General features: G+C 42.1%; 1 protein-coding gene across 1 annotated transcript; it reads left to right on the top strand.

Annotated features, from left to right (window-relative positions):
• Positions 1-61,727: 61,727 nt before the first annotated feature.
• Positions 61,728-142,352, top strand: LOC126455589 (uncharacterized). Its single transcript, XM_050091347.1, has 6 exons — positions 61,728-61,860; positions 87,139-87,283; positions 102,689-102,828; positions 127,947-128,082; positions 138,090-138,342; positions 141,435-142,352. The coding sequence occupies exons 1-5, from the start codon at positions 61,818-61,820 to the stop codon at positions 138,337-138,339; spliced, it is 714 nt and encodes a 237-aa protein (XP_049947304.1). The 5' UTR covers positions 61,728-61,817; the 3' UTR covers positions 138,340-138,342; positions 141,435-142,352.
• The last annotated feature ends 1,827 nt before the right edge of the window (positions 142,353-144,179 follow it).

The raw sequence follows: 144,179 nt of genomic DNA, 5'->3' as shown, positions 1-144,179 counted from the left end.
CGCGGTGGTCTCGCGGTTAAGGCGCTCAGTCCGGAACCACGCGATTGCTGCGGTTGCAGGTTCGAATCCTGCCTCGGGCATGGATGTGTGTGATGTCCTTAGGTTAGTTAGATTTAAGTAGTTCTAAGTTCTAGGGGACTGATGACCACAGATGTTAAGTCCCATAGTGCTCAGAGCCATTTGAACCATTTTTTTTTTTTGAAAAAGTTCTAAAATACAGCATAATACTTAGATATATGGAATTAATGAAAAAGGAATGTAGATTGTTGATTTAAACATGCCTATTGTATTAAATTAGCTTGACTATTTGATCGAGAGTTATAGATACGAGAGCGACTCTTACATTTTGTGAAACAGCCATCGAACACAAACGAGAGAGCGCGAGAGCTCACAGCTCCTGTTTTTATATAATCCAAAAACAAATTACGGCAGCCGCCCACGGTGGCCGAGCGGTTCTAGGCACTCAGTCCGGAACGGCGCGACTGCTATGGTCGCAGGTTCGAATCCTGTCTCGGGATTGATGTGTGTGATGTCCTTAGGTTGGTTAGGTTTAAGTAGTTCTAAGTTATAGGGGACTGATGACCACAGATGTGAAGTCCCATAGTGCTTCGAGCCATTTGAACCAAATTACGGCGACTGTCTTCAACTTGCTTTACAGTTTCGATACATAAACATTTGTCTTGATCATTCTTTACCGGAAAAGCAAAAAAATACATTCCTTACCTTAAATCTTTACCTTTTCTCCTTACTTTACGGATTTATTTACACAGAGGAAATTAATTCTTAATGTATTTTTAGCGTTAGCTAAACGATTGCGACATATTCAATTAATTGTTAAAAAAACCATTTCATTGCCCCCTTGAACACTTGTTTCTTATTTTGTCTCTAGAAATACAAAACAAGGGTTCAACTGTTGTAAGATTAGTATGCATTGTGTTACAGTGGAGTAAATGCGAGTAAATATCATATTCCAACAGAATCATTAACAAAATACACTGTCCATTTGGCAGTTCAATTAGAGAAAATGTCTGGTAAATGCACTTAACTGTCTTTGTGTACCTGTTTTTTAAAGTTTGTTCAAATACATTTGTCTTTTAGAAAATGTTAATAAACTTTTAGTAAATATACATAAATACAGTACTACAGACATATGCTCTGTTTTCTTTTTTACTTGTTTTTTTCTTTTTTTTTAAAAAGAATCTTGACGCACTTATCTGTAACTACGAAAAAATGCGCGCGCGTCCGACTGACACATTACACTTCCTCGATTTGGCCCGCTCTGTTGAGGAGGCGGGACCGTCGGCTCGTGCGGTGACATCTGGCGACTTCCAGGAAACCCGCTGCTCAGCCAGATGCCCATCGTAGCTGGAACGCGTGCGAACAGCTCTGACAGCCTGCCACGCCCCCACTCCTGCTTGCTCCATCCACGTGACGAGCGGCTGTGGCCGTTGATACATGCAAATCAAAGCAAAGCAGTATCAGCTCTACAAAAATTAGTACTGGATCGCTGAGCTGCCCTGGAGAGAAATTTGATTAGTACAGTGGGTTTCAGTTTCATTATTGTCTTGCGTGTTTATTGTTCTTGTGATCCAGGTCTACTATTAGGGAACTTTATTTATCACTACTTTGTAGTCGGCATACTGTCTAAAGATCATGCCGTATTTACAAACGAAGTGAGTCGAGTTCTTGACTGCTGTCTTATCAAACACTACTCGTTAATACTTCTTAGTGTTCACCACGGGCATTTCAAGAACGTCTCTGTAGCGTCACTGCTCAGAATTGTTACATCAAACAATTTCATTCAGTCTATAACTGCAAAGCTTGTGTGCGGCGACAATTACGCACGCTTCACTCTGTGTTTGTTTCTTGATGAGGCAGTTTTTTACTTGTCCATTAACTCGCAACGTAATAATATCTTCTATATGTTCACTAAGTCACTTTTGTGTGCGGACACATGTGTCAACGTACGTGTATATACCGAAGACACGTCATGCACACCTGACGTCTCATTGCGTTCGCTGGCGTGCAGTTCACAACGGTGATTTTGACATATAAAGTCTTCAGTTCATGTAAGATTTATTTTTACTTTTTCGATTCCCAATGGCACTCGCCCGAGTGTCCTATTGTGACCGTTGCCCACCAGTTCACATCGCAATCTTCATTTATAAAAAACACTCACATATAACTTAGTCCCTTTTTCCTACCCACACCAGTCTGTTCGTTCCCTGGAACGCATTTACTTCTTGTACAAATTAACTGACATAGTTTTTACATTTGTCTTTCTCACAAGTGGCGTACTTCACATGAATGCTGTGTCGCTCGTGTGGTTTTTTTTGTGTTAGCCGTGTTCGTTACAATTCATTGCTCGTGGTCTGATGTTCACCAAATTCTTTACTTCCCTCTTTCTATATTTCATAGATTGAGTACCATTACCTAGGTTATCGTCATATTACCATGTACCCATAAAATACTTCCATTCTAGATTCGGCTACGAACAAAGCACAAACAAAATCCAAACAAAACAAACCACGATCACGAAATTAACACATGCCTCCGAAATCGCTTGTGACAAAGATCTAAACTTTTGCTCCGCATAATCTCACATAACTCATGGTCTCATATCATTTAACATATAATGGATCATGCTGATGAATTTGTGACAGTACACCTTTGCATAGCAATTCTCTAATTCAAAATATAATTCTTAGAAACTCATATGAAATAGATAAGCAAGAGAATAGCATACAAATAAATATTCACATACAAAATAATATATTAGTCCAATAGCACCTTTTTCTAGATTCTGATTGATTTATATACTAGAAGTACTATCTTTCGTGAAGCTTACATACTAATATTTACAGTTTTAGTACAGTTATTATATGGCCTGTACATCTTCCTTTCAATAAATGATCAGCTCCATTTAGCGTCACCCTATATAACACATGTGTGACCAGAGAACGCACTCTGTATACTTACAGTTCAGTAACAGGTTTAACTACTTGTTCTTTACTTGCTAGTATTCAATGTATATTTATTCCCTAGAAATTAAACTAAAGAAAAGGCTTACCACAAGATAACTAGTTACACTGAATATTATTGTCTTTTGCTCTATGTACACTTAGTTACCGGTAACAGTTCATCTGTTTATGTTTGTACTAGGCAACAAACTATGAAAACATAACTTTAGCTCTCATTTGGCCTTTTTTTCATCACTTTCCCTTATCCTATACTCTAAAAGATCTATACAGAAATATCTTCCATAATAAACTTCTCAGACTTCTAGACTTCATATAACTAACGCTGAAAATAATTTTTTACTGACAAAATACTCAGTCCTCAATTCCACATTTCACAGTTAAAGTTCGATAGTGATACTTTTCCATAATATAGAGCCACTTTTGACAACATAAACATACTTTAATGAAAACACACAGGAAAACTTCCTAACCACTACTTACATTCAACAAATACTTAAAACTAAAAGATCATTACTGCTTCTAACGTCAAACAAATGTCAGCAGTTTTATCACCTAATGCCATCTATATATGTACACCATTGGTAATATTTATCTCCATTAGTTTTGGTACAGTAGAACATGTTCTTCCTTTTAATAATACTACAGGTGGTAGTGGAGGTGGTTAGTGTTTAACGTCCCGTCGACAACGAGGTCATCAGAGACGGAGCGCAAGCTCGGGTTAGGGAAGGATTGGGAAGGAAATCGGCCGTGCCCTTTCAAAGGACCCATCCCGGCATTTGCCTGAAACGATTTAGGGAAATCACGGAAAACCTAAATCAGGATGGCTGGAGACGGGATTGAACCGTCGTCCTCCCGAATGCGAGTCCAGTGTGCTAACCACTGCGCCACCTCGCTCGGTAATACTACAGGTTCAGCATAAAACTTCAAGGAGTGTATATATTCATCATACAGAGTGGTAGATAAAATATAAAAGGCAAAATATTTTGCCATACGTGCAAATATCTTTACTGAAAATATTTCTTCAGATCCTTCTGGTGACAATAAAACTTCTGGCCTAGTTCTTACGAGAACCATTATTTTGTTGCTAGATCGTGCATCAAGAACAAAACGCAACCCTCCGCCTGCCTTGCCCACAGCTAATTATGGTCTGCTGTATGGCGAAAGAGAAAGCACTATAACACGCCACTGTACCATCTCCTGGAGATCCTGTTTGACAGCTTCACTTTTGAACCATGGGACGTATTTCTCGAGTAACATACATAATTCCATTTTCTGTTCATCCGATAAGGTTTATGCTTCATCGTATTTGTATTTGTGAGTGAAGAATTTATTTGGTTTTGTCCAACGTTCTTTAGTTCAGGTGCAAGCTTCGTATACTGTGAATCGTCTTACACCCACAGCACTCTGTTCTTGATAATTTTAACATGTTTCCTTGGCACAGTCTGCTGTGTTTCGCTTTTGTCTTTATCAAATTCAAATCAAACTTCTCACTCCTTACCCTATATGGCATTTCCTATGCGGGAGGTCGATCTTTACGTCCCGTTCCCGCATGAATTCCATGCTACGGGACAGGACACGGTTACATATTTCACGACGAGAAACGTGCATTGATCCGCCCCGTTCTCGAATTCTATACCTATCAGTGCCTGGAACGTTAACAGTCTGGCCTCTGGCACTAACAGCACCAGATACCAAGGAGTTTTGTACTGTCGAAGTCGTAATCTTTACAGACTGCGCTATTTTCTTTAAGAAATCAGTTTCTATCACGTTTACATTTGCACCGGTACCTGAAATCCTTGTCGTGGCTATACCTCCCACAACTGCCTGAACAACGGCTTGTACATACTCCGGGGGACCTTCAATATTATTGTCTACCTCATTAAATAACTCCTGACGGATGTCAGTCTCGTTATTATAGCGGAGCACGTTTATCTGTTCATTCAAACTATTGCTCCCATTCCGACCCGCGACTGGCATCAGGGAGCTCGATTAAAAAGCGTTTAGTTTGACTCCACGGAAGTTGTCGCCGGTGGTGCTTCAGCCACCTCGACTATCCGGACGTCCTGGGTGTAGTTATTCCTATTTCGGTTTACAGCCGTACCTTGCTCTTGATCATTTTGCGACCACTGATTATTGTGGTCTTGATTTCTAATGTTGTTTTGTCGCTTCCCGTTCCGATTATTTTGATAACCGGGATGGTACCGATTACTATGTCTCTGTTTTTGAAAGAATGCCTATCCGCTTAGTGGACCACCATTGTTGCCGTTCCAGTGTGCGTGTACGGTCTGCGACGCGCCGCCGTTACCTCGCGGTCTGCCGTTATGGCGGTTATCGTGGCCGTGGCCGTCCTTATTCGCGGACTGCGAGCCACTGTTGCCAGTGCTGCTTTTCGCATCCTCTTGTATTAGGTCCATGGTATCAAGCACTGACAAAAAGTGTTCACGGACAAAATCAGGGACTGTTATTAAATTTTCCCTTATGTGCAGAGGCAACTTTGCCTTTAAGATGCGCAATACATCTTTGTGCGCGACCGGCTCGTTCCAATATCTCGTTAAAATAATGTATTTTGCGAAATACTTCCTAAGTCCACCCTGCTTTGGGTTGTAAATTTCTGGGCTGAAGACCTGTTTTCTAAGGCGTTCTCGTGTGCCCACTGACCAGTATTCAAATTGTTCATAATGTGTATAGTTCTTTACGGATTCAGTAGCCCATGAAGCACCGTCTCCTTGTACGAGTGAGGCAACGAATGTATTCTCTGCCTCTCATTCCACGGCCTGGGCAATACGTTGCGGAATGAACGTATAAAAACTACGGGATGCAATTGTCTTTAGTGTTTGATAAGGACCTGAAATTGTCTAGGTTTTAACAGGCTTTCTTCCTAAAATATCTCTGTTAAGGCTGCACTTCCCACATCTCATCACGCGATTGTTGTACAGTGGGGTATACAGGCTGATGCGCTTCAAAGTGTGTCTGTGAACTTTGTGGACCTGCAACATACGAAGCCTGCATCTGCGTATCGATAATCGGTGCTCCTCGTGACGGTTGTGGCAGTGTTGCCACCGCATGTCGCACTTCCCTTACCTCTGACGTAACTTCGTCTCGCCCCTGTGGAAGGTCGTGATGTATCATGTGCTTTATGTGGTCTATTTCAGAGCGGAGTGTTTGTTTCACGGTGCCGAGTTCGGCCATCGCTTCGTTACCAGCGCGTTGTACTGCGCCTTTCCACTCTGAATTTATTTTATTGGTGGACACTTTGTCTCTCTGCTCAAGCCACTTGACGAATTCGGTATTTAATTTTTCACTCTGCTCATCGAGCCTTTTTTTATTAACATTTCATCTTCTGTTTCTACGGACAGTATCTTCCATCGTCTTCGGCGTTGATTGTATTGTTTCCACATCTTTTGATAGTTTGGAAACAGTTTCTGGTAAATTCTTATACCCCTCCTTTACGCTGCTAATTTCGGATGCTATTGTTTCTAAACTAGTGTTCAATTTTTTACTAATTCCTCATTTACCTGAGCGATCTGAGATGTCAGCGCTACATCTATCTCAGCATTAGTAGTATTCACTTACCTAGAGATTTCAGAGAACGTGTTGTTTATGCGTGAAGCAAGCGCTTCATAGCGTACGTTAACTGTCTTTACCAGTTCCTTATCGCGAGCATTAATCATCTCAGTAATTTTATTGAATAACAGAGAAAAGGGATCTACGGCGGGGGGAGGTATTTGCGCGGCACTTTCAATTGCTTGTGCCTTCGTATTAGCTTCTGCCTCCACATTTTGAGCATCGGACTCTGCCACCGTCGGATCAGTACTATTGTTACCGCCGTCGGCGCTATTTCCAGAAACACTTTCATTTGCGGAATCCATGTTTTCAGGTTTACCTATCTTTGTCATAACACAAATTGAAAATATACTTTTAAATAAAATCTCTTGACAGCACACTTAATAATTAGCGTAAACTGACCAGAAACTAATTGTTGTATTACTAAAATGACAATATTTTTGCTTCAAACTAAAACAATCTACTATCACTCCTTTTCATTTCGCTTGCGCGTAGCGGAAAAGTAGCCATCCTAGTACAGCGCTTCGCAACAATGCCTACTGCAATTACAAACAACGCAAAATGCAGAAAACCCTAAATTGACCATCAATTAAAGGAGCTATGCGTTGCAGACTACGAAAGCAGGGACGACAGGTAACACGTTGATAACCATACCTTTTATCCGTGTTGCTGCTTGGAGTCTGCTTTAATTCCGTTACATCAGTTAATTTCATTTATGTTTCGTGTAGCCATCATCAGTTTCTCCTTGTCTCCAACAATACAGTCGATTCATGAAAACCAGAACAAACAATCACTTCTGCTGCTGGGAAAGCTTCTGAAATGATAAAACGGTGCATAGAAAATTTTTACACTTGGATAATGTAATTATATGTTCCGCCAATCAGCATCAGATTGCCATCAGACCGACGAGAACGTTGACCGACGGCATTGTTTGAGTCAGATACTGATTGAAAAGATGGGTAAAAGAGATCTCAGGGACTCTGAAATAAAAGTTTGATAAAGTAATAGCCGTTTGAACACTAATAGCGTTCGGCTGTGACCACCAAACAATTCGACGGCAGCTCTCCTTCGCTGCAACCTGAAAAAGTTCTCAAATGCAGCATAATAGTTTGATATGTGGAATTAATGAAAAAGGAAAGTACATTGTTAATTTAAACATGCCTATTGAATTAAATTAGCGTAACTATTTAATGGAAAGTTATAGACACAATAACGACTCTTACATTTTGTTAAACAGCTGTCGAAAACAAATGAGAGAGCGCGGGAGCTCACAGCTCCTGCTTTTATGTAATCCAAAAACAAAATTGCCGCTTCTGCTTTCAACTTGCTTTACAGTTTCGATACATAAACATTTCTCTGGATCATTGTTTACCAGAACAGCAAAAAAATATCTTCCTTACATTATATCGATACCTTTCCTCTTACTTTACAGATTTATTTACAGAGGAAATTAATTCTTAATGTATTTTAGCTGGACAAGATATTTGCTATCCATAAAATTCTACAACTGTGGGCAGATTACGCTTCAATAACTTCTAATGCAGATATGCGACTGTACTATAGGTCAGTACACGACTGTGTAGTCATAAACAGAATTATTCTCACTAATTCTCAATAACTGAGGAGAGCCATCACTTTCGCGACCTTTCGCCGTGTCCCCTGCTACGAGACCCTGCGCTACCCTCTCGACCTTCGTGCCGGCCGAAACAAGAGACCTTCCCAATTAATCGTTTCAGCCAATCCCAGCTACGGAATTTCTGTATCACCATTTTCCAGTGATGACGTGTGGAGACGATGGCGCGGAGCAGCAACTGTGGATGCCATGCGCTGATGTCAACTGCGAGCATTCGGAATCCACTATTCCTGATCCATGCCATCGTTTCTACACGTCATCACAGGAGTATGGTCAGAAGATGATCCATGTCGGGTAGGGTCGAAAGTTGTCACCATTTATGAATAAAAGTGTGTTTTTATACAAACAAGATCGTTCTATACATTGTTTTCATAAAAAAATTAACACTCTAGGGAGGAAGTAATGTTACAACTTTTGACTCTGGAGGAAGGCAATACTACTTCAGTCTATTCAGGATGGCAGTTAAGGATTCATTCATTTTCTCTGCAACATTTAACTTTCTACTGAAGAAATCGCTTATGTTATTCGCGTAAGTTAATCGAGTATGTTTTATCCTCCACTCAGTACATTATGCATTTTAAGATTTTTTTAAAAATTAATTCGGCACTCCATCTAATTTTTATGAACTGCATGGGAACTCATCATTATTTAAATATGAATATATATTCATTAGTGCGTCAATAACATTTTGTGTGCAATTTATTTTTTCTCTTTGTATTTCGAATTCCAAACTGATAATTAGATAGTAACTTCTTGTGCAATATCTCGTTGGAACTGGCGTTTAACACTCCCACCGTAAATAATTAGGCGAATTAGACTTATGTTTCCCCCTAAATTGGAAAAGGTACACTGTCTACCAATCGGAGCATTACGTTTATGTAGTAATGTAAGTGGTCGATCGCGATATTATTTCTTTGACTCACTTTTTATATGAAAGTTGATTTCTTAACCGGTATGACTGCCACACATTGGGACAATCGATCTAAATTTAAATAGCACACCGTGTAATCAGATGTTGAACAAATCTTGTTATGTTGCACTGAATAAAGTTAAGCATGTTGGTTGAGGGTCAGTAATTCTAAGTGTGTGGTCACAATGTAAAAAGAATAAAATTTGATTTGTTGTCTAACTGAAAATCAGTACAACTGTACACAGATGTTCGCCTCGTACCGTTACTGAGCCATGGAAAACTCAGGATCAAGATAACTAACTATGCATCACTCTTTGACATTAAGTGTAGTTTCCACAAATAAATTGTACCAGAGTTGTTGAATAATTTTTTTCCCTTGAATCACAAATAAACTCGAAATACACTGACGTGCCCAACCCATGCGACTTACGTAATACTGTAGACTAGCCAGCTGTAAACGCGTGTACACCAGCTGTCAGATTTGAATACTGTGCCTGCTGCCGTTCTCAGCGGCTCAGAACAAAGTAAATTTACAACAGGCTAGTGTGAACACCGTTGATGACGGTTTGCAGATCCTTTTTACATAAGAAATAATATTTAGTAGAACATTGCGACTTGGACTGAATGAGTAAGAGGATGTGTGACTACCATTATTAACATTGCAGAAAAATTCTAGGGAAAGATGTGGAACACACTCTACATGTGTACGCTGGTTCTGTTGCAACAATTCGCGGCGATATTGTCGACCTAAGATAAGTTTACAAGATTTCATATTAAAGAGGAAATAATGTACAGCTTTTACAACTGAGAGCCTGATAGTATGTAGCAGTCAGTTTTTAATCTACCCAGCTTCGCTGCACTTCACCTCTCTGCAGGATTCCGAGGTAGTGTGATGAAGATGACAGGCGATGTTGGTATCTGACCACTCTACTTTGAAAATAATATCTGCAGATTCGTTATACAGTATATCTGTTACAGGTAACGATACGACTCTTACGCTGTCGCAGCTGTCTTCGGGAGTTTGATACCGTGGGAATGCAGTTGCATAGCGTGCATAATCAGAAACACGCAGTACTGACGTATTTACTGAATATATTTATCTGTATAATGTCTCACTGTTTGAAAAGGGTACAACAGTTTAATATCATTGAATGGAACGACACAGCTCAAAACGTATTTATACCAAACCTCATTACTCATAATTTTCAAGTCTCATATCGTGTACCCACATTATCTTCCAGGCAACCCACCCATATGTATCCCTTGTACACGTGAAACTATCTTAGTTTATCGAGGAATGAAAGAACAGCGCACAGTGCACAGTTTACTCCACAATAATCACTGTCGTTCTGCAGCTCACATTGGTACGATGCATATATTATTTTTAATATGTTATCCGTGGCCTTATATGCGGATGCCAGCGCACTAGTCATGCCACGCTGCCGTGGCTCTCCATTACTGACTCAACCACCCAATTGTTCAGTTTTCGATAGTCGAAAGAGACTCCTTTATCACGAAGATATTTCTACATAAGTTTGAACTGAAACGTTTATATTCAGATAGATGTGTTTGTAATATCTGAATATGTTTGCACTTATTGTAAGAGTTGTGACCATACAAAACTACTTTCCTCCAACAATAACTGTGGGTTCTTTGATTGGTCTGGGAGAAGGTTCATCAAACTACAACACATGAAATATTATTTCACTTTATTACATAAATAACTAAAAGATACACTAAACTTTGTCACACTCTTTTGCCACAGGATTGCTGTATAATTTACAACTGTCATTGACTAGCCATGCACTTAATATCAAACTTTTCCATTGCAGATCACACGGCAACCTTTATGAGAGTACATTTCATTAGCAGCCTTAACAACTGTCACTGTCCAGTCATGATGATATTGACTGCTGAAGCTGATGAAACGAACTGGGCGGAGTTCTTCCAACTTTGGCTCTATATTGAGCTTAGTGCGAGGGCGCTGCAAGGATGGGAGACAGGTGTCGTCCTCAAGAACGCCTCTCATAAGTCTTTGCAAATTGCTGCAGCTCTCGCTAACGTCTGTGATAAAAATACGCGTTGCCGACTTTGGTCTGACACCACAACCTCTAGACGATACCACAGTAAACATAAAGGGTAGAATGTAATTACAAAAGGAAAAAAAAATGCAAAGGCTCCCTAGCGTTTTAGCCTTCATATCACTAAGCTAAGCACTACATCGTCGTAAGTGTTACTTTACAAATTTAAGAGGGTGGAGGAATCCCAACCAGATAGACAAATTGACACAGTCTACACAACGTAATTTTAAAAATTTGGTGACTCGGTTGCTACCAACAGAAGGAAAGTGGTGGTGGTTGACACTCAGATAGTAAAGTGATTTAATTGGGCTTTTAAAATAATATTTGTCTACGCGTATCTGTTTGCACGAGATGGTCGCGTGCTCTGTTATTTGAGATTCTCAAACGCCTGTTGGAAGCAGTCTCTCCAACGGGAGGTCGGCAAGCGCAGGCAGGCTGGCAGGACAGGATGTGAATCCGCCATCCCAGCTGTCACATCTCCGCAGCCGACTCATTTGCATATTTACGGCTGACTTCATTAGCCTGCCGCACGCGCGATTCGGCCAGCACCTTCAACAGCCCGCCGCCACTGGAGAGCGAAATTATACATCAGCAACGTGTTGCGGGAAGATTCGTCCGTCACTGTTTCGGCGATAATGTCAGTAATAACTTCCAGACACGTAATTTCTGGAATGTTCCACGTCGACTCTTCCTATACCCTATTAAGTTTATATCTCACCACTCAGTCAGAAGTCGTTAGACTGCATCAAACGTTTTCTCTGTTTGTAGATATTTTTACAGTAATTGCGCACGAAACTCAAGGTGTCCTTAATTAAAATTCGAGTTTAAAAACGCTGCAGAAAAACCACTCCTCAGAATGTCGTTATACTTGAACAGAATATTATTGACGCAGTTGTGAAACGTCATGGAAAAAATTACGAACGTTTGACCAATGGATGACGCTGTAAGCGCCAGAAAAGTACACCAATAAACGCGCGATACACGGATACTCCTCAATATGAGTCCGAGACGCCCGATATGACTGTCTTCACGAAGGCCTGCAAAACTTCTGGAAGCGCAGCGGTATGAGAAAAGACATTGGTCCGATATTTGCTAAGAGTTTGGGGAAAAAATTATAAAATCGTTACTAAACAAACCTCCACACGTGAGCACCTGACCGCCGACGAGCGGGGTGAAGGTGTTTCTCCCTCTCATTCTGATGCGGATTTTCTGCATAACCGTCCCACACAACCGCATGAGATAGGGGCACTTCCGAGGATCCGCAGTAAACAAGGTATCCACCATGAGGCAGTCGCTTCACGCAAAAAGGAAAGACAGTATTGATTCTGCATTGGATAATAGTACATAGATGCGTTTGATGATGGTTTTGTACTTTTGTAGTTTTTGTTCAAGTTCAGATGTCAAAGCAAGTATATACCGTTCTCACTTTGAATATTAACAGGGTTGGTTTGGAGCTCCAACTCGCCGCTTTCTCAATCTGTTTCAGACGTTATTTTTTTGCAGGAAGCATTTTCGATCTGTTTTCAATTCCTGGATTCTCCATCTTTCCTAACTTTCTACAGACACTGCCTTGTTTTATAGGGAAGAAGTTCCATTACGAGATTTCAGCGTTCTCGATGAGGTTAGGGGTATGGGATGTAACTTTCGTGATCTCTCTTTACTTCTCCTCTATTCCCCTTCTGGCTCTGGTCATTCCGTGGAACGTTCGCATTTCTACCAACAGAAAATCATTTACCTGCTTTGTATATACCCTATAAAGATTCTATTGGGTGTGACGCACGGCTTTTTCTGTGTCGTACACTTCCGTGATACACTTATTTTACTACCACCTCTAGCAGTCGACTTGGTCTCTTTCACCTTTCTGATTCCTTCTATGAGCAGCTTGAGGACGTTGACCTGATACCTGTCTGTTTTATTGACCACTGTGCTCTAGCTGTCACATTTAATTATGTGCAACAGCCGGTAAAATTGAATCGCCTTTCCTGGATGATCAGTGTAGCCTTTCTACAAGACCATTTCTTTGGTGTTCCATTCAGGAAGTATGCTCTCGTGATACAGAACGGTATTCTGAGGGCGCGAGGCCCGGTGTCCTACATCCAGCGTCTTGAGATCGCACAACAGCAATGAGTAGGCGTGCAGTATGAGTCACGCGCAGGACAGATGGCGTCAGGTGCTCGAGTGTATGGAGTTTCTGTGCGATCTGGTAGAGGTCACTAGTTGGCCGGCCCTAATTGACCTTCAGTCAAAATACTGTCATCTTCATCTGCTGTTTTGTTTGTTTAATTTTCTAATTGTTTGTTAATTACTACTATATTTGTGCTTAGGTATGAGAGTGAACGAAGGTGTGAATGAGAAATAATGTTTTATGTGATGTTTTTGTACTATAAACTGAAGTAGCTGGTATCGCGAGTAATATTCGAGAATGAAGTGTGTGTTAATCATTCGTACCGTGGAATTTGTTATAAACTGTTTCGTCAGTTAATGGTACTGGAAAAATGAGATTTTGGTTTCGGTAAAGTAGTTCTGTTAAAAGAAAGTTAATTTTATATTTGTGGGTATTCAAAATTTATTTATGTTACTTTACTGTTCTGATAAATTGTGATTGATTCTGTATATATGCGCGGGATTGAGAGGTTTTGATGTCTCTTACCGGTTCTGGGTGTTGTATGCTGTCCTTAGGTTAGTTAGGTTTAAGTAGTTCTAAGTTCTAGGGGACTGATGACCATAGATGTTAAGTCCCATAGTGCTCAGAGCCATTTGAACCATTTCTTACCGGTTGGCTGTGATGTTTCTCGCCAATTAGAAATTAGCGTAATCGCTCGAATTTTGAGAATTAGATACTTCTCTCGTGTAGAGAGATGAGTGGAATCTCGTAATGGTTCAAATGGCTCTGAGCACTATGGGACTTAACTTCTGAGGTCATCAGTCCCATAGAACTTAGAACTACTTAAACCTAACTTACCTAAGGACATTACACACATCCATGCCCGAGGCAGGATTCGAACCTGAGACCGTAGCGGCGCGCGGTTCCAGACTGTAGCGCCTAGAACCGCTCCGCCACACCGGCCGGCAGGAATCTTGTAATGATCAGACCTAAGTGACCCCATGAAAATAATTAATATTGTGATATTTGGCTGCCAAGTGCCGTTAAGTGCCGTTAAGTGTGGGAGAGAGTTCAATTTAATGCAGGTGTGAAATTCAGAACTTCTGGTGACGTTTTAAGTAACTAAATTCCGCTTGGTGTGTTGCTTATTCGGAACATGAACATTTTGTTGCGTGATACTGATTATAGCAACATTTGAGTGAGCTATTCTAAAGAAAAGAATTCGTTCGTAAGCTTTCTGTGGAGCAAAACCAGTAATTACCATAAACTGGCTATGGTTATGACTGATGGTGTGTGTGAATTTTTCAGACTTTTACAGCTTAGAGTAAGGCTTGCTAATAATTGGTGTATGCAAGCTTACCGTAACACAATGAAATTTTACAGACATAAATACTATCACGTAACTATTACTAACCATCCACCGACAAGGCAACTGTTAGTGCGGCTTTTGATTGCGAGGTGTATAGTTGGTTTTTTTAATAGCTTTTTCCGTCTGAGAAGTGCACTTCAGCAACTTCATTGAAGCGACCGTGTGAGAAGAGATTCACCACAAGGTGAGTGGAACTTTATTCGCTCCCGTCCGGTGGACCTAAAAATTTTATTACTCTATGTTACGTCAACTTTACGCTAGCGCTGGACAAGCTCTTCTACGGATTATGGATGTATGGCGAATGAAAGCCAAATTTCTAGAGTTAAGAAAGTTTCAGACGAAGGGACTCAGAACGAGATCTCTACCACCTTCCATTTCACAAGATTAACTGACTTCACAATACCATCTTATCCGTATGCGGGCGTGCAGGAATCACGTTTGCATTACATCTCCCCCTAAATCCGATGATCGAATGTGAAGGTCCCATGGTGACATTTCTAATGTCATTTTTAACTGAGTTCGTCAACTGTATGATTACCATGCTCCGGCTGAAAATATTTTTCTTTGCTGGATTACTTCGTCACCCCCGAATTAAATGCTTTTATGATTGATTTACACGAATATATATATATATATATATATATATATATATATATATATATATATATATATATAAATCAGGTCTCACTCACGCAAGTCACCTGGATTAGACGGCATTCCTAAATAATTTTGTTCACAGTTCTGGCCTCTCATGGGTGACACAATAACGTCGATGGTCAATGAAGGTGTCCCCTCCACCTTTCGAGAAAGGTAAAATGATCTTCATCCTGAAAACTAACACCCGTCTCTCTAACTTTTTCGATAAAATCATTGCCATTTATGAAAGTTGTATGCCTGAACGCACGACTGGCTTCTGTTATCGAATTCGATATGTCGTTTCCGTAACTGTGGCTAATAATATATCACTGGCCTTGGTTATTTGTTGAACTTACGACGCATGCCAGGTCCTAGTCAATCTTCAACTGGTATCGATGCCTCAGTGGTTGTGAACGATCACCTTATCCCCAGGATCTCGATCGACGGGGTCTACCACAGGGAAGCACCTTATCGACGTCACTCTGTTATCTTTTATTTTTTTTCTTAGAATCGTTGCTTCGGCTACTACGTATCTGGACTATACTCGAAGAAGAGATAGAGAAAGTATTTGAAGACACTGAACGGGTAATTCAGTATATAAAGGAAGATGATACATTCTTATTGTGGTGTCACCGCCAGACACCACACTTGCTAGGTGGTAGCTTTACATCGGCCGCGGTCCATTAGAACATGTCGGACCCGCGTGTCGCCACTGTCAGTGATCGCAGACCGAGCGCCACCACACGGCAGGTCTCGAGAGACTTACTAGCACTCGTCCCAGTTGTACGGACGACTTAGCTAGCGATGCAACACTGACGAAGCCTCGTTTATTTGCAGAGAAGATATTCAATGGCTACGACCTAGCAAGGCGCCATAGCAATTGATAGTTATCGTATGAAGCATGTCTCATCAAGAACGATGTATACAAATGATGGATTAAAGTTAAGTATTCCAGAAGCTACGTACTTTTCTTTATAGCATTCATTACGTATCCTGTTTCAGACCTCACGCCATCCTGCGTGAGCTTATAGCGTGCATTTCGGCCTTCTCTAGCTATATAACACTTATAGTAATGGGAAACAGGAATGCGGTTGTATGACAATTAGTAGAAGACAGGCCTACGAGAGAATATGGGCTTGGCCGTGGGAATGAGAGAGGAGAAAGGCTTATTGAGCTCTATAACAGATTTTAAATGGTATTAGCGAATACTCTGAAAAAGACTGACAAGAGGAAGCTCATGTATACTTGGAAAACATCTGGAGGTACAAGAAGTCTCCACTTAAATTACGTCATGGCCAGACAGAAATTTTGAAATCAGTTATTGGATTGCAAGGCGTACTCACGAGCAGATATAGACTCAGATCATAGTTTGGTAATGGTGAATATTAGACTGAAGTTTAGTTGGATAGTAGGAAAGAATCAGTGGGGAATAGATTGGGATACTGAAGTTGAGGAATGATGAGACGCGTATGAAATTCGCTACCGATGTGGATACTGAGGTAAAGAATACCACAGTATGCCGTTCAGTAGGAGCGAAGTGGACTCCTCTAAAAAGGACCATCATAGATGTTGATCAGCCAAACATAGGTACAAGGAAGGTAGCTCCGAAGATGTTTTGGCTAACAAAGGGACGATTTAATTTTTTCGACGAAAGAAGGAAGTTCAAAACGGTCAGATAAAGGTAGGTGTTTTTCTTTTCTTTTTTTTTTTTTTTTTGAGTCATCAGTTTTCTGACTGGTTTGATGCGGCCCACTACCAACACCTCTCCTGTGCCTAACTCTTTATCTCAGAGCAGCAATTTCAACCTGATTCCTCATTTATTTGCTGGATGTATCCAAGTCTCTGCCTTCCTCTACAATTTTTACCCTCTACAGCTCCCTCCAGTACCATGAAAGCTGATCCACGGTGTCTTAACAAATGTCCCATCGTTCTGTCCCTTCTTCTTGTCAGGGTTTTCCCTACATCCCTTTCCTCTCCGACTCTACGGAGAACCTCCTCATTCCTTATCAGTCCACCTAATTTACAACCTCGTCTGTAGCACCACATCTCAGATGCTTCGATCCCCTTCGTTTCGTTCTTCCCACAGTCCATGTGTTAGTGTCACACAATGCTGTGCTCCAGTAGTACAGTCCCAGAAATTTATTCCTCAAACGGAAAACTATGTTTGATAATGGTGGACTTCTCGTGGCCAAGAATAGCATTTATACCAATTTAGTCTGCTTTTTACGTCTTTCTTACTGCCTATATTGCAGAATTAACTAACTTCATCTACTTCTCATCATATTGTCTAGTGCTAAGTTCCTCATTGTTCTCATTTCTACTACTTGTCATTACTTCCGTCATTCTTCCATTTACTCTCAATCCATATTCTGTACTCATTAGAATGTTCACTCCATTAAACAATTCCTGTAATTCTTCTTTACTTCCTCTGAGGATAGCAATGTCATAGTGAATCTTACCATTTATATCCTTTCAACTTTAATCACACTCTTGAAGATTTCAATTTTTTTTTTTTTTTACATCGTTACTTCTTTGACGTATAGATTAAACAGCAGATTACAGCCTTGTCTTACATCCTCTTTAATCCGAACATTTCGTTCTTGATCTTTCACTCATAGTGTTCCCTCTTGGATCTTGTACTCACTGTATACTACCAGTCTTTCCCTATAGCTTACCTCTATTTTTCTTAGGATCTTGAACATCTTGCAACGTTTTACATTGTCGACCGAATTCTCCAATTCGACAAATCCTATGAATGTACTTGATCTTTCTTCAGTCTTGCATCCGTTATCAACCGCAATTTCAGTGCTTCCTCACTGATGACTTACTTTTACTGAAGTCAAACTGATCGCCATCTGACAGATTCTCAATATTATTTTCCACTATTTTGTATATTATTATTGTCAGCAACTTATTTCTGCAATCTAGGAATCTTCGGAATTGTGTGGATGAAGTTTCTCCAGATGTCAGATGGTACATCGCCAGTCGCATACATTCTACACACCAACGTGAATAATTGTGTGTTGTTACTTTCCTCGATGATTTTAAAAATCTATTGCTTCTCCTTTATTTGATGTAATTGTTAACAGCAGGGCAGTACTCCAGAAGAGGACGGACAAGCGTACTGCAAGCAATCTCTTTAGTACACCTGTTACATTTTCTCAGTGTTCTGCCAATATATCTCAACCATTGGTTTGCTTTCCTCACAGCATTATCAATGTGATTGTTGAATTTTCAGTTATTCGTAATTAAAGTCCCTAGGTATTTAGTTTAATTTACAGCCTTTAGATTTGTGTGAGCCATTGTGTAATTGAAATTTAGCGGATTCCTTTTAGAGATCATTGGATGACTTCACACTTTTCATTGATTGGTGTCAATTGCCACTTTCTGCACCATACACACATCTTGTGTCAATCATTTTCCAATTCGTTTTGATCATCTGATGACTGCTGGTTATAAAGGATGGTAAATGACGGCGTCATCTGCAAACTTTCTAAGGAGCTTGCTCCGACTGTCTCCTAAATCGTTTATGTACTCATAGAACGGGAACAAAAGTGGGCGTATAACACTTACCTAAGGAACATCAGATATTCCTCCAGCTTGACTCAATGACATTCCGTCAGTTTTTACGAACTGTGATGTTTCTGACAGGAAATCGTGAATATATTCACGACGATACTCCATAGTCATACGATACAATTAGAAGTCGCTTGTGATGAGTGGTTTCCAAAGCCTTTTAGAAATCTAAAAAAAAAAATAGAATCAGTTTGACATCCCTCTGTTGATAGCACTCATCAAGAACTAGTTGTGTTTCACAACAACGTTATTTCCTGAACCCGTGTTGGCTATTTGTAAATAAATCATTTTCTTTCAGGTGATTCATAATGATCGAGCACGGTATATGCTCCAAAATGTTACTACAAGTCGACTTTTATGATATAGATCTGTAACTCAGCGGATTACTCCAATACCCATTCTTGCGTGTGGACGTGAAGTGCAACTTCTCAGTCTTTGGGTACGGATCTTTCTGCTACAAGTGAGAAGTTGGATATGATTACTGTGTATGGAATTATAGTATCAGCTTCCTCTGAAAGGAACCTGACAGGTATTAATTGGTATACAATCTGGACCAGAATCCTTACGTTTCTTAAGTGTTTTATGCTGCTTCGGTGCACCGAGCACATCTACTTCTAAGTTACTCACACTGGCAGTCGTTCTTGATTCTAATTCTGGAATATTTTTTTATGTATGAGGCGGAGCTAAGGGCCTCATGGTAAAAGGGCGCCACGGTTGAGTCGCGCAATTTGACTCTTAGTCTGATCACGAGGTGTGGCCATTAATTGCACGGGTTGATCACGTAGGCATACGTGAGGATCAATGAACTATACTTAACGGGATGTATCTGGAACAGCTCAGGTGATTAGAAAGTCAAAAAAAATGGCTCTGAGCACTATGGGACTTAACATCTGTGGTCATCAGTCCCCTAGAACTTAGAACTACTTATACCTAACCAACCTAAAGTCATCACACACATCCATGCCCGAGGCAGGATTCGAACCTGCGACCGTAGCAGTCGCGCGGATCCGGACTGAGCGCCTAGAACCGCTAGACCACCGCGGCCGGCATTAGAAAGTCAGTAGACAGGAATAGAATTAAATACTTAGCTTTAATACAGCATCCGCGGGAACGTCGATCTTGACTTTGTACAATAATATCTACGAGTGCAGTTATAGACTGAACTGCGAATACTTCTTTACAGTTCTGATTACTTGACACATAAACATCAATTGTCAATGATAAACTGTATGTGGCGCCTGGCTAGGTCGTAGCTACTGACTTAGCTGAAGGCTAACTAGCGTCTCTGCAAATGAGATCCCTGAAACCATAACAAGTGAACCATTCCTATTAAAGTCGTCTGTAGAACTGGCCAGTGCGCTAGCTCGTCTCGTAAGACCAGCCGAGTGGCGGCGCTCGGTCTGCTAGCGTTGATACTGGCGACTCGAGGGTCCGATGTGTACTGACGGACCGCGGCCGATTTGAAGCCTTCAACATAGCAAGCGCGGTGACACCACATATTTACTTCGTCTTCTTTTGTGAAGGAATTTCCGCTAACCGTTTTTACTAACACTGCTTTTGCGGCGCTGTCATCAATAAGCTCATCACTGTCATCGCGCAGTGACAGTATTGAATTCGTCTTGCCACTGGAGCACTTTACCTACGACCATAGTCTCTTTCGGTTTTCTGCCAGATTTCGAGGCAGAGCTTCATTGTGGAAACGGTTTAAAGCATCGCGCATTGAAGTTCGCACTAAATTTCGAGCATTTCTAAAGCTTCACCAATCTTCAGATCTTTCGTTCTTTTAAATTTGATGTGCTTCTTTCATTGATTCTGCTGTAGTGTTCTGACCTGTTTTGTGTACCACATGGCATCAGTGCCACGTTTAATTAATTTATTCGTTTTATATCTCTCAACTGCCGTCGATACTGTTTCTTTGAATGTAAATCACACCAGGTCTGCACTTACACAGGTAGATTGGAGGGAGTACAAACTGTCTCTCAGTAAGGCGCAAGGCAAATTTTTATCTCCTTTTTTAAATAGATGTATTTTGCTTTTATTTTTGTGGGTTTGGATGTTACGGTATTCAGTATAGCTACAACAACGTTGTGGTGACGCCTGAAGATAGTCTGGGAAACCGAAAGTCGATTCCAGACGAAATAAATATAGTTTTATAGAATATTAGTATTTTCTTTTTTAATATTATTATCATGTTCTGTCAAGCCCTGACGCAAAATTCAGTAAACAGTATTTATTGTTTCTGTGTCTATCATCTTCCTGTGTTCGTCCTGGACCATCTGAAGGTGAAGTCATTTCAGTACTTTCCAGAGACTCTATAACCTATTTCCAGCACACCAGCCCCGCTACCCGTGTAGACGCTTACTGCGTGCAGTGGACTCCTCATTTACTTGTCATTACCAGGAAATCGACCACCCTATTTCACCAGTCGAGGAACCTGCTACCAACACGGCCGCAGAATCATCTGGGTCTCTGCTTCAGACCCATCACTGGCTTTGTGCTAAATCACCACAGTCGGTTCTGTTGGCGATTCTACAAATGGTGATGAAGACTGGCAGTCTTTTCTATTTCAGTTAATTGCCCGAAACCAGAGAGAATCTCTTTCGATCCAAAGCGACACACATCTATAATACCAACAAGAGCGAACGTATGCAGTTGCCTGCACCCTGTGCGCTTCATGGCAGCCGGAAGAACCCGTTTCACATCTTGACTGACTTCTCCCTGTATGCACACAGAGTCCACACTGGATTCCTTCCCCTCCTTCGCAGGTATACCCCTAAGGCGCCCCTGTACTCGCCTAACACTGGAGCTCCCACCCTCTTTGAATGCCCAGACCTTGCAGGACAAGAGGACGCCACTATAACTTCATCTGGCTCACGGACTTCATAATTGACAGACAGCATTGGAAACCTGTTCGTCAGATGAAACGGGCAAGTCCTCCGATTGGCCCCTTGGAAAGTCTTCCGCTGTCGGCCACATTTGGGACAACCTCCCACTCGACTACGGGTGAGGGATCAACCCCAGTGTCGGCAGCACCAGGGCCGGTCACAATAGTGGACTGACCCCCTACTCTTTCTTCTACAATCACATTCCAATCCCCCGTTACTATTAGATTTTCACCTCCCTCTACATACTGTATTACCCACCCGTTCAATATCCTCATTTACTCCCCCTATCTCTTCATCATCTGCAAGCAACGTCGGCATGCATATTTGAACTGTTGTTGCTGGTGTTGGCTTGCTGTAAATTCTGATGAGAACAATCCTATCATTGAACTGTTCACGGTTACTCTGTCTCTATCCTACCATTCTACTCATAATGAGTTATACTCCAATTTACATTTGCAGCTGTTGGTATTACCCTACACTCTTCTGATCAGAAATCCTTGTCTTCTTTTCATTTCACTTCACTGATCCCTGCTATATCTAGAGTGAGTCATTCGCCGGTATTCTGGCTTCCCTACCACGTCCAGACTTCTGGTATTCCACGCTCCGACTAGTACAACGTTATCCTTTCGACGGTTATTCAGTCTTTTTCTCATGGTCACCTCTCCCTTGCAAGCCCTCTCCTGGAGATTCGATTGGGGGACAAGGGCGGAATCTTTTGCCAATGGAGAGATCATCTTGACAATTTTTTACTTACACGCCACATGCCCTGTGGATACACATTACGTGTCCTTATGCAGTGGATTCCATTGCCTTCTGCATCCTTGCTGATTCTTCCACTTTTCAAGCCAGTATGCCACCCCAAGGGCAAGAGAGTACCCTGAACTTCTGTCCACTCCTCCGTCCTCTTTTCCAAGGCCATTGGAAGGATGAGGGTGACTTCTGATGGCGGAAGTCTTTAGCCGCCACCGTTCATGATTTTTATTCGAAATTTATGTAGCAGTGGTGTTCAAAACAGGGACTGAGGACGTTTTGATTACGAATAAAACGTGGCACACTAGACCACGTGTACTACTACAGTAGGGCAGGCAAGGCAAAATAGCTGCAGCAAAGACACCAAAAAATCGAGAAACATCGATCGCCGGAAGGTTAGTTGTTTGGTTGGTTGATTTTGGTGGAGGGGACCAAACAAAAAGGTCATCGGTCCCATCGGATTAGGGAGCGATGGGGAAGGGAGCCGGCCGTACCCTTTCAAAGGAACCATCCCGGCGTTTGCCTGAAGCGATTTAGGGAAATCAAGGAAAACCTAAATCAGGATGGCCGGACTCGGGTATGAACCGTCGTAATCCCGAATGCGGGTCCAGTGTGCTAACCACTGCGCCACCTCGGTAGGTCCGTCGGAATGACCAGTTCATCATATAGTAAAGACAACCTTTGATGAAATTAAAAGTTATGGTGGTAACATTAAACGTGAGGAGGAAAGAGTGGGTAGATGGACAGACTAAATTAAAGGCCTCTTTAAGGACATGTCTAATGCCTCGATAGAACGAGAAATAGGAACCAATATGGAAGACATATCGGAGCCAGTATTAGAATCAGAGTTTAAAAGTACTTTCGAAGCTTTGAAATCAAATAATGGAAATGGAAAAAATAAAATTTCATCTGAATTCCTAAAATCATTCGAAGCAATGGTAACAGAACGACTAGCTAAGCTGGTGTGTAGAATATATGAGACGGGTGACGTACAATCAGCGGTTCGGAAAAATCTCATCGATCAATTACGAAGATAGCAAGGACAGGTAATTGCGAACTATCGCACAATCAGCTTGACTGGTCATGTATCTGAGCTGATGACAAGAATAATACACAGATGAATGAGAATGAAAACGGAGAATCCTTTAAGTGAAGATCATGTTGGCTTTAGCAAAGTTAAAGGCACCAGAAGCGCAGACATAACGTTGCTCTTGATAATGGAAGCAAGACTAAAAAAAAATCAGGGCACACTCATAGGATTTGTCAATTTGTCAAATTAAAATGGTGTGAATTTCTCGAAATTGTGAGAAAAATATGGTTAAGCTACAGGAGAAGGAGTGCCACCTACACTCTGTACGAAAACCAGGAGGGAACAGTAAGCCTGGAAGACCAAGAAGAAGTTCTCGGATTAAAAAAGGCGTACGACAAGGATGTAGTCTTTTGTCCCAACTGTCCAACCTATACATCGAAAAAGCAATAACGGATGTAACACAAGCTCAAAAGTGGGATTTAAATTCAAGATAAAAGGATGTCAGTGATGGGATTCACTGAAGACATTGCTATCCTCAATGGAAATGATAAAAGAATTACAGGATCTGTTGAATGGAATGGAGTCTAGTCACTACTCATTGAGAGTATTTCGAAGAAAGACAAAAGTAGTGAGAAGTTTCAGTAATGAGAATAACGAGAAACTTAACATCAAAACTGGCGATCACGAAATAAGCGAAGTTCGAGAATTCTGCTACTTTGAAAGCAAAATAACTGATGACGGACGAAGCTAGAAGAACTTAAAAAGCAGACTAGCTCAGGAAAAGGGATCGTTCCTGGCCAAGAGAAGTCTACTAGTATGAGATATAGTCCTTAATTTGAGGAAGAAATTTCTGAGATTCTTCCTTTGCAACACAGCATTGTATTGTAGTGCATCAAGGAATGTGAGAATACTGGAACAGAACAGAATTCATGTGTTTGAGATGCGGTGCTACAGAAGAATTTTGAAAATAAGGTGGACTGATAAGGAATGAGGAAGGTCCTCTGCAGATTCGACGAGTAAAGGAACATGTAGAAAACATGGAGAAAGGAACAGAGAGAAGAAGAAGGGACACGATGGTAGGACATGTACTAAGCCATCAGGGAATAATCTCCACGATACTAGAAGTAACTGAAGAGGGCAAGTCAAAGACAGAAATAAACAGCTTACAGTAATCACAACATAAAGCTATTATAAAAAAAAAATAGAAGATAGCATCACTTCTATAAAAATATTCAAAATGTTGCAACACTATACCCAGCTACCAATGCCAAAAGGAAGAGAAATACCCTGACGATCTTAGTCCTTAACATTTCGGCGGCCGCTGTGGCCAAGCGGTTCTAGGCGCTACCGTCCGGGACCGCGCTCCTATTACAGTCGCTGGTTCGAATCCTGCTTCGGGCATGGATGTGTGTGACGTTCTTAGGTTAGTTAGGTTTAAGTAGTTCTAAGTCTAGGGTACTGATGACCTCAGATGTTAAGTCCCATAGTGCTTAGAGCCATTTGAACCTTTACATTTCGTTTACAATAATTCTATAACATGTATTCGTACGAGTACGTTGGCTACCTGTTCACACTTGTTTGTACATCGCACAATCCTCGTTACTTCGACCATTCGGACCATTATGATTTTAAAACTCCAGACTGGCCTTTCCAAAATATCAGCTCCTTAACAGTAATAATCAGAGGTGCCAGAAAACACTATTTAATCTAAACAGGGCCACCAAAACACGCAACACCCAAAGTGTTAGCCGTAAAGGTGGCTACCAATTATCACGAACACTAAGTAAATTTCACAACGCGCCCGGGTTCCCGGGTTCGATTCCCTGCGGGGCCAGGGATTTTCTCTGCCTCGTGATGAGTGGGTGTTGTGTGATGTCCTTAGGTTAGTTAGGTTTAAGTAGTTCTACGTTCTAGGGAACTGATGACCATAGATGTGAAATCCCATAGTGCTAAGAGCCATTTGAATCATTTTTTGAAATTTCGCAACTGCCATTTAATCGGCAACGTGAACTAACTTAGAGCCTATGACTGTTAACAGTAATCAATAGAAAAGCACTTGTTAAAATTAAGAGCAACACGATTACATTGACAATAGCGTCCATGTGGGCATGTGTTATTACCCAGGTGAGAGTACGGTATAGTACGACACCTTTTAATAAAATGTATAGGTCGTTTGTAGCCCAGTTCCGCTGAAATACGACAGGTTCAAGAGAACTAAGAATGCAACATTTCGTTTGGAGGCATTGATACCCATTTCATAAAAGCCAAAGTCAGCCAACATGACCCAAAATAATATCTTGACAGTAAATGTAGTTGATGAGTCCAATTTCTCTCCAGGTCGAGGTACATTGGGATAAACGCACGCACCGCCGGTCTGATGGCAGATGGTGCTATCTTATTGATGGTTCAGCAGGGGAGACCACTCTCCAGAAATCCGCGTCGCCCGTAGCGAACCCCGGATGTTATGCCGGATCCAAGGTAGCCCCTGAAGGCCGGCAACCCATATTAGACTATGGAGGACGTGGTCTTCTATGTCCAAGGCGTACCAAAAGCACAATGGTAAACACCGGCTATTTACATACATTTTAATGGAAACAGAGATTCTGAGTACTACTTCCTGCAGGGGGAGCTCGTGCCACGGCCTGCAGGAAGTATCACTACGCCAAAACCTGATTGGCTGGAGACAGCTATTTAATGGTTAGAATCAGCCCTAAAGTGCAGAGCCGGCCAGAGTGGCCGTGCGGTTCTAGGCGCTACAGTCTGGAACCGAGCGACCGCTACGGTCGCAGGTTCGAATCCTGCCTCGGGAATGGATGTGTGTGATGTCCTTAGGTTAGTTAGGTTTAATTAGTTCTAAGTTCTAGGCGACTGATGACCTCAGAAGTTAAGTCGCATTGTGCTCGGAGCCATTTCAACCATTTGAACCCAAAGTGCAGATCACTCTTGATGCCGATTCCGTGTATTTCGACCGCTGAAGATTACGTCTTCGTCTCTCAATTGGACTTTTACTAGTGAGTGTGTGTGTTACCACGAACCTTTGTGGAATATTAGATGTGAACTATTGTTTGCCTCAATTAGGAGACTTTTACTGGCATCGTTATTGTTACCTTTCATTTGTTATTCAGTCATCAATCTTGTGAACTTACATCAGTGAAAGTTGTTTTTGTGAAAAATTGCTAACTGTCAGTCACAACACCGGAGCCATCCACCAGTTGCGCCCAGCATGTGCTGGTGTGTTCGGCGGGAGTTCAGACGGCTCGGTGACGTGACGGAATTAAATCAACGCAGTCAGTGATGTCAAAAATGGTTCAAATGGCTCTGAGCACTATGGGACTTAACAGCTGTGGTCATCAGTCCCCTAGAACTTAGAACTACTTAAACCTAACTAACCTAAGGCCATCACACACATCCATGCCCGAGGCAGGATTCGAACCTGCGACCGTAGCGGTCACGCGGTGCCAGACTGAAGCCCCTAGAACCGCACGGCGACACCGGCCGGCTCAGTGATGTCAAACGTTTTGTAGCTAATGTTTCGGTGCCACTGAATTTCACAGCGGCTTTTGAACGCTGGTGTTAATAATGTAGATATGTCACCCAGATTTAATGACTACTTGGCGGGAGGGGAAAATATTTCCTGATTATGTGCACAAGAGAAAATTCACCTTTTCAGATCTAAGGATAAGGTTATTAGGAGGGGTCTGTGGTCTGTGGTAGATTAACGTAATAACGTCCCGTTGACAGCGAGATCATAACAAAAGGTAACAAAGAGTCCCACTTTAAATGCCTCTCGCAGACATGCTATTTACACTTACCTGTAAATCCTTTCACTGTGTAATAAGTCATTACAAACCTATTGAATATAGCACATTCTTTTCCATAAGTCATAGTTCTTAACGTTAGGCACGTAGTTACTCATTCCAAGACCAACAAGGATTGTCTCAAATCTTTCTGCAAACATATGAACGTCATTATGAAACTAACACTACACAGAAGAATACGTTTGTCAGAGCTCTATAATCCGCCAAGTTGCCGGTAGCACTCAAATGAAAGGAAAATTCATTCACTTTTTAAAATTAGTAATAGTGTCGAAGGTCACGCTTATACAAGTTGTAGTATTTTCATTAGAAAATACGTCTTAAAGATGCATATATTTCGTTTCACAGTCGGAATCTATAAATTCTTGCAAGATAAGTAACTAAACTTATAGACAAGTTTCTCAAAGTCCGTCTTTAAATGAAGACCGCAGAACAAAACTTGCATCATTGAGGTCATTTGTATGACAGTAGTTCTCCCACCTGTCTCAAATACAAGCCGCAGTTAACACGTGAAACCAGAGGCACACTGATAGTCATTGGAATCAGACATAAGAATGAACTAGAAAATGAGAACCGTAGGCACATCATCTCTGTTGATATACTGTACTTCTGATGCACTCCTCGTATTCTAACTAGAGGTCACACTTTTTCCTTGTCCAGTGGTCATTCTCTAAAATGGTTTCTTAATCTTTTAATATTCCACATGTTGCGTGGTTTCTGCTTTAACTGCTTATATGTAATGATCTAAGTCAGTAACGAATCTGGTTTTTCTTGACACCACAGAATTTGGTTCATTAACCACCTGCTTTATAGCTTGTTTGTCTGCCTTTGGAACGAAATACATCACTTATTCTGCGTATTAGTGATCACACAGTTTGTCGATAGGTTTTGGAGGTATGTGGCGTTAGATGTCTACTCACAGATCATGTAATTCACGTAAATAACAGGCCGCTGATTTGCGTGTGTGGTGATGGCGCCCGATAGCGACCAAGATAGGTTCCATAGGATTTACGTCACACGAATCTGGTCGCCGAGACATCAACGTGAGTTCAGTATAATCCTCCCCAAACTACTGTAGCATGCTTCTGGCTCCGAGACACGGAAAATTAGACTGCTGAATGATGACATCACCGTCAGGGAATACATCAAGCACCAAGGGATACAGGTGGTTCGCAGCTGTCAGCGTGTCTTCGATTACAATCACAAGTTGCAGCAAGCACAAGAGAACGTCTCCCGTAGCATAATACTGCTCCCACCGGCGTGTGTGAGTGGCGCGCTGCTCGTTTCGAGCCGCGATTCACCTCGATAATAGTATAGCAAAAATGTGATTCACCCGAAAAGCCGGCACGTTTCTATTAATCGACGGTCGAATCCCGATAGTTCCCTACCCGCTTAAATCGTAATTGACGATGTCGTTGGGTTAACGTGTGAACACGTAGGGGTGGTCTGCTGCGGAGCTCCAAGTTCAACAATGTACGATGAACGATGTCCTCCAAAACACTTGTGCGTGCACCATCAGTCTGCTATCTTGGCAGAGGTGCACAGATAACCATCTACCTTACTTTACAGAACAGACAAGCCTCCGATCCCCGCGTTCTGTGTAGAGTAGTGGACGTCCAACCATTTAGCGGCTAGTGGTAGTTTCACTGACCTTCTTTCTCTTTCCGTAGATGCTCACAACCCTAGCACGTGAATATTCGACCAGCTTCGCCGTTTTCGAAATACTCGTTCACAGGCTCCGCGTAATAATAATCTGCTATTTGTCAAAGTCACTTGTCGCAATGGATTTCCCCATTTGCATCCCAAATCTACACTAGGGTGATGGCCCTACCGTGTGCGCTCCAGTTACATACACTACTTTTGGTACCGCGTCACGCGCCTGCTACGACGCCAGGCGTTACCCAACGTTGCGGTGGGCAGTGATCATTATGTTTTGGCTTACCTGTGTATATTGACCGGTACGAATGCGTCGGATCGATAATGTGTGTGTGACTGTATCTTTGCTAGACTCTAGAGTACGTGCTTATCTTACTGCCCAGAGGGGGCAACCGGCGTATGCCGACTTAAGCAGGACGGTCGTACTCCCTGGAAAAGTAGTGTGCTGGAGGAAGTGAGGACAGTGTCTCTGCTCGTGGGGAGTTGGACGTGATACTTGGTCATATCGCGTCCTGTTGTGGCCGAGCGGGAGACTTCTGCTTGGGCCCTTTGTTTCTTCTCATTTCCTATAGTCCAGACTTGGATGTTAACTTCGAGAAGCGCCTTAAGAAGGAAGTGGGTCCGAGTGCATTAACATTGGCACACGATATCGGCAGCTATGAAATCGTTATTACAGGAAGGTCACAGAGGAAAATTATTTTCGTGAGAACCCTTTCGGCTGTCACCGTTAATTTGCCTTGAACTTAGCGCTGTCAGCCATGGTGTCATTTTGTGTTTGCGTTCACCATTGTCATATATTCTGAGTGATAGCACGTCCTGATATTCTTTTGAGTCGCATGGTAACGGTTGAATGTTGTTTCTTTTTTATTATTAAGTAAGCTGTGGTATCATACGAAAATAACTATTAGTTGTCGGTTTCGAAAGTGCCAAAGCAGGATATAAGTTACCAGCATTTAGTCACTACTATTTGTTTGCTTTCTGTCGTAATTTTAAATGTTTTAAAGCTTTAACCGAGTATGTTGTGCATCGTCAGCGACTTAAGAGGGCAGATTTGTTTTGTGTTCAAATTCATGTTTTTAATGGTTTAAGTGTTGTTTCTGATCCTGTTGCGTCCTGTCTGTCACAATAGTTTTTTTATCTATTATAATGTCCATTTCTTATTACCATTTAAAGGTGCTAGTCAACTCGCTATGTAAAAACCAATGAACCAGAATATTACTTCATTTATTGGTTTGAAATAAGAGTGAGTGATAAATCAAAACAACTAGTAAATGTATTTCATTTTTTTAACGTTACTAATCGCACTATTATTTCAGGTACGTGTCGATAATCGATTCAGCCAGCAGAAGGTTGTATTTGTCATTAGATTCACCGATATTTGTTTTCTGATATTGTATTAAGTAATGCTTTTCTATGATGGAACGTGGAAATATGTTTGCATAAAATTTTGTATTTAGTATTGAGTACAAGAATAAGTTAATAAAATCAATATGCTAAGATCCGGTTAAAAATTCCCTGGTAGATTACCACTTGCTATCACCCTCCCTCCCCTATTGTGTATCATTATTCAGTCCGTTAGTCGCATCGAAGCTGCTTACAAGAATAATATACAGAAGAATTGAAAAGAAAATTGAGAATGCGCTAGGTGACGATCAGTTTGGCTTTAGGAAAAGTAAAGGGACGAGAGAGGCAATTCTGACGTTACGGCTAATAATGGAAGCAAGGCTAAAGAAAAATCAAGACACTTTCATAGGATTTGTCGACCTAGAAAAAGCGTTCGACAATATAAAATGGTGCAAACTGTTCGAGATTCTGAAAAAAGTAGGGGTAAGCTATAGGGAGAGACGGGTCATATACAATATGTACAACAACCAAGAGGGAATAATAAGAGTGGACGATCAAGAACGAAGTGCTCGTATTAAGAAGGGTGTAAGACAAGGCTGTAGCCTTTCGCCCCTACTCTTCAATCTGTACATCGAGGAAGCAATGATGGAAATAAAAGAAAGGTTCAGGAGTGGAATTAAAATACAAGGTGAAAGGATATCAATGATACGATTCGCTGATGACATTGCTATCCTGAGTGGAAGTGAAGAAGAATTAAATGATCTGCTGAACGGAATGAAAAGTCTAATGAGTACACAGTATGGTTTGAGAGTAAATCGGAGAACGACAAACGTAATGAGAAGTAGTAGAAATGAGAACAGCGAGAAACTTAACATCAGGATTGATGGTCACGAAGTCAATGAAGTTAAGGGATTCTGCTACCTAGGCAGTAAAATAACCAATGACGGACGAAGCAAGGAGGACATCAAAAGCAGACTCGCTATGACTAAAAAGGTTTTTCTGGCCAAAAGAGTCTACTAATATCAAATACCGGCCTTAATTTGAGGAAGAAATTTCTGAGGATGTACGTCTGGAGTACATCATTGTATGGTAGTGAAACATGGACTGTGGGAAAACCGGAACAGAAGAGAATCGAAGTATTTGAGGTGTGGTGCTATAGACGAATGTTGAAAATTAGGTGCACTGATAAGGTAAGGAATGAGGAGGTTCTACACAGAATCGAAGAGGAAAGGAATATGTGGAAAACACTGATAAGGAGAAGGGACATGAGGGAATGACTTCTATGGTACTAGAGGGAGCTGTAGAGGGCAAAAACTGCAGAGGAAGACAGAGATTGGAATACGTCAAGCAAATAATTGAGGACGTAGGTTGCAAGTGCTACTCTGAGATGAAGAGAGATGAAGAGGTTAGTACAGGAAAGGAATTCGTGGTGGGCCGCATCAAACCAGTCAGTAGACTGATGACAAAAAAAAAAGTCGTTTCGAAGCATATTTTAACTGTCAGTCCCCAGCCACAGAAGATTCTTTCATTATATTAAAACGCACCAGCTCTTTTACTTTTACTTTCGTTTTTATTGTACTTTTCGTTGTTACAGTATCCATTGTAAACTGTTAAATATTTCTATAAGGAACGAATTGCTTCTCTTGTTACGTCTGCTCATATGTTCTAGTTTACTCTAAACACTTTACGGTTCAAACTGTACAACATCCAAACATGGGACACATTAATCTCCCAAGATTTTTTTAACCTTCACGATGGTTTAGGAAAGGGTGGCGATGTGATACTGTTAGCTGGACTTGCATAATCTTAAATTACTCTCATATGTTTCTGGAACATTCTGAATCACACGCTGATCATTTTTAGCGTTGAAGTAACAGGGCTTTTTATTATCGTTGCGTCTACGATATTGTCTGAACATTACGCTGCCATACATACTACGCAGTGAACGAAGACAGTTGTTTCATAGCTCCCAGGCAAATATCTAACGCTTAAGGTGAAGAAGAAGAAGAAGAAGAAGAAAGCAATATTTCTTCGTTGTCTGTGAGGCTGGGGAACTGATGAAGAGTTAGTCAAGAGAAACAGGAAGAAAAGACAATTGTAGAATGTGGTAGAAACAATTGACAGATAAGACATACCATGAGATATCGTTGTGTCAATTTGGTAATGGATGTATATGTGACAAGCGTAAAACTGTACAGGAAGTCCAAGGATTGAACGCTGTTCAAATGGTTCAAATGGCTGTGAGCACTATGGGACTTAATATCTTTGGTCATCAGTCCACTAGAACTTAGAACTACTTAAACCTAACTAACCTAAGGACATCACACACGTTCATGCCCGAGGCAGGATTCGAACCTGCGACTGTAGCGGTCGCGTGGTTCCAGGCTAAAGAGCCTAGAACCGCTCGGTTACAGCGGCCGGCTTGAACGCTGTAAGGAAGTGCAAATGTATATAGCTTGCAATAGTTATGCAGAGATGAAGCCTTTCCCAGTTGTAACATATTTCTGTTAAGTGTCACTCTTTAATTCACTTCCTCATGCCTGTACCTGGCTGTTAATGATATTCGTCAGATCATGAACTGAGTAGAAGGTTGGCAAGCCCACCGACCACGAGGCCCATTACGTCATCCCTAATTTCCACGGTTCAATGGCTCTGAGCACTATGGGACTTAACATCTATGGTCATCAGTCCCCTAGAACTTAGAACTACTTAAACCTAACTAACCTAAGGACAGCACACAACACCCAGCCATCACGAGGCAGAGAAAATCCCTGACCCCGCCGGGAATCGAACCCGGGAACCCGGGCGTGGGAAGCGAGAACGCTACCGCACGACCACGAGATGTGGGCAATTTCCACGGTGTATCGGTGAATTTGTATGATAGTCCTTTACCTCTAGACTAATATTTGACGAGAATATCTTGTGACATTACGAGCGTGTAGCTGGCAAAATTTTCGTAGCGCTCTACTTTTGGACTGGTTGGCTGGTTATCGCTAGTCAGCGAGTAAGATGGTAAGTCGGGTGGAGAAACATAGGACACGGGAAGCTGAGCTGAAATCTGGCACGAAGCGAACGGTCAGCGGGAGAGTAGCAAGCGCGGCAATAAGGCAGCGTGCTCACCGAACAAGGATATACAAAAGGAATATTCAAGCCTCCTATAATATGTTACGGTTGCATAACAGAACGTCCTAGACCATAGGAGGGTTTAAATTACGACAGTCGGACGACTTTGAGAACATATGACAAGATTAACAACGGATGATAAACACAATGCACGCGTACAGCGTTTGGAACAGGCACAGCCAGAAGAAAACACTACAGTCACTCCTATTGGTCGGCGCATACAACGGACAGAGCGCCTGACGCAGTGCGAACTGCACACGGAGCGCCTAGCACAACATACGCATAAATACCGGATTGTTTCCACATTGGAATCAGTATCAGACAGCACCTGTGTGTGCACGCACGCGCTCGCGCTCGCGCGCCTGTGTGTGTGTGTGTGTGTGTTCCTGTGTGTGTTTTGAGATCTTATGGGCGCCCAACGGTGAGGTTATCAGCGCCCTGACATTTATTAGAACAAACGAATGTGGATAAGAACTAAAATTGTCGTACACTCATTCACTCGAAACGACCACACAATCCCTCTATTGTACAGGGACTCTCACATGCACTAAACCAATGAGGAGGGAAGATAGCTGCTCAAGAAATTAAAACAGAGAGAAAACAACACAGAGAAGAGCTTAAAGAACAGTACAGTGACATGTGACTGACTTTCACTTACAAAAAACTTGGGTGAGCCAGCCACCCTGTGGACACATTAAAGACATCTCCCCAGAATCTTGTTAAAATCGTAGGACAAGTCACAATACTTTAATAAACGTACCACATTCGTTTGACCATTACATAAAATAGACTGCAGATCCGCCTACAAATCCATGTCAGACACACCTGAAAAAGACTGCAAATCACGCAGGTGAAACACCGTACAAGAAAGACGCGAATAACCAAAAGAAACCTGATTGTTCAACATAACAACGCTTCGCTGGGAAAGCCTAAGGAATTATAATACTAAAATGGATCTAGTGTCTGATTTGGGAAGGTGAGTAAATAATAGTGACTATAAATTAATAAAGTTAATACTGACAGCCTTTTGGTACTACAGCTACTGTCATTAATATTCAATAATAGCAATAATAACAATAATAATGACGATAATGATGTCAATAATGACAGTATGATAGTGGCAGATATAAAAATCATTTATAGGTTCCCAAAAGAGATGTTTTTTGATGTAACGAGTTCTGTTGAAAGGAAATTTAAGAAGAATGCATCAGCTAAGCATACTGCGAAATGAGAAAGATTTGATTGGAACAGGGATGTACAAGGGGAACGAGTGCGTATGGTTCAAATGGTTCAAATGGCTCTGAACACTATGAGACTTAACATCTGAGGTCATCAGTCCCCTAGAACTACTTATACCTAACTAACCTAAGGGCAACACACACATCCATGCCCGAGACAGGATTCGAACCTGCGACCGAGTGCGTATGGGAACAATGGTAATTCTTGTTGTTGCTTAAGTAGGTATGTCGTTAATTGTCTTCTGAAGCTGAAAGTTTTATTCAACCCTCTAATATAACGTGGGGATTTATTCCACCGTCGGATGCCACTGAGAAGGACTTCGAGAATATAGCTGGAGTGGGAGAGAAAAGATTTTGCTCTCAAAGGAACGGCCATGTTGTTCAGACAAAAGCCTTAAGGTCGAGAGGAGATATGAGGGACAGTGTTCGTTGATAAGACAATAGAGAAGATAGTGGGTATGTAAATATTTGCAACTGCCTGCACGCAGCCAGGGCAGCTGTGCATATGATGATGAAATATGATCAAAGAGCCGAATATCACAGATGCTACGAACACAGGCATTTTTAACCAGTACACTACAACAGCGTCCTGAAACAGAACCTTTTTAATCGGCCCTCTTATGTTACTGGGCAAATGATTAAAAATTATTGTTACTGTATATTCAACTTATACGTGAGCCACTGACAGTTTTAATAAAAAATTCAAGTTTTCACCCATGTTTATATCCAAAAATTTGGAGCATGTATTTACTGACTCCTGCTCATGTGCCAGAACGGAATAAGGCGTGGTTTCATTTTTTTTTCAAAATTTTGGGAAAGTCTACTTTCTGAGAACCACTTTATAACCTTTTGGAAAACATTGTTTACAATGCTTACTTTGATGTTCTGTCTCCAGATCCCAGTTATACGCCAAACATGGTTCCATGGCCATCAGGTGGATAAGGAAATAACGTGGATTCGCCTGACACTGATGCCTCCGTTGCACGGGCATTCTGATTGACTGTGAGCAGCTGTGGACTGCGACCTTTGTCATACGCAAAACGTCGGGCGAGGTACTGACCTCTTTTTCTTCTATCAACTATATTTGAAACAGCTGGTCTTCGACCACCATGGCCTCCAACCCCCTTTTGAATTCCCTCGTCTTCACAGGGTAGTGGACTGCAACTTCGTTCTTCGTCATTCAGACTTGTTGGCACTCACTGGCAAGTTCATCCCCACCCAATATCTGTGTTATATGATGGTACATTTCTGCCATACACTGCCACCAACTCACCATCGACTGTTGCCCGTTGTTCCCCATTGTCCAGAAAACAATTACCGCAAAATACTCCACTTTATGAATGAGCTGCGCATTTTTTTTATTTTTTTACATTAGTGGTTTGCTACGGTACTGTGGTTCGGTAGATTCAGTGTTTATGAGAACTTTAGACATGTACCTACGAAAGAAACAAAATGTTTATTCAGTACCTTCGTTTTTGAGGCAATGATTAAGACGGACAAGGGAGAAAAGAACATCAATCGATCGCGAAATGCGTCGTTTTAATACAGCAGATATAGATTTCCACTATTACAGAGTCATCTTCAATGCGTTTAACAGGTAAAATTAGTCCAAAGTATCGCTTAGGAAACAATATTGGTTGATGCAGAGCTTACAGGAGTGTAACATGATTGATGCGTGCATGCTGGAATTCATGTTAGACTGCTGTATGCTCTACATCAACCAATATTGTTTACTGCGTGACGCTTTGAAGGAATGTCACCTGTTGCTGCATGCACTGAAGATTACTATGTGATGTGATTACTATGTGGGGGCATCATTCGCTGTAATAAATTACGGATTTCGCGATCGATAGTTGTGCTTTTCTCCGTTGTCTATATTCAACAATCTCTGTGTACAACGGGACTCATACGTATTCCAGTCCGTCATACGTTATTTTTCTTTCAAGGTAGCAGAATTCTTTCACCTCGTCTACTTCGTGTTCCCCAATTTTGATGATACACTTCTCATTAACTTCATATCTTCTACTTCTCGTTACTTTCATCTTTTTCGGTTTACTCTCAGTTCAAATTTTGTGCTCAATACGTTGTTCTTCCATTCTTTCACTGAAGATAGTAATCTATCAGCTTTATTATCATTGATATTCTTTCACCATGAATTTTAATCTCAATATTGAATCTACCTTTTAATTCCGTCATAGCTTAAGCAATGTACAGACGGAACAGAAGGGAAGAGCCATTTTAATAGGAGCACTTCGTTCTGGGTCGTCCTTTTTTGAAGGTCCTTCTTGATTAAATAACTATTATATATAATCCTTCTTTCTCTATAATTTTCACCTATTTTACAGTGAATTTCGAGCTTGTACCAACATTGTCCATTGTCGATCGCTTTTCATAGGTCAAAAAATGTTTTAAATGCTTCTTGAATTTCCTTATGTCTTGTGTTGGAGAAAGGAGGGAAGAGCCATTTTAATAGGAGCACTTCGTTCTTCGTCTTCCTTTTTTGTAGGTCCTTGATTAAATAACCATTATGTATCACCCTTCTTTCTCTATAATTTCAGCCTATTTTACTGTGAATTTCGAGCTTGCACCAACATTGTCCATTGTCGTACACTTTTCATAGGTCAAAAAATGTTTTAAATGCTTCTTGACTTTTCTGAAGTCTTGTGTTGATTATCAAGCGAATTATCGGAACTGTCTATGTCATGCTTCTACCTTTCCTAATGCCAAACTGATCTTCACCTAACAGACTATAAGCTTTATCTTATTCTTCTGAAAATTATTCTTGTCAGCAACTACGATGAATGCTATTTTTTGCAATTATGTGCACTCTATGGTCCTTCTCAGAATTGTGTGGCTGATATTTTGCCGAAAGTCTGATGCAGTGTCTCTAGTCTCATACATTCTACAAACCAACATGAATGATAATTTCATTTTTATTCCCCTCATTGATTACAGAAATTGCAAAGGAATGTTTCTGTGCCTTCCTTTGTACCTGGTCGCAAGTCTTCCAAAGCCGTGACAGACTCTGCTGTAATGCTGAATTCCCTATGTTTCTCATGTCGACTCCCATTTCTTCCTCTTTCACGTGGAGATACAGTTCGTCTCCCTCATAGAAACCTTCAGTTTTTTTCTTTGTAACTATTCTTATTCTGCAAGAAGAACTGAAAGTATTCGCTGCAATACTAAAAGTAATATTGAAACAGTGCCAGTTCTAAGACATACTCAATGACATACTCAGTGAAAACACGCTTTACTCGGTTCTCACGAGCGTTGCAGCATGTTTGCCAAATTCCGCACTGGTCATCTGCGAAGATACTGCTTGCCGCCGTAGACATCGCAGTTCCATTACCGCCTCGTAGCGTTTAGTTCCAGTGTTCCCGCCGCTGGCTGCGACCCAAGCTAGGTGGTCGCTTTATATCGATCTCGAACTGGGGGACAAGGAAACAAGAACTTAACAACTCTTATTGCGAATGCCGTAAGTGAAGCTTAGTCTGCGGGCGTAACTTAGTGTTCTCTCCTTCCCAATGTAGTTTGTGACAAATTTCCTACCCCCGTCTGAGCGATAGCTGGTGCTGTTCAGTTGACCTTCCGCATTATTCAAAAATTTGTGCAACTCGTACACTAGAGGAAATAGTAATAGCATTCAGATAGATACTTTAAAACAATTCATTTATACTTTCTGCCTAAGAGATGTAGCGCAATTTAAAGTTATTAGTTTTGTATAATGAGAATTAGAACACCATCAGACGGCACGGTTTTGACATATCGGATTTGCTTTAAATACATATCCTTACGTTGGAACGCCTCTATTTGTGAATATCATCATCATATTTGTTAAAAGACGTTGGAGCAAGATTACTGTTTTGTTTTGGATCCATAGTATCTACGAAAGGAGGGAGGCGAGTTTTGTATCACTATTTGCATATCTTTCAGGTATGCGACAACCCGTACAATTGCTTTAGGTTGCTTCTTCCTGCACAATGGAGCCCATATGTTCGTCCCTCCATCCAATATAAAGCATGTTTTCGGCAACAAATGCTTTGTGACTGGAAGCTAAATTACCACCACTGTTTATTGGTTTGGCTCATAACAAATTATTACCTGTAGACGATCTTCTCTTATTATAATCACACTGAATGTGACCCAGTGTAACTACAGTTACTACACTTAAATATGTTTTCTTCAGTTTTGTCCCCAATTTCACACTGGGTTCAAGAGGTTCTCATTAATGAAGTTTTCTCTGCTTATTCGACCGTCTGTATTGAAGCAGTATACGATTTCAGCATCCTGTTCATGTCTATTGGCTAAGAAGACGTTTGTTTAGTAAATGGCGCATAGTTTTTCTGTATTTTAGAAGAAGCCTAATGCGAACTCTCATTGTACGTTTTATAACGTGTGTTGACAGGTTGTCTGTTCACATTTTGTTTGCTGCTTCCCGACCGGAGTGGGAAATCAAGCGGTTTTATAATGGTAAGATCATTGTTTTTTGAAGTAAAGAGGTAATATTTTTTACGTGAAGGAGAGTGTAAGGTATTTGTGTGACTAGGTGATAAAATGTATTTTTAGGTATTCAGCAACGAAATCATCGTCGTCAAAATAACTAATTACGAAAGCTAGTCGTCCAGTTTTCCACTCATTGTAACAGAACAATATAAATGATAAAATAGTCAAACGCATCCTTTATTAGTAAATGAAATAGCATTTTCTAGTTGGCTGCATATTGTCCGAGAGGAGATTGCAGAGCAATCCACTCCTTCCCAGTACACAACAGAATCCTATGAAGCCAGCGAGGTGGTGCATTGGCAAGAAACCTAGGCTCTGATGCGCGAGGATAGTAGTTCAAATGCCGCCACACTATTTAGATTTAGCTTTTCCTTGATTTTCCTAAATTTCTTAAGGAAAATGTTGCGATGTTTCCATTGAAAGTGCATGCCTGTTATCCTAACATATTATTCGCAGTACAAACTTCTTGTGCCCAACGATTTCATGGCCAATGTGACGTTAAATTCAAATCGTTTTTCCCCGTTACACGGAACCATGCGGATATAGGGAATGTGTGTAGTAAAAACTCTGTTTTATAGGTGAAGGGCGTTGCACGCAGAAAAGGGAAGCTGGCATAAACGGTTTCTCAATGGGGTCGGAGAATTTCGGTGTCCTGATAATTCTCGTCACGGTGCATCGATATACTTTTCCAGTAATAGGTTCATCCACATTTTGCGATTGTACTCGACCAGTTAGTCAGGTGCGTGGATTTATTTAAGAGGTGATGGTTTTTTTTAACAACGATGTCAATATTATCGCCAACACTTGTATGATCAGTGTTTTTTGATTGTACTTCCTAACTGCTTCAATTTCCTTAAGTGAACATTTTCGGTTCATGATGAACCATCTTCAGATCTGACTGTATCGGTTAGAATAGAAACCAATGCAAGATTGACTGATACAATCAGATCTGTAGATGGTTCATGTTGAAACGAAACCTGTCATTTAAAAAAATTAAAGCTGTCAAGACGGAATGTAAACAAAATCTGTTTTACAAACAATGATTGCGGATTTCCTCCAAGGACATTATATCAGTTTCTGCAAAGTCTGTGTGATCAGCTGCACTCTGAAGTATGTACTTTCGATAGTATAAAACGAAAACTTTCTCAGTTTGTATAGTAAAAGCAAATTATGGCGCAATGAGAATATTGGCTCTCTGTTGACTCAGGCGTGGCACCTAGTTTCAGTTCAGGTTGGGAATATTGTATTCCGACTGGACCTCCCTTCTTCAACGACACTCTGGCATTTTCTTTGAGAACCACTATGCTTCGGTTAAGATTATATGATGGTGTTTCCTTTGCAGTCATTCAAATATGCGGTCATCTTTTCTTTCAGAATCAGGTCACTACATCATGAAATTTATGTTCGTATCATGGTGAAAGATGAATAGAGGAGGATTATTGGCCCAAAGCTAGTTTCATCTCGTGACGGAACGATTTTCACATTGTGTATTATTTAACGATTAATATTCTGTCAAAGTGTATCTCTTTCCGAAACATTTTTCCGGTCGTGATCCTTTTCGAACAAATATATTCTCTGATGCACTGTGTTTGAGTCCCCTGCGTGTTGTCGCCGGTCGTTACACACATACGACTGACAGTTGTAGCTCCGACACCAGCGAGTAGTTACCTTACACCTCAAACCAGATGTCAATAATCGTTTGTACCGCAAGGTAATGTCTTCATCCACGCTTATAACCCTGTATCGAAGAAGAAATTTGAAATTCGGTTCAGAACACCGAAACAGGTTGTAACTGGCAGCGGACGGTCTTCGCACATGAATTACGTTCTTCGGTTCACAGATATGACGATCATCATGTCGGCGTACAACCATGTAACACTGATAAATATTTTGTGGAAAAGTAAAAAACAGTGAGAGTAGTCTTGTAGTTTGTGGAATGTCTTCCCACCGTTTTCCTAGACTATTGATTCTTTACGACTCAGTTATTAAATGTTCCTTGGCGATCGCAATCACTGTTACATAATGTGTCTGCTCCTAGAGAAGAATGCGACAATCCAGAATTACAGCGTTTTTGTCACATAGCTGAAAATACGTGGATAGCATGATCAAGATTTCTACTGTACCTACCCAATCCAAAGATCCACAGGATTCAGAGCCAACAGCACAACAAAAGCATTTGTGAACAGCACTGCCGAAAACTAGGCTGGAGAGACCTACTAACTGGGCTATGTAGCTGCTTTATGTGCCTGTAAATCTGAGCTATTCTCAGAAACTGGTCGTAATAATGAGATCAACACTATTTTTAGACATGTATATAAAGAGAAAGGCAAACACACACAGACAGAGAGAGAGAGAGACAGAGAGAGAGAGAGAGAGAGAGAGAGAGAGAGAGAGAGAGAGAGAGAGATAGAGGGGGGAGGGTAGAGGGAGGGGAGAGTTGGAGGACAGTAATTGTCAAAGTCATATTAAAAGCCAGACGTAAGACCGAAGATGAGAAAGTTGAGGAGGTAACAATAGGGAAGAGACATATTCACGATATCGTGTAATGAGTAAGCCTGTCCAAATCTCATAGCTTCTCCATCTGCAGAAGAACAAGGACAAAATGTGGACTGTAAAATAAACTATGAAAAGACCGCTTTCCTTCCTCCCATTAAAAATACCCATTGTTCTTTGTGTTAGATTCAGGCGCTACTGATCGTCTGCCTCTGTTTAATTCTCAACTTCTGTCCTAACATGGGTACACTTCCAAAAGGTAAGTTGAAAATTGATAAAATTCACACATACAAAATTTAGGCACATAATTCCATTGATAAATGAATTTAATTACTGCGCGGATTACCTATCTTATGAAAAGAATCGTGTAACCACAATCTCAGCCAAAAAGTTTTATCTTAAGTGCACTTGAAAGCATCACGTGTTACTCACCGCACCGTTACCGTGACTAAGAGATTGCAAAACTTTTTCAAACTTCTCAGACGCTGGTCTGGTGCAAAATCCCTGAGTAGGGGTGGTGGGCGGTCAACCGACACGAAAACCTATCCCGCGGTGCCAAGCACTTTGCTCAATATAGCTGATGGTAAAAGTGCCACCGCCCATTACTCAAGCCTCTCCACAGTCTACTGTACAGTATGTGAACAAGAGTTCGATGGAAAATTACACAGTTCGCGCACTGATTTCGTTGACTAATTGTAAAACTAAATTTTGAGAAAGATAAGGATAAAAATGTTGCCTGTTTCGGCCAGCCCACAAGCCAGCTCGGAAGCTAACATACAGTGTATGCTCGCATGCTCCTACAAGTAAGCTACTCTGATCCTATATTCGTACATACACTTTCAATAAACCCCATATTCTTACATTACAGTGCGCTCAGTGGTTACGTTATGGTTAACGAATAACATAGGATGCTGATATGAAATAGAAGGAAGTAAAATCAGTGAAGTTGGTTCAATACGCAGTTCTTCTCACAGGCGTGGGGTAAGCAAGTAGCAGAAAAGCAATCTGCTGAACTAGGTGAAGCCGAGTTTACTACTACAAATAATACTTTCATGAAAGTGGTTGAAACAGATGTCTTTCACCATCAGCAGGGGACAAGAGTGGGGAGAAAAAGTCTTTCTTTGGAGCCTCACATTCGTCCACGTTTGACTTGTAACGGAAAATTTTGTCACTGCGTTAACTGAGAAAATGAAGTTTTATCCTAAATGGAAGTTTTAGTTTCAAAGTATAAAACAGAAATGCTTTAGTATAATTTTTATTGATTGTGAAAAAGCACAAACTTGATCGTATATTACACTAAATCAAGTCATATAACTGTGGATAAGAAAGACTCCTTTAATTACTAGGTCTTCGTTTCAGGTGAATTTGGTGATTTTTCATAGTTGCGGAAGTTATTCATTGTGCGAAATCTTTTAATGTATGTGAAACCTAATAACTTAGCTCATGCAGTCTGATACCAAATTGTGTTGCAGTTTTCATTCTTCAAATATGGCTGGAGGACGCAAACGAAATTTACATCAAGAGAAGGCGACATTAGAGATGGAGCACGAAATTGGTCTCTGTGAGCCTATTTGTGCCCAGGTCACAGGAAATTCATTTACACTATAAGATAGGCAGTGTTTCACATCAGATCATTCACGTCCGACGCAAGCAGTATCTCTGGTGTTACACGGCTGCCAGTAAACTCGTAGGCAGATTGCAGTTGTATGACACGCTAGCCCGTTGCTTCGGCAGCGCTGCTTGTGGAATATTGGTTTTAACCTGCTGTGAACTAGAGCAGCTACGTGTCGCCAGTCCGAGAAGCACGTTGCACTATCTAGCAAATAAATCTCAGGTGTTAGTTGTATATGTTATCACAGGTATTAGCAGCGCCACAGTGAAACCTGAAAAAGTAACAGCAGCCTATCGACTGATCAATTTACATACTGTTGCTCCTTGTGGGAATTGCAAGTGGCTATTGTAGTATGTGCAAGATATAAAGGTTGAATTTGAAAATGCTGTTTTTCTTTTTTTATTTCAACTGTTTTGTGAAGAAAAGCTGTATTTACGTAACCTTGCAGTATAACTGACTTTGAAGTGCAATCCTCATCAGTTGTACCAAGAGCGTCTACATGATGTGGGAACAGAAGGGTCGTGTACAGATAGTGCTACAAGAATTGCTGAACTGACCTTCGGTCACCAACTCATACATTCCAAGTGAACCTACGAAAAATCAATGTAAGCTTTTTTATAAACGTAACAGTTCAGGAAGTATGGTTATTTCAAGCCAGATTATACCACGCACTGCCATTGCGTCTGTGATAGTATACCAAACTTTTGTTAATCATCGGAAACGTCAAACTTTACTAACATGGTCAACACGTCATGCGAAGATTAGCGGTTAAATGTTCTGGGACACAGTATCGAGTGTTCCACTGCATTTCAAATATCAGCTCGTAATATTGGTTGCCGTCAGTAAAAGTATGCCTTTCAGATGTGAGCCTCAAAATGTTGAGTAGAGTACCATCTCAAGAATAAGAGTGGCTTTATGGTATGTCTGAGTTATAAAAACCACGAATCAAATAAGAAAAATGTAGCTGGAAGTATAGTGGCTGTTGCGAGGTTACGGTTGGGCTTTAAGCATACCTGTGTAGTGTTATTAAGACCTCAATTTTTTGACCCTTGCAAGGGGCAGATAGTTCCCCAAAAGATCATGTGAATAATTAAACAAACGACATACTGTGGATAAATGTGTGACATATCTGAATTTAAATAGAAGTGGCCCAGTCATACACAAAATTTGGGTACCTTACCTAACAAATATAAAATGATTGGGGTTTCATCTCTCTATGGAGTGAAACAAAAGGCCATAATACCGTGCTGTTTATTGCTAAACTGCATAGACCCTCAACCGAGTATGTAATACAAACAGTTATTCAGTGCGCAATGATTCAAATGGATAATTAAACATACACACTAGCACCTTTGCACAGTTAAGTGGGGCTGGAAAGATAATGATGAGGACATGCAATTATTGTGTCCACATAGGATACCAATGATCGCAGAGTTAATTAACAGATTAAAGGAAAGATCCACATAAGTACAAAAGAGTACCCTTGCCTAGGCACGTGCTGGGTTCACTAGGTGAGTGCATGAATTATTTGGAAAGAGCGCAATACTTACTTGAAACAAATGACTTCGTGTCCGTTTCTTCATGTCATGCCCAAATGATGTACATGCTTACTATCGTTGTAAAACCTAAATGCAGCGAATGGCTGCAGTGACGTCTGAAAATTAGAAGTTCGGCCCCTGCATCTCAGATCAGCTCCGAGTAAGAGTTTTAAAATAACCGTCAGTTAAAGCGTTGTCAGCTGGAGACGCTCTGGAGTTCCTCTAGTACCAAGTGTGTTTATGGCTGGTTCTCTCTGCACCAGATTCTCATCACCCAATCGCTTTGGACCCTGTAAGTTCCGTCCAATTAAAAATTCACGAAAATATTAGCAATCTCCCTCCTCTTAAAGAATCTACTGTGATTAGCCCGGCGGAGGTTCGAGTCCTCCCTCGGGCATGGGTGAGTGTGTTTGTCCTTGGGATAGTTTAGGCAAAGTTGTGTGTAAGCTTAGGGACAGATGACCTTAGCAGTTAAGCCCCATAAGATTTCACACACATTTCAACTTTTTTTTCTTGTTTACCAAGTAGTACAAATTTCGCTTGTAGATAGCAGAAAGCTGAAATTATCTAGCATTGCAAGGTTAGTCTCACGTTTTAGCTAATAACAGGAATTGAATGTAGACACTCGCAAGTTTTTATCCCTCCTATAAAAATAATTTTCATGAGCCGATCTTAGGCTACCTTACAAAATTGACACACACAATACTGCTGACCTACTTTGGTTCCAACAGATTCCTTTCGCTCTGTCTCATGTTCCCCCATCCCCTGTCCTTTTAGAATGTGCTCTTTTCGCTGCTTGTCACAATGCAAGTTTACAAGTTGCTGAGTTCGCTTCCCTGTCCCCTGCTGTAGACATCAATGAGGCGCCGAGCTCGGTTCCAGATAGTGTCCATCACCCAAAGATTGCACGGTACTCTGCCTTTTAGTGGAAAACAGTTTTACGACCCGCTTGCTATTCTATTCCTGTGACTCTCGCATTCACACAGTCGACCAGTGGACTGAACACACAGAAAACGTGTACATATCTTTCAGCATTGTCTGGACATCAAATGAGGAATTACTTATTAATTCCACAGTCACTTGTGCTTGTTTCAGTCACTTGCATACTTCGTACATCGTTTGTAATAGAATTGAAATGGTAGTAATTTGAATAGTGAGTTATTAATTAGATTACAGAGCAGTTTTGGGAAACGAAAAGCTACTTAATAGAATTGGGGAGAAAAGTAATTTGTGGCACAACCTGACTAGCATTATGGATCACTCGATAGCGTACATTTTGAGACATCAAGCGATCGCAAATTTAGTATTGGACGGAAGTTTGGGAGGCAAAAATTGTAGACGGACACCAAGAAATGAATACAGTAAGCAGATTCGGAAGGATGTAAGTTGCAACAGTTATTTACAATGAAGAGGTTTGCACGGGATAGAGTAGCGTGGAGAGCTGAATAAAACCACAATACGTTCTCTGGAATAGTATGATCGATTGCTATAAATAATTACACTATGTGATGAAAATTATTGCTATTCAATATTAAAGAAATCGTTGTACAGCTGAGTACTCAAAACACCTTTGTAAAGAAAGTAATGTTGCCCAATGATTTGTGTTACATTATTTCAGTGATGTGCTTCAATCTCAGTCACAGTGATCATCCTACTGCGATGGAATACCAACAGCAGGAGCTGTGCTGATATATTTCTTCAGTGGTATATCTTTGGGTAAACTGTTGGGATTAAAATTACTTAAGTATAAGTGTTAATTATTTATCTGGGATTTTACTGGCTGTATGTTGAATCTAGCAGTGGTCTGACTCATGGAACATCATGCTGGTTTAGTCTAGCGAGGTTTCCATGAGATTTTCTGTGAGGTATAGGTTGCAGGAGACGGATACCAGAGCATTCGAAGTAGGAGGCCGATAAGTAAGTAGTGCCGATGCAGCTCAGATGGCGCTCGCGATGTTTGTGAAAGATTCGGGTCTCCAGGTGGCTCGCGGTTTTAATCCGACAGGAATTATCATAACAGTGGATACCACGCTGAGAAGAGAATGATTCATTCAAGGAACCTTAGGACTTTAGTTTGATGCTTCAGATTAAAGGTGGATCTCCAAGTTAACTAAAACACATGTATAATATTGATGAATGAACATTCAAATTACTAAACAATTCTTTATTTCATTTCAGGACCGGATATGGTTTTGGTACGCAAGCAGCTTTGTAGTGGAATCTGAAAATTTTGCTGTGGTGAAGTAAAGGTATTGATCTTCCTTTACTTCACTACAGAACACTTTTCAGATTCCACTACAAAGCTCATTATAAACAAAACCCAAAACTATTTGTGAAATAACATAAAAAATGGTTCAAATGGCTCTGAGCACTATGGGACTTAACTTCTAAGGTCATCAGTCCCATAGAACTTAGAACTACTTAAACCTAGCTAACCTAAGGACATCACACACATCCATGCCTGAGGCAGGATTCGAACCTGCGACCGTAGCGGCCACGCGGTTCCAGACTGTAGCGCCTTTAACCGCTTGGCCACACCGGCCGGCTGAAATAACATAAAGAACTTGTCAGCAATTGGAGCGTCATTTGTCAGTTCAGTGCATAGAAGCAGTTATAGCGTTCTCCATATATGAAGAAAATAATATGAAATAGTTCGCTTAACTTCTAGGTTTTATGGAAACAACGATGTTACTGGACAAAGCATAATCAGTGCATGCAAACATGGCAATAGAACATTTGCGCTACTGAAGACCTGCTGTCGTACAGTGTCAATGTTGCGATTCTACTGGGCAGAATCACACAGTCCCAACAATTTGTACTATGACTTTTGTGGCTTTGTTTGTCGATAAAACTCTGCAGAAATCTCTTTACTCTGATATCGCGACAGTAAGTTGCTGACTGAAAGTCTCTTTATACACTGAAGAGCCAAAAAAACTGGTACACGTGACTAATATCGTCTAGGGTACTCGTGAGCACTCAGAAGTGCCGCAACACAACCTGGCATGGGCTCTGTAGTACTGGAGGAAACTGACACCGTGAATCCAGCAGGGCTGTCTATAAATCCGTAAATGTTAAACGGGGTGGAGATCTCTTCTGTACAGCACGCTGCAAGACATCCCATGTATGCTCAATAATGTTGTTCATGTCTGGGGAATTTGGTGGCCAGCGGAAGTGTTTAACCTCAGAAGATTGTTCCCAGAGCCACTTCGTAGCAATTCTGGATCCGTGCGGTATCGCATTGTCCTGCTGGAATTGGTCACGTACGTCCGAACGCACAATGGACTTCAATGGATTCAGGTGATCAGACGGGATGCTTACGTACGTGTCACCTGTTAAAGAGTCGTATCTAGACGTATCAGGGGTCCCATATCACTCCAACTGTACGTTACAGAGCCTCCACCAACTTCAACAGTCACCTGATGATCCATGAATTCACGAGGTTGTGTCCATATCCGTACACGTTCATCCGTTCTATACAATTTGAGACGATACTTGTCCGACCAGGGATTATGTTTCCAGTCGTCAACAGTCCAATGTCGTTGTTGACGGACCCAGACGAGGCGTAAAGCTTTGTGTCTTGCAGTCATCAAAGTACAAGAATGGGACTCTGGTTCCGAAAGCCCATATCGATGATGGCCCAGCATTGAAATGTGCAGCAATTTGCGGAAGTGTTACACATCTGTCGCGTTGAATGATTGTCTTCAGTCGTTGTTGTTCCCATTCTTGCAGGATCTTTCTCTGGCCACAGCGACGTTGGAGATTTGTTGTTTCACCAGATTCCTGATATTTGCGGTATATTCGTGAAATGGTCTTATGGGAAAAACGCGATTTCGTCACTAACTCGGAGATGATGCATCCCATCGCTCGTGCGCCGACTATTACACCATGTTCAAATTCACTTAAATCTTGATAACCTGCTATTGTAGCAGCAGTAACCGATCTAAGAACTGTGCCAGATACTTATCGTATACAGGCGTTGCCGACTGCAGTGCCGCATTCTGCCCTTTACATATCTCTGTATTTGAATACGCATGCCTATACCAGTTTCTTTGGCTCTCCAATGCATACTACGTCACGTACAGTGACATGAAACTGTCACTGTCATAACTACGAACTTATGACCTTGTGGAAGAGGGTATTGTTTTGCGGTTAATCGACGCACATAAATTCCTGGAACCCGCTATCATGAAACTCTGGAGCATGTAAGATCTTCCTGCTATTTGAGTCGAGGTGCGGTAAAGGGCTTTGAAAGCACTTCCTAGTGTGAGGAGGGGTACCTTACAGCGACTGCACGAAGCCATTCCGCTATAGGTGGCGGTTAAGTTAGATGTAATACACAGACAGGACGTCATAGGAACGTTTGAAATACTTATTCCACCACTGACGATCAACTCGAGCATTGATTATTACCCACCAATAACAAAAACGAAAAATTGCTCTGTACTTCTCTGAAGAGTTTGAGGCAAATTAGTAATATCATACAAAAAGAGAAAGATAACATTCACTATTATATATGCAAGAATATTACCGTTAGACAAATGTGTCGCTGGAGAAAGTTTATCATTGTAGGGCAGAGTTCCAAACAGGAAAAGCGGTAAAAAGCTATGAAATAATTCAAAACACACACACTTTCTTGGTCACAGTTGCGTTGACCTCGGAAAGTCCTTTTCTCATTATGTCGATTCTACCTTATCATTGCTCGTCACCCGCTAAATCCTTTTCAACGAGTCGAAATATTGAGCTTGTGTTTTTTTACTACGGAATAAAAACGAGTAATAAAATTACAATTACTTCTTTCCATAATGAAAGTCATTAAGCTCTAGAAAATCCGATAGGAACAATAGCAGAGCTATAAATCATTATTAGACAGCTATGAGCAGCTAAATCGTCTCTCAATAATTAAAGCCTTTGACTGACTGGAGAAGGATTAAAGACGGTGGCGGTTTAGTTCCGCTAACTTGTTCTGCAAATGGCACCAACTGTTATCCACCAGACTAACACCTACCTGATCACTAGTACCCCAGGTGACAGGAGTGTTAAGTACTCGTAACTTAGTCATGAGTCACTAAGAGTACTGTGTAGTTTGGCTGCGACTAGTGAGTCATTCACCTCCTACGGGGTGGTTCTGCTACTTTGTGTCGCGTTCCACTCTCGCCAAAGACTTATAAGGAAGATTTCTGAAACGATGGGGTCACCAATCAGTGGACTCCTAGCCAACATTTTTCTCAGTCACATTGAAAATAAAATATTTGATAGAATAGTTGTGGTGTCACCGCCAGACACCACACTTGATGGTGGTAGCCTTTAAATCGGCCGCGGTCCATTAGTATACGCCGGACCCGCGTGTCGCCACTGTCAGTGATAGCAGACCGAGCGCCACCACACGGCAGGTCTAGAGAGACGTACTGGCACTCGCCCGAGTTGTACAGCCGACTTTGCTAGCGAAGCTACACTGACCGATACGCTCTCATTTGCCGAGACGATAGTTAGCATAGCCTTCAGCTACATTTGCTACGACCTAGCAAGGCGCCGTATTCAATTGATATTATTTATGTGAAGCATGTATCACCAAGAGAGATGTTCTACAATTGTGGGTTAAAGTTAAGTATTACATCATTTACGTACTTTATTTACAATTCTCAAGATATTGTCCTGTTCCAGACCTCACGCCAGTCAGCGTGTAATTAAACGCGTGCATTTCGGCCTCCTCTAGAAAAACTGTGTTGGCTCTTCTGCCAACACTGCAATAGTAAGACCCAAACAATACCAGATAATATATTGGTACCGTTATGTAGATGAAACACCAAGTCGCATCCAAGAACTCCACAGTGATATAAACAAAGTACACCGAAAAATAAAATTCACCGTAGAAACAGAGCACGACAAAAGGTTAAACTTCCTTGATCTCACAATATACAGACAACAACCAACACCAATTCTCTATCTTCAGGAAAGTGACCACCACCAGCACAGCCATTCACAAAACTCTAATCATCCGATTACACACAAACTAGCCAGCTTCCGAAATATGCTACACAGACTGAACAAAACCCCACTCACTGAAAACTACAAGAATGAATAACAGACAGTCAGACAAATAGTAGTAGAGAAAGGACATGACACAAACACTATAGACAAACTGAACCACAAAATTAAAAAGGACACCCAACACACAAAAACAAAAGCCTCCTCGTCAACTTACAAACACACAGAAACCACACATGAGCACACACGAACGGGAAGCACCCACAGTGGCAAACAGGTGGTTAACTCTCACCTACACCAACAAAGCAGTCCACAGAATAGGCAACATGCTCAAAAAACAAGGGGTAAAAATAGCCTACAGGACGGACAATTCAACACAGAGAAAAGTAAGGACAACTAACAAGCACAGACAAACACAACACATCTGGTGTTTATCATCTAACATTTCAGGACTGCAAAGCAGTTTATATAGGGCAGACAACACAGAAACTTTAATACCAGATACACAGAACACAGAAGAGCATTAAAACGTAACAGCTATCATTTCACATTGGCCGAACACCCCATGGACAAGAAACAACATAACCCAACAAACAACACAGATTTGAAAATTCTCAAATGCAGCAACAGCCCCCCACAAAAATTAGTAATTGAAGAAAATTATCAGATACAAAAAGCCATAATGGAAGGCAAACAAGTGATAAAGGAATACACAACTCTCTGCAATGGTACTCTGTTCCCTGCCCTCAAAGAATTATTAGACAAGACCAACCTCTAAAGCTCTCACCCCCCCCCCCTCGCCACCCCACACACACACACACACACACACACACACACACACACACACACACACACACACACAAAATCCTAAAACCTCCTTTCACACTCTGTGTGCCTCTCTCTCTCTCTCTCTCTCTCTCTCTCTCTCTCTCTCCCCCCCTTTTCGCGCGCACGCACGCACGCACAGACAGACGCGCGCGCGCACGCACGCGCGCACAGACAGACGCGCACTCACGCACAGACAGACAGACGCGCCCGCACCCACAGACAGACAGACGCGCCCGCACGCACAGACAGACAGACAGACGCGCCCGCACGCACAGACAGACAGACAGACGCGCCCGCACGCACAGACAGACAGACAGACGCGCCCGCATGCACAGACAGACAGACAGACGCGCCCGCACGCACAGACAGACAGACGCGCCCGCACGCACAGACAGACAGACGCGCCCGCACGCACAGACAGACAGACGCGCCCGCACGCACAGACAGACAGACGCGCCCGCACGCACAGACAGACAGACGCGCCCGCACGCACAGACAGACAGACGCGCCCGCACGCACAGACAGACAGACGCGCCCGCACACTTGCACACTCGCACACTCGCACACACAAGGGAAAAAATCATAGACGCCTCTCAAAGATTCAGAAAACCTGCCAAGAACACATTTAAATGTTCCACTGTCAGACATCTTGTTCTTTCACATTCAACTGTTCCACTGCGATGTTTGTTTTTACAGCTGGTAGTGAAACAGAGACAGTGGCAACTCAATATATAGTGTTTGATACTGATGAAGACGAATAAAAGGAAAATGTGACTGAAACATTACGTAAATACACACACACACACACACACACACACACACACACACACACACACACACACACACACAGAATTAAATAATTTCAGGCACAGAAATAACAATTTTTCAAATCGTTATTTTTGGCTTAACCAATTTATCTACTTTAAGGTATAAGTGGTTTCAGATGACAAACTGTGGAGCAAAACAAGCACTATGGAAAGCCAACACGTCAGAAAAACCACACCATGTGGTAAAAAGGTATGAAGTCACAATTTATGTGTTTTTCAAATATCTGTAATTACGATTTAAGACTAATAGTTACATTTATACAAACAGTATACAACAATGTTTGTCTTTAACAGATGAAAAATAAATTCCCACTGAAGATGCTGCTACTGCAGTGAAACATGTTTGGGTTAAAAAACAAAATTGTCTTTTGCTAAAAGCGGACCCTAACCAAAAATAATACGAATAGTGTTATCTGTCCATCCCGCAGTAATGTGTTCTGATTGGGTGCCTTGAAAAAACTAATCCTTTTATTTAATAAACTAGTTCAATAGTTTACGTTTCCTATGTATTTATTTATTCCATTCACGTACTAGAATGGAAGAAAATGAACTCCCTTTATAGTGTAATATCGAAGAAATATCATTTAGAACGAAACAATATAAATTATAAAATAATCAAAGAAATAAACATGTATGATAAAATTTGATTAGTGCAATAGCAAAATTATACAGTTCACTGTCACACAGATGTAACTCGAAACTTCATAAACAATTCTAATTTTTCCCACCCTTCTTCCACCTGATTCATTGCTCTCTCTCTTCAGCCTGCCTTCTCACATTCTGCCCTCTTCTACCTGCCTCCTCTCAACCTCCACCATTTGTACCTACTCTACACACACTCTCTCTCTCTCTTCCACCTGTATGCTTGCACCCTCTTCCTTTTCCACCTGCCTCCACCCCCTCTCTCTGCCGTTGTCCTCTTCCACCCTCTCTTTGTCTATTCCTCCTCCCCTATCTCCTTCTCTCTTTGGTTAACCTCCTCCTCCTCCTCCTCCTCCTCCTCCTCCTCCTCCTGTATCTGTCGATATCCTCCTCACCCTCGCTCTGTCTACCAGTCCCTCTTCCTGCTCTTCTCTTTTCGCCTCCCCTCCCACCCACTATCTCCTCCTACTCCATCTTTGTTCATCAATATTTCCCCCCTCTGTCCACCTCCTATCCCCTATTAACTACCCACCTCCTCCTTTCCACTCTCTTTGTCCAATTTCTTTTGTTAACAAGCCATTCCTGGCCACATGTTGCTTTGGCTTATACTGATTTAATGGAAAAGAAAGACCAGAACTTCTGACATATATGGGAATTTGATAATTGACATAATCTCCTTTCCTCCCCTGTCACTGATCACTTACTCCTCCCTCTCTCTTTGTCCATTTTCTCCTTCTTCCTTCACTCTCTGTCCATCATATCTTCCCCCTTCCCTTTCCATCTTCTTTCTCCTCCATCTCCTCGTTATCCACCTCTCCCTCCTCTCTCAGTGCATCATCTCTTTCCCATTTCGAGTTTCCGTCCTCTCCATCCCATCTCTCTCCATCTCCTTCTGTCCCCTCTCTCTCTCTCTGTCTCCTCCATTGCGTTTTCTGTCACCATTTCTTCCCACCATTCTGCATATCTCCTTATCTCCCCTCTCTCAGTCCCTGAGCCTTGTTTATTGTTATGGCATATTCAGATTCGGGAGTGTTCTAATCAGAAGACGATAAACCATAAATACAACTTTCTTGTTTGCTATCACCGTTTCACTATTTTTTGTTCCCATAAAATATGTATCTCTTGTTCATCTGTTGTTCATTAGCGTATGGTGTAAAAATTTTATGTAAATCGGTCAATAGTTTTTCGAGATTTTTGGTAATAACGTTTCCTCTTTATATACATATATATGTTAAGATTATAAAAACAGATGTATACAAAAGCAACGTCGTTTCCTAATTTATGAGCAACTGGTGAAAAACTTTCAGAGATTTCACATTTCGAACAAACGAACACTTACAGTTTTATGTAAATTTCCACTATAATTGTTACATACATATATATTTATATATTAAATGTGGTGCTCTAACGTCTACATAAAAACATTCCAATGCAAGACAACGTTGCATTCGAATATGCATTTGTTATTACATACATACTGAAGATGCTGAGGCGATACTTTGTTTGAAAAAATCTCTTGTTCTTTGTTCACTGTCTCAAATATCAGCAAGTTTTTCACCGATTTCTTCGATTTTTTCACGCAACGTACCATTCAATTAAGCGCGTGCATTTATATGTCTACTGCAGTGCTATACGTTAATAAATATACACACACATTATAAATGTTTATATTCAATTGGCTCTCCAGCAAAGTTATAAAAACACGCGTATACGATACAACACTGAGTCAAAATTTCAAAGCAATCTGCTTAAAACTACTCGGAGATTTACGTTTTTGTCGAACGAACATCTAAATTTCATTAATTTCCCCTATAATTACACGTATAATATGTAGCGCTCTAATAGGTGTACAAAAACACGTGCGTATTCCAACGCAACGTTACGTCGCAGTTTCAAAGAAATCGGTGAGGAGTTTCCGGAGATTTACGATTTTGTTCAAACGGACGTTTACATTTTTATTTATATAGAGGGAAGATAGGGTTAATCACTTACATGGTCTGTGTTCTCATGAAAACTGTCAAATACATCATTATAGTGTTATCTAATTTTATTTAACAAGTGTTGAAAACATATGAAATAATTCAAACGCTTCAATTTTTATATTTACATCATAATGTATCGAACAACGATGTATAGCTGTTTGTTACGACCGCATCTGAAAGATATTTTCCCATCTAATGATTCACTGCTGTATTTGTAACAGATATGATGATCGGTTATGGTCGGGGACCAGGCATTATACGAGTAAACTGTTGATGTTATTGCCCAGATATCTACATTCGGACAAAAGTTGAATTTTGTTTCTCTAGTTAATTGAAGATATTTTGTACAGATTCCTCTACTAAAAGATCTTTACACGAACAGAAATATTTTGTTTTCTGTGATATTTTATTTAACTTCAACTGATTAGAAATACACTAAGTGTTTAAGTGAAACCAACGTCTGCACAAGCAAAAGCCCGAACCCCATTCGACGTAAATCCTGCGCTAGAAAGCAGATAAAGTCTTCGTTCGTCAGAAGTTTCCCACCCAGCCTAGGCGCCAACAGATGTGCAGAAGGATGCTTTCTGTATCCAGTCGCCCTTTTAAAAGGAATAAGCCTTTGAAATTTTCAGCGCAATCTATCGGTTGTCGCTATCTCACATGATCTCATGAAATGTATTCGCAAAAGTGAAAGCAGAACGGCGACAGTTGTACGACTTAATGCAAATAATTGTGCTGGACCGGGACTCGAATTCGTATTTCCCGCTGTATGCGAGCGGTCGTCTTAACCGCGTCGGCTATCCGAGCTCACTTAACAGACAGACATCACAAATTTCCATGTCCCAGTATCTGCTACCCATAGCTCTCGTACAATTATGTGATTCCCACACAGGGATAGACTTAATTTCTTTTCTCCTCTGATTGCTTGGCTTTCGTATCTGCCGTGTCTGTATCTGACAATGTCTGTAAAGTTCGATGCAACGCCGAAGGAACATTGCTTGAGAGTTTACAGACATTGTCAGATAAAGACACTATAGTAATCTATTCTCTCATGGTGATTGTGTCACAGATTAGATTCCCGCATACCGCTCTGCAGGAAGTATGGGGTCTGACCACTATAGTCTCTTTACCTCCCGCTTTCTCTTTAAGCAGGAAATCTCCTTATAAAGTTACACATTCATCGAAGTGAAATTAATATTAAAAACTGATATACAAAATGATGTACACGGAAATGTTAATTTAACGAGGAGATCAGTATTCCACAGGAATATAAACCTGAATTTAATTAATCGGGGCCTATTTCTTTGTCATCTGACCACGCGCGTTCCCTATGTCCTCGCCTGTGGCGAGCCTGGCTTGAATTGCAACGTCACATTTTCTTCTTCACCGTATGCACACAACGGAAACGGTGTAAGATCGAGCGATGTAGATGCTTTTTTGATGCAGCAATGACTGAAGATCAGGCGTACGATGGCAGTTCTGATGCTCCTTGAAAATCTACAGTTGTAATGCTAACATCGCCCGGGTAAATTCTTATCATTCGTCAGAGGCACGTTGAGACGGGTGTTACGATTAATCAAGGAAACTCCCAGTTGGGAAACGGGGCCAAAATTAGTTGGTTACTGCCGAGTTGCAATTTACAATTTCTTTATTGATTACTTCAACCATTAAAAGTCATTTCCGTATCACTTGACTAGGAACAGATCCAAAAAGCTAGTAGGCATGAGTGCCTTTTCAAAACAATTTAGAGTTAACGGCCAAGCCGTTTCACATAAAACCCACTTTGATAAAGATTTGATAACAAATCAAAATTTCCCAAGTAATGAAATTAAAAACTTTACCGTTAATAAACAAGCCATTTTACTTAAAACAGACTCTGATAAAGCATTTAGTAACCAAATTAAAACTTTCCAAGTAAAGAACTAAGTAACCACCAATTTGCATACAATTTCACTGCCGAACATGTAGGGAGCCAACTTCTTTTACACTTTGGCACAACAAGATATTAAGTTACAAGGGGGAGGCAGAACTAGCATTTTCAAAGGATGTCAAGTAGATTAAAACAATCAAAGTAAAGATACAGTAATTCACCTTTTACAATAACTAACAATTTTAAAGCCACGTAATTTTAAAAACCCACCAATGAAAGGCAAACTTAACCTTTTTAAACAATGGCCAAAAACAATGACAGTAAAATACAACCATTTAACATTTTACATTAACTAACAACTTTAATACCATGTCCTGCCACCAAAATGTCCTGGGATAGAAATAATTAACCGACCGGGTGTAAGGGCGGCCACAATTGTCTCCCGAAGGATGCTCAGGCTAGAAGCAGACTAACAGACCCACAACGCCTCACATTGAGCAATCACATCGACCTCACGCGAGGCCAGGGGAGGAGAAGAAATCAAATCAGGAACCATAATCCCTACCCAAAAATACACTTCCTCCCAGGCAGTACTAATAAGAAGCCAAAAGATCACTGTCTGTAATTACACCGGCGACAGGGACAGGAAATCGGAACGCAGGAGGCCATAAGGCAGAAAAAAATGTAATCTAAAACAATAATCACTGCCCAAAAATACACTTCCTACCGGGCAGTACTAATAAGAAGCGGAAAAGATCCCTGTCTATAGATACCCCGGGACAGGGACAGGAAACCCGAACGCAGGACGCCACAAGGCAGAAAAGACGCTGGTTGCACAAACCAAAATTCTTCAATTAACATGTAAACCTTTAACCAACTTAACTTGCTGTCTATCAGAGAAACAGCAGGTGAACTCCGATGCAAAGGTTCCTCCCACCCGACCGTGTACACGTCGTCAGCGTACCCAACTGCGTACAGTCACGCAGCCACGCGCTCAGTCACCGGTGCCCTCGCTTCTTTGCAGCCACGGCGGCGAAATACCACTCCTCAGGTTAGGCGATTTACTAGTCCATCATTCCCGCCTCCAGACGGAAAATTTAAAGACATCCGTTTCCGCTCCCACCAAGTAGTGACTCGGAATCACAGCCGTGGCTCCCTGGTGCTGACAGCAAGAGCTTACAGCCTTGTCCCGTCAACTCGTCCCACTCGTCTCGCACCGCCAGGATAGACCACGCGGCTTCTCGGAACAACAGCCAACTCTCCACCGCCACGCCACGCCGCGGTCTCATCGTACGACATTCTCTAATTCCCGATTTTAAAAACCGACCGACCGACTCGTCACCGCTAGGCAACCAACCGGCCATCCCTCCAAAGTTCTTATTCCGTTACATAAGACTAACAGGAAGCAACGACTCGAAGATCGATAAGACCAGACACGCCACCAGAGGGGAATGTCTACAGAATCGTACGCAGCATAACGATAAATATGAAAGAATCAATTAACGATGGAATGGAAGGACTCAGAACAATCTTTACAGCGCAATATATGTTGAGAGCCGACACACGGTTCACACGTAAACAGAGTTTTGTTCCATACTACCCCCGCTTAAGGTTAAGCTCTTCTTAGGAAACATTTAGCTGCGGAATACACAATGAGTTCATTCTTCATCATGAGTGGCCTCTTTAGATAAAACATCTATCATTTAATTTCTCTTAATGTCTAAATTATCTTTATCCGACGTAGATTGATCTAAAGTGGGTTATCTTACGTTGACAGTTGCGGGATACTTATACCAGTTCCATTATGTCAAAACGGTCTGGTTAGTAGTTACAGTGTGTAACTGCTACTGAAGACTAACCATTGATGTGACACTCAGTAATGACGTGAATTCATGCAATTGTTGGCAATTGCGTGTATTGTGGCATAACTATTGGCTCAGGTGTTCGATTAGCGATGTCTGTGGAAGCATAAATTTTACTTTACTTTACCCAACAGCATTACAACGAACACGCCTAAAGTTTTCTTCAGTTAACTAAGCACGCACATTAAACAATAGGTGTCATTTCCCCAGCATTAGGCTAGGAACACGCAACTCTTGCACAAAGCCGTTCATCCATAAGGAATTACTATTGTCAGCACACCATTCCAACGTGTTGAGCTTATCCCAAGGCACACGCGTTTTTCTAGCAACCTGTAATTCGACGATATTAATTTGTTTTTCACTGGTTGGGTTCCCACAAAAGTATACATCAACAACATCAGTTTGGCTTTTGTGAGCTGCAGTTGGTGCGAAGCTCGACATCCTTGTTACAGCAGTTCATGAACTTCCCATAAGTCGCTGAAACACAGACTGGTAACTCTGAAGCTGAGCATTTGTCGACTGATTTGTTTCTAAAGCCACTAATCTGATCCTTAATGAGTGATGACTGTTTTAGTGAGTTACTTATATAAAATCTGAAACAAATTGTAATGGTTGTGAAGGGTAAGTTTTGCTGGGGAACAGTTTATAAGAAAAAAATTTCGTTACGTGTAATCCATTTTGGAGTTAATAATGATTGAGGATAGCGAATCAAGCAATTGAGAGCGGCCCGCCAGAGTCGGTGTGGCCATAGGTGTTCTTCATTTGGTTTCCTAAAACCGAACAAGAGAGGGCTACAAAAATTGGTTATGAGACGATAGCAAGGATCGAAATGACCCAAAGGCTGAGTAGTCTCGTGCGCTATCATCTACGATATGACAATAATTGACACTAATTATATCTGCTAGGCCTCTTGAACTTGAGCGCGCTACATCCTGATAGGCTAACTTCAATGCTAATGAACTCAGAAACGGAGTAACATATCGATTTTTTCTTTAAAAAAATTATTCCTGAGTACAAACTAATGTGCAACACCATTACGAACTGTTCTGAATATTGCAAAATAAGGGTACTCAACGTCTACATCTACATAGATACTCCGCAAGACACATTACGGTGCATACCAATCATTTCCTTTCCTGTTTCAGTGTGAGAGAAAAGCAACTCTCTGTATACCTCCATATGAGCCCTAATTCATATCCTATGTTCCTAGTCCTTACGCGAAATGTATGTTGATCACAATGGAGTCGTTCTGGAGCCGGCCGCTGTGGTTGAGCGGTTCTAGGCACTTCAGTCCGGAACCACGCAGTTGCTACGGTCGCAGGTTCGAATCCTGCCTTGGACATGGATGTGTGTGATGTCCTTAGGTTGGTTAAGTTTAAGTAGTTCTAAGTCTAGGGGACTGATGACCTCAGATGTTAAGTCCCATATTGCTTAGAGCCATTTCGATCGTTCTGAAGTCAGCTTCAAATACCAGTTCCCTATATTTTTTCAGGAGCGTTCATCGAAAAGAAGGTCGCCTTCACTCCATGGATTCCCATTGGAGTTCTGAAGCATCTCCGTAATACTGGATTCCTGTGCGAACCTACGAGAAACAAATCTAGCATTCCGCTTGTACTTGCTTCCTTTGGTCTGACCTAGTACGGATATCAAACATCCGAGTAGTATTCAAGAATAGGTTGCACTCGTGTACTATATGCGGTCTCTTTTACAGATGAAACACACTTTCCAGATTACAGTCGCTTCCAACTAGTGGGTATTTACGAGCTACTGACGAGACTTTCTTTGAACGACTGTAGAACTGTCACAGCGGAATCGGGCGGCTGGTAAAAACATGTATCAATTATCTCGGTATCATCTTGACCTGTTACAGCAACCAGATAACTTCACTGTCACACTCAAAATTTCGACCTCATTAGAGACGTCACTTTTGTCAACTCCTATGAACACTCCCTCTCCTATTGAGTCTAAATATCGCAGAGCTTTCGGTTTTCATCCACCTCTAGGGGTCAAGAAAATACTGACTGCGAGAACTTTTCTGGTAACAAGTAAATTCGAAAATTTTCATACGAATATTCAGATAATTTACTGATAAACGTTTGACAGTCATAGCTGCCTGATTTCGCTATCTGCGTGTCGATTGGCAAGTGTGCATCAGAGTATCTCAAACTACCACGTAGCCTAGCAAAAGAACCCATGTGTACTCTACAATTACTCTGCTACCCGAATAGCTACTTCCTTTGTGTAGTGGACCCCTGGCCTCTCAAGTGAGTCCTACAATTCCACAGCCGATACTGCACGTCCAAAAATCTGCAGCCGAGACCGACATAGAATAGATAAAGCCTTTGGTTGATACCTTCCACGTGGCTTCCAACCAAAAGGCACAATCATCTCTGCAAACAATGTTTTTTTTTTTGCTCTTCGGAGAGCTTTCCTGGTTACTCGTCTTGATTATTAACCACGCATTGTTGTGGGCGATGCCGACCGGAGTGGTCGAGCGGTTCTAGGCGCTACAGTCTGGAACCGCGCGACCGCTACGGCATCCTGCCTCAGGCATGGATGTGTGTGATGTTCTTACGTTAGTTAGGTTTAAGTAGTTCTAAGTTCTATGGGACTAATGACCGCAGCAGTTAAGTCCCATAGTGCTCAGATCCATTTTTTTTGTGGGCGGCAAAGTCAAAGAGGCTCATGTTCATGATGATGTCTTTGTTGTATTTTACGGCAGACTGTGAGGTATCGCAGGCCTGTTGCACATTAGCAACATGACGCGTGTAAGTATCTGGCGGGAGGCCTCTCCGTGCGCATGCGCTGGCACGGCGGCGCGCGTGCGTGTTGGCCGCGGCGGGCGGCTGCCGGCCCAGCGTCCCAGCGGCGGCGATGCTGCCGGCGTCGTCTCCAGCGGCGGCGCCTCCAGTGCGACGCCAGGCGCCGCCACGCGCTCATCTCAGCCCGGCTCAGCGCAGCTAACGCCGCCTCTCCAGACATGGCGCGCATCGCGGCGGTATCGCTCGCTGTGTTCATCGCTGGTAAGTCGGAATCAGTCGAAATTTGAAAATGACTTGGAGCCTTCTGCTACAGAAGATAAGCACAAAGTGACGAATGTCGAAGGCTCTACAACAAAGTCATTAATTTTAGTCGTTTCCTTTCTTAACGACTGAATACTGTGTCTGAATGACTGGGAATTATTTCGCGTTTCGTAGCCATCTACTTGCTTATGCTATTCGTCTTGAATAGACGGCTTGGTCTCTTACAGCTGTGAAAATCGATGTCAACAAATAACCAGTTATTGCTGATTTCTCTGTACCGTAAGGTACCTTGCCTGTGAACACCTGGGAAAATACAAAAAAAAAAAAAAAAAAAAAATGCATGAAGTTTACAGCGCTCTAACTAAACAACGTGAACTCTTGGTAGGATGAAAATTGTAGGACTATAGGAGTGTTTATTCCTGAATATTTTGATAACGTTAGTTAGTGTTTTTGTGAAGATCAGTAAATTACATTTTGATATCCCAACCCATACTTGAAATCTACGCTCTGACTAACTGTCTTACTTAGATACTTGAAAGTTGAAATACACATTAACTACACGTATATCTCAAAGGTACAGTACCATGATGTCATATCAGTCACAAATTTTTGATTCTTGAAATGTTTATATCTTATAACGAAATCAAGATTAATTTTTTTAATAATTAATCAGCACGTAATTTCATTCCTGTTTATATTACATTAATGCCTGTAGACTATTATCCTCCAATTAGTAAGCTGAAGCAAAACTAAAAATTTCAGACCTCTAGCTTAAATATATTTTTGTGCATAAAATTAAATATGCCAGAAAACTTAATTCTCGTTAAGTTCAGCTCAGAGTGAAATTTGATTTGTGACTCAATTCTATTGTTCCTAATAATTTACAGTAGCCTAATCTTCTTTGTTTACATGTTCCTCATCTTCTCTCTTCCTTTCCTTGTTGCTCCTTGTTATTCTGGCGTCCTTATCTGCCTCAAGGGCCCACCCTTCAGCTTTGATCACTCTTTGGAATCAGTTGCTAAAACTGATGAACTCATATTACACGCAGGATATATTCCTATTTACTCAAGAACTTGACACCTGCTAACTGCCCCTTGTGAATACAAATTACATGCAAAATAACCTTCGACGATGACAAAAAAGCAACAACTCAAACTACAGAAAAGTTTATAATGCAAATAACGCTCGAAGGCCAAATATACACAAGGAAACGTAAGGTCGTCGCAAAGCGTATTCTCTAAGAGGGCTGTCAACTTGAAAATCAGCTGTTATCAAACAACGGTTTAATGACAATACTGACTTGTGAAAGTTGTGATAACATAGGTGAGGACGCACACCGAGACATCTTCGATTTCTACACAACCTCCTGATGCTCAATTCAGTGCTTTTAACCACTATTTTGTTCAGAAAACTCTAAATATCGATTTAAGGTGGAAAACAAAAATCGATTTTCTGAAGCGGATTGGCATGCGAGCTACGTTAACGCTGACGTTTCTTTACTATTGCGTTGACCAGGATTTTAAAGTGTGCTAAAAATCTAAAGTATTTAGCAGTTCCCTATTATTCCATTAGCAAGAAATTTATAACGCGTCGAGTAAATCCTTCATTTGTTAATTTAAGTCAGGTTTGTTAGCTCCTTTGTTTTTTTTCCGTGGCCGTTGTTGTCGTTGTTCTGGCTTCAGTCAGAAGAATGGTTCGATGCAGCTCCCCATGCTACTGTGTCCTGTTCAAGCGTCTCCATCTCCGAATAACTACTGCAGCTTACATTCATCTGAATCTGTTTAACGTATGCACCTCTTGGCCTCCCTTTACGAATTTTACTCTCCACGCTTTTCTTCAATACTAAGCTAGTGATCTCTTGAGCTCTCAGAACGTGTTCTATATACTGATCCCTTCTTCTAGTCAAGTTGTGATTACCGACTCAAATAATATATTTTACGTATGTGATCACGTTCATTTGTGTAAGATTCTTCTCTGTGAATCACAATAAAGAATGTGGCAGAGATGTCTTCTCATTGTGCCATGCATTAAGGTTCCTTCCTGCATTATTTAATGAATCAGTGTGGATAAACCGATGTTTGCACGCCAGTATGCATGGTCGCATTAATCTACAGGGAGAATTGCTCCCCGCGACTTATTAAGCGTCTTTCTTCGAATGTCTATCAATTGAGACTTCTCAGCTGTTGCGTTCCACACCGACGTGTGACATAGATTCCTGTAGTCGTTCCTATACCCTATTCTGTATGATCCTGGTATTCTGTATTCATATGAACTGATACGGAGTCCACAAACTACAGCAGTAATCCGGCATACATCGTAGAAATATCTAGTGAGCATTCCTTTTTGTAAACAAACTGCATTTCGCTTTAGGTATCCACTAAATCAAAGTCATCTGAGACAACGTGACTACTACAGTCATTGTTATCGCAGAAATTCGTATCACGTGGGGTCCAGCTGCGACCCACTAGTCATGTAATCAAAGGTCATTAACTCTACGCTTGTACGAAGTGCAAATATTTATATTTTCCCGCATTGTTCGCGGAAATATGAACATGCTTGTACCTTTTCATTGTTTATTCCTTCCAATTACTCAACAGAAGCCGAACCTCTTAGCTTACGCACCGGTAAAGGATGTTTCCTTTCTGACTTACAATAATGGCAAATCACATGTCGAAAACTCTAGGCTATTTAATGACGGACTGCTCGGAATTAGGTTTCTTTTCCATTACTGATGGCACTACTGACTGCGTGACTTAATAGCTGCTGTACATGCGTTTCTTCACTTTCTCTTTTCGGCTCATTAACCGTCTCTGCTAGATTCGTAGAAAGTAAAGGAATGATCGTTGGTATGAGTTTTGATCTTTAGTCTGGGGATTGGTTTGATGCAGATCTCCACTCGAGCCTGTCCTGTGTTAGTCTAAAATGGTTCAAATGTTTCTGAGCACTATGGGACTTAACTTCTGAGGTCATCAGTCCCCTAGAACTTAGAACTACTTAAACCTAAGTAACCTAAGGACATCTCTCTCTCTCGCACGTTCCTTCCGCAACTTTACGCCCACATATCTAGACGACTTGACTGTGTCAAGCAGGGTACCCGTAATACTGTATCCAAATACCCGTAATACTGTATCCGAAAGTTACAGGTTTGTTCTTCCTACTCATCCGCATTAACTTACATTGTTCCACATTTATAGCTAGCTGCCATTCATCACACCAACTATAAATTTGTCTAACTTTATCTTCCTACAGTCACTCAACTTCCACACCTACAGCACAGCATCATCAGCAAACAACCGCAGGTTGGTGCCCACCCTGGCCGCCAAATCATTTATGTATAGAGAGAAGAACAGCGGTGCTGTCATCCTTCCCTGGGGCATTCCTCACGATACCATTGTTTCTGATGAACACTCGCCGTGGAGGACAACGTACTGCGTACTGTTACTTAAGAAGTCCTCGAGTCACTTCCATTGACGTGTATGGACTGTAATATAGCGGCTTTTTCTCCCCGATGAATTTAGTTATTTAGTTTCTGAATACAGTGTATTGTTAAAAAAATGGTTCAAATGGCTCTGAGCAGTATGGGACTTAACATCTGAGGTCAGCAGTCCCCTAGAATTAGAGCTACTTAAACCTAACTAACCTGAGGACATCAAACACATCCATGTCCGAGGCAGTATTCAAACCTGCCACTGTAGCAGCAGCGCGGTTCCAAACTGAGGCGCATAGAAGCGCTCGGCGACAGTGACCGGCAGTGTATTGTTAGTATCGGTGTTAAAGTACTAATGCTTTGAAAACTTTTGACATCCCGGAACATTAAAGTGTCGCAAGTCAACATGCTTTGGACAGCCTCGTGTTTTGCAATATCCTTTGCAATACCTACCGTGTAAACAGGTGAGTTTAGTTTTTGAAGATCACGTTATTTGTTTAGTGGTTTGCAGAATGCGGCAAAACGCACACAAAGGGAATGAAGCCTCTTACTGATGTTTGTACAAAAATAAACTTCTTCGATACGGTAAGGAATCACGTCATACAATGGTCCATTAAGTTACACAGTACAGATACTTTAAATATCGCAGATTTTTAGATACATAGTCCGAACGTTTTAACGTTGGTATGAATGAATGAGAAGAAAAAAAAAACTGGCCTATATCAATCAGCCGGTTGTATTGTGGATTGTATTTCGATTTGTGTAATTTTGAATATTATTTTCATTCTGGGAATCAAATCACAGCAATCAACAGAGGAGCTACAGAGACTAAAGGATGAATACGTAAAGTAAATGATCTTATAAATATTATAAACAGACGTATTAATAACATTTACGATAATAAATGAAATACTCACATTGGGGTTATAATGTCTTTTAAGGCGAAATCTAGTTTTAATAAAAAGTTATTTTACAATAATTCTGAATATCAAAATAGGCACACAAAATGTGTAGTAAAATGCCTTGCAATTATTCTATGTTAAAGAAATGTTGATGGGTGGCTGTGGACAAGTCTTCTCGAGCATCTATCTGATACTGTCAACGCAGACGTTGAAACTTAATTATATGAATATGAAACATGTGAATTATGCATCTTATCTATTAGTGTTAGAAATACTGCAGACGTGCTAAACTGATACTGCATTCCTTATAGCTTGTCATGGTGAATTACATGGGATAAACAGACCAGATCAGTTACATTAAGCGGAAATCAGTATTTGCTTTTCATATCTGAAAAATACGAATTCTACAATTCTGTATTTCTACATAGTTGTTGTGTCGCTCAATGTTTATCTGAGTCAATCCTTTTGTTAAATAACTTTTGGAGTGTGATAGGTTCAACAAGAAATTTTAAAACTCCACTAATTTTTACACTGTTTCTTTTTTCGCAAAATTGCTTTGCTTTTACTACAATAGGACTGCATAATTTCAGCAATTTCCAGTGTTGAAGAATTGCGCCCTTCTTTCAAGATATGGGCGTATATTACGTTGAATCATTTAACCAACTGCCTTCTCATCGGTCAAGGAAGATAATCGATCACTAGCAAATTGATGTACTGCAGCCACAAATTCCAAATGCGAGTGGTAGTATTTCCATAGTTTCAGAGTTTTAATAAACACTTACAGACGGACCCTCGTTTTCTCCAAACTTCTTTAAATAGGAAGATAATCTTTCAACGCCGCAAGATACAAGAGCATATCAACGCAGAATAATCATAAAATGGTTGTTGAATGAACCTTACACACACAATCATTTTCCAATTACACTATAGATAAATTGTTATCCGAAGGGTGGTGGACGAAGAGAAATCGTAACATTAATACTTATTTATAGATGGATTATTACAATAAAATCACTTTGTACTGTATGTTAGAAAACATATCGAAATTGACTTTTAAGTTTTTGTTTTGTATGTCGTTGTCGTCTTCTTCAGTCGGTAGACTGGTTTGATCCAGCTCTTCACGCTACTCTATCCTGTGCAAACCTCTTCGTCTCCGAACACCTACATCCATTTTAACCTGCTTGCATTCGTCTCTTGGTCTCGTTCTGCAATTTTACCTCCCCACTCTTCCCTCCAACACTAAACTGATAATTGCTTGATGTCTGAGACTGTGTCCTACAAACCGACCCCTTCATGTAATCAAATTCTGCCACAAATTTCTTTTCTCCTCATTTCTATTTAGCACATCCTCATGAGATACGTGATCTACCCATATAAACTTCAGCATTCTTCTGCAGCACCACATTTCAAAGGCTTCTATTCCTTTCCTGTCTGAAGGCTGCTTTTCGTTCACGTTTTACCTCCCGATTACCAGTTTACGTTTTATGCTCTCTCTACTTTGACCATCATTAGGTATTTTACTGACCGAATTGTAAAACTTCCCTATTGCATTTTGTATTTACAACCACGTACTTGCCTGATTAGCTTCCAAATTCTCTAAACTATCTGCCAGACTAAGGGCTCAACATTCCATGCCCCGACTGGTAGAATGCCCTTTTTATGTTTTCCTCCTAACAGCATCCTCATTTGTAGTCCCCATCCACATATCCTAACAGGGGTCTATTTTCCATCCGGAGTGTTTTACCCGAGAATAATCAGCATAATCTAACCACACAGTAGAGCTGCATGTGTTCGAGGAAAGTTGCTTTCAGCTGTTCGCAGTACCAGCACAGCAAGCCACTTTGGCTGATGATACAAGACCAGATCTGTCAAACATCCATACTGCTGACCCTGCAACGTCCATCGCTGAGGCGTGCAAGCCACCCCTCCTCGGAAACTGCCTTGGTTCCAGCGGAGGAGGGGGGGGGGGGGGCATTATCTCATTTTACTTTACTGAGTAAAAAAAATATCATTTCAGGGGATACATTATCATCTGCGGGATAAATGAGTTATACGTTGAGGAACATGTTGATATACAAATTCTGCACTGTTGATCACAGTGTAGAGCCATGATGGTGTACATCGCGCTTACACGAGCACGCGACTGCGCGTATCTTAGTATATTAGATAATTGATAGGTTTCTTCTCCTAAAAATGCGAATTTAATTCCTGAAATTCGTTGCGATATTATCAGTAACTTCGTGAGAGAAGCAGTAACATTGAAATTTTCAATAAATCCGTTTAGTCACAAAATTCGTAAATGTGTTCTTTATTCCATCGTACCGAATAAATGGAATTTACCGCCTGACATCCTGACAGTCGAATCCACTTACTATATTGGGTGAGTGAGATGTCCTCCTACCCTCTAATATTGAATGCTAATTGATTTGAACTGTTTTAGTTCAAGTACTTACATATTTATTTGTCGTCCAGTATGTCGGTATGTTCCCCATCACAGTAAGCCTCCATGTTCCTCTTGACCTATTTATGAGCAAGTGCAAAATGCATTCTCAACAGCATTTTGGAGTTCTTCGTTTGTAGTATAACGACGTGGAGACACACGCAGCTTTATGGCTACCCATAAAGAGTAGTCGGGTGTGTTGAGGTTAGAACTTTTTGATGGACATTTCAAGGGAGATGGCGTTGCTGATGAACAACGACCTATCCACCGTCCTGTAAAATGTTTTATTTAGGAACTAGCAAACTGCAACTGGGTAGTCAGAGGTTCTCCATCTTGCTGAAACAAAATGTATTCTGTGAGCCCCCTTTCCTCAAGCTGAAGTGTTGACCACGTTTGTAATATGTGTCAATAATTTGTCCATTCATAGTCAATCAAAAAATTGCTGTCCTGGCAGATGTTCTGATGTCATCGCTGCCCATATCATTACGAGAGGCGGGTTGCTTTCTAACTCGCCTGTGTAGTGAGGATTCGCTTCGACCCAAACGACGATATTTCTAGTACGTGGGCTACGATAAATGAAATTTTGTCTGAACACACAACTTTGGCTCGGTTCATTGTATTTGGAAATTGATTTAACAAGGCTCAGCATGCTAAAACCGGTGCAATTCCGGTCCGTATCTGATGATTCGTTTACGAAAGTTCGTCGAAAAGGCCTGACCTTAAGTTTGTTTCCACGTGGTCACGCGCTGTTGTTCTCGGTGTTCCGAGTCCCGAAGCACGTTTACTTGTCCATTTCATAGGAGACAGTTCAGTCGAAGCAGAGACTCCGGCACATGTTTCTTCTCGGGTCTTCTTCCTTCCACTCCGCGGCCTGCCTTTAACACTGCCAAAAGCAAAAGCACGTCCTTCCCAACCCAGAAGTGCTCTCTTTCGATGTGAGGCCTTATTCAGTCCTGGAAATCTTGGAATGCTTCAATATTCTGTCTCGACTGCGACTGCGAAAACATGTAAACATGAATTCCAACAACTGATAATAAATAACATAACTATCACCGTGCATAACAATATCTGATACAAACAGATGTTACATTGGTACGGGGACTTCTCGCCCACCTTGTACTACAGCGTGGTGAGTGAATCTAGACGTAGCAGGCACTGCTGATGATCTTAACTGCATCCTTACTTTATTTCATTTGGTTCCGTGATACATTTTTCGAGATAGACAGAATAATACCATCTGTAGGATGTACATGACATTAGCTTACAATACACAAGTCTACTTCAGTGCACTTATTTAAGTGCTGTGACTCTAAAAAGCGTTTAAAATGTAGTTAGCCGAATTTATTGTTACGCTCTGCAAAAAATGACATTTCCAGCTGAAATTTTTCCTCGTCGCCTCTTACGTAACTTATTTTTGTGTTTTAGCGAATATTTTGTTTTTGTATATTTACACTCTGTTAATACGTCGCCGGAAAGTGAGTCTAAAGCTGCTTACACGTGTGACTATTCGGATGAAAATTTATTGTTGGACGGAACTTCAGACTGGAGAGAATTTTAAAGAAGCATGTTCATTAGTGTTAATATCAGCGTAGAACGCACGTGATGCTTGTTTTATATTGTCGTGGATGTTTCTAAAAATTTATGGTTGTAGCGTGCAGTAATCTTTTCTAATGTCATCACAGTTTGGGATTTTACTGGATACGCGCCGCACTGAAATACTTCAACGCGTCAGCAGGGGAGTTGGAATTCAGTTAGAAGACCACAGTGTGTATACCATTTAATTAGATGACCATACGGTGGTTTAGCGAGCACAGAACGCTCCTATAAAAATATTTTTCATCCGATTTTTCACAACATTGAAACCACACTACAATAATGCATCAGTGGGAACATCATTGCTTCCCGCATAACGAGATTACATTAGTATACTGCACGGTCTAGCTCAGTGGTAGCCAGCCTGGTCCCTACACCTCATTAATGGCCATTTGAACTTTCATACTGGGCAGTAGACGCTTGCCTGTTAAACATTATTTCATTAGATTTTCATAAAACTTTGACATAATGTATTTTGTAAGTAATTATTGTTATTATATGCTTTAACTTGCTCCTCGGGCATGAGTGTGTTTGTTGTCCTTGGCTTAAGTTAATTTGAGTTAGAATAAGTAGTGTGTAAGCCTAGGGGCAGATGACCTCAGCGGTTTGGTCCCACAGGAACTTACCAGAAATTTACAAATTTAACTTGTTGCGACTCTGCTTTATGAATTTTGTAACGTAAGGTTGCTTCCCTACTTTATAAATACCATTACTTTGGTACTGGTGGGCTGTTATAACATTTTGCCACTAACAGAGAAACAAAACTGGGTGGCAGTTGAATACTCCTGGTCTAGCTACTTACGCGGATTCCAACACACGCTGATTGACGCGCGTCCTCGCTGATGACGGTGACCAGCTCCGAGGACAATGCATCAAATGAAATTACAAGCGCCGACGCACTGCTAAGGTGTTCAGTTGTCTGCTTACCAACATTCAAATATATTACGCAGTAATCCTCTTGCATAACTAATTTTCAGCTGGCAGCTGAATGTGTATCACACTTCTGATACTTTTGTGCAGTGAAATATGATAATCGTTTCGTAGCATATAACACCGCACGTTACCAACATTTTCTGAAAAGAGCAGTGTTCATTAAGAAATAAGTATTTCAAGTTGGAAAAGCAAATACCAATAGAGAGACACCTACTTCAACTAAAACTAGTGTTAAAAATAATCAGCATTGAAGGAATGGGATCGAAAGATTATTGACATACAGAAAATTCACTCGGAAAGTTTATATTTATACAATCCTAAAAAAATACTTAGTTAAGCCCGATTATGAGGTATTTTATACGACAGTTAATGCCAGCCAGCATAGATACACATAATACTCCACAATAGATTACAACGTTTGAACTTGGAGACGTTTCTAGAGTCCTCCTCAGCGTAGTCAAGCTCATGGATACGACAGCAAACAGTTCCAATTGTCGAGCAGAAATAAGAAAATGGCTCTGAGCACTATGGGACTCAACTGCTGAGGTCATAAGTCTCCTACAACTTAGAACTACTTAAACCTAACTAACCTAAGGACAACACACACATCCATGCCCGAGGCAGGATTCGGACCTGCGACCGTAGCGGTCGCGCGGTTCCAAACTGTAGCGCCAGAACCGCTCGGCCACCAGCGGCCGGCGCAGAAATGTGGCTTGTGAGTGCCTGTCGCAAACTACAAAGACAAAACATTGTTTTTCTTACTTTTATATTTATACTGACGCTCCACGTCGAACAAAGATAAATACATAACCATCTGTACACTGAGCTGACGAAAATTATGGGGTAGCGATATATACATAATATATAGTTGCGGTAGCATCGCGTACACTAGGTACAAAAGGCAGTGCATTGGCAGGTCCGCCATTTGTGTTCAGTTTATGCATGTGGAAAAGTTTCCGACGTGATTATGGCCGCACAACGGAAATTAACATACTTTGAACGCGGAATGGAGTTTTAGCTAGACGCATGCGACATTCTGTTTCGAATATCGTTATGGAATCCAATGTTCCGAGATACACAATGTCAAGAGTGTGTCGAGAATACCAAATTTCAGGCATTGTCTCCCATCACTGACAAAGTAGTGGCCGCCGGCCTTCACTTAACGACCTAGAGCAGCGGTGTTTGTGTAGAGTGGTCATTGTTAATAGACAAGACACAATGCGTTAAATAACCACATAAATTAGTGTGGAACATGCGACTAACGTATACATTAGGAAAGTGAGGCAATATTTGGCGCTAATGGTCTATAGCGCGAGACAATGGATGCAGGTGCCTTTGGTAACAGCACGATATCTACTGCAACGCCTTCCTGGGCTCATGACTATGTCGGCTGGACCCTAGACGAATGGAAAATCGTGGCCTGGTCAGAATATTCCTGATTTCAGCTGGTAAAAGCTGACGGTAGCGGTCGAGTGTGGATCAGCCTCCACGAAGCCATGCACTCAAGTTGTCAACAAGGCACTGTGGAAGCTGTTTGAGGTTCCTTAATGGTATGGGTTATGTTTACATGAAATGGACTGGATCCTCTTGGTTCGACCTTTGAGCGGAGATGAATTATGTTCGGCTACTTGGAGACTATCTGCAGCCATTCACGGACTTCATATTCGCAAACAAAGATGGAATTTATAAGGATGACATTGCGCCATGTCAACGAGCCACAGTTGTTCGCGATTGGTATGAACAACATTCTGGACAATTCCAGCGAATGATTTGGCCCCCAGATTGCCTGATTTCAATCCCATCGAATTTTGATGGAGCATAATCGAGAGGTGAGTTCGTGCACAAAATCCTGCACCAGCAACACTTTCGCAATTGTGGACGGCTATAGAGGCAGCATGCTCGATATTTCTGCAGGAGACTTCTAACAACTGGTTGAATCCATGCCACATCGAGTGGCTACACTTCGCCTGACAAAAGGAGGCCGGACACTATATTAGGATGTATCAATGACTTTGGTCACCTCAGTGTGTAACTGAAGACTCGATGATCAGTGAACCATATGGATGGTAAATAATAATCGCCAGATCAATGTGGACGTTATTTCTCCGTTTTATGTTATAGTAGGGTGCTCAAAATTGAGATGCGACTGGTATTAATTATTAGCCAAAACTATCGATAACGAGTTCTTGTACAGGAAATTGAGTGGGTTTCCAGGAGGTTTAGCGATATCTACAAGGAGTAATGTTATCTACTTAATGAAATACATTGTTTCTCGCGCTTCCTTTGACTGGTCAACTACTTCTCCACATTTGAGTCCTGTGTTGTTACTCCACATGTCTGTGAGACATCATTGCCATTATGCATCCTGAGCGTAATGAGGAAATTGCTTGACATGATGTTAATAAGACCCTCAACTCTTAAATTGTATATAATCATTACTACACCTGTAATAATGACTATTCTATTGTTATTTTTATTGACATTATGTACTGCTCATACACTGTAATGTTGTAAAGTTTACTCTCTACGGACGTCTAATTAGATGTAAGAGAGGGCTTGAACGTCGTAAGCAGATAAAATGAATGCAAAAATTAATAAAATAGATAAATATTACTGTTCACTTTTACTGAATGAACACTTATCTTAATTTTGTGGCAAAATGCAATTCGGCAAGTCAAACAAGGATTGGAAGTATGCAAAACCAGCTAGCACTTTGGTAATCAGCTCGGCACCGTCATAGACGCTTCCAATCCTGAAGCACCCATAAATAATCATCATGTCCGATTCCACGAAAACGACCGTGCGCTACGACTGTGATGTGATCTAGGATAGACGGAAGGTCACCATCGGTCGTGCTATCGTCTGTTTTTAATATTGCAGATCTAGGTTTCAGATAAGGTCGCAGTTATCATCAGTGCGTTATAGATTGGAGAAATGCTTGTACATTCCTAAGTTATATTGGAAAATGTGTTGTTGTAACCACTTTTAATACACACTCCTGGAAACTGAAATAAGAACACCGTGAATTCATTGTCCCAGGAAGGGGAAACTTTATTGACACATTCCTGGGGTCAGATACATCACATGATCACACTGACAGAACCACAGGCACATAGACACAGGCAACAGAGCATGCACAATGTCGGCACTAGTACAGTGTATATCCACCTTTCGCAGCAATGCAGGCTGCTATTCTCCCATGGAGACGATCATAGATATGCTGGATGTAGTCCTGTGGAACGGCTTGCCATGCCATTTCCACCTGGCGCCTCAGTTGGACCAGCGTTCGTGCTGGACGTGCAGACCGCGTGAGACGACGCTTCATCCAGTCCCAAACATGCTCAATGGGGGACAGATTCGGAGATCTTGCTGGCCATGGTAGTTGACTTACACCTTCTAGAGCACGTTGGGTGGCACGGGATACATGCGGACGTGCATTGTCCTGTTGGAACAGCAAGTTCCCTTGCCGGTCTAGGAATGGTAGAACGATGGGTTCGATGACGGTTTGGATGTACCGTGCACTATTCAGTGTCCCCTCGACGATCACCAGTGGTGTACGGCCAGTGTAGGAGATCGCTCCCCACACCATGATGCCGGGTGTTGGCCCTGTGTGCCTCGGTCGTATGCAGTCCTGATTGTGGCGCTCACCTGCACGGCGCCAAACACGCATACGACCATCATTGGCACCAAGGCAGAAGCGACTCTCATCGCTGAAGACGACACGTCTCCATTCGTCCCTCCATTCACGCCTGTCGCGACACCACTGGAGGCGGGCTGCACCATGTTGGGGCGTGAGCGGAAGACGGCCTAACGGTGTGCGGGACCGTAGCCCAGCTTCATGGAGACGGTTGCGAATGGTCCTCGCCGATACCCCAGGAGCAACAGTGTCCCTAATTTGCTGGGAAGTGGCGGTGCGGTCCCCTACGGCACTGCGTAGGATCCTACGGTCTTGGCGTGCATCCGTGCCTCGCTGCGGTCCGGTCCCAGGTCGACGGGCACGTGCACCTTCCGCCGACCACTGGCGACAACATCGATGTACTGTGGAGACCTCACGCCCCACGTGTTGAGCAATTCGGCGGTACGTCCACCCGGCCTCCCGCATGCCTACTATACGCCCTCGCTCAAAGTCCGTCAACTGCACATACGGTTCACGTCCACGCTGTCGCGGCATGCTACCAGTGTTAAAGACTGCGATGGAGCTCCGCATGCCACGGCAAACTGGCTGACACCGACGGCGGCGGTGCACAAATGCTGCGCAGCTAGCGCCATTCGACGGCCAACACCGCGGTTCCTGGTGTGTCCTCTGTGCCGTGCGTGTGATCATTGCTTGTACAGCCCTCTCGCAGTGTCCGGAGCAAGTATGGTGGGTCTGACACACTGGTGTCAATGTGTTCTTTTTTCCATTTCCAGGAGTGTACTTGACTACCTATAACGCACGTATGATAGCTACACTGTCAGCTGGTATCTAGATCTGCAATGAAAAATACAAATGATAGTACGACTGACGGTAACCTTCTTTCTCTTATAGTCACTGTAACAAGGTTTTTGTTTATTTTATCTATGTCTAGACTCAGTTTCAACCTGTTAAGCAACTGGACGTAGAGTAATGTTGCACATGCTTCTACATTATTTTGTGACCGATAAGATCTATTTCTGTTATCAGCAGGTAGCTTTCCTTTATTTTAAATTCTCTAAATTTCCCCTATACAGTAAGACTTAAGCTGTTGTCGATTGTAGGTCTGTATATCTGTAGTCAGATTTGTATGTGGTATGGCTTGGAAAGCAAACCAAGAAATATAACTTGTTGTCTTCTCCAATACGTCTCATCTCACGACAATGGCAGTAAAAATAACAGGATGCCAGACTGAGATTCATTGGAAGAATCCTAAGGAAATGCAATCCGAAAACAAAGGAAGTAGGTTACAGTACTCTTGTTCGCCCGCGTCAGGTGGCTTGCGGAGTATGAATGTAGATGTAGAAGGCAATTTTATATTGATAAATAGTGTTGTAATCCGACGATCCCGATAGAAAATGTGATGGAATGGACAACAATATATTACTAAGGTTGCTGTAAGACCGGGGACTGATGACCTCAGATGTTAAGTCCCATAGTGTTCAGAGCCATTTATCATTTTACTGAAAGACCAATACAGAGACATTTAGGCCGATGCTGTGCATCACTGTTAATCGATGTGTCACATTCTTTCCGCTCCCTATGGTAGACTATAAAGTGTGGATACCGAGGCACACTTAAATTCAACTTTTATGAAGAGTTCTGTCTCGAAATGAATGATGTTCTTCATAAACAGAATGCTTATTGTTAAAAAATGCCAATTTGAATTCCTAACTTTCAGAAAATTTAATTTTCGTGAAAATATTTACGAGTATAACTGTTCATCTGTTGATGATACTTGTAAAGACCGCTCTGGTGTCAGAGATTCCGCACCACGAGATCTCCGCATAGCTACTTGTCGGCGGCGCCTACTGCCTGTTGGCTGGTGCCAGAGCTATCGATCACGGGCGGCTGCTGAGCCCGCTCTTGAGAGCCTTCCAGGAGCCGTCGGCCGCCAAGAGACGCTCCACCCCGCGACCTTGGTCGTGGCCGCACAAAAGAGCAGCGTGATAAACGCCGGAAGTCACGGAGCTGCCATCTGTCAGAGGGGATCTGGGAGCGCTACTAACGACGGCCATAACGATAACGACACTCAGAGGACGCGCCATTTGTGGCCCGCAATATTGCAGAGTGGATGATTGTCACTACAGTTAGAAAGCCTCCTTTCGAAACAATGGACACAACTGAGATTAGAGCACTTCGTCTTCCCCAAGAACGGTAGTTTGTATCAGCATTCAAAATTAATTGTGATTCGTCTTTCACTTTTGTTCTGTGTCAGTTCCCAACTGTTTCGTCAGAAATTTGCATAGATAGTAGAAGTGACAAACTATTATTGAAATCCCGCACAAGAGTCCATCACATCATAACATAAACGAAAAGACAATCACCTATACTGAAAATTTCTTTGCTAGTCTGCAGTCGTGTAAGTCCACCAATACTTTAAACAAACGCATTACGATAATCAGTACATCTACATCTATAACATCTACATCATGCTCCGCAAGACAACGAACGGTGGGTGGCGGAAGATATTCTGGTAACACTAGCTCATCCTCCCTACCTAGTTCCACTCGCGAGTCACGCGTTGCAACAATGATTGTCGGTAAGCCTCTGTGTTGGCTCTTATTTCTCGAATTTTCTCGTCACAGTCATTACGCGAGACGTATGTAGAAGGAAGTAATATCCTAGACCGCTGACGTCCAGGGAAGTGCTCTCTCGAAATTTCAGTAGTACCAGTTGAACCTGTCCGTGGTGTACAACGCCTCTGTTGTAACGTCGCGCGTCTACTAAACGATCCCGTGACCAAACGCTCCGGCTCTTCGTTGGATCTTTGCCATCTTTTTATCAGTTCTGCATGGTAAGGATGCCAGAATGAGGAACAATACTCAAGCATCTGTCCAACAAGTGCATCATAGACCGCTTCTGTTGTGGATGAGTTACATTTCCTCCACCTGTGAACAGTCTTAAAGAGCATCCCACGCTTTCCACTAGATCATTTATATACGTTGTAAACAATAACGGTCCTATCACCCTTGCTTGCGGTACTCCGGTACTTACCTTTACATCTGTTGATTTTGTTCCATTAAGAGCGACGTGATGAGTTGTACTTGCAAGGAAGTCTTGAATCCATCTCAAATCTGGTCCGATACTCGATGAGGTTATATTTTTTTCACGTAATGGCAGTGCGGAACGGTGTCAAATACCCTCCTGAAGTCAAGGAACACGGCACCAGCTTGAGAGCCGTTGTCGACAGGCTTATGGATCCCATGGAAGAAAAGAGCGAGTTGCGTTTCGCAAGATCTCTGCGGAATTCATGTTGATTTTTATAGAGCCGATTTTCGTGCTCAAGAACCATCATAATCCTGGAGAATAAAACTTGTACCACAAATCTACAACAGCTCGCCTTCAACGATACAGATCTACAGTTGTGTCTGTGTGTCCTCCGGCCCTTCTTGAAAACGGGAATTACCTACGCTAGGTAACCTTCGTTTTTCCAGCGATCTACGGTAAAATGCTGCTAGAAAGAGAGAATGTTCTTTCGCATCGTCTTTGTAGAATCTTATAGGCATATCATCTGGTCGCGATGCCTTTCCGGTACCAAGTGGTTGTAGTAACTTGTCATCTCAGCATCTACAATTTTGTCGCTGGTACGATGGTTGAAACGAGGACTACATTAAGATCTTCCGCGGTGAAACACTTTCGGTAGACAGAATCCAGTATTTTAGTCTTCTCTCTGTTATGCCAATATGGTCACACAGTGAATGACAGACGATTTGGAACCATTTACTGATTTGCCATAAGATCAAAACTTCGTAGAGATGTTACTCAGACTGACTGACAAAATGTTACTTTCAGAATCATTGAACGCTTCTCTCATAATTCTCCTTATGCTCATTTTCGCCCCTTTCAGCTTTAATTTGTCAGGTTTCGACTTCTCTGAATCTGAGATCAAGCTCTCTCTTTTTGTCTGAGCAGTACTGAACGATGCTTTCGAATTTCCAATACTTTCATAGCTTTAACAACTATATTACTTTATTGAAGTTGTGCACTTTTCAGTGTTTCTCAGTCTACCATTTACAATTGCGGTTATAGTTTCTACTTCGTGTGAAGCTATCTTAACTCCCCTTTATAATTCTTGCACAGCTTTCTTTTGTTTTCCAAAAACGATGGTTATAATGTGAGCTATTTTAGCACCGTGCGAGTATGAAACAGTGTGTACAACAAAGGTCGGAATTTGCTGAAATGTGTTTCATTTCTTCAAGAGCACAGTTAAAAAAGCTCACCATTAACATTATTTTCGCCTGGCGACAGTTTCTTGAAATCCTTCTCTTTTCCTGTAGTTATTCAATCTCTGTGTGTTGCTTCCATCTAAATAACCAGTTGGCGAACGTAAAACTGGAAGTAAGTTTCAGAGGCAGAATTCTTCGTCATAATTGGAACCCAAAATATCTTGGTGTCATCCTGGATCGTACACTATGCTTCAAACAACATCTTCTTAACTTAACTCAAAAGCTGAGGACTCGAAACAACATCCTCCATAAGCGATGCGGAACTACCTGGGGATCTTCAGCAACCACCCTGCGATCTTCAGCTCTGGGCTTGGTGTACTCAAGTGCTGAGTATTGTGCACCTTTTTGGATGAGCAGTCATCATACAAGGCTTGTTAATACCCAGTTGAATACAACAATGCGCATAATATCTGGCGCAATCAGATCTACTCCAGTTTATTGGCTTCCACTGTTAACCGGTACAATGCCTCCTGATCTACGCAGATGTACTGCCCTTATGAAAGAATTCCACAAGATCTCCAGGAATTCTAACCTACCCGTGCATAGCGACCTGCCACTTTTAAATCGCAAGAGACTGAAATCACGTCATCCAACTCTGTGCGATGCTGCTGACATGGTGGCTAAGAATTTCAAACCTCTTGATGAATGGAAAGGTCGGTGGGAAGCAGTGACAGATGTGCACCTGCATAACATCTTCTCAGGTGCTAAACTTCCAAGTGGATTCGACTTACCACGCAACACCTGGTCTACTCTCAACAGAATCCATACCGGCCATGGCCGATGCAGTGATGCTCTCTTTAAGTGGAAGAAGCTGCCTGATCCAGCCTGTGACTGCGGGGCTCCATACCAGACTGTTCACCACAGTGAATGAAGAATTCGAGCCTATCACGGCGCCAAAGAGGACTTCCTACTAGCAACTCGAGATGCAGTGCGCTGGATTGAAGGACTGGATATTTATTTGTAAAGACAAACTTAAGTTTCTTGTGTGTCAATATGTACATATGTATAGGTAATTTAATTTCATGATGTCTGTATTAGCCATACGTAAAATAAATAATAAATCTCTCTACGTGACCAGCCTGTGATATGTCCAAGATACCTATGATTATTCAACGGAGCACTACAAATAATAAAGTTTTGGAAGTTGTTTCGATGAATTAGTAACTAGCAGATTGTTATTGTTTGGCTGTAACTTTGTCAGCGAATGGATGATCGCAACGTGACAGATCTGTTAACATTGTCGTAACTCTATACCGTCCAAAAGGAAAAAACCTCCTGTCGAACTGGAAAGGCATGGTCAGTAGGAAAGTAGCACCAGATATGAGGAAATGTATGTAGGAGCTTTGCATTTTCACCCCACACCGACGAAGACAACGCTGAATGAAAATATGTGCTACGATGCGTTTTAAACTTCCGAAATGTGTTTGAACAAATACGCTTGGAAAATATCTCAAGCTTACATGGACTGCCAGATACTTTTCCACACGTTTCTTTCATGTTTTTAATAGGAAGTAAGTAACTTACGACGCATCGTATCGCGTCAAAACTCCCTGAACACGTATTCAACACCACCAGGCTCAGGTAGAAATGATAGTTTTAGAATCATGCACAGGGTGAACCGGAATTCCACTGACCGATTCTGAATCTTTTTAAGGAATACTTTGTTAGTACTTTGGTACAGAGATCAGATGGTCTCCAGTGGCTCGTAACACAGCTATACTGTAATTGTGATTAATTCTTTTCGTTACCCGTGCTACAGTTCTTTCTGTGAAAGTACGTTTTAGCAGTAAGAATGCTTGTAATAAGCAATCATTAAAACGTAGAACTCAAAACACACAATAATGAAACAATCCTTGGACGGAACACGTACAATTGTCTACATCTTCGTTGTGCCGCTCTTCCATCACATTCAGTGAATCAATACACTAGGCACGAGGTACATATCGGCAAGTTCTTCACTGGTACACCTAACATACGGCTCTGCATCGCTGTTGACGTACAACACTGCCGAAAAATAAACCGAAGAACTAAGTGCATGCTTGGGCGTGAAGAGTGAAGTGGGCTTTACAGCTGTGACTAGCACGTACTCTCAATGAACTGAAATAGTTTGATTCCAAACAGGACTCGCGGTACACATAATCGACGTTGCCCCTGTTGTGCAGATTTTTTCTGTGCATAAATAAATGGGGATAACAGCCCCAGAAATTTTGTTGGAGGAGTTCGGGTTCCCGTAATATATAGATTGTTGACTATTGCCGTGATTCCCATTCTCATCCCTACAAGATGCGGTACCCTGTATGTTGTTGATTACAGCGTTAATAAATGTATAAATGTTATTTATTGGTAATCCATTCACTTTTGTAATGAAAGCTCTAAGCTTGATCAGCTACTACTATCGAAATTATAAATGGAACCATCAAAATGCTTCTATACGTACACTAACCAAATCACACACAAACTAAAACCGTAAATGAAATAACATTCATCAAATTTCTGAATTATTGGACCAAGTACATAAATGTGTACAGAAATCACAAGCTTTCTTGTGTAATCTTAAAAGTATGCTAACTTTATGGCAAACTGCTGACTCCAAGAAGTAGAAAATTCAAACTGGAATTTGATGTAACAGTACTTAAGAATGAATTTAACCACTTTAACGCACTTTATTAGTTTCATACGAACAATCACTCTCATATTCTTCCATCATGACAGTGAGTTAACGAAAATTTTTCTGGAACAGAAGAAAGGAGAAGAAAGAGAAAACAGTTGGTGGGAAATCTCCCTACTACGTATTCAGCATTGCGTCATCGTGATAGCTTTTTCGATCAAATATTGGGGTTCCCTGACTGTAGGTGAAGTTCGACACGACTAACGTAACTGAGTGTTGTCTATTCTGTCGACGGACTTTGTTACATTAATATAATCCACTGCGACGCATCCATGAAATATGTTTCACTGCGGATGCACAAGTATCGTTCGAACCCTTAAGGGAATCAAGAATTTGCGAGCGGGAGGTGTAACGGGCGACGGACGCTACAATGCGGCGTGCGATAAGCTGAGAACTTGGGTCTGACGGGAGGCGTGTCCGGTTGTTCGAGACGATTAAGGCAACCGTTCTACAGGAGCAGACCCTCGGGGTTTGAGTCCTGCTCTGGTAAAAATTTCAGCTTTCGACACTGCAATGCCGCAATGCCCCTTTTCCTTTCCTCTCTGTTCCTGTGTTTCATAAAGTGAAGTACAGGCCGCGTCTTATAGTTTGTTGCCTGTTCTGTCGGACATGCCGGACGGAATTGACAACAGTTACGTTAGTAGTATCGAACTTTACCTACAGTAGGAGGAGCCCATTATTTAATCGAAAAAGGTACCACGACGATGCGTTGTTGGATTTGAAGTAATCAGTATTCTTTTGTTCTGGTGCTGGTTTCTGCTTTCATTTGAAGTTATTTTTCGTAACTGCCAAAGTTAATAATGTTAAAGACGCAAGTGTGCTTCATAGTGTGGGTAACATAAATTCAAAAATTTTACATGAAGTTTAGTTTCCTATAAAAACAAAATTTATTCCCACTTACGTTTTATCACTCTATAGGCGTGGACCGGTTTTAAAGCCATTGAAATGTGTAAAAGTTATGATAAGCGTAACGTAACTCAGATAAAAGTATATACTTATGGTAGAAAAAAAGAAAATAGATAAAATATTATGACTTTAGTAGGTTTGACGGAAGTATTATTATTAAGTAATTGATTGCAACTTAAGTTACAGGAAAAGAAAATAATATATCCATTGTTAAAAACTTATGTACATAATTCAAAAATGAGACTTTCACTCTACAGCGAAGCGTGCGATGATATGAAACTTCCTGTTTGATTAAAACTGTGTGCTGGACCCAGATTCCGGACCTTTGCCTATCGCGGGCAAGTGCTGTACCATATGAGGTATCCAAGCACGACTCACGACCAGTTTTCACAGCTTCCGCCAGTACCTCGTCCCCTGCCTTACAAACTTCACTGAAGCTCTCCTGCGGAAATTTCAGAGACTTTCACTCTACAGCGAAGCGTGCGATGATATGAAACTTCCTGTTTCATTAAAACTGTGTGCCGGACCCAGATTCCGGACCTTTGCCTATCGCGGGCAAGTGCTGTACCATATGAGGTATCCAAGCACGACTCACGACCAGTTTTCACAGCTTCCGCCAGTACCTCGTCCCCTGCCTTACAAACTTCACTGAAGCTCTCCTGCGGAAATTTCAGAGACTTTCACTCTACAGCGAAGCGTGCGATGATATGAAACTTCCTGTTTGATTAAAACTGTGTGCCGGACCCAGATTCCGGACCTTTGCCTATCGCGGGCAAGTGCTGTACCATATTAGGTATCCAAGCACGACTCACGACCAGTTTTCACAGCTTCCGCCAGTACCTCGTCCCCTGCCTTACAAACTTCACTGAAGCTCTCCTGCGGAAATTGCAGAGACTTTCACTCTACAGCGAAGCGTGCGATGATATGAAACTTCCTGTTTCATTAAAACTGTGTGCCGGACCCAGATTCCGGACCTTTGCCTATCGCGGGCAAGTGCTGTACCATATGAGGTATCCAAGCACGACTCACGACCAGTTTTCACAGCTTCCGCCAGTACCTCGTCCCCTGCCTTACAAACTTCACTGAAGCTCTCCTGCGGAAATTTCAGAGACTTTCACTCTACAGCGAAGCGTGCGATGATATGAAACTTCCTGTTTGATTAAAACTGTGTGCCGGACCCAGATTCCGGACCTTTGCCTATCGCGGGCAAGTGCTGTACCATATGAGGTATCCAAGCACGACTCACGACCAGTTTTCACAGCTTCCGCCAGTACCTCGTCCCCTGCCTTACAAACTTCACTGAAGCTCTCCTGCGGAAATTTCAGAGACTTTCACTCTACAGCGAAGCGTGCGATGATATGAAACTTCCTGTTTGATTAAAACTGTGTGCCGGACCCAGATTCCGGACCTTTGCCTATCGCGGGCAAGTGCTGTACCATATGAGGTATCCAAGCACGACTCACGACCAGTTTTCACAGCTTCCGCCAGTACCTCGTCCGCTGCCTTACAAACTTCACTGAAGCTCTCCTGCGGAAAGTTCAGAGACTTTCACTCTACAGCGAAGCGTGCGATGATATGAAACTTCCTGTTTGATTAAAACTGTGTGCCGGACCCAGATTCCGGACCTTTGCCTATCGCGGGCAAGTGCTGTACCATATGAGGTATCCAAGCACGACTCACGACCAGTTTTCACAGCTTCCGCCAGTACCTCGTCCCCTGTCTTACAAACTTCACTGAAGCTCTCCTGCGGAAATTGCAGAACTAACACTCCTGGAAGGAAGGATATTGCGGAGACATGACTTTTCCACAGCCTGGGGGATGTTTCCAGAATGAGAATTTCACTCTGCAACATGTATACAGGCTCTGAGGCTCTGGACTGTGCATTGTTTGCCTGTGGCTCAGCTATGTCTTTGTAATCGTTGGCTGGATATTGACAAATGAATGAAATGTATGACCACACGTATCCGATTTAATAGATAATAAAGAATGCAAAAAGGTGGGAATTTGAGGAGATGGGACCTGGATAAACTGAAAGAACCTGAGGTTGTAGAGAGCTTCAGGGAGAGCATTAGGGAACGATTGTCAAGAATGGGGGGAAAGAAATACAATAGAGGAAGAATGGGTAGCTTTGGGGAATGAAATAGTGAAAGTAGCAGAGGATCAAGTAGATAAAAAAACGAGGACTAGTAGAAATCCTTGGGTAACAGAAGAGATATTGAATTTTATTGATGAAAGGAGAAAATATAAAAATGCAGTAAATGAAGCAGGCAAAAAGGAATACAAACGTCTCAAAAATGAGATCGACAGGAAGTGCAAAATGGCTAAGGAGGTACGGCTAGAGGACAAATTTAAGGATGTAGAGGCTTATCTCACTAAGGTTAAGGTACATACTGCCTACAGGAAAATTAAAGAGACATTTGGAGAAAGGAGAACCACTTGCATGAGTATCAAGAGCTTTGATGGAAACCCAGTTCTAAGCAAAGAAATGAAAGCGAAAGGTGGAAGGAGTATATAGAGGGTCTACACAAGGGTGATGTTCTTGAGGACAATATTGTAGAAATGGAAGACAATGTAGATGAAGATGAAATGGGAGATATCATACGGCGTGAAGAGTTTAACAGAGCACTGAAAGACATAAGTCGAAACAAGGCCCCAGGAGTAGACACCATTCCATTAGAACTACTGACAGCCTTGGGAGAGCCAGGCCTAACTAAATTCTACCATCTAGTGAGCAAGATGTATGAGACAGGCGAAATACCCTCAGACTTCAAGAAGAATATAATAATTCCAATCCCAAAGAAAGCAGGTGTTGACAGATGTAAAATTACCGAAGTATGAGTTCACGGCTGCAAAATACTAACACGAATTCTTTACAGACGAATGGAGAAACTGGTAGAAGCCGACCTCGGGGAAGATCAGTTTGGATTCCATGTAAATGTTGGAACACGTGAGAAAATATTGACCCTACGACTTATCTTAGAAAATAGATTAAGGAAAGGCAAACCTACGTTTCTAGCATTTGTAGACTTAGAGAAAGCTTTTGACAATGTTGACTGGAATACTCTCTTTCAAATTCTGATGGTGGCAGGGGTAAAATACAGGGAGCGAAAGGCTATTTAAAATTTGTACAGAAATCAGATGGCAGTTATAAGAGTCGAGGGGCATGAAAGGGAAGCAGTCGTTCGGAAGGGAGTGAGACAGGGTTGCAGCCTATGCCCTATGTTATTCAATCTGTATATATAGCAAGCAGTAAAGGTAACAAAAGAAAAATTTGGAGTAGGAATTAAAATCCACGGAGAAGAAATAAAAACTTTGAGGTCCGCCGATGACATTGTAATTCTGTCAGAGACAGCAAAGGCCCTGGAAGAGCAGTTGAACGGAATGGACTGTGTCTTGAAAGGAGGATGTAAGATGAACATCAACAGAAGCAAAACGAGGGTAACTGGATGTAGTCGAAATAAATCGGGTGATGCTGCGGGAATGAGATTAGGAAATGAGACGCTTAAAGAAGTAAATGAGTTTTGCTATTTGGGGAGCAAAGTAACTGATGATGGTCGAAGTAGAGAGGATATAAAATGTAGACTGGCAATGGCAAGGAAAGAGTTTATGAAGAAGAGAAATTTGTTAATATAGAGTATAGAATTGTCAGGAAGTCGATTCTGAATGTTTTTGTAAGGAGTGTTGCCTTGTACGGAAGTGAAACGTGGACGATAAATAGTTTGGACAAGAAGAGAATAGAAGCTTTCGAAATGTGGTGCTACAGAAGAATGCTGAAGATTAGATGGGTAGATCACATAATTAATGAGGAGGTACTGAATAGAATTGGAGAGAAGAGAAATTTGTCCCACAACTTGACTATGAGAAGGGATCGGTTGGTGGGGAATATTCTGAGGCATCAAGGGATCACCAATTTAGTATTGGAGGGCCCGCGTGAAGGGTAAAAATCGTAGAGGGAGACCAAGAGATGAATGCACTAAGCAGATTCAGAAGGATGTAGGTTGCAGTAGGTACTGGGAGATGTAGAAGCTTGCACAGGATAGAGCAGCATGGAGAGCTGCATAAAACCAGTCTCAGGACTGAAGACCACAACAACAACAAAACCTGTTGACAGTCGACATGATTTTTTTAAGATAAGTAACACCTTTTTTAAGCAGCCTAATAGTGTAGTAATGAAATATTGGCTCCCAAATACACGTATGGCGTAACTAACGTTTTGCAGTTCCAGCGAAATGTAGCCCCACGCATAATGAAAATGAGTTCTCTTTAAATACTTCATGACTGGATTCAGGCAGGAAAAAGGAATGTAGAGTTGAAGCTGCAAGTGATTGCATCTTCGGGCCTAATTCCGGATTTCTTGTCTTGCTACAGACATTGGAAGAATCTGCGTAAAGAGGTGTAAGAGATGTGGCGCATAGTCTGTACTTGTTTCTTTATTTCGTAAGATACTGTTAGCCACTCTTGATGACAGCAGATATTATAGTGCCTAATATGGGCTTATCTTTGACAGGGGGGTGGCTGGTGGCGTCGAGCGCAGGCAGCTGCGAGAACCGCACCGACCGGCTGGACCAGTGCCTGAAGAAGCTGCCCGGCATGCTGCAGGACAGCGGCAGCGGGCTGCCCACGTCGCCACACCAGCTGGACATCTACTGCAGGCGAGTGGCCGCTGCCCGCAACACGGAACAGCACGGAGGCGCTAGGCTGTGCTCACCTGCAGCAGTGACGTCTGGCCCGTCATGTCGAAACCTACCGTAGTCATTTGCTATTCGTGGATAACGTCACTTAATATTTGCTAACTTGGTTTCAACTGTTCATAAGCACTGGAAGTTACCTAAAAAGCAGATGACGAAATGGGGTATTTCCCAGCACGTCGCGTGCAATTAACAAGGAACTGTACACTTGAAGTGTCATATTTTTTCATATTTCGCACTTTTTTACGTGCGTAGTAAGATGTAAATAATTCTGTTGTTGTTCAATCGATTATAAGCACTTACGAGAAATCGAGATTCAGAGTTTCACGAGCCTGCTGGGTACCACATACGACAGCACCAGCTGTCAAGCAGCAGATTCAGCGTAACAGGATTAAGTGGCTCACTGGAAGCCTGCACGTACAATGCTCTAAAGGTTTCACAGTTTTTTTACTGATATTCTACCAAACGTTTCATACTCGGTGCCTGGACGCAAACCAGATTATGAACTATTGTTGGTCTCACGCCTCTGTTTATAGCCGACTTAGATTGCCGACGTCCACCATGCCCTTTGATGCTCTTCTGTTTTACAGAGAACGTACTGATACTTCGTGAAAACAAATTCAGTCAGCGTTTCTCAGCTCTAGTGGGTATGAAGGTCGACGACATTATAGCAAACTGTGTTCCGGACCCGAAGCTTTATTTAAACTCAGAACTCCATACCTATTTATTAGGTTGTCTGATATCTTTATCCCGATAGATTCCTTAATTATTCTGTGCTAGAAACTTGGATTTTGCTCCACTGTACTGGTGTCATCGTATTTCGTTTCGTTATTATAATCGAGGCAGTCCTAAGGGACAACTAATTAGCGTGATTCTTTTAGTTACGTGTGTCGCTGATGTTCCTTGCATCTCTCCTCGACTGTTCTGATAGTGTCCCTTCAACTAAGGTAAAAGGTATTTTTTCCAATGTTAATGAGGATCTAAGTCCCCGAAATCCAGTTGTGCATCGCATTCCATGCGAATGTGGCATTTTGACAGACTATCAAGAACAATCGACACACCCGACGGAAATAAACCAACAACAGACTCCAATATAATCACGTATTGAAATACGGTGAGATCAGCATCATGGCCCAAATGTCAAGTTTCTGTGACAGCATGATTGTGGAGCCTATTGGAATAACAATGTCAGAAAAGAATGATGGAGGTTCCAGTTTAAATAACACTTGGGTGTGGCACTCAATTTATTAAATCTTGCCGACCATCATTTCCGTGAGAGTTGGGAAACGTTTAGGGAATCTGTGTTTCACGGGGAAGCAGTGCGTGTTCTGTAAACCAAAAGATCATCAATGGGTGCGATGACGTCGGGAATCGATCTCGGCTATAAACAGTGGCATGATACCAGTAATAGGTCACAGTGTGGTTGGATTCCAGGCAGCGAGTACACACAAGGGCAAAACTCGCAGCACCTGAAGCAGACGGATGGGTCGATCGTCGAAATATTGTGCACAGTATGGAAACAACAACTCGGCTGAACACCCGGAAGCTCGAGAAAACCTGTGAGATTAAATAATAATAATGTTAATAACAATAATAATAATGACGACTATAGGACCTGAGTGAATATTGTCTCGTGTAGATTACATGACCTCGACTTTGTCGTACAGCATCAGTGTACACCTCTGGTATCTGACTCTGTGTTGAAATACTCATGGTTAGCGTTGAAAAGGATATCAGAATGGCCATTCTTTTTAAATTTTGATGAATTGTTTCCAGAATGAATTTTCACTGCGCAGGGGAGTGTGTGCACATTCGATACCTTAAGGCAGATTTTTACTGTGAACTAGCTTGGAACTCAAGGGCAAGTACTCTATGGACTGAGCTCCTTTTTTAATCTCTTAAGCCCTCTGTCCTCCCCTAGACCAATGGTCTAAGAATAACGTCCTGGGTGCAGGACTAAATCCAGCCAGTGCTTAAATTCCGAATAAAAATCGTCAGTAACTCCGGGCAAAGACTTTCGGCACAAGAGGTCACCCTCATTCTGACAGCGGCCTTGTCAAAGAAGGCGGAGAAGCGGGCAGATTTCAGGACACTCTTTTGCCCGTGGGGTGGGAAACTGCCCTTAAAAGACTGAAATATCTGCAATGATTAAAGACATGAAGGTGCACAAGATAACGGAACCCACTGCATTAAAAAAAAACACATAGTGTATCTACAACATCTACAACACATTTGGCCCATAATTAAAAAAGTGTCATGATGATCTCTCCGTTGCCCAACGATTCCTGATTGTCTTCGTATTTGGATTCCCGGGATGGGACCGCCAAGAGGGAGGTGACCATGAGTAAAACACTGAATATCCAATGAAAGGGTAACGTTGTACGAGTCGGAATTTTAACGTGATAGGGAAGCTAGAAAATCTGAAAAGGGTGGCGCTCAATCTACTTATAGTGTGGGTCAGTGAAGAGAAATGGAAAGAAGACCAGGATTTCTGATCAGAGAGCTATGGGCTAATATTAGCAGCAGCAGGAAATGGGATGCAGGAGTAGGATTCGTTGTAAGTAAGAAGGTGGTGCAGAGAGTGAGTGGGAGTGAAACGTTCAGTGACAGGGTGTTCTCATGAGGTTCAACACTAAACCAGCAACATTAATTCAGATAAACATCCCGACGTCGCAAGCAGAATATGGCGAGAAAGGGCAGTATACGAGGATATTGCACGAGTAATTCACTACGTAAAATGAGATGAACATCTAATAGTCGTCAAGGATTGGAATGCCGGGCTAGGGGAAGGAGTAGAATAAAGGGTTAGGGGAGAATATGGGCTTTTAGTAGGAATGCTAGTGTGTGAAACGGTAACTGAATTCTAAAATAATATTCCAGTGGTACTAGCAGTTACTATGTTCGAGAATCAGAAGCAAAGGAAGTATATCTGGAAAAAGCCAGGAGACGCTGGTAGGTGCCAGCTGGATTACATCATGATCAGACAAAGATTCCGGAAGCGAATGGTGCATTGCAAGGGTAGCAATAACAGGTAATAGACTCTGTTCACAATTTACTGGTGGGGAAGAGTGGGCTGAAGTGAAGCATAATGGTCCAAATGAATCAACGTGACAGGAAGCGGGATACGAAAGTAGTGACGAATGATGAAAAGCAGTACTGACGAATGATGAAAAGCGTTTGAAGTTTTCTAAGGATGTGGATGTTGTGATAAGGAAGACGAGTGGACATCTTCAAAAGGGCAGTCACTGATGATGGACAGACAAACATAGCCATAAGGAAGATAACTGCGAAGAAAACTTGGATAACAGAAGAAATACTTTAACTGATTGAAGAAAGGAAGAAGCAGAAAAGTATTCAGGGAATGCCAAAAATACAGCAATATAAATCACAAAGAAATGAAATAAATAAAAACGCAGATAAACCAATGCGAATAGGCTGCACTAAAAATGACAAGAAATCAGAAGCGAATCGATGGTTCGTGACATAGGGAAGGGTAAACATCTTTCGGTGAATTTAAAACCGAGGGTGACAACATTAAGCGTGCGCGTTCTGAGGTTTGCGCCGTCGTGCCCTTTTTAAAATAGAGTGCAGTTCCTTTGGTGGAATATCGCGATCATGGTCCTGTTGGTATCCTCGTGAATTTATGAAGTGCTTCAAGCTATGGATCGATCTTTGCGACTTTTATGACTTCTTTCATTTTAGAATGCAAAGCGGTTTCGTAATCCTGAGGCGAAGCTTCTACATTAACCTACATGCAGTATTTGGTGCCCGTGTTACCCGCCCGTCACAATACTTGGATCATGTGGAAAATGTATGTGGCCAGCAAAGTCTCACACACGAACTTTGAGGCCGGCGGATGTTTAGCGTACTATATTCGTAGTCTTTGCTTTGGTCCATTAGTCTGCCGCGATATTTTGGATGCAACGTATCAATCCAGAATAGCGTTGCTACTGCGCCAGAAAGTAAAACTCTTTCATCTCACTTCATCTAGCTGGTTTGACTGCATAGGTTTTTAAGCAGTTTCACAACTTCACCTTACTTTGATCCAAAAAAATATGCCTGACTGAAATTTCGGTCGCGCTTCAGAAGCCGATCAACAGGGTTACTCTACCTCAGCTTCCGTGTGTGCTGGAGGGGTTCAACTGATATGTCAGATCCCTTAATTCCTATACACATCATGAGGCAAGTATTTTACAGATTAATGAAGAGCGGTGTGATCTGAATGCTTGACTGGCCACATAGCACACTTCACGATATTTGTGTGTAGAATCTATCAAGACGGCTAGTCACTACCATGTACATGGAAAGAACAGTATCGTTTTCAGTCGCCAAAAACCATCGAAAGACATTTCCGCTGCTATTGCGTGTAGCTGCTGCTCCGAATAAACATGAGGTTTGACCGTCTTCCCCAACGAGAGTTATCAGTCTATGCAAGGGTTTCAATAGCCGCGTTTGTATAAACGTTGTAGAATTCATGCCTTTCCCCTCTGTAATTCGTTCCCGAGGGGTACAAATTTTTATGAGTTCCGGGTTGTGGTACCGAGTGGCTACATCTCGCACGGAGGGAGAAAGGGCCTGCGGGTCGCATACGATCTTTTGTTTGAACTTAATAATAGTGACCAATACTCAGAATTGTGTCGCAGCGCGTCGTGACTGTACACACTGACGGAAAAATCGCAACATCAAGAGGGACAAGGAACTGTACGATAGAAACGAAGGTTGGTTGACGTGTTCTACATCGGGACGATGATATCTATGAAAATTTCGCCCCCCGTCGCATAAGAGTGACGCTAGTAGTTAAATCAGATTTGCTTTAAATACACACTGTAACGGTCGTGAGCGTTAGTTGCCTTTGCGATTGGACGTGGTGAGTTGATGTTAGTCAAAAATGGCTTTATGGTCACAAAGACCTCACTAAGTCTGAACATTGACAATGGAAAAACAGAACGATTTCAAATACGTTGTCTCAGAACGCCAATCCTACGCATCGAGTTCGGCACATTTGACTTCCATCTGTTTCCACAACTGATCTCCGACTGCTGTAAACGTTTAGAAACCGATTAATAGCTTATGGCAGCTTCAGACCCAACTCAACCGTACTACCTGTTCACTGGAGAAACGACGTGCAAAATATGTATAAAAATAAATGTGGATCAAGCTGAAATATCCGTACTTATTTGGCCTCAAAATCAAAGGCGTTCTTTGTACTCCAGAGTAGTGCTGAGTTATCCCTTCTGACTGTTCCATGAATTGGTACTAACAAACCTATCGATTTCTTGAAATTTATAACCCTACTACGCTATCCCAATTATACTGTGAATTAAATCACTTCACAAGTACAGATCATGTCAGCCACCTTAAAACCTACAGTAATCCTTCCTAACTGCATAATTATAGAACTACCGTACAACACCATCCTTTTCTTTTCCTTGAACAATCATTGCCCGGGCTGTGCGGAATGGCCAAGAGAGGTATTACAGCTGCTACTAGAAGTTGGATGTTTCTTCTGCGATATTGCTCAAAGACTTGGTAGGATTGTATGCACTGCATATGCCTGCTGTCAGCAGTGATGATGGGAATGTACATTCGCAAGGAGACGGAGCTTCGTAAGAACGCGTGGCACTACCGAGACGGAAGACCATCGTGTTCTGCCTATGGCTCTGGCGCATCGTACTACATCTACAGCGGCAATATGAGCAGCATTTGGCACCACAGTGACACAACAAGCTGTTACTAATCAGTTACTTCAACAAAAGTCCGAGCCAGACGTCCTATAGCGTACATTCCACTGACTCCAGACCATTACCATTTGAAACATCAGTTACGTCAAGTGAGAGTTCATTGGAAGTGGTGTCTGTTGTCTTTTCTCATGAAAGCTAGTTGTGCCTTCGTGTCAGTGACGGCCGTGTATTCCTTAAAAGAAGGGCACTCTAGGACCTGAAACCAACCTATCCGCGAGGTAGACGTGATGGACCTAGGCCTGAAGTTATGGGCTGGGTAGCATGTTATAAGATAGCAGGAGCACTCCTGTGGCTATCCCGTGGTCCATGACTGCAAAGCTGAACGTGCATCTGGTGATCCATGTTGCCATTCATGCAAATGCTTTGCTTTAGCAGCTCTCTTGGCCATTCCGCACAGTCTGGGCAATGATTGTTCAAGGAAAATAAAGGAATGGTACAGCAGGGTAGTTCTATAATGTTGCAGTTGGGAAGGATTACTGTTGGTTTATGATGGCTGACATGATCTGTATTTGTGAGACGATTTAATTCATGGTATAAGCGGTATAGCGTAGCAGGGTTATAAATTTCAAGAAAGCGACGGGTTTGTTAGTACCAATTCATGGAAGATACAGCAGGTATGATTCAGCACTTCTCTGCAGTACAAAGAACACTTTTGATTTTGAGGCCAAATAAGTACGGATATTTCAGCTTGATCCACATTTATTTTTATACGCATTTTGCACGTCGTTTCTCCAGTGAACAGGTATTACGGTTGAGTTGGGTCGCCGGCCGCGGTGGTCGAGCGGTTCTAGGCGCTTCAGGCCGGAACCGCGCCGCTGCTACGGTTGCAGGTTCGAATCCTACCTTGGGCGTGGATGTGTGTGATGTTCTTAGGTTCGATTCAAGTAGTTCTACGTTCCAGGGGACTGATGACCTCAGATGTTAAGTCCCATAGTGCTCAGAGCCATTTGAACCAATTGAGTTGGGTCAGAGGCTGCCATAATCTTTTAATCGGTTTCTAAACGTTAACAACAGTCACTGGTGCCGAACTCGATGTGTAGGATTGGCGTTCTAAGACAAGGTGTTTGAAATCGTTCTGTTTTTCTATTGCGAATGTTCAGCCTTTGACATATAGCCCCACCGGTGCCCGGCTGCCGCATAGTGTATGTCTCCACCGAGCGCGACATGGGTCCTACAACATGGCCACGCTGACAAGACTACGTGCGCAAAATGGCCACAGTATGGGCTGTGGGAGTTGCTGGAGGAAATTTTCAATTTCAGCTGTTGCAGTATGTATACGCACGTCGTCTTTTAGTAAACCGGGCGCCTTCTAAGTGCAACATCTTGCGGTCGAAATTTAAATTTTCGACATTAAGAAAATGATTACATTTCGACTGATTCTGATTTCATGTTGCGAAAGGTTTTCAAAAAAATAAGTGAGACCAGAGCAATGACAGAGAGCTGAACGAAGCTGTGTCACGATTCCTCTGTGGAGCCATGCTAAGGCAAGGGGAGTTGCTGGTTCAGATTTCGTTAGACTACTGATGCGTATCGCTTCAGTTTTTTTTTTCTTTTCTCTCTGCAGTGAGAACTGAGTTAAGAAAGCCTTTGCATTGGGCCAAATTAACAATCAGCATATTTTTATTTTTAATCGTCAACTTCTTCTGTAATCAAAAAAGTTCAGTCATTATTAATTTGTTGTTACCATTATTGTTGTTATTAATTCACTCGCAAGAGCTTCCCTACTCCTAGTTGATACCGATGCAAATGACCAGTGAATAAAGGAACGTTGGATATTTCGTCACGACAAATATACACAGTTACCTCGGCGTCTTCTTGTGAGGCCTGCAGGAAGATCCCAGTAGGAAGAGACAACAGGAGGCCAGTAACGCAGGCGGAACTCTGCAACTGTTTGCGCTCAATCAACACCGAGATGACAGATAAATTCGTGTCGCAGTATATTACTCAACAAGGAAATACGTACTAGGACTATGTCACTGCTACAGTTAGTTATTTGTGACCACGAATGTAGTTTACCATTGGTTCAACTGCTGTTTGTAGTGTTACATCTGTAAATGGAAGACTATGGTAATTTTGTTCTGATGCTGTTCGAATGTTCATAAATTTGGGTTTCGTCTTGCTTTCATTTACATGGAAATTCCGGTCAAAGAAATACTTCTTTCTCTTGTGACACTCGATTTCTAATACATTTCGCAAGCCTTCTAGCCAGTAGGTCTGCTTCACGACTGACAAGCGACGAAACTCAAAAAACTCTTGGGAAAGACTCAAAAAGCCATCAGTGAGACGTATTTGAATTATTTTCATCTATTAAGGACCCAGCAAGAGGGCAACATCACGAAGGCAAAGAAAATGCTAGTTAGTATCGCAATGCGAAGAACGTGTTAAGCATAGAATTGAACATTGTCCATACCTACAGTTTAGTTTCTGTGTTATGAACATAATTTTCATTTTATTCTCTTCTGTATCCTCAAATGATGACAGTGTCGCATCGAAATTTAGTTAACTGTACTTCCTCTTGCCTATATCGCCACCGACATACTTCTACTTTTTTCATGGCAGTCGTGAAATTCTATTAGTGTGTGGCGCAAGACTGCACATAAACACGGTAAAGTTAGAGATGCAAAGGGTTTGATATCCTTCTGTCTGGTGACATGTGGGGCAAAGTTGATTTCTAATTACTTTTTATCCCATACGAATGAGCTTCTCTTCAAACTGTCAATGTATCTGTTGTATTCATTTGAATTTTGGGAATATTTTAATCCTGATGAAAAATTATATACTTCAACGTTTCGGATTCAGATGCTGCATCAGTGGAAACTAATATCAATAACTTTGCTACACTGCTGAAATTTCGTTAACACCGGCGTTAACAGACATATCGACACCGGAAAGCTTAAAAATGTGGAATGTCGCAGGAATGCCTTAAAACTAGATAGCCTGAAGGGCAACGTTAGAAATTATCGGGAGAAGATTTTACGTAAAAGTAAACGCGCTACCGCCTTCTCTCTTCACAGCCCATATAAGACGAGCACGACAAGCTTTCCGTTACAAAGCCGCCCCTAACACAGCTAAGGTATTGTAAACATGGTTGTCGTTATTTGGCAATCATACGATAGTGAATTTACTGCCATGTGTGTCCCTGAATTGTTCTGCTAAATTAGCTTCGGGTTTCCTTTCTACTTCCACGCCTCATGCTACATAACACTCAAAAAGTTGAGACACTGAGACATAAAATTTAATTCGTGGACTGATGAAATGTCGCACTTCACTTAATGAACAACTGTTCTTATCTATAACATTACTTTATAAGGCTCAGTGACCAATATCGCCTTGAAAGAGCGTGGCCGTAAGCAAGTGTTGTTAACTCAGTATTTTCGCACTTATCTTGAGATTTAAGGGTGGTATGAATGTCAGTTCTAACGTCACTGCAGGCGAGTGCATATTAAGTTCTTATTTCGCCTTTTGTTGAATGGAGCTGTAGGTTGCTAGAAGAAATTGTTTAACAAAATGCCAAGAAAACTTTAATGCATTAAATTTTATCACAAGCTCGACTCAGTAAACTATGTGAATGTAGTCATAGACGTCTGCTTAGTGAACACCTTGCTGCTTCACTATACAAATGTCTTTGAAGTACTTCCACATGACCGTCAACGATGCGAATTTGAGGTTTGTTCTACGGGTAGAGCCAATTTGTCAATGGAATATTTATGAAGTGAATATACAGTAGTTCCACTGACCCAAATGTGTGTGATATCAATTAGGCACGTTTACTTATACCAGCGTTAGCGACTTCTTTCCACTTTGTAGAGTTTCATTAATGGGCAATTATGTTGGTTTAAGTCTAGCTGAAATCCTTAACTATCACTTTCGGTCAGCTTCAAGATCTCCACGAACACATATGTGGACCTCAAAATGTGCAGACTGCCTGTGTTGCTATAGACCATGCACTACAATGTAGTGACATAACTTATCGCATACATTTACGCTAAAAAATCAAACAATGACAGTAAAAAGCATTACACCATAGTTATTAACTGTGGATTGACGAAAACATACTAATTCCTGACGAAAAACTACATAAAGAAATAATTTAAAACGAAAAGAAACAATACGTAAATCATTATTAAAAACGTTAAACATTGTAGTGAGGTATTCTGACTATGTCACAAAACATATAATTAGTTTTGGGTGATACTTTTTGCATATTAGAGTAATACAATGCTCAACACATTAAAACGGGTCGTCTGCCTCAGTAGCTAACGAAAGTCGAATGCAAATGTAAGTCATTTTCTGTGGAGCAACGCTCAAAATCACTAAATCATTTAATACTATTCAGAAAGAAGAACGATATCTGAAGCTACCAGGTGCCAGCAAATGGGCGTCAGAGACCTCTGGTCTTTGTAGCATTCAACGGTAGACAGACCGCCGAGAAATCTTTCGCAAAAATGTTATTGGACGTACGGGTTATTACCGATGTCAGAAAGTGAAATACATTGTAGCTATGCCACCATTACACTCAAGATATCAGCGTTCAGACGAGAAACGCAATAAAAATTTACACAAATAGTCTAGGCATTGTGGAGTAATGATTACAAAAATTATTATGGAAAAACAAAAAAACTGAGCTTTCAGGAAATTAAGTTTGAATTTTTTATGAAACTCCATGACGGACATGGCCAACAAAATCCGTAAATTTGCAAGAAAACTAGTTCTGCTCAAAGATAACTATAGTCCCAATCGAAAAATATTAAACGAGAAACCTGTAGGATTTGAAAAGATCTGTTGACTGCTTTTTCGAGAACTATCGAAAGAAATGTTAGAAGTTGGGTTCTATGTAACACGTTAAATAATTAATGTTCTCATACTATGCAACACGTTAAATAATTAATGTTCTCATACTTGCTATTTGCTGCATGTATATCCAGCGGTAAGTCAAAGAAGTGCTTGATTTAAAAATTAAAAAATGTTAATTATTTTCGAGGTATATGGCCTTTCTGAAAAAAAAAAGGCTCTCTCCATTATTGGCTAGATCTTCTCAGTGCACAGCTTTTCAGTAAGGGTTTTAGACTTATTTTCTTCGAAAAGATCTGTCGTATCGTACTATTAAATAATTTTTACGATTTTATTAATTTTAAGGATCGAAAATGACTTCGAGAAACTTGCGCTTTTGTTGGTCATATTGTTTTAACTGTCTCAATTTTTAGTTTATGTAACTAACTTTTAAAGAAAGAAGTTGCCGACATTTTTTCAAGAATTAAATAAATACAAAAAAGAATCACACAAACTTCGGGAGCAGACACGAAAAAAATAGGGAATGCAATTAACATTTTTTGGCCACGTGCTTGATGGAAGTTAATATTGAAGTTAATATTGAATATCCAATAAAAAGATACTGGGATATGTTTCACTGATTTTCAGTTATTAGTAATTGAGGAATAAAGTGAAGCGTGCAAGCGCAGAGTGCGTCAGCTACAGTGGGCGACGGAGTGTGGAGGAGGGAGAGTGGTTGGCGGGGAGGGGACGAATCAGCGCACCCTCTCTGAAAAATGGTTATAAATCGCCCACGCTTTCAGTCTCCGATATCTCGGTTTCTGAACCTCATACAAAAATCATTTTATATTTAATCTGTGCTACTTTGACGAGATAATAACAAATGTTACAGTAATTTTCACCTTAGAAGTAAAACAGCACCGGAAATATTTACTTTTAATATTTTACATTTCAATGTAGCGCGCGCCAGTTCCCTTCACTCTGCCGCCCGCTGCAGCTGACGCACTGCGCGCTTGCATGTTTCATTTTATTACGCAGTTGCTAATGCTAAAAATTAATTAACCATATCCTAGAATTTTTTCCAGAGAATATAAGTATTCAGTATAACTTCCATCATGCGCACTGGTGTAAAATGTTAATTGCGTTCACTAGATTTTTTTTAATTCTTGAAAAAATGGCAGCAACTTCTTAAGAATTTTCATCATCTAAAAATGTTGGTACTTAAAAAGACACGACCAACAAAAGCGCAAACTTTTCGAAATCATTTTTTTATCCTTACAATTAATTATTTAAAAGCGTGGTAGCACAACTCCTCCCGAAGAAAATAAGCACAAAATCGTTACTGCAGAGTCATCAGCTGAGAAGATCTAGCGAATTATTGAGAGCGCCTTTTTTATTTCAAAAGTCGATGTATGTAAAATAACAATTAATATTTTTCATTTTTCAAACAGGTATTATTTTGAGTTAGTACAGTCTATACTTACATACTTACAGTAAATAGAAAGTATGAGAATGTGAATGTTAACGAGTTAAAGAGAACCCAATTTAAACGGTATTGTTGATAGACCTCGAAACTAAATAAAGTAATCGGTAGTCATAATAAGCAAACAAAAATCAGTCCATATATGTTTTTAAGCCCTACAACTTTCTCATTCAGCATTCTTCCACCAGAGCTATAGGAGTATGCTTATTTAAGAAAACCTCACTTTTGCAATTTCTCGCATCTTTTTGGCCGGTTGAGCTGTCTTGGATCGAGTCATGAGAAAGAAACTACTTAAAATTTAATTTGCTATACGTTGTGATTTTTGTTTTCACATAGTAATTTTTGTAGATTTAACGTAAGTCCGTCACTGTCGCGTAATGCATGAAATAAACAGACATTTTCTTCAGTGAGTCATTGCATTCAGGAGACGCACGGTTTACTAGTAGACCATGTGCGTAGACGTGGCGAAATAGCTCGAACAGAAGACAAGACTTTCTCCAGCAACTGCTGCAGACTACGGTGTTACCAGTTTGTGCAGACAGCTAGACTTAAAGCATTATCAGTGTGGCCATGTTATATGTACCATGTCGCTACGCTACATACTGGAAACGTACGCCCCACCTAATCACTGTGATGCTATGGTATATTGTTTCTGTAAAGTCCCGCTAACTGGGAATAGTTTTTTGCACGCACAGAGAACGAATTACAGCACAATGCGGCAATTTGTCAATACATAGAATGTATCCACAGTTGCGAATGCAGTCAACTTCCAACTGTAGAACGGAATGACGACATTTAAAATTGGTGTCGGGTCGGGACTCGGACCCGGATATCTTGCCTGTCGCGAGCGGTCGTCATCATCATTTTGGCTATCCGTGCACACTTGATGGCCAGACCCGAAGTTTTATAGGTTGTCGTCCATAAGTCACTTGTATACCTACTGTAATTCCAGTACAGGGGAGACATTTAATGGAAAGTCATTATTTTGGTTTTGGCAGACAAGTACGATCCTGTAGTGGCTGTGTCTGTAACAAGTACGATGCAACGTTCCTTCGGATATGCATTCCGGTACGAGAATTACAGCCAGTGTACGAGTGCAGGTTAATGACACAAGGGCGACGACTTATGGGACTTTGGGTTGGCGTGGAGCGTCCATGGATAGGTCAAATGGTTGTTGACAGCCTATAGGAGGCTTTTGACTACTTTATATGTTCCAGAGACATCTTCGAAGTCCAGTTGATGACCGAACTTAAGCGGTACTGTGGCCTATATTTGGTTAACGTGAAAGCTACAACCCCCGCTTGTGGGAAAGAAAAGATATTAGTTTCACTGGAATGTTGACCACCGACTTCGCACCTGTTTCGAGACGCCCACCACCGTCATTGGCACATATCCCACACATTGGCCGTTTCTTTTTGGAATCAGTTACACATGCACCGAGCTCTCCAGGACCAGGAAGATGACCACTCGCGACATCTATCGCCTTCTCAGTCTGCACACACCCCGAAACCCCGTTGAAGCACTTCACCCCCAGGTTTCACGGCCTACGATTCATCAAACATACCACACCAGTACCACTGCGACGTGGTGCCTTCTCGTCAACGGCAAATATACTACAAGACAAAAACAGCATCGCATAGCGCTAGCGAGGTCAGCTCTCTGCCTCAAGTGGAATGTCGAAGATAAGGATTTGCACCGTTTCGAGTGTGGGGCATCAGCAGCTGTCGGTACAGAAAATCGTGGCTTTCTACCTCTGAGTACCTCCACGTCACGTCTCTCTTATCATGCTGATATATTCCGACGCCACCTATTTTCTATGTGGCGTGCATCACATGGGTCAGAGGCATGGCGACAACTACCTCTTTCGGGACGGCATCGTCGATCCGGCGGACTTCTGGACACGTCTCCAAGTACAACACCACACCCTGCACCGACATCGACACCATCGAGCCACTTTCACGAACTGTTTACAAAGTATTTTCGCTAATCCGCCCAGGACCCGAAATCTCGAAGAAACGCGCCAGTCAACACAGGACGATCCCACGTTCCCCTTCGAACGATAAAGCAGACGTTGTTATGCTGGCGCGAAGATGTAGAGCATGGCTATGCAAGTCTTCCTAGTTTCTTTAACTTCGTATTTCTCTTCATCTTGTACATTTTTTTTCTTATGCATTTTTATTCACGGATGATTCTGGATCTGCAGCCTTATTTGTTTTTCTTTCTCATGTGCTCTGCTAAAAAAAAAAAGGATGAAGTGGTGTTGAGAACGCATACTTATTTATGTTTTCAAGAAATATTGTTTTTTTGTGAAGAAATCTTCTTTTATTTTCAAGCCACAGAGCCCTTTTCTTGTATTATCATCACATTTTGCTCATTTAGTAGGGTTTCTTCTTTGTTTCATGAACTGATCATTTACTTATTTCATTCAAGACACGTTATGGAAATAGGAATAACAATGGTCGCAAATGAAGCGACACTGACAAAAGCGCTTATGGCGAGCGTAAGGAAGGATTAAGAGGAGGCAAAAGGACCGTAAAAATTTAAAAAATTTAAAAAAATGTTTTAAGGCAAGCGCTCCCGATAAGCGGGATCTCTCGGTTCGAGTCCCAGCCCAGCACAAATTTTCAGTGTCATCGTTCCATTCTGCAGTTGGAGGTTGACTGTATTCGCAATACATTTTCTGTGTTTCATAACTGCTGTAGTCATTGCTGCATTGGACTCCTTACTTCATCAGTAGGCTGCACCATTGGACTTCGGCTCCTCAAGTGGCGAGGATATCATAGTTTAGCAGGGATGCAAAAAAGTAGCTGCACAACAACAAAAAAGTAATTGAGTTGAAAAATGGTTCAAATGGCTCTGAGCACTATTCTGAGGTCATCAGTTCTCTATAACTAAGAACTACTTAAATGTAACTAACCTAAGGACATCACATACATCCATGCCCGAGGCAGAATTCGATCCTGCGACCGTAGCGGTAGCGCAGTTCCAGACTGTAGTGCCTAGAACCTCTCGGCCACCCCGGCCGGCAGTAATTGAGTACTTTATTTATTCCATTATTAAGTTTTCTACATATGACACCTGTGTAGTTTCTCATAAACCTCAGCCGGCCGCTGTGGACGAGGCGCTTCTGTCCGGAACCACGCGGCTGCTACGGTTGCAGGTCCGAATCCTGCCTCGGGCATATGATGTGTGTGGTGTTCTTAGGTCACTTACGTTTAAGTAATTCAAAGTCTAGCGGACTGATGACCTGAGATGTTAAGTCCCATAGAGCCATTTGAACTTAATAAAGCTCGTCATATTTTAGACACGTGTAGAGTCAGTTGCCACGGCTGGCCAAATAAGCTTTACGCGTCGCTTGTGTTGTGGTTGCCGCAGCGCGTTCCAGACCGGCATGGGCTGCGTGGACGAGTACCTGCAGTGCGCGTCGGTGAGCAGCCGCCGTCTGGTGGAGCAGCAGGTGGAGGGCGCCCGCTACACCTTCCGCTTCCTCTGCGACGACGCACAGTTCCGCGCTGGTGAGTCCCCCAGCAGCCGCACTTCCCTTCAGACTACATCTGATACAGGAGTTTATCAAGGAGCATATGTTGACGCTAACGATATGTGCCCTTTTATTTACTCTCCTCTCTTACTATTTTTCAGTACACAGTCTGAACGCGAAGAATCATTGAAAAGCGATATTTTATCATCACAATTTACTTAAATAATGAGATTAACTACAAGGTCGAGCTGAAAAGTAATGCCAATTAATTTTGTATGAAAAAACTCTTGAAGCCTTTTAAATAAAACAAACTTTATTAACGTTCTACATCTTTAGTCTACATGTCTATCTTTTTGTTTCTCAAAGTAGTCATCATGGTGACAGACTTGCTTGTTGGTACCTTCACAATAGAATGTTTGTTGACGGAGCCACCACTTCACCTCTGCTTGCACCACGTCCTCAAATCAAATTGAAGTTATCGAAGGTGTTCTTTTAGTTTTGCAAACAGATTAAAATCGACCAGGGCAGGACGATACGGAAGATAGTCGATGACAGTGAACCCAATGTGTCAGATTGTTGGAGATGTCACAGCGCTTATGTTTTGCATGGCATTGTTAGGTTGAAGGATACAGTCTTCACATATGAACGAACTCTTTGGTTACAAACTCGATTACAGCACCTTGATGCATCGACATAAATACGTTACGTCACCATGTTATACGTTACACTTCAGAGCCCTCTAGCGGCAGTAGGATGCAGCTTGGGTCAGCGAAACGGGGAAGTCGACCAAGTAATAAGCATTTTATGCAATACTTAGGCCAATATTGAGAACAGAATAAAAAATTGGGATGCATTACACTTTAGAACGCCATCGTATAATACAGGACACTGCAAAATGAATATAGTGGTTAAAAACGGATGCAGCTGCATGCGAATTTAGGCTTTCTCGGCGAATCTCAATGATTAAGACTGCTCAAGTTATCAACGGAGTGAAGGCGTCCTTCTGTGGAACGACGCCTTGACTTGGCTAATAACCCGAGGAGACTTTATCAACGGCTACAGCTATTTAAAGTGTGGCAATATATCGATAATAGTTAGAGAATGTAACAGAAAGGTTGAAGTTTTGATCATTTCTCAAGTGCAGTGAATGGGAAACTGGAGCGTGCGTGGTGATGAACAAGTGAAATGTTCCGCCTTATTAGCAAAAATTCTGACTTCGTACAGAATGTTTTATACGTGTAGAATTTAAAAATTGTTGTTCTGTCTTCACTATGCGGTGACTTCATCAACGACACAGTCAGACACCTCCAAATACCGACAAAATCTGTCAATGGCTTCGGTCCATTGAGAAGACATTATGTTCTTGTAAAGTAAATAGTATCGATCAACAACCTTATCAGCATGAAACGTCGAGAGAGTTCGTATTTAGTTGAACATTGTTCACGGAAATACACGCAGGAATGCAGAAGAGAGTTGTAAATTCTGCAAGTAACTGTTTGGCGTGTTCTCAAATTGAAGCTGAAACTGAAACAGAAAGACTACGTCAAACATACGAATTATGCTATGGCAGTGCTGGAATCTGTGAAGGAAAAATCAGTTGCTGTACGTCTCATTTTTAGCAATAAGACAGCTTTGTACGTAAGTGATATAGTTCAGTGGATATAACATTCGAATATTTGATACAAAAAAGCCTCTATGTGTAACTCAGCATCTCGGCGACTGACTTGCAGTTAAAGTGTCCTGTGCAATGTCAGCACAGAAACAGAACGGTTTTTTTTTGTTCACTGAGCTGGCGCATCCGACAGGCATTTACCCAGACATGATTCAGCAAAGGTTGAGGCCACAGAATGATGCAGAATCCACAAATTACATTTTTCACCAGTATAGGGTAACCATATACCTAGGTTTATTGTCGAAAGTGGCGGGGTTGAGGGTTTCTTGTAGGAGATGATGCAGCATTTTATCTTGGATGGAGAGTGATCGACAAATGGAGAAAGAAGTTCAATAGTGAACCAAGGAAGTGTGGACCCTCGCCGTTCATGTTGTATGCTGACAAGTTCAGATTTTTCGCAGACAGTGCTGCTTGAAACCGAATTCACCGGTTCCTCGGGTGACCCATTCGCCTTTGTGTTGTAAATGTCCAAATCGCGAGTAATCAAACCTATATTAACGTACCATAACAGGGAAAAGAATGGTTCTTAACTACGAACGTGACAATATTTAGCTGTATGACTCGCTAATATTGCTTAAAATGGAAGTCATAATGTGCAAAAAATTTCTGTACTGTTTTGTAGCGTTGACCACGCTGAGGGAAGTGAATATATTTAACGGGCGGGTTTACGGCACTCCTCCCGTGTGCCGCTACCTGCCGTGACCCACGTCCTTTCCGCACGAACTACGTCTCACTTCTCAGAAAAATGTAGCCTTTAGTTCGCCCAGCTGAACATTTTCATTGTAACTGCACAACATTGCACTTTTTTTACTAACGTTGACAACAGTCTCTCACACAAATTTTGACACGTGTTACTTGACAGAATACTGTTATTAGAATGGCACATATTTATGTTCCAAACTTCTCTCGAAAGGGAAGTACGGATAATGAGGTTCGATTTTCAGGATTGGTGCGCCACACAATTTGTTACACACACAACATTTAATATGGCCTACCTGGAATTAGTTTTATCCGCACCTCTGTAGCAAACAGCTTGCAGCTTTCTATCCTTACCTTACGACAGATTCACTGAAAGAAAACCATATCTGTGAAGACTGTTTTGATCGTGAGCTCTGAAGGAGTTCTTTGAATACTTTATTTCAGTTTATATTTGTTTAAATATGTCAGAAGTAAATTTACATTAATGACCAATGAGGCAACAATTTTACTTGGAAACAGGAGGGTGCAGACTGATATATTATTTCGTGGCTTAATCGCTGCCATCTCGAAATTAAATGATTACGTTAACATTTTGATAAAGCAAATTTAAAAGCAAGAAATCTAGTTAAATTGAACTTTAAAATGACATATCAAAGCGACCACACTTATTGTCTTTTCAAATTTAAAGTAAACAATTATTCTTGGAAATTACTTTTATGTGACACAACAAGATTGTCGTAACACCAAGATGAACCAATTACGATCGTTTGACTATACAGATTGACACACAAGTGAAGTCTGAACGAAAAGGACGGGGAGCTTTAGACCGATGTGTGACTTTGGGACAGAGATTCTAACAAACACTTTTAACAAAACTATACTACTGGCCATTAAAATTGCTACGCCAAGAAGAAATGCAGATGATACACGGGTATTCATTGGACAGATATATTATACTAGAACTGACATGTGATTACATTTTCACGCAATTTGGGTGCATAGATCCTGAGAAATCGGTACCCAGAACAACCACCTCTGGCCGTAATAACGGCCTTGATTCGCCTGGGCATTGAGTCAAACAGAGCTTGGATGGCGTGTACATGTACAGCTGTCCATGCAGCTTCAACACGATATCATAGTTCACTGGCGTATTGTGACGAGTCAGTTGCTCGGCCACCGTTCACCAGACGTTTTCAGTTGGTGAGAAATCTGGAAACTGTGCTGGCCAGGGCAGCAGTCGAACATTTTCTGTATCCAGAAAGGCCCGTACAGCATCTGCAACATGCGGTCGTGCATTATCCTGCTGAAATGTAGGGTTTCGCAAGGATCGAATGAAGAGTAAGCCACGGGTCGTAACACATCTGAAATGTAACGTACACTGTTCAAATTGCCGTCAATGCGAACAAAAGTTTACCGAGACGTGTAATCAGTGGCACCCCATACCATCACGCCGGCTGATACGCCAGTATGGCGATGACGAATACACGCTTCCATTCTACGTTCACCGCGATGTCGCCAAACACGGATGCGATAATCATGATGCTATAAATAGAACCTGGATTCGTCCGAAAAATGACGTTTTGCCATTCGTGCACCGAGGTGCGTCGTTGAGTACACCATCGCAGGCGCTCCTGCCTGTGATGCAGCGTGGAGGGTAACCGCAGCCATGGTCTCCGAGCTGATGGTCCATGCTGCTGCAAACGTCGTCGAACTGTTCGTGCAGAGTCTGTTCACTCAGGGATCGAGTCGTGGCTGCGCAATCCGTTACAGCCATGTTGATAAGATGACTGTCATCTCGACTGCTAGTAATACGAGGCCGTTGGGATCCAGCGCGGCGTTCCGTATTACGCTCCTCAACCTACCGATTCCATATTCTGCTAACAGTCATTGGATCTCGACGAACGGGAGCAGCAATGTCGCGATACGATAAACCGCAATCGCGAGAACCTACAATCCGACCTTTATCAAAGTCGTAAACGTGATGGTACGAATTTCTCCTCCTTATACGAGGCGTCACAACAACGTTTTACCAGGCAACGCCGGTCAACTGCTGTTTGTGTATGAGAAATCGGTTGGAAAGTTTCCTCATGTCAGCACGTTATAGGTGTCGCCACCTACGCCAACCGTGTGTGAATGCTCTGAAAAGCTAATCATTTGCATATCACAGCATCTTTTTCCAGTCGGTTAAATTTCGCGTCTGTAGCACGTCATCTTCGTGGTGTAGCAATTTTAATGGCCAGTTGTGTATATTAGAACTTTGGTAGACCATGAGGTTGACTGTAACATTCTGATACACTGATAAAGACTGCCTTGTTCTTTCCAATCGTATCAGTGTTGAAGTTGGTGCTTGCTTTATAATAATTTGTATTGACTCTTCACGTCTCCAATGTTGGTATTAATTTATAACTGCCACATACTTGTGTGCCATTGTTACTTTTTGATCATTGGCTCCATATTCCATCATATCAAACCAGTTGGACATTCTTGCTTTTCGACACAAAATAAATTGGAGACGACTTCAGGAACTATAAACCACTGCCACAACAAATATTAAGTACGTTCACTCCGAATTGTTATGGCTTAAGGCTCAAATCGCCAGACATGACACACCACGCTACGTACACTGTTATGGCTCGACTACAACTGCTCTTGTTCATCGTTCTTCTCCTCCTCTGTGCTAGCACCAAGGTCTTCCAAAACACCATAGGCAATTCCCTACCTTTATGACTTCATTTTGTTGAAATCAATTACATTTTCTAATACCTTCAGATTGTTACAGTCAGTACATTTATAACTTACGTTCTTTTCTGTAATATATTCTTCATAAAATTATAAATTTTTCACGAAGTACCCTCTCTTTCCATCGAACATTTTTCACTGATATTATACTTGCGCCTATTGTCATAAAGGTTTCCTTAACAGTAATCTTTTGTATAAGATCGATCATTTTACTCCGTCGATTTTCACTCGATGCTGTTTAATTAACTAAAAAAATTTAGATATTAATCTTTGAATTAAACTATATCATCACAAACTATCTATAATAAAGTACTGTCTCAACAAAAGTTGCATAAATATGCAGTATGATCTTCATCAGTTTTTTTACTCGTGCAAACGATGGCAACATGCATTAAAGGTTCAGAAAAATAAAAATATGAACAAAAAAGGAAAAAGAAGTAAAACCCTACTGTCACGTTATCAACGAGGCACAACTGGAATCGCTTATGTCATACAAATACCTGGGCGCAAAAATTTGCAATTGTTTGAAATAGACGGATCACATAAGCTGAGTCACGAGTGAGGTACCTGACAGTCTTCGTTCATTGGCAGAATACTAGAAAAATGTAGCTGCTTTACAAAGGAGATTGCTTATAAAACATTTGTACAGTCCATCCTAAAATAGCCCTTGAGCGCTTGTGACCCACACAAAATAGGACTAACGGGGAGTACTGAACGCACAGAGATAAGGATGGCACGAATGAGCACATGTCTATATGACTCATGGGAGTGTGTCACGGAGGTACTGAACGAATTGAACTGAATCAAGAGAAATAGTACAACGCCTTACAATATGAATCACCTCGAAGAAAATGGTTTATTGAAAAATAGCCAGCACGGATTGAGAATATCCCGTACTTGTGAAACATAACTAGCTCTTATTCTCAGGAAGTAGAGAGCACTGTGGACAGGAGTTCTCAAATTGACTCCATATTTTTAGATTTTGACACCGTTTCTAACATACGACTTCTAATGAAACTGCATGCCAATTGAGTATTGCCTGAGCTTTGTGACTGGATTCGTAATTTACTTTCAGAAAAGTCACTGTTCATAATAACTGACGGGAAGTCATCGAGTTAAACAAAAGTAATATCTGATATTCCTCAAGGAAGTAGTATAGGCTCTCTGCTATTACTCGTCTACGTAAACGATTTGGGAGACAATATTACCAGCCCTCCTGGATTGTGTACACAGATTATCAAAAGAAATTGCAAAATGATTTGGACAAGATATCGGTACGGTGCGACAGGTTGCAATTGACACTATATAACGAAAAGTGTGAAGTCAAGCACATGAGAACCAAAAGAACTTCACTAAAATTTGGTTACAAAATAAATCATAAAAAACGAAACGCTTTAAATTCAAATAAATACTTAAGGATTACAGTTACGAATAATTAACATTGGAACTATCGCATCAATAAAGTTTTGGGGAAGCAAACCAAAGACAGCGATTTATTGGCAGAACACATAGATAATGCAACAGTTCCTCTAAAGAGACCGATGGACACTACGCTTGCCCGTCCTCTTCTGAACTACTGATGTGCAGTGTGGGATCCGCATCAGGCAGGACGGACTGAGGACACCGAAAAAGTCAAAAGACCGCAGCTTATTTTGTACTATCGCGAAATGTGGGAGAGAGGAAATATGGGAGAGAGTACTATGGACATGGTACACGAATTTTTAATGTCAATAAACTTTTTTAGCCGCCGTATGCTTTAAGATATTTTATTTTATTCTGAAAGCAACCAGTTTAGGCGAATAATTTTACCATCATCAGACTCCATACGCTTTTTTCAAATCAACGAACTTATCGTATAGAGCCATAAACCTGGATATCGTGAATTTCAATCGTTGTGCACGTGCTTCATGTTGTGTGTAGACAAGACAGCCTAGACACAATAAGAGGAAGCCGAAAGGCACGCGCTAAGTTAAAGCAGGGTGCGTGAGGTCTGAAACCGGATACGTAATGAATGCTATAAAGAAATGTACGTAGCTTCTGGAATACTTAACTTTAATCCATCCTTTTTGATACATCTGGATATTGTGGCGATACAAGTGAGACTCTTTAGAAACATGCAATGTTACTAATGGCGCCTTGCTAGGTCGTAGCTATTGACTTAGCTGAAGGCTATTCTAACTATGGGCTCGGCTAATGAGCAATGCTTCGTCCATGTAGTCGCTAGCAAAGTCGTCCGTACAACTGGGGCGAGTGCTAGTCCGTATCTCGAGACCTGCCTTGTGGTGGCGCTCGGTCTGCGATCACACAGTGGCGACACGCGGGTCCGACATGTACTAATGGACCGCGGCCGATTTAAGCTACCACCTAGCAAGTGTGGTGTCTGGCGGTGGCGGTACAAAGAAGTGACAGCAACACACATCTTCGTATAAAGCACCTGCACAATGATTGGAATTCACGATATTAAGTTTTAAGTTCGTTGATTTGAAAAAAGCGTATGAGGCCTGAAGATGGCAAAATGAATTGCCGAAACTGGTCGCTTTCTGAATAAAATAAAATATCTTGAAGTGTACGGCTGTCGGTAAAGTTTAATAACATTAAAAAAGGCGTACCAACCGATGTCCCCTGATCGTAATGGACCAAATGAGATTGGTACACGAATTGTGGCGGTAGTTATCAAAATAAATGCATTTCCGTTACGGCAGAACCTTGTCATGAAACTTCAGTACCATCTTTGTCCGCAGAGTGGGAAAATATTTTGTTGGCGACCATCTACATAGCGAGAAACGATCATCGTAATAAAGTAAGAGAAATCAGAGGTCGCACGGAAAAATTTAAGTTTCTTCTGTACGCTGTTCGAGAGTGGAACGGTAGAGCAGCTCCTCGAAGGTGGTTCGATGAACCTTCTGACAGGCACCCTCTGAATAGCAGGACAATGATTTAGGCATCGCGCAGGCAAGATCAGACCAACTACAATGAGATGAGAGAAATTTTAACTATCATACTCCTTGTCTTTCACATGTGACTGGAACCTGAAGAAGCCCTAATAACTATTACGATGGAAAGTACCCTCTGCCATGCACTTCATAGTGACATCCAGGGCGTATATGTAGAGACAGATACCCGGCAGGACATTTATCCCTCCCATCAGATTCCACTCTACCCTTCACGGTTTTCCTCGCTTCCCTTTCTACACCTACCCATACTATTTGAACCTAAGCAGAAATTTCAACTACAGCCAACGCTACCAAATAACATTCTCACCACACGTCAGCCCACTACTCTATTAGTATCCTATGCGTCACAGAACCACACGAACTTCCCTCCACAAACTTATGCTCTGGGGCCTCAAGCGATGTGTTTTGGATCTGTGTAGAGGCAAGCTTCTTTTTACCGACCTCACTTCCATCAAAAGACTCACAGAAGATGGCAAATAGATTTCAAAATCAGTATGGTATCTAGAGTATTTAAACACTTGAGTAAAGTACAATTTTACATATTCTTAAAGTGCTTCTTTTGCAGGAGAAGAAAATGAGTTTCGTTTAACGACGGAAAGTAGTTTCGTTTAATAGGGGCCAACTGCGTCGTTGAGAAACCTTTCTGTGGCGGAATGAGGGGCTGTGGAACTTAAGTCACAATAAATAAAAGAATAAAGAATGACCCCGTTACAGTAAAACATCTCACAGATATTCTCCCTATGATCGATAATGTCCAAATGTCAAAAGTGACAGTAGTGTACCGGACCAAACATATTGGATCTGGTTCCTACCAGGTCATCGTTCAAGCAAACAGCGGATACATTACGTGAAGGGGAACGTAAACTGATGGCATTTTATTTTATTACGACATAAAGCTTTACTAACAGTGCCCATACTTCTCGTGTAGGATGAGAAATTTGTGCTTCCTAACAGCGAGTTACGAATTTAGGCTTCCTTCCTAGTCATTGGAGTTGGTAATAACAATCACTATTAGTCACAGAATTAGACGTAATGGTTATTAATGGTACGTAAAACCTAAATTTCACTGTATTTTATTTCAGAGGGTTTCTCATAAGATTACTCAGAGTTTTATCTACAATAATTAGTTCACCACTGTTTTACGCCACTTCCATTTAAATACCCCAACATGATTTTTAAAATTTTGTACACAAAGCCTTCTTCTGGTGTTAATACCGTCCTTCATCCCGTACTAATGTTTTAACTTTTAATTAATCCACGAGTATTTTCTGCGAGTGCTTGAAGTGGATGATGACGTTGTTGGCAGCCAATTTTGGCCGACACCGATAATTACATTCCAATAAAAAGCGTGACCTAAACTACTCGGTTCACAAAAATGTCTTATTCTCTTTACAGTTTTGTAGTCTGAATTTAACTTCACGTTTGAATGGGAATGATACACTTCTGATCAAAAGTATCCGGACATCCCCAAAAACATATGTTTTTATATTAGGTGCATTGTGCTGACACCTACTGCCAAGTACTCCATATCAGCGACGTCAGTAGTCATTAGACGTCGTGAGAGAGCAGAATGTGGCGCTCCGTGGAACTCACGGACTTCGCACGCGGTCAGGTGATTGGGTGTCACTCGTGTCATACGTCTGTACGCCACAGCGAGATTTCCACTCTCCTAAACATCCCTAGATCCACTGTATCCGACGTGATAGTGATGTGGAAACGTGAAGGGACATATGCAGCACAAAAGCCTATAGGCCGACCTCGTCTCTTGACTGACAGAGACTGCCGACAGTTGAAGAGGGTTGTAATGTGAAATAGGCAGACATCTATCCAGCCCGTCACACAGGAATTTCAAACTGCATCAGGATCCGCAGCAAGTAAGTACTATGACAGTTAAGCGGAAGGTGAGATAACTTTCATTTCACGGTCGAGCGGCTGCTCATAAGCCACACATCAAATGTCAAACTACGCCTCGCTTGCGTAAACATTGGACGATTGGACAGTGTAAAAACGTTCTGTGGAGTGAAGAATCACGGTATACAATGTGGTGATCTGATGGCAGGGTGTGGGTAAGGCGAAAGTCCAATGAACGTCATCTGCCAGCATGTGTAGTGCCAACAGTAAAATTCGGAAGCGGTGGTGATATGGTGTGGTCGTGTTTTTCATGGAGGGGGCTTGAAACCCTTGTTGTTATGAGTGGCACTATCAGAGCATAGGCCTACACTGATGTTTTAAGCACCTTCTTGCTTCCCACTGTTGAAGAGCAATTCGGGGAGGGCGATTGCATCTTTCAACACGATCGAGCATCTGTTCATAATGCACGGAATTTGGCGGAGTGGCTACATGGCAATAACATCCCTGTAATAGACTGGCTTGCACAGAATCCTGACGTGAATCCTATAGAACACCTTTAGGATATTTTCGAATGCCGACGTCGTGCCAGGCCTCACGGACCGACATCAATTTCTCTCCTCAGTGTAGCCCTCCGTGAATAATGATCTGCCATACCCTAAGAAACCGTCCAGCACCTGATTGAACGTGTGCTTGCGAGAGTGAAAGCTGTCATCAAGGCTAAGGGTGGGCCAACACCATATTGAATTACAGCATTACCGATGGAGTGCGCCACGCACTTGTAAGTCATTTTCAGCAAGATGTCCGGATAATTATTGGTTCTTGATGAAGGCTACGTGCCAAGTGCCTTTCGAGAAGTGGGTACAGGTTGAAACTTACTAATAATTCTCCTACATCTCATCAAAAACTACTAGCTTGTGGCTATTTTTGGACAATGACAGTTATATGGAGAGACGATGAACGTTAGGATGAAGATTGAAACGGTCTGACTTACATCGAGATATGTGTGGTTTCCCTGCTGTTAACCATTGCATTGATGCTGTGTACAGCACATTAAAGTCTACGCTGTTTTTATTTCCGAGGAAGCGCATATGTGCCGTACGACAATAATATAGCAACAAATAATACTGTTTCAAGCGAGGAAAGAAGGGAACCAATAGAACACGGAGATGCGGCTAGGCAGTAAGGCAGTTAGGACGGCTATGCTCTAGCAAGAAACTACGGACTGAGCTCCACTGAACAGTGTTGCACTGGATGGATAAAATGACAACGAGATCATGTATTCAAAGAGACAGAATACCGCAGACAGCCAACACCGCAAAGGCACAGAAGATAATTGGGCATCCCGAATTTCCAAAGCTTACGAACATGGTATAGGATAAAGTGTCAAGTAATTACGAGATAATATCTGTTGTGTCTAGGCAAGACAGCCTAGACACAATGGGAGGAAGCCGAAAGGCACGCGCTTAAACTCACGCAGGCTGGCGTGAGGTCTGAAACAGGATACGTAATGAATGCTATAAAGAAAAAGTACGTAGCTGCTGGAATACTTAACTTTAATCCACAATTGGTGAACATTGGTCTTGTTGATACAGGATTATCATCTCAATATAACTTGGTGATGGCGCCTTGCTAGGTCGTAGCAATTGACTTAGCTGAAGGCTATGCTAACTATCGTCTCGGCAATTGAGAGCGTATTTGTCAGTGTGGCGTCGCTAGCAAAGTCGGCTGTACAACTGGGGCGAGTGCTAGTAAGTCTCTCTAGACCTGCCGTGTGGTGGCGCTCGGTCTGCTATCACTGACAGTGGCGACACGCGGGTCCGACGTATACTAACGGACCGCGGCCGATTTAAAGGCTACCACCTAGCAAGTGTGGTGTCTCGCGGTGACACCAGAATATCCTACTACTAATGATCAGCATTTGAAAATAAATTCCCTGTTATAAAGCTCGAATACTTGATATACATCGTCTTTCAGTTGTGCTAGCGACACAATAAATACTGCAGTCTTAACTATCAGTTCTGTGACATTCATTTTGGGATGACATATTCTGGAATATTCTATTGATGAATAGTCTCCATTTGGCTAGATACATCATTTTTTACACAGAAGACATATCTAACATAGAAAAATTGCTAAATTTGTATGAGAGTTTAGGAGAGAGTTGAGGGAAACATAACAGAAAAGGTTTCAAAAAATGGTTCAAATGGCTCTGAACACTATGGCACTTAACTTCTGAGGTCATCAGTCCCCTACAACTTAGAACTACTTAAACCTAACTAACCTAAGGACATCACACACATCCATGCCGGAGGCAGGATTCGAACCTGCGACCGTAGCGGTCGCGCGGTTCCAGACTGTAGCGCCTAGAACCACTCGGCCACTCAGTCGGGCACAGAAAAGGTTTACTTTAATGTAAATTGCATCGTGTAGGTAACTTTAATTTGAATTTGAAATAATTTTTTATTACATCAATAAAATAATTAAGCTCCGCCTCACAGATCAGCAACAATCCGACGAATAACCCGTGTCAATTGAATATGAAATGGAGTTGTTGGTTCATAGTAAGTTTTTGAAATTGAGATACTTCTAGCTGCATCGTCTTCCTCTAAAACCGCATATCATTTGCTCATTATTTACATACCTCCAAATTATGCAAAATGGCTATCCATGTACAAATGGACACTAATACTGAGTTTCGTAAAATAATTTAAACCCATGCTCAAACCGATGCCGACATTGAATTTCATAGAATAATTTAAATTTCGTACCAAGAGCTCCCGTTTGTATTTGAAGTTATAAATTGATTGTAGTAACTATATGTTCTAAGGAAATTATCTTTTGGTCTGTATATACCAGCAGGCCTACGCAAGTCCTCTATAGTTTTGTGTTTCCCGCATATGTTGGTGCAAGAATGGTTGCCTCCTCACTGCTGTTCAGAGGGGAGGTGCGTGTACAAACAAACCTTGATCGAGCTGTGCCGCCATCTGCGTGCATTTTCTGTGGGTCGACTCTGATAAGGTCGCATGGCTGTGTGTTTGTAACTCGAGTAAGGTCTTACTATCAAACATGCAGCAAATGCAATGTACTACATCTATACACAGATATGATACTGATCTATGGTGAGACCCACAGCAATGGTAAATTAGTTACAACAGTTAAGTTTTTATTTTCCAGCCCTGTTGTTACATTTAGCAGGGTCTCCTCTCCGTTTGTTGTGGAGACCGCATTACTGTTCTGCTTACGCAAACCTGTCGGCGTCTGTGGTACCCGGGATAAACTAATGTCAACGGAGAGCGGTGCGTGCGTGGACCACCTGGTATTTCCTAATGAGAAATCGCACATGATTTGATGCAGCTACGACAGAACGTATTACAGTAAAACATTGCAACTGTCAAAACCTGAGTCACCAAAAATTGTACTTCTTTATAATCCATTCAACACTGAAGTTTTCCATCCATTTTTAGAAATGCTACAATCTTGATTGCAAGATTTTTCATCGACACAAAATTATATGGAAATTTAAGATACATGGCAAGGACAACTTTTATAAAGCCAATTTTATTACACAAGTAGACAACTACATAAATGTAAACACAACGCAGCACAGGTACAAAACGTTTTAAAACATGCGCAGCAATATCTGATTTTTGTCCAGAAATTTGCGTGCATTTACGCGTTGCGCGTACAGGAGAGCAAATTAACGAAACAAATTTAACAGCTGTATACCTTATAAAATCAGTCATAAACAATAACACCCCGAAAAATATTTCAGAATGACCACAAAACGTATGGTGACTAATAACATGACAGTGAACTCTGAACGAAGTGGTGAACTTTTTCTATATGCTCTCCATCTGTTTCGCTTCAAACGGTTTTGCGTGAGAAATCGGAATCGACAAAGCCATCCGAAAGTACAATAACGCGATCGGCAAACTGTCTACTGTTGCAGGAAGCCAACGGTAAAATATAGTGATAACCAAAATATTATGATTGGGAGGATTTGCAGCCTCGTGGCGCAGTGAAGAAAATGTATACGCGAAGCAGGAACGAGAAAGGAATCATTCTCGCGACGATACGGGCCGGAAATTGCGAAACTCTCTGAAATAGGCGACTTATGAAAGGACAGTGGTATGACCCGGAGTCTGGGAACAAGAATGTGGAAAACGGCAAGCCGGTCGGCTGAAGAATGCCATAATCTGCCAGGCCTGCATGCAATACGATATCATGATCGAACAATTTTAACTAAAAGAGGGCATAATTGTACACTACTGTCCATTAAAATTGCTGCACCAAGAAGAAATTCAGATGATAAACGGGTTTTCATTGGACAAATATATTATACTAGAATTGACATGTGATTACATTTTCTCGCAATTTGTGTGCATAGATCCTGTGAAATCAGTACCCAGAACAACCACTTCTGGCCGTAATAATGGCCTCGATACGCCTGGGCATTGAGTCAAACAGAGCTTGGATGGCGTGTACAGGTAGAGCTGCCCATGCAGCTTCAACACGATACCACAGATCATCAATAATAGTGACTGACGTATTGTGACGAGCCAGTTGTTCGGCCACCATTGATAAGACGTATTCAATTGGTGAGAGATCTGGAGAATGTGCTGGCCAGGGCAGCAGTCGAACATTTTCTGCATCCAGAACCTGCAACATGCGGTCGTGCATTATCCTGCTGAAATGTAGGGTTTCGCAGGGATCGAATGAAGGGTACAGCCACGGGTCATAACACATCTGAAATGTAACGTACACTGTTCAAATTGCCGTCAATGCGGACAAGAGGTGACTTAGACGTGTAACCAATGGCACCCCATACCATCACGCTGGGTGATACGCCAGTATGACGGTGACGAATACACGTTTCCAATGTTCGTTCACCGCGATGTCGCCAAACACGGATGCGACCATCATGAAGCTGTAAAACGAACCTGCATTCATCCGAAAAAATGACGTTTTGCCATTCGTGCACCCAAGTTCGTCGTTGAGTACACCATCGCAGGCGCTCCTGTCTGTGATGCAGCCTCAAGGGTAACCGCAGCCATGGTCTCCGAGCTAATAGTCCATGCTGCTGCAAACGCCGTCGAGCTGTTCGTGCAAATGGTTGTTGTCTTGCAAAGGTGTCCATCTGTTGACTCAGGGATCGAGACGTGGCTGCACAATCCGTTACAGCCATGGGGATAAGGTGCCTGTCATCTTGACTGCTAATGATATGAGGCCGTTTGGATCCAGCATGGCGTTTCGTATTACCCTCCTGAAGCCACCGATTCCATATTCTGCTAACAGTCATTGGATCTCGACGAACGCGAGCAGCAATGTCGCGATACGATAAACTGCAATCGCGATAGGCTACAATCCGACCTTCATCAAAGTTGGAAACGTGATGGTACGCATTTCTCCTCCTTACACGAGGCATCACAACAACGTTTCCCCAGCGACGCTGGTCAACTGCTGTTTGTGTATGAGAAATCGTTTGGAAACTTCCCTCATGTCAGAATGTTGTAGGTTTCGCCACCGGCGCCAACCTTATGTGTATGCTCTGAAGAGCTAACCATATGCATATCAGAGCAGCTTCTTCCTGTTGGTTAAATATCACGTCTGTAGCACGTCATCTTCGCGGGGTAGTAATTTTAATGGCCAGTAGTGAATTTATGACTTATTATTAAACATTTTCACGGCTGAAACATAAACAACTTGGGAAACCATAAGAGATTATTCAAGTTCAGTGTTATGCCTCCAAATACAGGGTGTTTCAAAGAGAAAGATCAGTTCTCAGTAGTATATTACACAAAAACTATAAAAAAAGAAAGACCCCGCGAATTTCACTGGATAGAGGAAGGTTCAAAGTACTCTTATCATGAGTGCCATGCGTTGATCGAGAAACATTAAAACGGTACTCCATTTCATTCCAGATATGAGTCAGCTGGTCCATCTTTACTGAATCGACAGCTTCGAAGATCAGCTGCCGTAGGCGGGACGAAAACTGGGTTTTCCTTCTGCTCACAAAGCAAAAATATGACGAAATATAGATGCTGACCTGGGAGAGCAAGAGCAATAAACAGGATCTTGTTGTCCACCGCTTTCAGCCCAAAGCTGTGGGATGGTGGTGTTAAGATAACGCCGCACTTCAAAGTGAAAGCAAAAAACGCGGCACAGCATGCTTGAAAAGGAAATCACTTTAATCTTCGTGAAGAGAAAACAAACAGTTTTGCAACGTGTCCAGGTATGACATTCCTGTCACAGTTTCCTTCACAAAACGAAATATCCTTAAACTCTGTGAACAGAAACAGCACAAAGCACATCCACTTTTGGTGAGCCTTTTCCGTGTTTCACGACGATTGAAAAGTGTAAAAACGTTGCGTGCAGTGACGAATCACAGTATACAATGTGGCTATCCGATGGCAGGGTGTGGGAGTGGCGAATTTCCGGTGAACGACATCTGCCAGCGTGTGTATTGCCAACAGTAAAATTCGGCGGCGGTAGTGTTATGGTGTGGTCGTGTTTTTCATGGAGGGGGCTTGCACCCCATGTTGCTTTGCGTCGCACTATCACAGCACAGGCCTACATTGATGTTTTAAGCACCATCTTGCTTCCCACTGTTGAAGAGCAATTCGAGGATGGCGATTTCATCTTTCAACACGATAGAGCCTGTTCATAATGCACGGCCTGTGGCGAAGTGGTTGCACGGCAATAACATCCCTGTAATGGACTGGCTTGCACAGAGTCCTGGGGTGAATCCTATAGAACACCTTTGGGATATTTTGGAATGCCTACCTCGTGCCAGGCCTCAATGACCGACATCGATACCTCTTTTCAGTGCAGCACTCTGTGAAGGATAGGCTGCCATACCCCAAGAAACCTTCCAGCACCTGAATGAACGTGTTTCTGCGAGAGTGGAACCTGTCATCAAGGTTATGGGTGGGCCAACACCATACTGAATTCCAACGTTACCGATGGAGGGCTCCACGAACTTTTAAGTCTTTTTCAGCCAGGTATCCGGATACTTTTGATCACATAGTGCTTCTGCTGACATGGTCGCTGCGACGGGATTGCTGCAATAACTATCACATGTAAGGCTGTATGTGCAGGTGTCATTTCAGAACACTCCACACCGTTGTTTGAGGAAACTGAAGTTCCTGGCCTGCACGTGTTGTGGACTTCCGAGGACTCCGGATGCGCTCGACGTCTTCAAGAGACGTGCGTGGCCGACCAGCGTTCTTCCCTTTGCATCTGCAATTAGCTTCCAAGAATTTTATACGCCACTCATAAATATGCTTGAGCAGAAACGGTTTGTTGCTGAATAAACGACGGAATGCTCTTTTTACTTGAACAGTGGATTGACTTGGAGTAAATTCCAACACACGAAATGATTTCTATTGTGGGTTAGTCGCTATGTTGTTACAAACAAACAGTAACGTAGCTACACTCCTGGAAATTGAAATAAGAACACCGTGAATTCATTGTCCCAGGAAGGGGAAACTTTGTTGACACATTCCTGGGGTCAGATACATCACATGATCACACTGACAGAACCACAGGCACATAGACACAGGCAACAGAGCATGCACAATGTCGGCACTAGTACAGTGTATATCCACCTTTCGCAGCAATGCAGGCTGCTATTCTCCCATGGAGACGATCGTAGAGATGCTGGATGTAGTCCTGTGGAACGGCTTGCCATGCCATTGGCACCAAGGCAGAAGCGACTCTCATCGCTGAAGACGACACGTCTCCATTCGTCCCTCCATTCACGCCTGTCGCGACACCACTGGAGGCGGGCTGCACGATGTTGGGGCGTGAGCGGAAGACGGCCTAACGGTGTGCGGGACCGTAGCCCAGCTTCATGGAGACGGTTGCGAATGGTCCTCGCCGATACCCCAGGAGCAACAGTGTCCCTAATTTGCTGGGAAGTGGCGGTGCGGTCCCCTACGGCACTGCGTAGGATCCTACGGTCTTGGCGTGCATCCGTGCGTCGCTGCGGTCCGGTCCCAGGTCGACGGGCACGTGCACCTTCCGCCGACCACTGGCGACAACATCGATGTGCTGTGGAGACCTCACGCCCCACGTGTTGAGCAATTCGGCGGTACGTCCACCAGGCCTCCCGCATGCCCACTATACGCCCTCGCTCAAAGTCCGTCAGCTGCACTTACGGTTCACGTCCACGCTGTCGCGGCATGCTACCAGTGTTAAAGACTGCAATGGAGCTCCGTATGCCACGGCAAACTGGCTGACGGCGGCGGTGCTCAAATGCTGCGCAGCTAGCGCCATTCGACGGCCAACACCGCGGTTCCTGGTGTGTCCGCTGTGCCGTGCGTGTGATCATTGCTTGTACAGCCCTCTCGCAGTGTCCGGAGCAAGTATGGTGGGTCTGACACACCGGTGTCAATGTGTTCTTTTTTCCATTTCCAGGAGAGTATATCAAAAATTTAAACTTTCCTGTAACCAGTGATAAGTACAATGTGTTTCTATCTGTTGTAGTTTGTCAGTGATAAGGATTTGAAATTTGCATTTATGTGCCTATGAATGTGCCTATAAATGTATGCATAAATGAGAAGTCAGCAGACATTCATCCGATATACATCTGATCATACTTATTCTGTTAATATGTAGAATTTGATAGCCGTTTTGTAAAGAATATTGGATAACACATGAAACGTCCCCTTAGAAGAATTATACACGTGACTGTGCTTAACCTGACACACAATATTTTTAGCGCAACGCAATCTGACTTTCAAAAATCCCTGCAAAAGAATGGCCCTGAGTAACATTAAACTATACCTTTCAGAAATCACTTACCTCACAAAAATCTTCATTATTCGAACTACTGCAGTACAGCGAGCGTCACTACTGCCAGCTAAATAAAAGATTCAAACTACGGAAGGCACTAACTACTGATAGGGATAGTTAGCAAATGAAAGATATTAATAGAGAACAAACAAGTATTTACCTTGATAGTCATAATGTACACTCCTGGAAATGGAAAAAAGAACACATTGACACCGGTGTGTCAGACCCACCATACTTGCTCCGGACACTGCGAGAGGGCTGTACAAGCAATGATCACACGCACGGCACAGCGGACACACCAGGAACCGCGGTGTTGGCCGTCGAATGGCGCTAGCTGCGCAGCATTTGTGCACCGTCGCCGTCAGTGTCAGCCAGTTTGCCGTGGCATACGGAGCTCCATCGCAGTCTTTAACACTGGTAGCATGCCGCGACAGCGTGGACGTGAACCGTATGTGCAGTTGACGGACTTTGAGCGAGGGCGTATAGTGGGCATGCGGGAGGCCGGGTGGACGTACCGCCGAATTGCTCAACACGTGGGGCGTGAGGTCTCCACAGTACATCGATGTTGTCGCCAGTGGTCGGCGGAAGGTGCACGTGCCCGTCGACCTGGGACCGGACCGCAGCGACGCACGGATGCACGCCAAGACCGTAGGATCCTACGCAGTGCCGTAGGGGACCGCACCGCCACTTCCCAGCAAATTAGGGACACTGTTGCTCCTGGGGTATCGGCGAGGACTATTCGCAACCGTCTCCATGAAGCTGGGCTACGGTCCCGCACACCGTTAGGCCGTCTTCCGCTCACGCCCCAACATCGTGCAGCCCGCCTCCAGTGGTGTCGCGTCAGGCGTGAATGGAGGGACGAATGGAGACGTGTCGTCTTCAGCGATGAGAGTCGCTTCTCCTTGGTGCCAATGATGGTCGTATGCGTGTTTGGCGCCGTGCAGGTGAGCGCCACAATCAGGACTGCATACGACCGAGGCACACAGGGCCAACACCCGGCATCATGGTGTGGGGAGCGATCTCCTACACTGGCTGTACACCACTGGTGATCGTCGAGGGGACACTGAATAGTGCACGGTACATCCAAACCGTCATCGAACCCATCGTTCTACCATTCCTAGACCGGCAAGGGAACTTGCTGTTCCAACAGGGCAATGCACGTCCGCATGTATCTCGTGCCACCCAACGTGCTCTAGAAGGTGTAAGTCAACTACCCTGGCCAGCAAGATCTCCGGATCTGTCCCCCATTGAGCATGTTTGGGACTGGATGAAGCGTCGTCTCACGCGGTCTGCACGTCCAGCACGAACGCTGGTCCAACTGAGGCGCCAGGTGGAAAAGGCATAGCAAGCCGTTCCACAGGACTACATCCAGCATCTCTACGATCGTCTCCATGGGAGAATAGCAGCCTGCATTGCTGCGAAAGGTGGATATACACTGTACTAGTGCCGACATTGTGCATGCTCTGTTGCCTGTGTCTATGTGCCTGTGGTTCTGTCAGTGTGATCATGTGATGTATCTGACCCCAGGAATGTGTCAATAAAGTTTCCCCTTCCTGGGACAATGAATTCACGGTGTTCTTATTTCATTTTCCAGGAGTGTATATAGCAGTTAATGACAAATTACAAAACTCCGCCATCTCTCTCCCCACATCCACCACTGCTGGCGGCTCACCTCCAACTGCGCAACGCTACGCGCTGTTCACAGCCAGCTGCCTAACACTACAATGGCGAGTATTACAACAATGCAAAGCAGCCACAGACTGCACACAGCACAGCCAGTGATTTTCATACAGAGGTGGCGTTACCAATAAAAAACCTAAACAGCCTACTTACACACATAATATTTAGACATTTGTCTTCACAATTACAGTAAATTTTTTTGGATACATTGCAACCAAAGCTACTATCCGAACTACTTGCTGTACAAAGCGGACTTTCATTAAGTCGTATGGCTGGAGCTAAACCAGTGCATTAAAACTAACTTTTTCGACGCCATATATAGGATGCAGTCTTTCGTCCCTACTGTTCAATCTCTATCACTAGGAAATAATGACGAAAATACAGGCAAGGCTCTGCAGTGGGTTTTAAAATTCGGGGTAAAAGGATATCAGTGATGAGATTCGCAGATGACTGTCGTCAGTGAAAATAAGGAAGAATTATGGGACTTTTGATTAGAATAAACAGGCTAATGAGTACAGAACAAAGATGAAGGTAATGAGAAGTAGCTGAAATGAAACTAGTGATACACACATTGGAATTTGGGACCAGGAAGTGTGACGAAGTTAAGAAATTTTTCTACTTCGGAAGCAAGATAGCACATGACAGACAGAGTAAGGAGGATACGAAAACCGAATCATCATACGTAAAAGGGGGAAGGGCTATATCCAAATGTAAGAGAAATCTGCTAGTACCAAATATCGGCCTTTATCTGAGGAGGAAATTTCCGACAGTGCAAAGTACTTCATGGCAGTCAAGCACGGACTATGGGAAAATTAGAAATGATGAGAATCGAAGAGGTTCAACTGTGGTTTTACATAAGGATATTGAAAATTAAATGGCCTGATGATATAAGGAACGAGTAGGTTTTTCGCAGAACAGTGAAGAACGGATCTTCTTGAAGAAGAAGGCACGGGGCGGCAGGAGACATGTTAAAAAATTGAGGCATACGTTCCATGGTACTAGAGGAAGCTATGGAGGGAGAAAACTGTACGGGATCAAAAATGGTGTAAAACATTCAACAAATAAGTGATGACCCAGGGTGCAAGTGCTACTCTGAGATGAAGAGCTTAACGCAGGTGTGGAATACGTTACTGGTCACGCCGATCCTGTCAGAAGATTGATAATAATAGTAAAAAAACTCACACACTTGTCGCTACTCGTGGCCATAGGCATGACCTACCAGTCTAGTGCGTGTATTGTATGATGACAACGTATTTGACGCAGCCTAAACTCATTCTGTGGGGTCGTTTGGGGTGTACGTATGTGTTTATGTAGTAATTTCAATGGCTTCCTGTAATGCTTCTTTTCCTCGCTTTTATTTATCGGGATACTGACAAGAAATGTCAAGTCAAAAGCGACATAGCCACACAAATATTTAAGTGAATTATGACTGTCACACATTTTCTTCTTAAGAGGCTGATTGTCATTTCTCAAACAACGAAGTTCTCAATAACAAAAATAGTACAAACAGAAGTTTTTCGGCCTTACATTTTGTCACTTCTGTTACGGTAAACATATTGTAAGCCAAACATTTAGCTAAGGATCCGTGAATATTCTGTGTTTGTGGACCAGTCGGATCCCATTGCTACAATGAATTCTACTTCGCCATGGGTGAAACACCACAGAAAAGTCTCACCACCACCTGCTGTACACCCCCGTGTTACGGGGTAGAAGGTAGTAAAATGGCGCATGTTTAAAGAAGGCAGATGAACAGTCTAAGAAAAATGTACTGTGAAACTTAGAAGATAGGAAGATTAGTGTTTAACACCCCATCGATAATGACGTCATCGGAGCACAAGTTCGGCCTAGTGATAGATGAGGAAGGAAAACAGACCTGCCCTCTGCAAGTATCAGTTCCGTCATTTACTTGGAAGGATTTAGATAAGTCAGGGAAGACCGAAATGTGGATGGCCGGCCGGTAATTTGAACTCCAGAGTGGGAGTCCAGAGCGAATCTTAGAATGGGTTCCAGCAGCTATTCAGCCTGAGACCGGTTTCAAGGGAGGAGTTGGGGCGGATACACAGGCGATCGGCCGTGGCGCTGATGTATAATCGATGGCGATCGCTGATGAGTCGAAGTCAGCGACGTGATGGATGGTGCCGTCTGAACCTGCTGACGCTATCTGGCTCCAAGTATTAGACGCGCCGCAGAGCCACAGCTTTCTGGGAAGCGTGTACTGGTCAGCGTCTACTGTCGACTTCGGTCGAATCTTGTTGTTACGCTTGTTCGTATATACTGTAAGTTTACACGGGCCGCAAAAGGAGAAAGATAAATGATTGACCTGAAATATGAAGGGAAGAAATTTCAGAAGCAGTCGAAAAAAACGAGTATTATGTCTAAAAATGATACGAAACTGCAGAAAAAGCATCTTCTCTCCATGATTAAGCGGATATTCTGTAAAACTTCCTCATGTGAAACGCAGCTTTCATTCTCATACGGTATCTTGGCAAAGAGTAGGTGCAGACTGAACAGCTGGATTCCGTCGTCTTCCAGTCCCGAAAGGGAAGGATATTATTTGCAAACTCAGTCCTTGTGTTGAGAAGGACGTTCGTATACGCTGTATATTTCGCCGGCATGTATCGTCAGTATAAGACATTCAAAAAGTGATGCGTAATTGGTCCTGGGTCTTAATGATTATCAAACAGCTAAACTCCTTCTACTGGCACTGTCGCACCACTCACTCCTGACCAGCCGTCGTGTAAGCCTCTGCCAGTGGCATCATTGGGATGCGGTTTCGAGGGTTATGGGGTCAGCACAACTCAGTCCCGACTGAGCTTCCTATACCTTCAGCTTCCTATACCTTGGACTCGCTACTACTCGGTCAGGTAGTTCCTGAGTTGGCATCCGAGACTGAGCTCACCCCGTTCCAGTCCGCCCACCTCGGAAAAATCCATTGCAGCACCGGGAATTGGCCTCCAGTTCTTCGAGAAGTGGTCAGACACTCTGACCACTTAACTATGGACAACTTTACAAGTACGTTATTAAGAAGTCGATCGCTACCAACTAAGCTGACCTATCGTTTTCCGAAACACCGCATTGCCATGAGATAAATACTCTGTCACTGATTTTAAGGGGCTCCTGAAAGGCTCAAAATCATGAAAAGTTCAATTTTTACTTTTTTGTGTTTTCTGAATCTGCAGACTATTACCTTTTAATAGATATATAATTTATTCAATTCCGAAGACTACAACTATTTTTAAATTTTTTTTGAAATGTGTTCTACATGGGCGTGACCCACTGTGGCGCTGTTAAACTGCTGTCAAATGGTGTTATTATTAACGTCCGTGTTCATCAGGTACATTTTAGTGATGTGAGATAAAGTATGTGTTGTGGCTAACCTGTGATAGTTCAATATATATCGCTGGTGTGATTGTCGATTGTTTCATGTTTATTTACTCTGTCGTTATCTCGAAAATATTCGTAATTAATTTTGTTTCTTGAGTCTCTGTTTTGTTGAAGTATAATAATGAGTAAAAGTAAAGTTATTAGAAATCCTCTGAAGGCTTTTAAGAAAAGGAGAAATGTTGGAAAGCCAAAGGTATGTGTTATTACTGTAAACAATAAAGACGATAACTAAGTGAGTAAACCTAACCTCTCAAGTACACCTGCCCATAGCAGTCAAAGTAGGAAAGAAAATACTTCACAGAAGAAGCTTGGTTCAATGAGTGAAAACTATGAATGTTTTATGGGCGAATCGGATGTGAATGAAATATTTGATATGTCGGTTCTCAAAGGAATTTTTTCAAATTGTGTAAGATATATTCATTGTAGTGAAGTTGGTCTGGAACTCTCCATAACAAAGCACGTAGGACTTGCTAATGAAATACAACTGAAATGTGATAAGTGTTCATACATGACCACCTTTTGGAACAGTGTTGCAGTAACCGCAACTGAAGAAAATGGTAGCAAAATCTACGAACACAACAACGAGCGATGCTTGCTTTAGACAAGGAACGCCTTCGGGCTGCAGACAGGGCTGTAACGAGTCTAGAAATACAAGCAAGAGTAAACAGGAGGGGGAACAAGAGGAAGCTGGAGGAGGAGTTTGCAGAGGATCAAGATAATCCATCCTATGGACCTGGAATGCACTAAAAAGTTAATCCAATCTTTGTCGCTCGATTCCCAAAACTTTTATTGTCTCATACTAATTACATGTTTTCTAAGGATCTTCCAAACATATTTGTTTCAAACTTTCAGTAAATGTTACACAGTACCTTCTGCATAATTTAACACAGCCTTTTTCCAAAAATCTGTATATTTTTGAATATATAAATAAAAAATTGCAAAAAAATGTTGTGAATTTTCATTACAATTGAAAAAAAATCATCTTTAATAACTGAACTAAAATTTTGTAAAATCCCTGTGTTAAGTTGTAGCCCATATTCCAATAAATAATCTGTAAAAAGTTCAACTTCCTACCTCAAATACTTTGTGAGGAAAGATGTAATTTATAAGCGTTATTTTAACATTGCAATTATAGGGCGTTCCGGAGTCCCTTAACAACTAAGAATTAGACGGCGGAAGATTGAACACAGTTGTCATAACACGTTATGGACGAGAATTTAAATGACACAATTCATAAACAATTCGACTTGCGTAATATGTTTACATTTAAGAGAGAGACAAGAAATACGTTTCTGATGAATGAACCGTTCTGAATTTGTAACTCTTTCTTTTCAGACTGTTGGAATGTGTCAACAGTAACAGCTGTCGTGTGTTTTGCAGAGTACCTGCAGTACACGGACTGCTACCGCGCCATCTCGGATGACTGGACGGAGTGTGCGGACCGCTTCATGACGCTTGTGAATGAGGACACGGCCGCGCTCAAGGACAGGCACACCCGCATGCTGGAACTCTGCTGGTGAGCACCACTCCTCCTCACATTCACCGTGCTGTGCTCTCCGTGATCAGCTGACGTTGGGCAGCTCTCTGGATAAGAGGAATTCAAAGCTGTTTGTTTTAAGACTACAACAAAATATTTGTAAAAAGTAATTTAGTTTTTCATAGGATTTCTCTTCTGGTGTTTCATATTTTTTCTCGTAATTAAGAAAGTAATTTTCGGGAAAAAATGCAATGCAAGTAGGAAAGAACACTCATATCGTACTGCACTCTGTTCAAAATCACTTTAGCGCTGACACAACTGAAAGTGCAGCGGAGGCGTTGAACAAAGCTGTCGCATCCCTCACGGGACACGCGGATAGCCTTGCGTTTCATTAACCTCGATCAGACTCGCAAATTATTCGATGTACAAAGATGGATTTGGTATCATTGTGTTCTCGAAGTTCTTCACTATGTTTTCATCTTTGTATATTTACCACAGCAAAATTTTAACATTATTTGCAGCAACTTCACGGAACTACATTTCCCGAAGATGTTAGCTCTTTTCGCAAGCGAAAATTTTTTTGTTAATGTTGTTGGGTGTAGTGCCCACGTGAAGGAAACTGAATCTTAGCGCTCGCCCATAAAGTGCTTATCAGTCGTCCGTTGTAGTTCAATACGAAAAAAGACCACTAGCTTCGCAGTTAACCTGTCTCTACTTTTTCTGTTTAGTCGTAGCGACAGCTCAGGTTGTTCTGCATTGTAACAAAGTCGGACCGCCTCGAAAGTACTTGCCTCCTTAAGGATGGTCATTTGCAGAGTGTCGGCTGTTCCTGTCTGCGACGTAGGGCTAACCGCAAGCAACAGGACGTATCACATCCGCCGCAAATAAATCTACTTTCATAATCCGCTTTTGAAAAGAGCAGTTTCTCCGATACTGTCTAACATCAATAATTTTATAGCGTCCATTTCATTCTCAGGCAATTGCTTTAAAACTTCACAAGAGTATTTTGTTTCATATTCAGAGCTGCAGCAGTTCTTTCGCAGATAAGCGAGCCTCTTTTGTTTCTCTTTTCCCTCAAATTTGATACGTGACGATAAGAGTGTTTCTCTCAGCTGACAAACGTTAATATTCTGACAAGAGAATGACGTGGAACGTTTTTACAAGTAACATGTGATGAACATACTTTTCACTGTGTTAAGTGTCACGTAACAAACAACAATAACAAAAACAAGAAAATAATACTAACCACAACAGTATGCAACGAAAGCAGAAATCAAGCGTGACGAACGCTCACACAGGATACCATGCTGCCTCCACCTGAAGCCGTTGAAAAGATGACAAAGCGAAGCTCTGCCGTGGTGGAGGGTGAAGAATTGCAACCGCGGGAGGTCGCTGAACCCACAGGTGGGGTGCTGAATCCGCGCCGTGCCTTCACGTGAAACTCGCCCCACTACTCTCATCGTGGCTCTCACCCTGCAATAATTCTTAATGGAGTATGATACTTGAAAGACTGATTGTGCAGTAGAAATACTTTCATCGAGAAGTAGTAATGCATTGTGAAGTGTTTAACTTTGTTCTTTGTCTCTTTTTCTCTTTTTGGTATTTGTAGACATACTCTGAAAAACAGTATGTTTAATAATTTCCCAAATCTGTTTAACCACTACAGTGTTACTGTCAGTAATATTTATGTACCTCGTTTTACCTTATTATTTTCCTGAATCTTAGTACTAATATTTCAAACAAATATTGCGCTGTTGGCTTTAATGCTTACATTTCTCCTTATACTATATATATATATATATATATATATATATATATATATATATATATATATACTGAAATTGCGGGGGAAAATGTGGTGTACGAAGGCCGCGAATCGAATACAGGTGTATGGCTTACCAAGCAGGTGCGTCAGTCACTAAGCCACCTTGGCGTATCGGTTCACACATCTGTACGGATTACCCTGGCACGCCTCCCTCTTCGATGCAAATTCTCACTGCCACTCAATCTACTTTAAATTCTCCCTTACACACGAACAGAATTGCCGAGGCTCTCCGTGTACTGGAATAGTAGCTTCAGCGTCGAATGTAAATTTCATTTGTATAAGTAACTGCACCTGGCTTGCAAAGTGGATCCCCCATTTACGTTCGATGTCAAGGTGCCACATGAACAATATCAGCAATTCTGTTCGTGTGTAAGGGGGAATTTAACGTGGACTGCCCGCATCTCGTGGTCGTGCGGTAGCGTTCTCGCTTCCCACGCCCGGGTTCCCGGGTTCGATTCCCGGCGGGGTCAGCGATTTTCTCTGCCTCGTGATGGTTGGGTGTTGTGTGCTGTCCTTAGGTTAGTTAGGTTTAAGTAGTTCTAAGTTCTAGGGGACTGATGACCATAGATGTTAAGTCCCATAGTGCTCAGAGCCATTTGCACCATTTAACGTGGACTGAGCGGCAGAGAGAATTTGGATAGAGGAGAGAGGCGTGCTAGGCTAATCAGTGCATTTGTGTGAACCGATATGCCAAGGTGCCTTAGTGGCTGACGCACCTGCCTAATAAAGAGTAGAAGCGGTTTCGTTTGCCGTCCTTGGTACAAATTTTCACTTGCCGCTTCAGTCCATATACATAAAGTCGTGTCTCCATGAGACCAATAAAGTCTCTGAAATTGTTTTATTTTATTTGTATTACTATTTACTTCTATTATTATTTTTCTGTTACCATTAATATTATTGACCAACGGCCTTGCCGCAGTGGTAAGGCCGGTTCCCGTCAGATCAGCGAAGTTAGGTGCTGTCGGTCTTTGCTAGCACTTTGATGGATGACCGTCCAGAGTGCCAAGCGCTGTTGGTAAGCGGGGTTCACTCTGCCCTTGTGAGGCAAACTGAGGAGCTATTTTATTGAGGAGTATGGGCCCCGGTCGCGGAAACTGACATACGGCTGGGAGAGCGGTATGCTGACCACACGCCCCTCCAAATCCGCATCCAGTGACGCCTGAACGCCGAGGATGATAGGGCGGCCGGTCGGTTCCATTGGGCCTTCATGGCCTGTCCGGGCGGAGTTTTTTTAGTTTTCTTACAGTTACTGATGTCACGAACCTATGAGAGATTTGCTAATTATGTGTGTATGTTTGATGAACTTGATGAATATACTACGAAAAATACGATTTTTGCTGAGAAAGTTCGAAGCATTTCGTATACACATTTGTTATCAAAATCATCAGACACTCCAGACGTTCTCCTGCGTTTATTGCTGGAGATACATTTCTGAAAAAGGATATATAGTATGACGACTTAGTTACACTCTGAGAATCATTGCTGTGACGAACTTTCTGACTGTTCAGTGTATGTACGTTAGGCTCCGTGGCAATGGATTTGTTCTGGAAGTGGATGATGCTTTGTACGAGAAAATTGTAATCCTGAGCAAAAATGGCTTCGATAACGACCGCTTCCGTTTTACTGCTCTGTGCTTTAATTCATATGGTTTTCTGGAGTAAACTGGACTACGGAATTAAATTTTCAGTTGTTCAGAATCTGACAACTAAATTAAACGTTGCTATTTGTCTATTCCATATATAGGGCGACCACATATAAAATTATAAAGGGAGTGCAAATTGTGATACTGGGTGATTGGCTATAGGAAGAATATGAAAGACCTTTCAATCGTATCAGAACAAAAACAGAAATAATCAACATAAAACTATGCCCGGATACGTGGGCTTCTCGACCGTGGTGCTTCCGATCATGTTATGGATGCCACATGTACCGTGAGACTTCCAACCAAGCAGTTTTGCACCCTGAGTTTTTCGATCAGCGACTCCCCCACTGCTGATTTTCACCTACCGTTCACCGGTGGATGTGTTGTCACAGTCTGTCAGGCGGTGCCTTCGCCGAAAGCCTCCGTTTCCCTATGGTTTCGTAGCCCTAAGCTACTTGATTTCTATACAATGTGAGTAATTTAAATGATTACAGTAACAGAAGGGAAGTCAATTCCCTGTCAAGGATGCCCATCGCTATCGGTTGCACGGAAAATGTGATCAGTATACGAACTGGTTATGCGTGAATTCCGAACAGAATAAGTGTCAAGGCCGTTTACAAGTTACAAATGGCAGAATCATGGCTGAACAGCAATATTTTTGCCCCCCTGACAAAGCATATGTGTAGATTAAGAAACGCATGCTTAACTGCAGGAAAAGACTCCATGAAGAGAAGAGAATGCCCATTCCCTACATTTATAATGAGGAATTTCACGATTTGAAAAATACGTTTTTAGATTTCGTGGCAAATATGCCAAATTATGAGAACAAAACAGCGCTGTGTATAGCAAAAAGGGCACTACTGGGAAGACACAGAACTCTGGCGTGCTTTTGGAAATTCAGCTAAGCGAAGATATTTCGAAATTAGGTGAATAAAATGTAAAAGTTTTCTGAAAATTGGTGACGAGTCTGTTCCTAACAAAAGAATCCTGGTACTGTGAAGAAGCGGAGAAAAATGTTGTGTGTAAATGGAACTGCTCTTACAGACGAGACGTCTGACAGTTCAAACAGCTGTAACAGTACGCGTTGACTTTGGAAGCAGACGAAGGTATTTTCATCTTTACTTGCTTTGTTCCTAGACAACAATCGAAATACCGAAGAAACACTTTTTTCAGAATTAAAAATTAAAGTGCCTGCCTGGGCACTGAAAACTGTAGTGCTTGACTTTGCAAAGTCTGCAGTTAAATCTATGAAACTGATATTTCCCTATACATCCCTTTCTGGATGACATTTTGACTTCAAGCTATATCTGTGAGGAAAATACAAGAACTAGGATTAACGGAGGAATGCAGGAATAGAGAAGATGTACTACTGCTTTACTGCATATGTACTGCAGTGACGCGTATTCCAACAAACAGTTTCAACGAAGCGTGGATGATAATAATGGAGGAAATGCTGAGTGGAGAAAATGTCAAAAAATTCATAGACTATCTTGTGGTCGATCAATGGATGGAAAATCCTAGTATACCGACGCAACTAAGAAATGTTTCTAACTAGTTGCACAAGGCCACAAATCTGTGTCGAAGGCTGTGATAGGAAGCTAAACTCCTCAGTAAATCAAAAAATATCCACTATATTTGAAATTAAAAAAAGATTCAATTAGCGTGTATTTTCAAAAAAGATGTTTAAAATCTTTCTTACAAAAAACTGAGCGAAAAATTAAAATTCTTAAAATAAGACGGGTAAGTTTAATCAAGAATTATTGATTACACGATAAAATTTCGTCAAATAGAAATATGATCTTACTTTAACACACGAAACATTAAGGACACTTTTATAATATGCTGATAAAAAGTTTTGCACCGTCCAAATAGCTGCTAAAGTGTGAGGGCTTAGACAGTATGGGAGCGAGGGATCAAAGGATGATCCTTATTAAACTATAGAAAATGACTTTACTATGAAACAAAAGCAAAACAATGACCAAAATAATTGGCGTCTCTCCGAAAGTACTCATCTTCAGCCGTGTGTGAAACCAAAATCCATCGTGAGAAGTGTATGATGGTTCGATTTTCCTCCATATGCTGTTCAAAAGGTGGCCCACGCATCGCTACTCAAGCCTGTTGACGGTAGCCTTCCTAAAGTCATCCAGTGAGTGAGGAGTATCCCTGCGATGGGCTACAAGCATTGCAAGTTTCAGCCGGTCCCAAACATGCTTAACATGTCAGCTGACATCGCAGGTCATTCATTCGAGTGATTCGTGCCCCCTGCAGGAAGGTGTTACCAAAATGAGTGCAGTATGCTCCTACACGTACTATGTGCAGTCCTAAGCCTGAATAAAGCGTGAAGGGATTTACTGATTATAAAATGGTCGCCAGAGCCTCTCCCACTATTGAGGCTTCCTTTGACGTTCAGAAAACCCTCGGCTAAAATATTAGTGGTCGGGAGCTCCACTTTGACGTGACGGGCCGCAAAGCTTACGACCGGAAAGAGTACAACACCCTTTGTCCAAACTGGTTTGAATGCTGGCTCAAAATGGTTCAAATGGCTCTGAGCACTATGGGACTTAACATCTGTGGTCATCAGTCCCCTAGAACTTAGAACTACTTAAACCTAACTAACCTAAGGACATCACACACATCCATGACCGAGGCTGGATTCGGACCTGCGACAGTAGCGGTCACGCGGTTCCAAACTGAAGCGCCTCGAACCGCACGGCCACACCGGCCGGCGTTTGAATGCTGATCAGATTCAGTTGTGAAAACTAATTTCTCACCAACGAGTGTTCCAGCAACGAAAAAGAAGGAGTTGGCAAGGCGGGGAAGGCATTCTGTGATGTAAAAGGGATACCTTTTACTTATTTTAAGTAGTTGCCGAATAATTGGCAAGCCGTCCGCAAAGAGAACATGCGAGAAAACGTCTGCTTAACAAATTAGTCATAATAATGATAGAAACAATAATGATACTCACAGTAGTGCAATTGTCCACAGAGGTGCTTGAGCTATGGAATAACTGAGAGATTTCAAGTACGAATTGCTGAAACAACCATTTACTCGCACCATATTTCTCATCCCCTGCCGTCCCTATATTCACTCACCTAAGGATGTGTACTCGAAAAACTCCGCCGTTCTGGCCTCAGACTGGCGAACCGGGACCGAACGACCGCCGTGTCATCCTCAGACAGTGGCGTCATTTGGGTGCGGTACAGACGGGAATGGGGTCAAAATGGCCCTCTGCCAGCCTTTGGGGGCTTTGCAAACTTTGGAGCCGTTGCTTCCATTCACAGAAATCTTAAATTAGTCTTACGATTCTGAATGGGCCAAAGGAAATCGCTGATGATACCATACGAAAATCAGCTACTGCAAGCTCTTCGTGAAGGGGACAAACAACAACGTGTCGAGTTCTGTAATTTCGTTCGTGGCTTAGTGATAAGTGACGAGGCAAAATTCCATTTAAATGGAAAGTTGAACCGTCATAATGTGAGAATATAGGGTACGGAACAACCACATGAAGTTGTACTATACTATAGGGACTCTCCAAAATTTAATTTGTTTGTGCAGCTTCAGGGCAAAATGTGCATGGACCATTTTTCTTTGCCGAGAACACTGTTACAGGAAGCACATATATCAATATACTTGATAACTTTCTATTTCAACAGTTGGAGACCCATTCGAACAACTTCATTTACTAACAGGATGGGGCACCACCACACTGGCATCTGGAAGTGCGGGAATTCTTAAATCAAAAGATTACTGTACGATGCATCGGTCGTACTGGACCAAATGACTCAGCATTATAGTACAGACCTCCAAGGTCACCGGACCTGACTATTCGTGATTATTTTTTGTGGGAGTTTATAAAAGACTCTGTTTATGTGCCTCCGTTACCAACGACAATGAATGGACTGTGGCATCGCATAATAGCAGCCATGGAAGCTGTAACTCAAGACATGCTTGCTACAGTGTTGGAACAATCTGAATACCGCACTGACATATGTCGTGCATCTCTCGAGTGGGGCATATTGAATACCTATGAAAAGGTATTTAGAAAAAAAACTTTTTGAATTTCCCGTGCATCAAAAAACAAAATTCATTTTCTGTGTTTATTAGTTTCAAATATTAAAGTCCACTGAAGAGGTTATGACAACATTTAACTGTATATGTGCAAGCGTAAGCTTCTGTGATATTTGTCGCTTCCATAAAAAGTTTCAGTGTATGTAACCACGTAGTTTTTTTTGTTTAAAAAACTATTCCCGTCACTTTACTATCTGAATCAACAGTATACTGTATCCTGTATGAGTTAACAAATCTTCCTGATAATGGCGGCCTGAAACAGAGACCGAAACGCTGTTTTATAAACAGCATTATCCTGCCGTGACGTTCCCAGTCACACTTTAATGAAGATTTTAGTGGATAGTTTGAAAGCGTTTCGAATCCGCAGATTATGGTTGATTTTTAGCGTTGAGCCAATTATTGCCACCTAAACTTGGACAAGGTGCGTTAACTTTTGGCTTTTCTTCTTCTTCTCCTCCTTCTCCTCCTTCTCTTCTGAGTAGGGTTGCTCCCACTTGTCTGCCTCATTTCGTGGATGTACTGGACCAACTGCGCGCCGATCTCTCGAGTGGTGTTCCAGGTAGTCGTTTCTCTCCCGCCCGTGCGTGTTTACAAAGTTTAGCTAGTTTTCAAGTCTCCAACCTTTTCACACGTTCCTCACAATTTCCTTTTCTTGTCTTCATCGCTTTGTTTGTATTTTATATTCGACACTGTTCCCTTACCTACAGCTTTATTTTTTTCCCACTTGGTTACTTCCTGGATTATTCTTTACTTCTTCATTTACACTACTGTAAACGTTTGTCTTACGTTTTACGACCGAACGAAGCGGCGCAATTGTTAGCACGCTGGACTCGAATCCGAAAGAACGTCGGTACAAATCCTGATTTAGATTTTCCGTGTTTTCCCTAAACTGCTGCAGGCAAATGCTGGAATGGTTGCTTTGAAAGGGCCCGGCCGACTTCCTTCCGCATCTTTCCTTAATCCGATGGGATCGATAACCTCGCTGAAACTTCCTGCCAGATTAAAACTGTGTGCCGGACCGAGACTCGAACTCGGGACCTTTACCTTTCGCGGGGAAGTGCTCTACCATCTGAGCTACCCAAACACGACTCACGCCCCGTCCTCACAGCTTCACTTCTGCCAGTATCTCGCCTCCTACCTTCCAAACTTTACAGAAGCTCTCCTGCGAACCTTGCAGAACTAGCACTCCTGAAAGAAAGAATATTGCCGAGACATGGGTAAGCCACAGCCTGGGGGATTTTTCCAGAATGAGATTTTCACTCTGCAGCGGAGTGTGCGCTGATATGAAACTTCCTGGCAGATTAAAACTGTGTGCCGGTCCGAGACTTGAACTTCGGACCTTTGCCTTTAGCGGGCAAGTGCTCTACCACGTGAGCTACCCAAACACTCCTGAAATAAAGGATATTGCCGAGATATGGGTAAGCCACAGCCTGGGGGATGTTTCCAGAATGAGATTTTCACTCTGCAGCGGGGTGTGCGCTGATATGAAACTTCCTGGCAGATTAAAACTGTGTGCCGGTCCGAGACTTGAACTTCGGGCCTTTGCCTTTAGCGGGCAAGTGCTCTACCATCTGAGCTACTCAAACACGACTTCTGTAAGGTTTGGGAGGTAGGAGACGAGGTACTGGCAGAAGTGAAGTTGTGAGGACGGAGCGTGAGTCGTGGTTGGGTAGCTGAGATGGTAGAGCACTTGCCCTCGAAAGGCAAAGGTGCCGAGTTCGAGTCTCGATCCGGCACACAGTTTTAATGTGCCAAGAAGTTTCATATGAGCGCACACTCCGCTGCAGAGTGAAAATCTCCTTCTGATGACCCCGCTGTTTGGTCCCCTCCCTCAAATCAACTAACTGTCTTTTTCGCTTAAGCTCTAGTTTCTGCTGCATATGTCGTTGATTCACACATTTTTATTTTCCCCTCAGTTGCAATAAATTTTTTTGTCCATTCAGTATTTTGCATGCAAACAGCTACTCTTACTGCATATGGCACTTGCTATTCCTCTTCCACGGTTAAGTCTTTGCAGTTGATATTAACAGTCCCCGGATAGTTAAATGGTTCAAATGGCTCTAAGCACTATGGGACTTAACATCTGAAGTCATCACGCACATCCATGCCCGAGGCAGGATTCGAATCTGCGACCGTAGCAGCCGCGTAGTTCCAGACTGAAGCACCTAGAATCGCTCGTCCACAGCGGTCGGCTATTGTTAAAGTACACCACTTGTTCAACTGACAAATCATCTACTTCTGAGTTACATCGTACAGGCACTTTTGTTATTATTTAGTCTTAGTTTTTTTAGATGAGATTTACATGTAAATTTCTTACATTAAACAATTTGGCACTGTCAGGACGACATGCTTTCTTCCCACCGTTGTTTTTTTTCACATTTGACTCAGGAAGGAACACGGGTGAGTGTTTAGAGACAGGTAGTATGACAGATTTTTCAACTGCGGAAAGCGGCACTAGCAACACTCCGGGGACTTGCTAATGCGAGTGTTTTCGTTTTGGGGGTGGTCCAGCGCCAAGCACGGCTTCCTGGTGTGCGTGTACGTGGCGAGCCGGGCGCGCTGCCGGCGCTCCGAGGCGATGTTCCTGCAGCGCATCGGCGAGACGCTGTCCAGCCTGCAGGTGTACTCGCCGCTCTGCCGCCAGCTGGGCGTCGCCGTCTGCAGCCGCGCCTCCGCCCCTGGGTCCGACGGCGGCGCCCACCTCGCCGTCGCCTTCGCAGCGGCCGCCGCCTGGGCCGCCGCCAGCGTCCGCAGGCTCTAACAGGTGCGGTGGGAGGGATCCAGCAATACAGTCAGAAAGTACAAGGGAATTACAATCTTTCTGTTTCTTTCTTTTGCTACTGCCTTTGTCCCGCATTGCGCAGGGTCGGCAGGGTTAAGTACGGAATTGGCATGGTTAATTTTAAGGTGTTGCCGGATGCCCTTCCTGCCGCCACCCCATACCCCCCAGGACGGAAATAGTGTACCCCCAGCTGCTGCGTCTAGCGTAAATCGTGAAATAGTGTGAATGTGGTTCAAATGTTAGGCGGGATGTGGGGACCAGCCCGGTATTCACCTAGTAGGATGAGGAAAACCGCCTAAAAACCACATCCAGACTGGCTGGCACACCGGCCGTCGTCGGTAATCCGCCGGGCGGATTCGATCCGGGCCGGCGCGCCTACCCGACTCCAGGAAACAGCGCGTTAGCGCTCTCGGCTATCCTGGCGGTTGTAAAAGGGAATTATAATACTAGACGTAAAATAAGGCCTTAGGTAACATTCCATCCGAATCTCTAAAACCATTGGGTGAAATAGCAAAGAAATGGCTGTTCAGGTCCACATGTAGACTATGACACTGGAGACATACCATCGGACTTTAGGAAAGATATCATCCTTTCAATTCAGAAGATAAGAAGAGTAAGAGACTGTGAGAATTACCGCGCAACCAGCTTAACAACTGATGCACCCAAGCAGTTCACAAGAAAATAATGGGGAAGAAAATTGAGAAACTGCTAGGTTATTATTTTGACTTTGGGAAAACTAAATCCACCACTGGGATAGTCCTCACGTTGCGCTTGACAACGGAAGTAAAACTGAAGAAAAATCGAGACATGTTCATAGGATGTGCCAAAAAATACTGAAAAAAATTGGACTGCTCTACAGGGAAAGACTAACAATAATACAAGAACCAGGAGACTGCAAATTCAAGAATGAACAACACGGAATAACTTTCGTGATGGTAGTGGGAGCTGTGGAGAGTAAAAACTGTAGAGGAAGACACACTGGACTACATCCAGCAAATAACTGAGGACGTAGGTTGCAAGTGATATATTTTGCGATGAAGACGTTGGCACAAAGAAATTCTTGACGAGCCACACCAAACCAGTCATAAACTGACGGATCAGATAAAAAGGCAGAAATGCTGTCTATCTTTTATTTCCTCTCCCTTCAATCTGTACATCGAAGAAGCAAAGACGGAATTGAAAAAAATGGAATGATCGTATGGCATTGTTGGTCGGGAGGCCCCATGTACGGAAGGTCGGCCGCCGTATTGCAAGGCCCTTTTAGTTGACGCCACCTCGGCGATTTGCGATTCAATGATGATGAAAGACACACAGCACCCAGTCATCACGAGACAGAGAAAATGCCTGACCCCAGCAGGAATCGACCCCGAGACTCCGTGCGCGTGAAGCGAGAACGCTACCTCAAGACCACGAGCTGCGAACAAAGACGTAATTAAAATAACGGCTTAAGACTGGGATTAAAAATCCGGGATGAAAGGATATTCAGGGCGAAAGGATTTGGTCATGAAGTAGACGAAGTTAGGCAGTTCTGGTACCGTGAAACCAAAATAACCCATGAAGCTCCAAACAATGAAGACATAAAACGCAGAAGTCTAGTAGTATCAAACACAGTCATTCATTTGAGGAATGAATTTCTGAGAATGCCTGTTTGGAGCATGGAATTGTAGGGCGGAGAATAATTGATTATAGGAAAACCGGAAAAAAGATAATCGAAGCTTTTAAGACGTGGTGCTGCAGAAGAGTGTTGAAAATAACGCTGACAGGTAAAGTAATGAATGAGATTCTCCGCAAAATCGCCGATGAAAGGAACATATGGACAACACCGGAAAGAAGAAGGGACAGGATGATATGTGTGAAGATATCATGGAATTACTTCCATGGTACTAGAGCGAGCTGTAGACGGTAAAAGCAATAGAGGAAGTCACTGACTGGGATACATCCAGGAAATAATTGAGGACGTAGTTTGCTAGTCCTATTTTGAGATGGGGAGGGTGGCACAGGAAACGAAATCGACCACATCAAACCAGTCAGAAGACTGATGGCTCAAACAAGAAAAAAGAAGAAAAAAATAACAGGCATAGACAGGTCACAAATTTCGTTTCCTTAGTTGCAAGTAGATCTCATGAAAATTATGCACTCAAAATACACAACATTGTTAACGGACATGGAGATCACTGTAATAGTTGCCGAAGCTACGTAATATTTACTGTATAATATTGTCATTCACTTAGAAAGTTGACGTTGCTGCTTAAGATATACATAAAAATAGTAGTATCTCTTACTAGACTAAGTATTCCTTCCTACAGCAATCGTTCATCCAAAGATACTCTTGTGCTGCCCATTTTTAGCGTCAGCTCTCGACTTAAAAAGTAAATCGTGTATTCCTACATCATTACAGACGCGTACGATCTGTGGTTTTGATTTCGGACTTCAAGACGATGTATGCGATTTGGTTTGTTTTAAAGCCAGACCGAGGTTCGAATCCCTGTGTGGCATGCACATTTTAGCTTTCCGTGAAGACCTTAAATGTATCAAGATGAATGCCCGGATGGTTCCTGCCGCTCTCCTTCCCTACCCTTTCCCAATACGAGTTTATATTCAACCCTAATGAGTTTGTCATCGACGTAAAGTAAAACATAATCTTCCTGTTCCCTCGTTAAAATGTTTTAGGATCTTACCATTCAGGCACTTTCGCAAATTATAATGGTTATTCTATTCCTACATACGTATTATCTCCTTCCTTTTCTGCTTACGTAGTTGGCATGTATTCTGACGAACACCACAGTTTTCGTCACTTATTCGGTTCACCAACTTTGCTTCCGCAAGGCACCGTTGTGCACAGCGACTATATATTGTTATAAGGAAAGACAGGTACACGGCTGCCAGTCGCAGACCCGTTCCCACAGTTGAAAAATGGATCTGCAAGAACAATAAGAAACAAATGGCACTGCGGCTGATTGCTGTGTTGCTAGCTTTCCTTATACGGTATTTATTTGGTTTCATTTGTAAGTAGCGCCCTGTAAAAGGAGAATACACAAATATATTCTTACAACGTTTCTCTGTGTTCTTTGCAGGTTTTTAGAGACACAGCCGGCATTTATACTTTTGACATGTTACCAACATCCTCCTGTGAACAATGGACATACGCAAAGCGTTTCCGAGAATATGCGTTGGACGAAGTGTGAGAAGTCTGAGGGAAAATGGCACCCGCTCGAAAGAGATTCGTTTCGTCAAGAAGAGTCGTCTTTTCGCTGTTGTGCTAGCACGACGTGTTGGTCTCACATTGGTCTGGAGATGAACGATGGCTGCCGAACGCACAAGACACCGGCTGACCGATATCGGCGCTCACTTTCAAAGTGCCCTGTCCCAATTTTAATTCTATCTACTGTAAAGCGAAATGTTTTACATCTATCATTGTAATTTACTATTTATAAACTTAGAAAACTGTCACGTCACATGTACCAATTCCTAAATCTGTTAAACAAAATAATCACTGGGTAATCATCATTGCTATGTGAAGTAGAAACAGTAGGGCTATAGTTTTCGACAAGCTGCTCTGTTAACTCCTTTGTAATCATACGAGACTGCGCCGAAAAGACAGCCTCATTAATAAGTGTCATTAAATTTTCGTAAATTACAGTCGCATGCACGTGTTAGAAACAGTTAGCAGAAGAGGCAATGCTGTCACGTCATAACCGACGAAAACGTTTTATTTATTGTTTCCCAGAAATTCATATCGTTCTCGCCGTATTTGTTTTGTAATTATGGACTGCGAATGTAGACAATCTCTGTCCCCTGTATGACTGTATGCACACGTGCCACGTTTTTATTGTATAATTACAAGTGAGATAATACACTCCCTTTACTTAAATTTTATCGCAAATTCTTCCAGTGCATTTTATGAAAATTCTATTCAGAACGTTTCTTTCATTTATTTGATAAGGAAGATATATTGTACAAAACATGTTGACTTGTGTGGCATGTGTACTGTTTTTCTCTGATGGTATCTTTCAATAAATAGTTTTATTGAACTTGCTGTATTCTTAGGCTTGTTGTCCAGTAGATATGTGGCTACTACCACAGACTGCTTTATAAACAACATTTGAATGTAACTAACATGAACTGCTATCGACATGAAGAAAAATCTACGGATGACTTTTAGCTGTGTAGGTATGTGTCTAAATAACAAACCTTGGCATGATATAGTTGATGTACAGCGTGATTATTATTAACGTATAAAAATCCCCGAAGTGACGTAGATGGCACTGATATAAGTAATTTAATGTAATACACGTGGGGCCGCAAAGATCGGGAAAAACCCAGAATTTAATGAGAAATGTTGAGCGTGTGATGTCCTCAGAGGAGGCAGTCCTGGATGCCCACTCTCAAATCCTGACCACTCGACCCCCTACACACTGTCATCACGAGGCAGATGTAACAACGTTCTCGCCCTTTCTCTGCCCGTATACATTAACACTGGTGACCAGAAGAGGGTTCATAGACATTAACTCGAGTGAACAGTAGATTATTTCCTGCTTTCAAGGCGTTAAATGACAAAACGGGGCCGGCCCGAGTGGCCGAGCGGTTCTAGGCGCTACAGTCTGGAACCGCGCTACCGCTACGGTTGCAGGTTCGAATCCTGCCTCGGGCACGGATGTGTGTGATGTCTTTAGGTTAGTTAGGTTTAAGTAGTTCTGAGTTCTAGGGGACTGATGACTTCAGCAGTTAAGTCCCATAGTGCTCAGAGCCAAATGACAAAACAAGAAATTAGGTACAATAAAGAGGATATATTTCAATGTCTGGTATGCAAGGGGCGCGCCTAGGGTCGGAAGTTACCAGGTTTAGGCCAGTCTAGGAGGCCGAATAATTAACTGAAATGGGCAACGGAAGGGGAAGCGGTTCATGTTAACTATGTTCGTGGCCGGTCGTGAAAAACAGAGCCAGAGGCTGTGCCTTCCAAAAAGGAAGTCTGCTCTGCTCGGGGTCTGGATTACAAGAGAGTGAGGCAACTGTGTACAGCACCGCAGAACACTCCAGCGTCCACACACGTGACCTGTATCCCACGCTTGCTCTCGGCTAAAAACAATGGCTTGAATTCGCTAGCAGTTTCAACAGAGGTCTTAAGGTGACTCTTGTCAGCAGCTTTAACTGGACGGAACCGCCTCGGTTTTGAAAGACGGGCAACTTGTGTCACGTAGGCACAGCGTAAGTTGCTCTAAGAGTAAACTTGTAAAATTTTGACTGGGCCTTCGAAATAAATTTTTTAAACAAGTTCGCTAAAATATTCCTTGACTGGCTGCCACCACGTACAACCGGTTGTTAACTAACATAGCATGTGGAGCATAGATTTGTTAATATCTTGTAACTGTCCTGTGGACTCTTTTGGCCATATACTAGGTGTATCAATCACACCATCAACATATTCAGTGCATGAACGCAATATGCCTAAGATTAGTAACTATTAGAATTATAAGATTTAAGTTGACAAACATGCATTTTACGGCTTTACAGATTTACATCTTGATTTCAGATTTCCATTCTATCTTCTAGTTAGTAAAAGTTTCAGTATATCGCAAACAAGTTAATTAAGTAATTAAATAAACAATTATTTGTCTAGATGTAAGATAACTGCCCATGCCACAGTTCTGCTCCAGTGGTTTGAGGGGTATAATAGCAACCACCCGTCGATCGCTTGACCACCAAATTCACCTAATCTGAACCCGATGAAACGTCTGTGTTCCGCTAACAGCGGGCACCTCTTCCTTACCCACAAACCACCGGTCCATAATTTACGGAATTGCGTGACCTGTGCTTAGGCG

Source organism: Schistocerca serialis, chromosome 2, assembly GCF_023864345.2.
Source record: "Schistocerca serialis cubense isolate TAMUIC-IGC-003099 chromosome 2, iqSchSeri2.2, whole genome shotgun sequence".
NCBI lineage: Eukaryota > Metazoa > Arthropoda > Insecta > Orthoptera > Acrididae > Schistocerca > Schistocerca serialis.
Note: the sequence above shows the minus strand (reverse complement) of the source record. Positions and strands in the feature narration are given on the sequence as shown.

Coding starts and splice junctions, on each gene's coding strand:
- LOC126455589 (XM_050091347.1), top strand. CDS start 61,818: ATGGCGCGCATCGCGGCGGTATCGCTCGCTGTGTTCATCGCTG. Junction 87,284..102,688: donor CAGCTGGACATCTACTGCAG/GCGAGTGGCCGC, acceptor TGGTTGCCGCAG/CGCGTTCCAGACCGGCATGG. Junction 102,829..127,946: donor CGACGCACAGTTCCGCGCTG/GTGAGTCCCCCA, acceptor TGTGTTTTGCAG/AGTACCTGCAGTACACGGAC.